The 144,179-nt window shown below is 41.2% G+C and overlaps 2 protein-coding genes and 1 long non-coding RNA gene across 7 annotated transcripts in view; all 3 read left to right on the plus strand.

The window, feature by feature from the left end:
* Nucleotides 1-10,101: 10,101 nt before the first annotated feature.
* On the plus strand, nucleotides 10,102-39,851 carry RAB3IP (RAB3A interacting protein). 3 transcript variants are annotated; one of them, XM_066992919.1, is made up of 11 exons: nucleotides 10,103-10,236; nucleotides 16,210-16,485; nucleotides 16,682-16,943; nucleotides 24,279-24,374; nucleotides 26,916-26,993; nucleotides 27,352-27,555; nucleotides 30,311-30,439; nucleotides 32,679-32,791; nucleotides 36,247-36,346; nucleotides 36,438-36,507; nucleotides 39,474-39,851. In XM_066992919.1, exons 1-11 carry the CDS (start codon nucleotides 10,151-10,153, stop codon nucleotides 39,554-39,556), a joined length of 1,497 nt encoding a protein of 498 aa, XP_066849020.1. In that variant the 5' UTR covers nucleotides 10,103-10,150; the 3' UTR covers nucleotides 39,557-39,851. The 3 variants fall into 3 exon arrangements, with proteins under 3 accessions (XP_066849021.1, XP_066849020.1, XP_047921402.1); XM_048065445.2 differs by lacking the exon at nucleotides 10,103-10,236 and adding an exon at nucleotides 10,555-11,116; XM_066992920.1 differs by lacking the exon at nucleotides 24,279-24,374 and having other exon boundaries at nucleotides 10,102-10,236.
* Nucleotides 39,852-42,483: 2,632 nt separating this feature from the next.
* On the plus strand, nucleotides 42,484-88,098 carry MYRFL (myelin regulatory factor like). Of its 3 annotated transcripts, none has more exons than XM_066992948.1 (25): nucleotides 42,533-43,105; nucleotides 50,101-50,191; nucleotides 54,290-54,357; nucleotides 54,452-54,710; nucleotides 56,048-56,139; nucleotides 58,037-58,184; nucleotides 60,522-60,717; nucleotides 61,812-61,888; nucleotides 63,193-63,303; nucleotides 63,882-63,972; nucleotides 66,953-67,153; nucleotides 67,559-67,667; nucleotides 68,159-68,268; nucleotides 72,338-72,501; nucleotides 73,098-73,158; nucleotides 74,311-74,396; nucleotides 75,162-75,233; nucleotides 75,339-75,385; nucleotides 75,500-75,661; nucleotides 80,295-80,369; nucleotides 83,418-83,502; nucleotides 83,725-83,799; nucleotides 84,953-85,061; nucleotides 87,637-87,711; nucleotides 87,820-88,098. In XM_066992948.1, exons 1-25 carry the CDS (start codon nucleotides 43,060-43,062, stop codon nucleotides 87,904-87,906), a joined length of 2,697 nt encoding a protein of 898 aa, XP_066849049.1. In that variant the 5' UTR covers nucleotides 42,533-43,059; the 3' UTR covers nucleotides 87,907-88,098. The 3 variants fall into 3 exon arrangements, with proteins under 3 accessions (XP_066849055.1, XP_066849049.1, XP_066849040.1); XM_066992939.1 differs by having other exon boundaries at nucleotides 42,535-43,105; nucleotides 73,095-73,158; XM_066992954.1 differs by lacking the exon at nucleotides 84,953-85,061 and having other exon boundaries at nucleotides 42,484-43,105; nucleotides 73,095-73,158.
* A 55,328-nt stretch (nucleotides 88,099-143,426) lies between these two features.
* The window catches only part of LOC106045724 (uncharacterized), a 12,131-nt gene continuing 11,378 nt past the window's right edge, over nucleotides 143,427-144,179 (plus strand). Inside the window, exon 1 of the long non-coding RNA XR_001212932.3 lies at nucleotides 143,427-143,755. This is a non-coding gene — a long non-coding RNA (uncharacterized lncRNA). The remainder of the gene's footprint in view (nucleotides 143,756-144,179) is intronic.

Consider the following 144,179-nt stretch of genomic DNA (forward strand, 5'->3'; position numbering starts at 1 on the left):
AGTCTTATCACAGATCATTAATCCAAATAAGATATTTTGAAGACATGATAAGTAATACTTTGAGATATTCACTCCTTCGCTATCACAAGCAACTATTTTTAACAGGTGTCATATGCCTGATAACATGTAGAAATTCTGTTTGCATACAGTATGTTTCTAAAAGGTCATCAAAAAAGGATAGATGTTTGAAGTGTGTAAAACGGTATTTCACATTTGCAATGAATGGTTTAATTTTATCACTTCTTGTGCTTTTTTAGATCCCTCAAGATGGACGTCCTTATCATCACTGACAAACAAGGACAAAGGAGGTCCTTTGGTTTTACAAACATATATGGAAGACAAGAATTTGGGAGGTCTCATCTGCAAAAATAATTTTCAGAAATTCCTCTAGATGTGCAGCTCCACTGGTGATCACTACTAATGGTGTATTTTGCATTCATGTTCTCTTGATGTGTTTTGGACACATATAAATTGCAAAGGGACAAAAATAATGTCATGCTGTGTAACTAGAAAGGTTTTTGCTGTTACCATCAATGGGTGTTTAACAAGACAATGCAGTGCAGCATGTGGTAGGAATCTATCAAATACAAGTTATATCATTTCTTGGTCCTTCCTGCTCCTCTTATTTTCTCCTGATTTTCTTTTGGTTTCCCAGTCTTCTACATTGGAAGATTTCTGTAAGAAAGTAATCCATATTGCGTGTTAGTGAAGATTCAAGCAAACACATCAGTATCTGTAACAAAAATACATTATGCCAGTACCCAACGAAATGCCATAATAACAAGGCTAAAACATGGTATGAACAACATGAAAGAATCTTCTCGTTGAAAAGAAGTGAATAATTAAAATGTTGGGAAGAGGGCGATATTAAAGAAGCTGCTGTCAGATTTTCTCAGACAAGAATGGATTGGGTTTTGCTTTATTTTTCTACTTACTGTCACTAGCTGCTAGAATTCCTGTCTTAAACAAATGAACAAATTAACCTAAAATGTCCTCTGACCTTAAGAGGAACATGTGGAGAGCTGCTGTGATATCTTACAGTCTCTTTTGTGAGAGAAACGTCAATAATTAAAAGTTAATCTACTGGGAGAGATACCACCATCCTTAGCATCACTCACTGTGGGTTGTGGAAATACACTTTAAAGCAGGCTGTTTTATCTCTGGAAGTCACATGGTAGGATACTTCAGAGGATTACAAATGAATTTGTCTGCAGCATAAAGCTGGCTGCCTCGACAGCTTCATTCTCAGAGTCCTGTAAGACCGTATTCAGGAACACTTTGCATTGCAACTTCCTTGTAATGAAATAAACAACATTTTTTGCATGGTGGTGCTGGGTTTGTTATTAGGAATATTGTTATTACGGTGATTGCTATTGGCTTCAACAATCCTTTTATTGCCGAAAGGTGCACACACACAAAAGCAAACCGATGGCACGGCAGGGGAGCTGTCAGACGGAGATGGGATGGACGAAGCACCACGAGTAAGGTGTCCAGGAGCTGGACTCAAAGGCCAATACCTGGGACAACTTTCTCTTGACTTAAAATAGAGCTAACTACATAGCTGGGCATAACCAGTCTTTTTTACCTGGGGGATCCTGCAGAACTCTATCATCTTTTTTTTCTTTTTAATTAAAAAAAATACATTAACAGAATTTGGTATCATAGTGGATATTGAAGAGTATTGATTGTTGTTTGTCTGTGCTTTATAATGTAAATTAATGTCTCCATCTCTCCTTGTTCCCTGCACAGAAACATACTAATAATACATAACACTGGATAATATGCTTAAGAGTATAACTGAACCGCTATTCCTCCCATTTAATGGTTACGAGGGCAACTTCGCTTATTCTTTGAAGAAATTCTCTCTGTGGATGTATTTCGATTTTGGTATATGAAAAATTATTTGTGAGAATAGAGAATAGGGATCTGGATTAGTGCACGACCTGAAGAGAAACGCACTGTGCATTCATGACTGATGTGAAGCTGAGGTGCAATATATTGCCTTTGTTAGAGGTGTGATTAAACAACTCTGCTGCAACTGATGGAAGAAACTATACCCTTCATTACCTGCAAATGTAGAGACATGTTACTACTGAATACATCCTGGACCGTAAGGGCAAGGGAATTTCTTAAGCTGCATCATGGGCAGAGAGGTTTGTGAAAGTGTCTGATTGTATGAGTGAAAAAGGGAAAAATGAGGCAGAAGACATTCAAAGAATGATCTGGAGACTAAGGACAGAGAGAAAAGTGTCTGCAGCAAACAGTGTTTAGAAAAAGCAAGTTATTTTGCTTTAGATGTTTTCTGAAAAGGATTTGGAACCACAAACTATTCATTGCTGCTGCACTTGGGAGAAGAGGGTTATTGGTATTTGTGTATAAAAAAGGATTGCATTAGGATGGCTGACTACCACCCATTTCTCTTTGTTAAGGAAAAAACTGACAAGAGTTCTTTTTCTTATTTACCTGATTCTAGTTCAAAAAAAAAAATAAAGAAACAAACAAAAAACACACAAAAAAACTAACAAAACTTACTGCTGTTAAAAGAAGTCACTTGATAAACACATGAAAAGGATAAAACCGAGGACTTAGTGACCCAGACAGTCCTGCATTAAAGCCAGTTCTGGTTTTCCTCCCTAGCATACTTCAATGCTAACCATTTCTATCAGAGCTTTGATTGTTTTGCAGATGTTGATTAAGGGGGAAAAAAAAAAAAAAAAAGAGTATAAGAAGAGAAAGTAGCACCCAGGAGAAAAGAATAGGGAATTGAATAGTGAGTTAATAAGCCGACATAGACAAACACAACCAGCCTTCCCTTTTCTATTTCCACCTGAGCTGCAACCAATCCTCTTCTCTGCTTTCTGCAACTTTTCGTTTAAAAATGCCTAAATACCCTTAGAAGCTTTTGCAAAACACCCACTATGCTGTTTGTTTACCTTGGTTCAGAATCGAAAGTCTCATTGCTCCCCCGGACATGAGGTTCGGTCCGTGAGCCAGGAGCGGATGGACTAAGCCCCAGGCTGGCTGGAAAGGGGGGGAAGCTTGTTGGGTTGCTGCCCAGCCAGATGACGCATGGGTATGGCACGCTGCTAGTTGGGGGATTTATTCGTCACACTCCTCTGGGTAAATCCTTGCTTTGACTATTTTAGTGAGGTGGGGGAAAGCTTTTCCTGCCATGGTGAGTGTGGGTACATCCCAACTCAACGTACGTAAATATTCATGGAGACAAGAGTCTTGGGAACGGCTGGCACTTCGGAGGCCACTTTGCTTCGGTCTTTTAGAGGCATAGCAGAGTAATCCTTCTCTTTTTTAGTACTGAAACTGTTCTTGTTTCCATACCACATCAGCTTTTTTACCATCTATGGGACTGAAGAAAGGATTTCAGAAAAGCCTCTCTGATCTGCTGCACCAAGCTCACAAAGCATTGCTACCATGGGCAAGTCACCTCGGGAGACAGGGAGAAAAGGCCACTGGGAGTCATTCCTATGCCTAGTGGAGTGGTGCCCATACAAACTAGAAAATGCTGGACAGAAGAAGAATAAAACAGCATTTCTGTCATGTAGGGAAATGATTGGTAAATGCAAAAACTTTCCTATAAGACCGGTTTTACTCCTCAGAACATGGCAATAACTGGCAGCCTTTGTTCAAGTCAGTTTCTGAATCTCTGTGTCACTGAGCAAAAATAATGAAAAAATCTGTCCAGTAAAGCTACATTTTGATTTTTTATAGAAATTTTGGTCTGAAAAAAATAAAGTCTTCTGAAACATTTGTTTTCTAAATGTTATAATAGGGCCACATGTTATGGGGAAGGAGGAAGAAGTCTCAGGAATTTCAGTTTAGAGATGGATAAATCAAAGCACAGTGAGGGTGTCCTGATCCAAAACAGAACTGTGAATAAAACACACAATTCCTGAATCCTTACCCTATGTTTTTCACTGTTACTAGCTGGAATATTTGGTGGACATATTTTTGGAATCTCCTCAGGTAAAAGGATTCTTGGGTTTTACAAATAGATTTATAAGGATTACAAAGTTTGGCTTTCAGGGTGTTAAGTTTCAGGTGAAAATGCATTTCATATATTTATTTTCTGATTTCTGAGTTCAGTTTTGGCATCTCTGCCATTTTCCAGCTAGGGATGAACATGGTGTACTATTTTTAATTGCACTCAGGATCTGTCCCTGGCTTGCTTCTAAAGATAAACAAGACCACATGTCAGTCCTTACATAAGTTGGTAGGGCCATTTCAGTCTTTTGTTTCTTCCGTTTAGTATTGAATTGCATTTATAAGCACCTTCAAAAAAACTAGAAGAATTACTTATTTTATAGGCAGAAGCAGAATCCGACTAGTTCAGCAACTTGTTTGCAGAATCAGTCCTATGGCCAAAGTGGACAATTTTGAACTAGCGTGCTCAAAGGGGAAGTTAATCCTTGTTACTTAATAGTTGCTTTGTAGCCTTGAAAATAAGAACTGATATTCTTTATTCATTTGTATTTTCCCTAATTAGGGTGGGTTCTGTGTAGTCATATAGTGGTATCTTTTTTTGAACACAGCTATGTATTTGCCATTCTTGTTATATTGTGTCAGTGAGTGAGTTCTGCAGGTTGCGTACAGATACATGCCGTGTACTTATAATTAAGGAATAAAAGTCTTTAATGAACATTCACTTTTTAGACACCATTTGAAGCTCTTATTTCTCACGCTGATTTATTATGTTGACAAGTCTAACAGAGGAGAGGACTATGAAGTGGTTTGAGGTTTTGATTCTGCAACAGATTGGTTATGTGATTTGAGCAAAACATTTGAGTCATTCCAAGACAAATGCAAAAGAAGCAATATATGTGATATAGACAGCCTTTGGTGAGGCTTTTGAAATTCCCTCCTATGATGTCATTAAAAAGTGAGGGAAACACTGGCTTGCATGAACTACTGCAAGACAGTACATGACTGATATAAAAACCATGCTCAAAACACAGTTTTGAATGGCCAGTTGTTAAAGCACGTCATCTCAGAGGATCACACTGGTTCTGATAATAGGCAATACTTCAACCAGTGACTTGGCTGATGGAACAATGAGTGCACTTACTAAATTTGCAAGATATGAAGGTATGAAGGGCCAGAATCTTTTTTTTTTTTTTTTTTTTTAGAATGGGATTAGAATTCAGTAAGAATCAACATACATAGAAATAAGTTCACAAGTCATACACAAGTTGGGAGGAAGACTGGTTAAGCAACATTCTGCTGTCAAAAGAAAGAAAGAAAGCCTTTTGCTGGGATATATGAGCAGGCATGTAATATGTGGAAGCCAGTACTGAAAAAACCTCAGCTGGAGTGCTGTCCTCAGACTTCAGCACAGCTCTTTTACAAAGTCAAGGACCAATGGGAAGAATTCCAGAAAGAATAATAAAAACAACTGGAGATCTAAAAAACATGACCCATGAGGAAAGATTAAAATAACTGTTTAGTCTTTGAGAAAACGGAGGGGATAGATGATGCTGTCAAATACAGTAAACGTTGTTTCCTGTAACCACTGAGATAAGCTCATTACCTCTCATCCTACACTGCAGCAAAGGAGATTATGTTGGACTTTAGGAAGTATTTCTGGCTTGAGGATAGTTGGCACTGGAATGCACTGCACAGGGAGGCTGTGCAGCAATCTCCACACTGGAAGTTTGGAGAAAGGGTAAACATTAGTCTTGTCTATTTGTCTCTTTCTTTCTTTCTTTCTTTCTTTCTTTCTTTCTTTCTTTCTTTCTTTCTTTCTTTCTTTCTTTCTTTCTTTCTTTCTTTCTTTCTTTCTTTCTTTTTTTTATGTATAAATTTGAATAAAAATACAGCCCTCACTGGTTTTATGTTATACCAATAAGACTCACATAAGTTGGGTGGTTACTTATGCCAGTGGACTTGCTTTCCAAATGCGTAAATAAAATGTTGAAGAAATATACTTGACTGGGGAATTCTTGTCTGTGCTGTGGTTCCTCAAGCTCTATAACTGGTACAATTGAACTAGTAGAAGGAAAAAAAAAAGTCTTTAGAATAGAGAAAAGTTACAACATCTGAACCTTTTTGGTGCATAGCCAAACATTTGTTGTTTCTTTATACCATGCTATGGGGTTGCAACATATGTGGGACTTCTATGAGTATATTCATCCTTTGGTTTGCTTGAGTTTATTGTTTTATAACATCTTCTTTGAGATGGAAGAAATAATTACAGGTTATTCAATATTAAAAACCAATAAAAGAAACCAGCAAAAAATACCACAGGCAAGTAAAAACAAGATTTCAAAGTTCATCTGTTTTAATTACCTGTGAAATTTCTGAGACATCCTTCCATACCAGACACTCAAACATCTGTTAAGAGAAGAACCATCTCCCTTCTTTTTGCCTCCCAACCTTTAGGAGAAAAGATTTGATTAGCTGGCATTTGTGTTTGTGCATATATGCAACAAATTTTAAATCTATTCAAATCAGACCAAAAAAAACCTGCTGTTCTTGGTTTCTTTAAAGTCCTGCAGCAATTCTTGCTTTCAGCAGAGAAGACTGTGATGTCCTGGGCCTGGCTTCTGTGAAACACCTTTGTCTCTTCTGCTTTTTCTTCCCTGAAATCGATTTCTTAAGGTCCAGTGGGTTGTAACCACTAGTGAAATACACAAATACATATGAAGACACTGTCAAACTGATGGTTTAAATGCAGTAGAAGACTTGGACAGACAAAGGTGCCATAGTTAGGGGGACTCCAAGCAGTGAGGGAACTATTTGCAATGATGTTTGCCACATTTTGCTCAAGGGTGACTGGACAGAAGCTACACTGACGAGACCATCACTCATTAGTATGTAGATTGTTGTGGCCAAGTCTGACACTGCCAAGATATCTATCTGGCTTTCTACCTAGCTGGAGAATGGGGATTTCTGATTTGGGGCATTTAACCACACTGAGGAGTCCATAAGGGACACATGAATTGATTTAACAAGCCGAATGAATAGATACGATGGAAGCAGCAAACACTAGTGGCCTTTATAAAAAACAGAGTTTCAGCAAAGTCCATCCTCCAGATAATACATATTGTGTGGTTTTGTTCAATGGTCCTGTCAGACTGCATCTATTTAATCAGAGACACCATCCATGGCATATGCTGTCCCACCAGAACTATGAACTACATACCCGTCGCTTTCTACTGGCAGGAGTGACTCTGCTCATTTAGAACAAGAGAGATGTGTGCTTGTGTTTCTAATATGACTTCCAGTTTTTCTGATTGCCAGTGCCCTAAGGGCACTAATGGGGCTTAATCGCCCTTGTCAGCCTCAGCTGGGGCCCCCAGCCAGGCAAGTTCTTCCCATAGTGGGAAGGGGCTCCAGGGCTCCATTTAAATTCCCAGGCCACCAGGACTTGTTTGTGCCTTGTCTTGGGTGAGCTCCTCTTGGTTGTTACCTCCTTGGATGAACTTCAGACTTGTGCTATAGGTGCCTTTGTCTCCAGTCCTGTCTCTTGCTCTTATTGACAAGATTTCTTAGATGAATCCTGGACCTGATTTGATATCTCACCTTTCATGGTCACAAAGCCTGTTGCTGTCACCAGCTCTGGACTGTGCCCTCACTGGTGGGGTTGCCTGTGGCTCCCAGCTCATGATGCCTGGAGGAATAACCCCACTCTGACACTGAAGTACACCTCGGGAAACAGCCAAGGGTTGAATAAAAGCACTCTTTAAAATAAATATTTACTCGCCCTTTTTATGTCTCTGAATTTAATCCAAATTATTTTGACTTTTGGATTTTAACCATGTAAATTATATTTTCTGTAGATCATTGCTGTCTGACTTCTTAGAGTATTATATACAGCAAAATACAGGAATATTCAGACAAAATAAATCTGTTGGTGATTAATTTTAGCACAGTCAAATGTCTTTGAAACTGTATTCCTTTTATTTCTTGAAATGCAAGATGTCTAATCTGGTTAAGACAGCAGATTGTCATGCCAAGTACAGTCATGTACAGGATTAAGAACTATAGGATTACAGATCCTAATTATAGACTCTTGTCAGTTTACTATGTCTTAATACATTGTTTTCAACCTCTGATTCCACTTGTCATGTCTTCTTTGCAATCATGTTTTTAATGAGCTTCCTGACACATCTTCTAATTTGGCAAACCCATATTCTGATAGCACTGCATGGGTTCTATTGCATAGCAATACTAGGGAATTAAATAATTTTAAAGGTCAAAGCTCTTCAAACTGAACACTTCCGTTCTATGAGGCTTCTTGCAACAAACTTCAAATTACACTGCTATTTGAATACTCTACTTTTTGCACCACTTAGTTGCTCGGTTTTCCAATTACTTCCAGAAAAGCTATGGATGACGATTCTCTGCAGCCATTTTTGCTGTCTGATCCCAACTGTAGTCTATGTAGATTCACAGGCTGAAAAAAGTTGAGAATATATTACCATTTATAGGTAATATATTTACTTTATGATGAATGGCATTGATGTTTGTCTTTTGACGTCCTCTTTGTCATATTATTTTGCCCTTGATGAAGCTCTTGCTTGGCAGATGCTATGGTTAATGTGTCACGGAGGACATTATTTGTCTGTGGCAATGTCCTGCAGGACTGGTCAAATGGGATTCTTTCACATTCAGTGGAAAGCTGTCAAGATAATTAACATTTCAATTATTGACTGGAACGTGTCCTAGATTCCTTAACTGATGAATGGGACAAGATCTTGTTTACATCATTATTTTTTTTTTTGCTAAAGTTCCTCACCGAAGTGCAGGGTGCAGCCAATGCGGCTGTCATTGGAAGCACGCTTCTTGGCAATCGCGCTGGACCGGTGGTAAAATGGAGCCCTGGTTATGGCAGCCTTCCAACATTTTGCCTACTGCTTCTAAAGACATATAAAACACAAAACAATGCAGACCAGGATTTCAAAGGTTAAAAAAAAAAAAAAAGTGAAGAGTGCATGTTAACCTCTGAAAAGATGGAAAATTGCTTGATCTATTGTGGTTGTATCAAGGTGGCCCTAACGAAGGCTAAGGACATAGGTAAACCAAGATTAGAAGTAGTAATCTCTCTTTATCGGACAAACTACTAGAGTTGGAAAAACAAATCTTTTTAGCATGTGAGCTCTGTTTTAGCTGTATACGTGACCTTATTTCACAAGTCTTGTGCATACAAGGTACAGTTCAATCTTCATTACGTGCATTAGACAGGCTCTGGACCCAATTTGGGGCAGTGCATGCCCCATGAATGAAAAACCACTGCATAATGATGTGGTACACATTTCATTTTCTCGTTTTTAATTGCGTAACGAAGTGTCTTTGTTACTGTATATAACTAACCCCAGGATTATCAATTTCCTTGTGTTTTTCATGGTAACAGACTTTAAAAGCCCTGTCCTTGTGTGCCCTCGAACAAAAGTGGTGCTGCAACCCTCTCTTCCAGACCATGCGCAGAGGCACAAAGTGTCGATGGATCTCTCCTGAAGTTATGAGTCTGTCTGCAGTCTGTCTGTCCACACTCTGTCTTCTCAAGAAGCACACCACCTGAAACCAGTTGTTCAAACGCCAGCCCCCGCCACCCGCCATGGCTGGCCTAAAACGACCAGGCAACGTCACTTTGTGGCCTGTGCGTTTCCCATGGGTGACTGGCCCATGGCTCTGGCGCTGCCACTGACCAACCCAACTTGTCCTACCATGCCACACCACCTCCTTCCCTCAGCCATGGGCCTGGCCTTGCCTTGTAGCTTGGCTACGAGGGGTGAGAAGATGGGGGAGTTTAGGTTATAAATGAGGAGACATTTCTTCTCAGAAAGAGCAGTCAGGCATTGGAACGGGTTGCCCAGGGAAGTGGTGGAGTCACCTTCCCTGGGGGTGCTCAAGGAAAGGTTGGACGTGGTGCTTAGGGACATGGGTTAGTGGGTGACATTGGTGGTAGGACGATGGTTGGACCAGATGATCTTGGAAGTCTTTTCCAACCTTTATGTTTCTACGGAGGTCACCTCCGAGTGCTTCCCAGCGAGCTGCCGCCGACAGGAGCCCGCTCAGCCCGCCACAGCCTCCCCCACACCACCACCCCCCCATGGCGGCGGTGCCCCCCACCCTCGCCCCTCTCTCCCCACACTCCCGCCTCAGCCGCCATGCGGGCGGGGCGGTGGCGGTTCGCATGCGCGGCGGCGGCCCAGCGAACCGCCCCCCGGCCGGCTGCGGGGACGCGGGGCGGCGGCGGCTGCTGGGGCTGGCTCGGCGCAGGTACGCGGCGGCGGCGGCGGCTCCGGTGCCGGTCCCGGTGCCGCCTGCGGGTCTCGGGGGCTTCGTTGAACCGTCGGCGCCCTTGGGGCGGTGGGAGGGGGGGGGGGGAACCGCGGCGTGGGGCGCCGAGCGCCGCCGTGCTGCCCCGGTCCCCCTGCGAGGCAGGTGGGAGGTGAGGCGGCCCGGGAGCGTGTGGCGGCCGCTCGGGGCGAAACGCGGGGCGAGACCCGCGGCTGCAGCGGTTTTTCGGCGGCGTTTGTGTTACGGCTCGGCTCGGCGCGGGGCGGGTTAAAGCCGGGCCTGCCGCGGTTCTGCCTCGCCTGGTTAGTGTTACCTGGTGGGGAAGGAGGATAAATAATTCACCCTCCGCGGGCCCCTTTTTAATAAATAACAAGCGCCGGCAGCTGGCGGGTCCCGTTGCAGCCGGGGGGAGGCAGCCCCCAGATCCGCCGCCGCCACCGGCACGGGGTGAACACTCGCCGGATGCCAGGTCAACCGCTCCCTCGCTGTCCCCCATCAGCTTACAGCTTTTCCCGGAAAATTTCCGTGTATTCTGATTGTTTTTTTTTAAATCCCTTTTCTAACGTGGCATTTAAAATACTACTATAAATCGACCAGAAGTTGTATCAGGCTCTTTAATAGTATCCTAGCCATTTCTTCAGACGTAACATTCCTTTAAACTTACCTGCACGCGCGTTTAGGAAGCTTCGCGCACCGTGAAAACTGCGGTCGCTTTTACTTAAGCTCGCTAATGAAATATTTTCAGTGTTAGCTGAAAATGAGAGGGTCTTCAGGCCAAGTCTCAGCAGGAATTACGCTGCCGCCGCGCTCGGAGTGAGCAGGCGCCAGCCCGAGGAGGCACCGTGAAGTTCTTCCCAAGGTAAGGCAGAACAGTGCTCCCTGCCTTAAGGACAGTGCCTGGAAAGAGGACAGTATCTGCAGCTGAATTCCTTGGTTTGGATACTTTGTGAGCTGGACAGCATTCTCTGAACGTTTGCTCACAGTAAATCTTGAGGTATTCCACCTCTCAAAGCACCGATTTTTCCCTCGAATAAGAGGTGTGCTGTCTAGCAGACTCTAAGCCGTGTTTATTTATAGGTTTCACAAGCACTTTGTAAATATAGATCTTTGAATTGTGTGCTGCTCGTTTCTTCCTGTATGAGGTGCAGCTTGCTGTCTGCACCTGTTTTTTTTTTTTCTAATTGAAGATATCCCCATAACAGTTTTCAAATAAGCTTTTTTTAATCATCGCTTAAGCAAAACACAAATTTTTTTAACTTTATGAAGCCTTGCTATCAAACAGTCTTACATGTTTCTTTAAAACAGTGTGAAATAGCGCTTGGATGGTTAACGGGGTAAAGAAAGGAAAACCACCCACATAGCATTATATGACAAAACTAGGGGGGATGCAATAGAAAAATATTATCACAATTAGATAATACTTAAAAAAAAAAAAATCATGCGTATATGAACCAAGTGTTTCTTTTTGCTAATTCTTAAATTCCATAGATTTGCCTACCTGTTTCTTTTGCTATCGATTGGTAAATATGTTGTGTAGGGTCACTCACAAATAAAAGTTGCATTTAAGCACTGGAGCAGTTGAACACTCTATTTTCTCTTGTGTTTTGCTGCCCTCAAAATAACTTGTTGCACATTTGGAAAGTTCTGTCATACTTTTAAAGGTGGGAATTTTTTTCCCTTTAAGGGAATTCCTGTGCCAAATCTTGAATTGTGTATGTGCAGTGAGCTCGCAGCAGCAACAGTGTTTGAGCTTGTATGAATTTTGTGGCTAAGCTTATATATGAAACACCATTTAGTCCTGTAAAAAAAAAAAATCCACCAAAACTCTATATCCAGGGCTAACGTCTAATGTATGTCTCACATGGCATAGCTGTAGTTTAATTGGTGTTTTGAACCTTAAATTAATGTCCACATAAGTCTTACAAACAATTTTAGTATTTAAACTGCCTGCTTGCGTCTGGTAGGTGTTGGTATGGAGTTGCAGTACTTGACTGGACTGCTTCTTGAAAAGGTATTTATTAGTCCGCCACCGTAATTCCCTGCTGAGTTCTTTGGGACTTGAAACATATTATGTTCCAGACTATAAATGCCAACTATTTCAAACTTGATTTTTTTTAAACCCACTGAGAAGAATGCAGGCCTTATGGTGCCTCAGTCCTTCTGAGGAACTGGTCCAAAAAATCCCCTCTCCTGGCCCGCTCCCCCTGCTGCTACTGCCCCCTCCTGTATTAATAGAAGTGAGCTTTAGAGTCCCATAAATGAAGCCTCTGAGACTTCATTCTATTTTGAAAAGCCTTCTGTGTGAAGATTAAAACACTCTAGGTAGTATACCTATTTTTTGTAAAGACTAGAATTTGCGTGTCATCAAAATGTTCAGAAGTAGTAACTTCTTTTTCCTTGTGTCCTCCTCCTTGAGCAGGTAACAGTTGTGTTGTGATGGTGCTCGTCATCAAAGCTAAAAATGATGCTTTCCATGTGTGAAATGTTGCTGTTAAATGGGCTGTAGCAGTTAGGAAATTGCTTTTAAATAACAACAGGCTGAAGATGACAACTTCGAACAGCTTGTGAACGACAAACTCGGTTTGTAGTAGGCAGTCTCAAGCAGTATTTTTGCTTTTTCAACAGAAAACAATCCATGATACGTTGCTGCTTTCCAGGGAGGTCGTGAACGTTTGGTTATTGGCTGCTCCCATTCAGGCAGTAGCTGAACCCTTTCTAAAGTAACAACATGAAAACTAGATGAAGTGTTTTAATTTGACTGTATAAAACGTTCACAGTTCTTGTTTCTTGTTAGAAACTATAGAGGCATATTAAACTGTTGCGCAACTCATTTCTGCTGTAGCACACTTTAAATTAATCTTAGATAAATGTCAGGTTTGTGCATAGTTTCCTCAGGAAGTTATGTGGATAATCAGCAGTGCAAGTGGGGCAGCGGAGATGTAATGAAATGACAACTTACACCAAATTGGCTTTATTTCCAGATAAAGGTATAAGGAAATTAGCTTACGCTGTTGTTTCACACTAGTTTATTACAGTAGTTGAATTTTGCATGGCATCCAAATTGCAAAAAAAAAAACAAAAACAAAAACAAAACAAAAACAAAAACAAAAACACACAAAAAAAAGCTTCACGTTCTTCCACAGCAAGGCTGTTGCTAGTCGATGATCTGAACACCCCACCAAGCCTTAAACCTATAAGATACAATAACACTGAAATTTAGTATGTTTTTTTTTAACCATTACTTTTAAGAGCTCTTTCCCAAAATACAACTTTTTTTTTTTTTTTTTTTAGGACTGCCTAGCTTTTTGCACGTACGTCTGATTTCATTAAAGCATAACGCGTGTTCAGCAGGTGTTTGGTAACAACGTTCTGGCGTTGGCCGGTCTCAAAACGGAGATATTCAGTGTAGGCTTCTTCACTGGGCAAACCACCCGAACCAGGCTTCTGCCTGCGCACTGCAAAGTGAGAAGTAATGCAAGGGAGGAAATAAGTTGTGAATGGGAAGTGTTTTACACAGATGGTATGCCTGTGAGTGCCCATTTGACAGGCTATGGAAAGAGTTTAGCTGAAGGGCTTTATTTTCAGCTCTGCCTGTTACTTGTGGAACTTTTTCACTTGCTGTATGAGAAAGAACTTGCTTTTTAATAACTGAGAAGGTACGAGTGGGTTTACTTACTCATAAATCTGTCTGGTCTGTTTAAGCTGAGATTGATAAATAATGGACAAGCAGGGTGATAGTCTTGTAAATAAAATTCCTTTTTTTTTTTTTTTTTTTTGGTGTTGCCCATTAAGATCACTGCAGGATGTAGGCAGTTTAGGAGGAAAAGACCTAGGATTCATAGCAGCAGGGGCATGTAGGTAGGATAGATATTTTGGATAAACGCACTACTTGTAGATGATGTGATAGTCTGGGAGGAGAGCTGGAAATGGATTTCAACGTCTGGAAGGTAATAAGCAGGCTTATATATATATATATATTTGTTTCTGTGTGAGCCAGCATGACTTCGTGCACTTTATAATGTAGCTGGGTTTGTGTAAGTTATCACAAGGATAAGGAACGGCACGCCTTCAGGCCTGCTGTTTACTTGGTGTGCTTGCTGCACAGCGTTTGCTTCAAACGGCTTATTTAAGTTTTTTAGGTTATTAAATGCTAAATACTGACATGCGGTAGTTCTACTGTAGACATGAACACATTTTTGGATGTTTAACCTTGAAGAAATGTCCTGTAGCTTTGGCAGTCCCTTGGTTTTAATTTGTTGACTCAACAGGTTTTCTCATCGCATAGAGCATATAATTAAAATGTTTGTAATAGCTAAGAAGAACTATAGGGAAAGCAAACAAGAATATTTGTCAAACTTACTTAAATGAAACTCAAAACTTAGCTCTTTGTATTATGATAGAAAAACTCCAAAGTACAAATTTTTGACAGTTTTCTTTGTAAATGACACACAGCTGTTGATCAAAACAGACTTCTGCATAGAATTTTAAAGCATGTAGGTGTCCCTTTGTGTTTATGTAAGGTCCTCTTTGTGCTTTAAGTCTGGGCAGTTTCTTAGTGGTTGTTGGTTTTTTTGGGGAGCAATTAACAAAGAGCAGCAACACTGTAGGTAACTTGCTGTCTGAACAAATTTTCTACCTTTTGCTCCAAATATACTACGTAACGTAGTAAAGCAACTTGTTTAACATGGATGTGTAAGTGCTCAGTACAATACCTGAGGCACAAAACAGTTTTGAACGGTGTTCTTTGAGGTTTAAGGTGACCAAAAAGCATTGATGTAACTAAAACATTTGTGTGTGTACACGCATTCCATTCCTGACATTTTCCTGTGTGTTTTATGAAATAATGAGCTGGACGTTCATATGACAGTAAGTAGATGGCATCTTTTGTGGTTAGGATCTATCATCTTTCTAGATCTTCTCTTTACCTGCTCTTTTCAACAGAAAGAGCAAAGCAAATTTTCTCTACAAGATGCCACGGATTCTGTCAGATGCTGCAGTTCTTTTCCATGTAAGGTGCCTCTGCGAAACCTTAATCTTGTCTTCATTTATAAACTATGGAAAATGTTCTTTTGCAGTGAGTAATCATTGCTAAGTGATTCCTTCACAAATTTCTTCATACTACTACCAGTTTATAGTTTTGAATCATGCAAAGATTTTATGATCTGATAAGTCGTGGAGAAAATCAGAGCTTCTCTATTGTTTGTATAATTCTTGTTCTACCGTGTTGATCTTGTAAAAAGCGTGAATTAAAATGAAAAGATAATGAGTTAAATTGCCCATGTTACCAATTCGTCGTACGCTTTCACATGTATTATATGGAATTAATTCATTTCTGGTATGATACTTATTAAATACACAATCTTCACTTAATTATGTGATGTATTAAATACACATCATCATGCTTCATGAGAAGTCTTATCGACCAGTTCTGTCACTTCAATGAACTGTTACAAGGTTAGACATAAATTAACCAAAACTGTTATGGACTCTCATTTATTTAAAGGTACACTGATTTCTGTCTCCAGATTATTTGTTTCAATGAGATTAAAAGTGGAAGCTTTAGGTTTAATTTTTTTTTTCTGCCTCACAGGTCTCCTACTCTTGAATATAAAACATTTGTGTTTTGATACAAAACAGTTCTGGACTATATTAATGATGACTTTGTTTTATGATAGTGCGTGTTATTGATTTCATCATTTGGTTTAGATGTCGAGACTGCTGTTAGAGCTTCTGAACTCAACAGTCCAATATGCAGGGGAAAAAAATCTTTGGTGGTTGAAGTTGATACTTGTGCAAAATTTGTCCGCAGCTTCTGTTAAATCATGAAGTGTTCTGACCATATTTGTCTATTTTTTTTTAAATTTCAAATGCTTGTAACTCTATATGCAGTTATATAAAGATATAACCAAACGTTTCCTGTCTGCATTCTGATGATGTGATTATTTTGTTCAGGGTTTCATATGATGAGGCTTTTATTATGGCCAGTGACTCCTTGGAAGGCTTTCATGAAGTGAACCTCGCTTCGCCTACTACACCAGATCTTCTTGGAGTAAATGAGCCAGGCACTCAGGAACAAACTACCTCACCCAGTGTTATTTACCGACCACATCCTTCTGTTGTGTCCTCCGCGCCAATCCAACCCAATGCATTAAATGTTTCTGACCTTCCCACACAACCTGTTTATTCGTCTCCCAGACAGCTGAATTGTGGAGAAATATCAGGTGTCAGGTAAGTTTTGTGCATTTGTTTACTGGCATTTTTTTTTGCTTACAAACTATTTGCTTTACTAACGATAGAATTTTAATATAGCATGTAATATTAAATAGTGTCCATAACAGTACATTCAGCACTACTACTGCTATTTCTGAAATATTTATTCTTAATATATAATATGAATAAAAAAACCCTCTCACTCTCTTTACAGCATCAATGTTACCGACGCAGTACTTTGTTCTACCTCTGGACCCCAGGGTGGGTCATTCAATCACAATAATTCCAGAAAGGAGAGCAATAATGCAGAGAGAGAGTTTTTGCAGGGTGCTACAGTAGCAGATGTTGCTGAAGGAAATGAAGATATTTTTGGGTTGAGTACAGACAGTTTATCTCACTTACGGAGCCCATCTGTACTGGAAGTAAGAGAAAAGGGCTATGAAAGATTGAAAGAAGAACTTGCAAAAGCTCAGAGGGTAAGGCTTGTTGTCTTGTCTACTGCTTTTTCTCTCTTCACTATGATTCTGATGTGACAGAATGATAGGTGGCAGTCCGAGCCTACTCATTTACAATAGAATTATTACAATGTATTTATTTTAAGTAAAGTTATTCTGAATGGCTGCAGTGCTAATATCTTAAAACACTATCAAAGAATAATTGTTTCTAATGCTGCAGCTTCTGGTTAAACATTCTTTTTCTTTGAAATGTAGGCCATTCCTTCATTCTGGCATTTGAGAATAAGAGTAATTTTCTGTCATCCCTTTGTTACATTCTAAGTTTTTATAATGCTGATTATATACTTCTTGAGTCTTTTTTTCTCCTATGGTATAAAAGTGTAGCTTGTGTCAATTTAGAAACATTTTAGAACATGGGTACTTGCCATGTATCATAGACAAATGCCCGTATAGGAAAGAAGCAATAAAGATGTCACTGAAGTTCTTTAGAGTACTGTTACACCACACTTCAAATTGAATATGGATGCCTTTGAGGACACTGGCTCAATTCGTTAATATTTGTAAAGCGCTTTGTCTTGTTTGGATGGATGGTGCTATATAAATGCAAAGCCATTGTTTATCATTCTAACATCTTTCTGTGCTTAAACTTTCCAGTAGATTTTGTGCTGTTTGTACTTGTGCCCTTTCCTCTCCTCTACATGATTCCACTCTTATTTAGATTTAAGCCCACCTGATCTTGTGTTTGAACTTGTTTTCCTCTGTGCTCGTTGCCTTTCTGTTGAATGTAGTAATCGTTTCTGTCATAGCTGCATTTGCCTTTGTCATTGTGAATCTTAAATATGGATTTTGATATCACTTCTTCTGTTGGCTGTTTTGTCACTGAGTAGTTGCTTCCTTTGCTGAGGTGTTTGCGTGCTTAGCATTTGACCACAGAAAGGAAACATTAACCTGAGCTAACGTTGAGGACCTTGGATGTGCATATGTAAACCTAGCAGTTAAACTTGGAACCTTAGAAAGTAAGATCAAACTAAAGTTTAAACTTCAGAAGAGCTTTTCCAGCTCCTGGCAACTTACAGAAATATAGCTAACATGCTTAAAATCTGTAACTTGGATCTGTTACTGTAACCTTTGAATTATCTGAAAATGTTAATCCAGTGTAAAGTTGCGTGGGTTTTATGTCTAGCTCAGCTATATCTTAAGGTAGTTTTAAAAGAAATAGCATTAAAGCTGTTAAGGCATACAAAATGCATGTTAAGTATTTTCAGACATTTCTGATATTCTTAAAAACTTGATTCAGCTCTAACTTGAGAATGTTGATGTCAAAGTCCTTGTTAATAATTCTCAGCACATTAGGTTGATTCTTATCAGCATTACACCAGGTGAATAACTTCTGTCTGCTTGTCTTCCTAAGCTTGCTCTGGTTCAGAATTACTCAGTAATGCAGGAGTCTTTACAAAGTGCACAGTGATAAACCCTGTTCCTTTCACAGTATTTCTTCTACTTCCTGTATAGGGACTAATTTTTTTGTATCCCTAATTAATCTCCAACTGCTTTTTCCCAAAAGTTATGACTGTTCATACAGGGTTGTGCCCACTCTGCAGTATTTAGGGTCGTGCAGTCTTTGAATATATATCCAGCTACATTCACTTTTGTCATTGAGTGCTGTTTAAAAATCTGCAGGGATATAATTAATAGGTGGTGCTTATGTGCAGCTTGTTGTTTTTTACATGATGATTTAAAATTCTCTTTAAGTCTCTATTGTTCCCTCAGTTTATGAGCTTTGTCAGGAACAGTGAGAAAAGAGAATTGCAGTTTGCACTTGAATTTTATGAACTCCTTCAGCCTGGAAAACTTACGGACTCCCCAGGAGTGAACAGAGTAGATACAAATTTGCTGTCTTGCCTTTTTCATTTGTTCCAAATTTCTTACCTGAACTGTGTATGCAATTGTGATATGTGTTAAAGACAGGTTGATTTGAATTTGTTGCAGTTGTGATTGGAACTGTAACGAGAATGCAAACAGGAATTTTGAGGCTTAGGGATCCATTACTTAAATTCTTTTCATGCTTCGAATACAACTTTTTTCTTCATATGCTCTCAGTTTTTTTATATTAGGGAACGCTGGGCTAAAGTTGCGCCAGGGGAGGTTTGGGTTGGATATTAGGAAGAACTTCTTTACTGAAAGGGTTGTTAGGCATTGGAATGGGCTGCCCAGGGAAGTGGTTGAGTCACCATCCCTGGAGGTCTTTAAAAGACGTTTAGATGTAGAGCTTAGTGATATGGTTTAGTGGAGGACTTGTTAGTGTTAGGTCAGAGGTTGGACTAGATGATCTTGGAGGTCTCTTCCAACCTAGATGATTCTGTGATATATACAACATGTAGTTTTTGGACATCTAAATATGGTTCTTGAAATTATTCAGGAATAGGATAAAGGTGTTTTCTCTGCTTCTATATATGCCTTGTATTTATTCAGTCTAAGGAATTTACTTCTCAAAATGAACAGCATTGCTGGCAAAACTGTTGGAAGAATAAATCTTTCAAAAATTTGTTTCATGATGAGAGGAAATGTATTTTCTGCTTCAATCTAGGTAAGTTGCAGTCACAAATCATATAAGATTGTGAGAGAGGTTGGGCTGGAAAAAACTGTAGGGCAACGCTCTATAGTAAGTGTGTAAGGTTGGACATACTTTTGCCTCAAAATGCTGCCTTAAAATTAAAACTTGATATTTTTTACTCTATGAGTCCATTCAGGCCATTTTTTTTCAGTGAAGACTTTCTGGCTGTACTTCATAAAGTGGAGCTGAAGAGCCCTTTCTTTAAATGATCTGAACCTTTCCACGTGTTTTATTCCTGTTTTTAAAACAGCATCAAGGAAATAGAGGAGGAGTTAAAAGGCTGAGTAATTCAGTGCCCAGGACCTTATCTCCTCATGTCTCCGTACATTTGCATTTTTTTCAGCCATCTTTGGATTGAGCTGTGACACTGTGGCTGTAATAAACCACATTTAGGTAACATGGAGAGAACAATGATGCCATTTTGATATATGGTACTTCTTGACGTGCAAGTTTAGTGGAGCCTTAGCAATGGGATACTTTCTGTTTGTTTTTCATACTGAGTAACTGCCGTACTGCATGTATATTTGGATAGCTTGTGTGCAGTTTCTGAGCTGTGGCAGTTCATGGTCAAGTTTTCCTTGAATTTTCATGTGACTTGACCATGAAGTTACTCAGTCATGAATTGGACTGTCAATATAATGATGTCATCTTTAACTGCAGAGGGAAACTTAATTTTCTGTGTTGATATGTTTTCTTGGGGCGCGTTGTATTTTCAGCTCACACTGATGGGTAGCCCTTTTTCCCGGTGAGGAAAGAGCAGTCCACCAGAAATGATGACAGTAAATACCACACTTGGGTTGAGAATGAATTCCATGCTTCCTACTATCTTTAGAGTAAGATCTGTAGGCTTATTGGCGGTGACTAAACCAGTTTGATTTTTGTAATAGAAATTTGCATGATTGATTTTTCCCTAGTAGAGTGAAACTGAGAGGTTTTCTTACACCGATACAGTGATTTTTTGTGAAGGAGTAGCAGTATAAAACATGATATTGTAAATATCAGCTTTTTTTGGAGCATGATACTCAGACTTGGATTTTGTTTCAGAGGCTTCAGTTTCTGTATGCGTTCTTCATGTCATAAGATCAAACTGGACTAATGAGTTTTATTTATGTCTTCAGATCTTGCGTTTTGATACAGGGTTTGAAGTGGATTTTTCCATTGTTCTGCCTGTATTGTCAAAGAATCCAGTGTAACAGATGTTATCACCATAGTGTTTCTGAGTAGGCTAACACTGCTGTAGGTTAAATCTGTATTTTTTCAGAGAAAAATATGGTATTTTTAGAAACTGTGTGGATTAATGAAAAAATATATTCGCAATAACTGCCCAGGAATTCCCAGAACAGTATATGAGAACATTTGGAATTCGTATATTTCTGCTGTCACTTGCTTATAAATTCATCAAGAATAAAAATGAGAAGGCTCCGGAAAAACATACCATCCCAAACTCCACCAAAGAGTATGCTTCCAAACTTTTCTAAAGCAAATAGCAGTTGAATTGTAAGGCCACTGGCTTGTCAGTGTTAAAGATGGTTTCTCTGAGGGTGTTGTAGGAGTTTGTTGCTGTCGTTGAGTGACGAAGGACTTGTTTCCACACTGCTGCCTGATGCTGTTGTAGTATGTTGCAGGCATCAAATTTTTTTTCAGGCAAGTAGAAGACTACATGCATGCAAAACAGAAGCATCTTCAGCCACACCATAGGACATATAATTCAATAGTCTATTCAATGTAGATCCATCAACAGTTCAATCGCATTGAAAACCCTTGTAAATGTGGATCCAAAAGACAAATTTCTGTGTAGCTTGTTTCAAGTGGGTGCTGAATGAAAATCTGACAAATTTAAATGTATTCTATTAAGGTGCCAACTTTTTTTTTTTTTTTCAACTTCAGAATTCAGCCGTATTCCGCAGTTCTGACTTTAGGTGATATCTCTAGAAGATTTTTGTTCTTTTCTGGTCTTTTGCATTTAGTGATGACTTGCTTAAATTCCTGAACCAGATCCAGGATGACTTTCTTTCTGGAATTTAAAACATTATTTTGAAGCAGTAATTTGCATTACTTATTGCACTGTTTTTCTCTAAAGACCCACCCTGTACTCTATTCATGAAGGTCAAGGTGAAATAAGCAGTAATATGACCGCTTGATACAGGAATATATATTTTAAAAAAGCTTTTTCATGCAAGTTTCAAATTTTTATCACCTACTTCAGTAACTGTGCATTCTGCTTTACAATAGCTGATCATCATGTGCTGTATCAGAGCGGTGATGTGGGGAGGGCTGCGGCAGGGATGGTTCATCTAGTGCACGTGGTTGTCTTCTCTGCCTCTGTGTTATGTATGGCTGGAAAGTGTTCAGTAATGGCTTTAAGGCACAAGTGGTGGTAATGGCTCTAATAACTGATAAGCTTTTGCTTTGGGCATTCTTTATTTCTTCCCTGCATAAAAACCATCAGCTGGAGCTATTAAACTTACGTGACAAAATAACGTGGTATATTGTGCTCCTTCGGAGTCGTGTCACGGAAATTTGCCCAATATTTGACATGCAGCTAAGCAGCTGTGTGCAACAGACTGCACGCTGTCAGCTCCCTTTTGCTTTCATTACGTAGCTTTACTCGCCTGCCTACGTTTTAATCTAAGCCTCCCCCTAATCTTCCTAGTTACAGGCAAAGCTGCAACAGTCTTGCCTGGAATAGTGTATTGGTGGTGATAGGCCAGAAGTGAGCCGAGTTGGTTCTGCCTTTGTTGTGAGTTTGATAGCTCTTGACCTGAATCTTAATACAACCTCCTCTTACGATGTGTCACAGCACTTTTGTATTTAAGATGTGTGTAGCATTTTCCTTATAAATCAGTGAAATAAACCAAAGAATTAAAAAGTACTGATGTATGCGCTGTATTTATAGGAACATATAAAACTTAAGCTTTAAGCATTTTGCATCAAATCTTTCATTTCCCTATTAACAACCATACCTTACATGGGAAATATGTTAAAGCAACAAAAAAATAGATTGTTTCTTTTTTCAGTATCTTTTCTCTTTTTAGTTTTCTGTATTCCTTTTTCCTTCCGCCTGTATCTATTTTCCTTCTTTTTATTTTCTCTATTTTTTTTCCTTAGAAATAGGTCATTGTGTACAGTATAGTACATAGTAAGTAGGAGTTGAGTACTATCAGAAAAATACCATGTTTGTGGAAAAAAACCACCACATGTAAGTGGTACCTTTCAAAATAATTAAAGGACTATGTATGGAAAGTAAAATAGCAAATAAACTAAACTAAAAATTGATGAAAATGTCCAAAGTTAAAATCAAATAAAAGAAGAAAGAAACAATGCATTTTCCAATACATGGGTCTTGAAAAGGCATCAAATTTAGGGGCTGGAGTCAGACAAGAAGACCTTCATCTTAGAGGAAAACCTGCTGCCAGTTCACCGCAGAAATTGGGAGCCTGCTGCAAGGCGAGGTGTAGTTTCCCACACTGTTGTGTACAGCATTACTCAACCATGAAGACTTTGGGAGAAATACTAATTACCTCCTAGAAACGTACAGAAGCTGACATTTTGGCCTCCTGATGACTCTATAGGGACTGGCCTCTTGGAGTTTTCTGAAGGCGGGTCCGTTCTGTGCTGGTTTCTGGAGGTTTTGGAAGCATTAACTGTTGTTAGGTTGTATTTGGCGTCTTTAACATGTCAGTGACAGACTTGGGTCCTGCCTCCCAGGCGTGATACTACCGTAGGAGCTAGACTGGCAGGGAGAAAAGATGATGGAGAAGAGCTAGGTGGGGATTGTGGATGGGAGGGGAGTTATGGATAAAAGAAACACTTGAAAGGTCAGAATGGTCTGCTTTCTGCTTTTCTTTCCCTTGTTTTTTCTCTCCATCCTTTTCTTTCTTGCTAGAGCTTCCAGCATTTAGGTGGGAAAGGGGAGAGGAACTCTTCTTTCAAATTCCCAGTCAAACTTTTTGTACTCCTCTGCCAAAATACTGCACTTTTTCCCCAGACTTGGGAAAACACAGACAGGATTGGGCATGTGTATCCCATATACTGCCAAATCTGTACTAAGGTCTTACTGTAGAAGTGCCTTCTTCGCTTAGGTGATATTTTAGTGCTATCATAGACAAATAACATTTTAAATTTCATAAGCTATTTTCATTTGATTTATGTATCTCTGCATAAACAAGAGTTACAGATAAAATCACAGTATGATTTTGTAATTATGTTAGTCATAAGGAGACCTACAGGCGAGACGCTATTTATAATAAGATATGTTTTAAGATTGTAAGAGAATTGGGGATTGTCTTGAGGCAAAGCTATTTTTGAAAACTTTTTTCTTTAAACAACAAAACCAAATACTGGTGGATTACTTTTAAGTGTCTGTTAAGGAATGGGTAAACAGAACTGGTATTCTGTCTGTCCCAGTGATTAATTTTATCTATGTTTTAATGGACTGTAGTCTTCTATACTTTTAAGAGAAGACAAGTTTTTTTTACCTCTGAATTTTGGAAATGCTGATGTTTAGGTTAGAGATACTGTAGATTGGCCTGGTAGATTGCTGTATAGAGGAAGAAATAGCTATGTATGCACGGCGTTAATTTAATTGCTTCTAGTTTTAAGACTAATATTTTGAAAGGCTTTGTTTAGTGAAGGTTTTGTGTTCCTGATATTTTTTTCTTTTCCCCCCTCTCTATAGTATTAGCTTTAAAAGGCCAAATTACTACTCTAAGTCAGAATAAATAACTTTCAATTTTCCATAGGAGCTGAAGTTAAAAGATGAAGAATGTGAAAGGCTTTCTAAAGTGCGAGATCAACTTGGACAGGAATTGGAAGAACTTACAGCTAGTCTGTTTGAGGTTTGTTGGAGTCTTCGATGTGATATACTTAAAGGAAGCTGAGCCAGATGTTTTATGTAGAATCAGTGTATCTAATGCTGACTTTTTCTGCAATAAGCTTATAAAGGGATTTGTGTGCTGAAGACCTGGGTGTGTTGGTAGAGGCTTAAGAGTAAGCAGTAGACTTTTCACTTAGATGAGAGATGTTGAGCTTGTCAATTTGCCTAGACACAAAATGAAGAAAATAAGGCAAATGTGTCAGAAAGCTTAAAACTATTTAGGCTTATTTTTTGGCATAACTATTTTGAGACAGCTTCTCTGTCTGACAACAAGGCTATCTAGATAAGAGCTAAATTTGGGGTTGTCATGGTGATTACATGCAAAGTAACAGTTCCAGATCAATGGAGGTACAACAGTATATAACTTAACCATGCTTTCAGCTTTTGAATTTTGGGTCTGGCAGCATGTTACTCCCACAAACTTGAAGAGAAAACTGAGTGATGCACCAGGGTGGAACCTGGTTGCAAAGTGAGAAACCCTGAACTCTTAAGTGGGACCTTTTCAGCTGAGAAAAGAGCAGTGGTGCCAACAAAGTGAGCTTGCATTAAACAGAAAAAAAAAAAATCTTAAATCCACACTTGAAACAGAATTGGTTGTCATTTTGCCATGGAATACCTAGAAGCTATATTATGATATGCAAACTTGTTGGAATAAGTTTCATAAACTAGTGATACTTTGTGTTTACCAAATTGTAAGTATTGTTTTTCAGCATACACGTAGAGATAAAAACGTTAGATGTGTTTTTAGAAACAATATTTTTGATGTTGTAATGGTATACAAGTGCTATAAAAACTGGAAAATATTCATGTTCAAAAATGAAATAACAGATTTCTCTGTGAATTGGCAATGCAATTTATTTCATCATCCCAGTAGGGCAAAGTTACTTAATATTTTAAGAAGCTTCTGCGTGTAGAGTAAACATGAAAAGCCGGAAAGCTACTTTTTAGCATAAATATTTGTGTAGATTGGGTGGAGGAAGGTGATGGACAGGCATTTTAACTGTAGAGGAATAGACGTAATTACCCATGTAATTTTATGTTAATGACAGTCGATAAATTAAAACAATGTGTCAGTTTGTTAAAGCTGTGTTGAAATATAACACATTATTAATGATTATTTAATGAGTTTTAATTATTCAGAACTCCCAGCTGTTGTGGGCACGTCACTTGAATTTTCTTTTGTGTTGTGATTTCACTAAGAGTCTCTAATAAACCAGTGTTAAGGTTTCTTGATTTTTGCACTTGGATCTACAGCTGTTGGATTCATGTTCTGTTCTGAGTCCCAATAATTTCATGAGTGTATGGGTGGATATGCTGGAGTTTATATTCATGTAGCCCACTGGAGGATCGAGACTTGTTTTGCACAGCTGGATGTATATATTCCATTATCACACTGTGATAGCATGGTAACATGCTTTGCTTTTAAAGGTGCATCCGTAAGCAGAAACTGCATGGTCGATGTTAAATGTATTTGTACACATTGTATAGATGTGTATGTGCCCGTTCCTGCATGTGTCTGTCACTAAGAGAATTTTATGAACCCATATTATACAGCTATGTTGAATGACAATGGGAGCCAGATGTTCTGGTGTGATGATGTATGACATTTTTGTTTTATTTATATAGCGTCCAGATATGTGCTAGGCGCTTTACAGATATGAGAAGAATCCTATCCCAAGTAATTTAGTCAGTGGCCCTGATCTTTCAGTTCTTGTTGCCTTCAGTAAGTACCAAATAAGAACAGAAATTTGATCACAGGCATAAATTGCTGGATCAGAGCCTAAACAAATACATTATGCAGACAAAAGGCTTAGAAGTCTGAGGTAAAAAGATGTTTAAAAAAAATCCCAGTCCTTTTATGCTTTGTTCATTATTAGCTTAGCCTTGCTTGCTTACTTGGATTGAGTTTTAGTGCTTTTTCTATTCTACTTAAGAAATGTTTATTAACCCTTTATTAAGTACTTTTAAGCTTTTACTTTACTTTTTTTTTAATTAATGGTAAGAATTCACACTTCAGTTGTTTGACGAGTTTTTTCATGCAGAAGTTTACAGCTGATTAAAATAAAACTGGCTATTCTGGCTAGAAGGGAGAAGTTCTTTTGAATGTGCCCGTGTTGCTTTTGTTGCTACCAGTTAAATTTTTCTATTGGGGGCCAAGGAACTTCAGTTGTCAGCTCCTGAAATGTGACCAGAGCCTGGTATTCATGACAGGTATTGTTTCTGCTGGAGGGGGGTGGTGGTGGTGGCGGCTGTGGCTGGGAGGAATTGCTGAATATCTCTATCTGGGCTCAAGATCAAGGAGAAGGAACTTGCTGGTGCAGTGATGAATCCAAATAATAGATTTTTGCTATGTAACTGTTTAACTTCAGCAGATTGTTGCACAGCTTACAAGTTTTACAAGTAATCTTTGTGAAGCAAAAGTATGATATAACGGTAGGATTTTTTTAAACTTGATCTTGTAAATTTATTGAAGCATTTACACCAGCTAAACGTTTTTTTACAGGAAGCACATAAAATGGTTAAAGAAGCTAATGTCAAACAAGCTGCAGCAGAAAAACAGTTAAAAGAAGCACAGGGAAAAGTGAGTTTTTTCCAACTTGCTTGCTTTGTCTTTTCACATAGTTCTAAAACTATAGTGTGCACAATAAAAAGATGTGCATACAGTATTAAAATATATACTGAGTTGTTCTGTGTTGCCTTTACCTGTTCTTAGCTAACACTGATAGATGTAGAGTCTTTTTTGGAATCTTATCAGATAGCTAGCAAGGTGTGCAAGAAGCTAGTGTTATTAAAATACACAGTTGCATAGGGATCTGTGTTAGTACTGCTGGAAAATGGAATTTTGATTTGAACAGAGGTGATTGGAAATTGTTAAATGATTTAACACGTTTGTAGGCTAATATGATATTTTTGTTTGACTGTCCATTTTTATTTTCAAGATTGATGTCCTTCAGGCTGAAGTAGCAGCATTGAAAACGCTAGTGCTGTCTACTTCACCGACATCTCCAACTAAGGAGCTTCAGTCTGGTGTCAAAACTCCTTTTAAGAAAGGGCATGCAAGAAACAAGAGTACAAGTAGTGCTATGGGTGGCAGTCATCAGGACCTTACCATGATGCAGCCAATTGTAAAAGACTGCAAAGAGGTGAGGATTGTCCTCTTTTTGCTAATAAGCAAGTTTTATTGTTTTTTCTCAGTGTTTTTTTTCTCTAGTATATACTAAATCTTGCAATACTGTTTATTGAAGAGATATTTTTGTTAATGAAAGACTGTTTTTACACACATCAGTAGGTACTGTATAAGAACAGTGTAACTGGACAGCAGGCTCTAGTTGCTTATTTTTTTTTTTAAACAAAGTCCACCACTGGAAGTTCATAAGCTTTCATAAACGTTTCATAGAAAACTGTCACAAGAGGAGTCATTGTTTTGTAGATCAATAATGGGTGAAAGGGAGTTGGGGGGAGGGAACAGAATCAATGATAATTTATTGAAGAAGAGAAGAGTTACCACTGGAGTCCCAGAAGGCCTCTGTTTTTATCTGCTCATGCTGTTGAGAATGGGGAAGTACTGAGGGAATAGCTTGGTTCTCAGGTCCTCAGAATGTAGTATCTGAAAGTGTCCAAAGAGCTGTGAGAAGGGTCTATCTCATGACAGTGAATGGGTAGTGGAACAGCAGATGAACTTCAAAATCAATAAATGAGAAGTAATATACCTAGAAAAAAAAAAGGCAACTATAGCAGACGTGCAGTTGTGGGCTTGGAATTAGCTACATGATGCAGGAAAAAAAATTCAGTGTACTTGTAGATAATTCTCTAAAGGTACCGTATCAGTGTTCAGTGATGATCAAAGACCTACAGAGGCTTAGGATTTGTTAGGAAAGGAACAAATGGCAAACAAAAAGTGTTACACTGATGTATAAACAGGGAGGTAAATGTATGCATCCATTTCTGCACACAGCTATGATACCTCCGTCTCAGAAAGGACATAATGAAAATACAAAGAAGTATGACGTGATCTAAGCAATAGAAGCCTTTCTGTGTAGGGAGACTAGGGCTCTTTACATTGAGACACTCTGAAGGTAGAGCAACAATCTATACAATCGCAGGTGACAGGGGGAAGATGAATGGTGGACAACGATTAATGATTCCCTCTAATGAGAAACCTTTGGAAACTAACCTCTGGGTGCCAGCATCCCGGATAACTACTCCCTAGTATTTGGGAATAACCTCAAGGATACGTAGATGTGTCTACTGCTTTTGCTATTGAACATGTTTTAGGCAAGCTGAATAGCTGCTTGGATCTTAGGCAGGCAGGTAACATCTACTCAGTGTAAATGCTAAATGCATCAGTGTTTTTTTATTTTTCAAAGAACTGAAATGTTTCTCTAATGTTTTTTTATTGTAAAATTAAAACATGAAAATTTTAAAAATTGTAGTTACAATTGGCTGTGTATTTGATTGCAGGTAATCAAAATTTTGATTTAGTGAAAGTGCAAGTAAAGGTAGGGAGCAGATATACACGTAACTGTAGATTGGAAAGGAAGAGCAGGAAGCTATATTCACTGAGCAATTTTTTCAAGGCAGCTTATTTATAAATTATAGGTTTGGGTAAATTGAGGTAGATATAGAAAATAACCAGTAGTTGCTAAGAAATGCATTATAACTTTTTGATTTATACTGTACGATTCTAAAATAGCATTTTTCTGCTGATATCCCCTGATTGTACTCATTTTAAAACCAAACCTAAGGTGGTTTGTAAGGTATGGGAAATGCTCCTTTAGGGAGCAAGTTACACCTATTGAGTTTTGTTCATGGAATGAGGCTGGTGGCCTAGCAACCAGAACGTTTGTGGACAAGCTTAATTAAGATGGTCGGTCCTGATTGTACCTGAGTGCAAGGCAAGTAGCTCTACTGGAAAACAAACCTGCTGTCTAATTTTTGTAGAATTTTTTCAAAGGAAAAAAAGAAACAAAAGTACTCCCTGAAACGTGTAAAAGAATGGTAAAGTGCTGGGAGTTCAGAGAAAGAATAAAGAATATGGTAAAGAATAAAAGACTAAAAGAGGTTGGTTCTGATCTTTTAAAATGAATTAAAAATCAAAATTGATTTTTAGCTTACATTGTTTTCCCTTTTTCACTATCTCATCTACATTATTTGTTTTTAATATAAGACTTCAAAATCACATTTGCTTTTTAAGATGCATATTGTAAAAGCAGTATTAATTTTTGTTGTTGGTGTCTAGGGTTTTCTTTAAAATACATTCTCTTAAAATACTGCTTTTCATCCTCACTCCTCCTTTTTGCACTTTCACCTGTTCCTCTTACTCTGGAGTGGAGTGGCAAAGAAGCTTACAGTGGGAACAGCATTGAGATCTGCGTCTCATTTTTCCATTTTAGTAATCTTTTTGTTTGTCTTCTGTGCTTTGACTACAGTTTGTTTTTTTTTTTCCTTGTTCTGCATGACTTCCTGCCATTTCTAGAGGCACTTTTTCTACAAGACTGTTTCTTCCATTTGTTGCATCTCATCTTTGGGTTTTATTCTCCTCACCTTCCTGACCTATCTTTGGCCTGCAGTTTATATCTCTCCATATACCTTTAGGTTTTGGTTTTGGGAATGTAAGCCTGTTGTAATACAGAAAAGGGATCTGACAACCAGTTGGAGGGAAAAGGCGCTGAAGTCTGTGTCAACAGAATCTCAAAGCCAGTCTGAGCACGTCAGGTTGGTGTCACATAACTTAGGAAAGTGAATTTAAGGAGGTGTTTGTAGCTGGGGCATAGTAATATTCTTTCAGTGTGGTAGGAGACACAGTCTTCAGGCTCATTATTTACCTGTGGATATTTGTAGATGATCAAATCCGGTGTGATAATTACAGTACTAAATATGTGAATCTTTGTGTTTTAGGCTGACCTATCTTTGTACAATGAATTCAGATCTTGGAAGGATGAGCCTACTATGGACAGAACATGTCCTTTCTTGGACAAAATTTATCGGGAAGATATTTTTCCATGTTTAACCTTCTCAAAAAGTGAGGTAAACAGTTTAAATGTTGTCACAGATACTTTTCCTTTAAAAAGCTTTTTCCTAAAAAGCTAACTGACTATTAAAATCTATTCATATGAAGCTTTACCATTTGTGTTCCATTACGGTATGACAGTTTATAGTGAAGTACCTAAGATTATTCTGGAGTATTGAAATAAATCACTTTTTCTTCACCATTTGCTTTTCTAGATACGGCCGCATAGGTGGAGATTATCTACACCTTTAGATGTTAATGCTGTCTAGCAGAATCAGTGTTTGTAGGAATGGATGGTAGGTTTTCCCTCAGTATGTCCAAGGTACTGTTTAGTAGACACAGTGTCCTGTTGCTGCCCCTTGTTTATAGAGCCCAACACAGTTAATTTTGTGGCCCTATTTTCTCTCCCATCAATCAGAGCAGGTGGAAGGCCAAGTCTGGGTATCTTCTTGAAGAGAGGTTTGAATTTCAGGAGTTAGACTTTGGGATTTGAAGTGATTCAGCAGGGACACTTTGGGAATATGGTTTCAGATTAAACGAATGATGTGACTGTGTGATTTTTCCCATTCCCTGCTTTCCCCAACACAGAGGAAGGAATGGTGTTTTACTCATCCTGGGATTACTGTGGAACTGGTTCCAGCTGCAACTGCTGTACTTACTCTTTGTTGTTAAGCAGCATTTATGGGCTGTAGTTGTAGTATCACTCTCCAGAGGAAAGGAACTTTATTTGTAGATCTTTAATAAAGTAATAACAAATTTTAAAGCCCTCCAACTTGATTTTTTTTTAATAAGACTTTTTTTAATAAGATTAAAAGTCTCAGTTGGAAAAGGCTGTGTTTTTTTCAGGATAGTTATCTGTTTTTCTATGGTGTGTGCACTTTTCCCATGCTTTTCATCTGCTGTTACTTTCTGGCCAGAAGCGTGCATGATCTTTTAGTGAATTGTATACCAGTTCATTATGGTTGGTCTTGAGCATCATATGAAACTCACCCACTAAAAAGTTTACTTTCTTACTATGGGAATTAAATTACTTCTGCAGTATGTGTAAGTAGGCCACCCCGCTGTCTTTCCCAGCAACTTTTTTTTTTTTTTTCCCACCTCAGTAGTGATACAGTTACTGTAGAATGGTGTTTCCTCTTAAGGAGAGAATGAGGCTTCTAGCACTGGTCAGCTATACCAGTTATTGTTTCCAGATGCTGTGCATAGTGACAAACTTCTGTTTTCCTTTGAATAACAGCAAACTACTGTGCAGTTAATAAATTACACATGTATTATGTTTTTGGATAATTGGGAATGCAGTTTTCTGAATAGTTGAAGTATCACATTATCTCTTTGTAGACTCTTGTGTGTAAGTGTAATCTTGTTTTGTATTTGGTAAATGGTATTGGAAGAGTATTTTGTATGAATTTCTTTCATAACGTTCTAGTTTTAAAACATTTAAAGTACAATTGAAAAATATTTCTATTAGTAGCAAGGAATGTGGGCACAAAATTATGTTTAACTGCTAACATAAATAGTACAGTCTTCTAAATCAAGGTAATGGGTATTACTTGTGCATACTTAAACAGTAGTCTTGGGCAAGTGTTGTGTCCAGTCAAGCAAAAAGAGCATATTTCTAGTGTGTAATGGTTGTGTGATTATAAATAATAAACAAAGTTCAGTTCTTTACGTTAATGAAGGGGATGTTTTAACTATGCCAGTGTTCCAAAGTCACAGTAGCCTGTTGGCTCTTCCATATATTGTTCAGTCTTGTTTGAACACCTTTCTAAAGCTATCTTTGGCTGAAAAAGTGGACTAATATTTACTTTTTTTTTGGCAAAGTATAGAAGTCATACTGCATCATTTTGTTTTTCCATAGAACTTAATAAAATTAGAGCAATTTTTAAAGTAAGCAAAGTTTGTGCCATATCCACTATCTGAAAGAAACACTGCTTGTGCAATTGTACGTGCTATTTGGGCTTATGAGGAATGACTGAATATACAGTTAGCATAGTAGTCAAGCATAACATTCCATGCTGTAAAAGCAGTTATCTTGCCTCAGGGAGGGCAGGGTTATTTAGAGGGCAGAATTCAAACTGGAGCCTGGGAATGGGACCTCTTGTGTATGGCACAGGCAAAATCTCATTTGTAATTGAATTTCTGTTTGAGTTGACTTTTTCAGTTTTCCTAACTTTACAAAGGCAGAAATGTGTCACTGCTTTGAGGCAACGGATAACACTGAGCTGTTTTTAACTGCTTTCTAAATTTCTCTTGCAGTTGGCCTCAGCTGTTCTGGAAGCTGTGGAAAACAATACTCTGAGCATTGAACCTGTTGGCTTGCAACCTGTTCGATTTGTGAAAGCTTCTGCAGTTGAATGTGGGGGACCAAAGTATGTTAAGCTAACAGACAGAGGGGGAATCTGCACTCATTTGAGATAACTTGGATTGAGAAAACTGCTATCAACTGATCACCTCATTGAAATTTGTATATCTTAAACTTGTAAATATTTCTTAAAATCTCAGATTTCAAGATTGCTGTTTCAAAATTTTATGGTGAAAGTAAGCAACTAAACTTAAATGGTAAAGGTTTGTTCTATATTAGCATTTTAAGATAAATTTTCTGTTTGGGAGAGCTGCTTGTAGTCAGTGCATCCTAGGTGAAGTAAAAGTAACATTCACTTCTGTGAAGACCAGCCTGATACTTAAAAATGAAGTCTTTTCAACTAAGGCTATCACCTGGAAAACATCATGAAAAAATAGGTGTAGAAGTATTACAGGCTGAATGTCAGACATCTTGAAATATTTATGGTATAAGAAATGGAGGGCATATGTAGCAGAGTGGCAAAGTCAGCTGAGGGATATGAGAGGAGATTTGTAAAATAAACTGTCTGAATGTGAGCAGGAGGAATGTAATGAAGAGGGATTGAAAGTGAGGATGAGTTTAAACCTAAAGTAAGAAGTGTGGATGAATGACCAGATGGCTGATTTAGAAAGTTTGGAATGGTCCTAGAGGAATCTGAGGCAAGACTTGATGTCAGGTACTGATGCAGACAACAAGGTTAGGTGGGAGAGACTTGCCTGAGGCACTGGGGCTTTGATGAACGTGGAGAAGAAGAGATTTCTAGTGTGCTTTAGTGTATGTCAGGGTTAAGCAACAAAGCCACTGTTAATACAGAACCTTCCACATTTTGAGAAAGTCTTCGCTTCTCTGCTGGAGATCTTTTGGACAAGTTAACATTTCTCTGTAATACTTATTTTGATAGACTCAGATTTCTGGTAGAAGACTTGCATCAAAATGTTTTCATCTAGTTTTTTTTCTTTCTCATTACTACTGTTTTTTAATTCTCACTTTTCCTCATTATTTCTGGGTTGAAGAAAAAATACACTTAACACTTAAAAGAAAGTTTTTACTTCTCCTTCTAAAGAATCTGTATAAAATGAATATTATGTTTTACGACTTAAGCTAGTAAGGATCAAAGACAACAAAATTCAGGCATTCAGATATTCTTCAGCTTACTACTGTCACCAGAAAATGTGTTCTTTGAGCTGTAACAGTCCTCAGTCAGAAGGCCTAACCACAAGTGATGGAGCTACTCAAGGGGTGGTGATTTCAAGGCCAAGAGGCACCACTATGAGCTGCCACAGAGAATGGGGACAGCAAGAAGCTACTGAAACAAGTGTGTCATTAAAGAGCAATTGGCAAACTCCTCTAAAATTGTTGTGGTTCAAGCAACTTTCCTGCATCTTGATAAAGTACTCCAAGAGGGCACTCGTTTGCATCAGTCAAAAGTTTAATGAGATTTTTAACCTTTTTTTCTCCAATGTAATCCAAACTAGTTGGCTGGGCATAGATTAATATTTTGAAAGATCCATGTGCAAACTGTACTTTAGTTACTTTAGATGTATAAAAAAAAGTATATATTTTTTCTTGCTTTTCCCACTGTCACGTAGTGACAAACACTTCTATATTATTGTTTGTAGTTAAGTAAGAGGTGAGGAATGTGCAGTATTTAAGCTTAATTTGACAGCAAATGTGCTTTGTCTTAAATATTGCTGGCACCGAATGGGAAACAGCTGTTTTGGTTTTTACTTAATCAGAGTAGCAGTTTTGCAGTTTCATGTTTTCTATTTTAAATGGTGAAAATCACTATTTTTATTGAAACCATGTTTAATAGGTAGCGTAATGTAGACAAGCAGTGTAAATAAATACTAATGGCAATTAGAATAACGCTCCTAAAGGAATTCTTTTTATTGTACAATTGCCTGGAGGATAGAGGGAACAGATGCATAAAATAGCAGGTAATAAATTGCTCAACAGCAAAACAAGGAGTGGAGGGCAGGGAGCTGTGATAATAGCGAAGAAAGGTTCTCGACATACAAAAGTTATTGAATAGTGCCTGTGATGGTGTGTAGGAAATATTGCCTTAACAAAAGACAGCTGGGTTTCCCCACAGGATTCGAGTAATTGTCCCCACGGGGAACGAAGCGGTAAGCTGTACGGTGCAGAACTCGGCCATTAGTAGTAACTCATGCCAGCGTTTAACCTGGTGTGATGGAAGATAACATATAGAAGGTAGTTCTGTTGCCAGAAGGGAAAAAAGGGCTTTATTTTCTTAGCATTAAAAATCTGTTTGCCTGCTCACAAAGGCTTGGCTGTAATTGTGATCAGCTTGCTTCAGCCACTGTAGTATTTCTTGGATCAATGGACTTCTGTCAGTCCTCATAAATTACTGTGGAAAATCATATACACTCTTCAATTTTCTCCTGCCTTGCATGATTTTGTGGGCCAGCTGCAGACTATTTAAAAGGGCCTCTGGGCGACTGTTTAGAACTGTAGAAGCTTAATAATTTTTGTTTCACTTTTGAAAGGCTGCTTCTTCTTATGCTCCCTTCTTTCATGAGATAGAAATGGAAGGGAGAAGAGCCAGCAGCTTTCAAAATCAATGAAACAGTGGATACCATGACAACCCAGTTCATCCGAGATACTGCAATATAGAAATTCCAAGTAAATCAGATTCCTGGTGTATTTACATTGTATTACTAGTAGTTTCTTCAAGAGACGTCAAACTTTAGAAAAAAGAATGCTGGAAGAATTATTTTGAATTCTGTGCCTTTTCATGAATTCTGTTTGGAAAACTCCTGGTGACTACTGACCTTTCCTTGATCCTGTATAATATACAGGAACAGGACCAGAAAAAGTACATTTATTTTATTGTCACTTTTTATATGGTAAAAATGGAAAAATGGTAATGGAAAGAATTATTCTCAAGCAACCTGTTTTCCTTTGACTCAAACTTTTATACACTGAAAGTAAAAAATGTGATTTCAGTTTGGGCATAAATGCGAAGCTTATCTTGGAATGCATCTGACAGAGACATCAGAAGCTTCAGAATTATTCTATAGGCCTGGATCTTTTCTGACATGCAACATCAAGCAGAAATTTGTAAAAAAAAAAAAAAAAAAAAAAAAAAAAAAAAAATAATCTGTTTAATAGTTGGAATCGATAATTTAAACCAAGTTTATTTCACACATAAGGAGTTGAGGAGTTGCCATTGTTCCAGACTGTCAAACATGAACTAGTGAATGTGGAAGTACCTGACCAAAGCTGACAAAAGATTTAAAAATCAGAAATATATCATGATGCACTGGTGTTGAAACAAAATTAGTCCTTGTCAAGCTAAAATAGTTGACAACATAATTTTAAAGTTACAATTATTACATTAAGGCAGAAACTTGAGTATCTGAGCTAATACAAAGTAATTATATTAACGCTTTAAATACATGTGGGTGTTAGACATTAATGTCAGATTTGTTTATTAAATTATGCAAATGTTATATTTTGTAGGAAATGTGCTCTCAGTGGACAAAGCAAGTCATGCAAGCATAGAATCAAATTAGGAGATTCAAGCAGCTACTACTACATTTCTCCTTTTTGTCGTTACAGGGTAAGTAATTTAGCATGATTTAATTTTGAGTAGTATTTTTTCCGTAACATTATACGAAATATTGACCACCATTATTTTTATATCGTCTCAGATCACTTCTGTGTGCAACTTCTTTACATATATCCGATATATACAGCAAGGACTGTTGAAACAGCAAGATGGTGAGTAGTGAATTGTATTTTGCTTAAATAAACATGAAATTTACATAGCGCATGTGTCTAAAACTTGCTATTGATTTTAATTATGAGAACTTGGTGATACCTACCCTCCCATGAAATTATAAAGAAAAAACTGCTTTTTAGTCCATTTAAAAATTACATTATTCAATAAGAAATTTCATGAAAAATTCTGTGACAAGGCGAGTTAAGTGACAGTTTTTCTATACTGTATTCAAAAATGAAGGCTCTTTCACAATTTGTGGAAAGATGGCCTTTTATCGCTGTACGTTGTTTTATTCTTCCAGTTACATTGTTTTGTTCTTGTTCAAGCTTGAAAACAAGGTCTGTTTTCTTGTTCCAACACACGGAATAACGTGCAATTTCACTCCAAAAAAAAAAAAAATAAAAAAAGTGTTGCATTGGAAAGAGGGACCAGAAAATCTTCAGTTGGCTTGATCTGGATTCTTTGTTCACCTTGTGAATTGGCACATCTCTTCTCATTTTGTGCCTTGAGAACTCAGGCAGCCCTTCGTGTCAATCTGTCCTTCAGGGAGAACTGACAAGGATGACAGTGTTTTTGGGTTACATTGTTTAAAGAAACAACAACAAAAAGCAGGAAATCAGACTGTAATCGTTTATCTGAATGCAGTTGAAAACTAAGCACTTGGTCTTTGATGTGGCTTTGCAAGGTCTCATGATTAAGACTCTGTTCATGAATGTAGCTGCTAATGTAAGGCTTCATTTCTCACTGCACCTCTCTTCCATCCACAACTCAAAAGGGAAATTCATTTTTACTGCTGTTGCTTCAGGCTGTTTATTTTTCCCCACCAGAGTTACCTGGCTGCTTTGTTCCTGTCAGGACAGCATATCCAACAGCTGCCTATTGAAACTCTTATCTGGGCAGTGAATCGGAAATTTGCTTAACTGTGCTATTTGGTTTCAGTATGTCCATATAAAAGTAGATGGCTGTGAAAGTGTATATGCTGTGTGGCTGGATTTTAGAAACACACTGTGTATTTCGATCTATAGTCATCTCTTCTGATGTTCCCCACTTTGAAGAGCTCAGGACTTCAGATAAACCAAAGTCCCACATCTAACCTGAAGTATTCCTGAGGTGACAGACTGTTCATTACCCAAACAGTGCTATTTACTTTCCTTTCTAAAGGGATTTATTTTCATGGAATTGACCAAAAAAGCTACATATACTAAATATATATATATATTATACTAAACGTATACTAAATTACTTTTAATAAAAGTTTCAGACAGTGGTAATTGTTACTGAATTACTGTCATTGGAGAAGGCCTTGAAAACGCATTATTTTAAGCTGTAATCTGGTTTATATGTAAAGGCTTTTACTTCCTACAAAAGGACTGTGGCTGTTTAACTGTCAATGGGTGGCTCAGCTCCCCCATGCTGTTCTCTCCCTCCTCCTTCACAGATGAACAGGGAGAGGAAATACAATCGGGAAAAAAGCAAAAGATTGCAGGTTGAGCAGTTTAATTAAAGGAAAAGGGAGGAGGAGGAGATAAAAAAAAAAAAGCAAAGACTGGGGATAAGGAAAAGGAGAAAACTGTTACTCTGCACTTCCCATCAGGAAGTGATGTTCAGCCACCAGAAGCAGGGCCTCAATACACGCAGCGGTTGTGTGGGCAGACAAATGCTTCCGTAACAGAAGGGTCTTGTCTCCACCCCCCTCTTCTCCTCGCTCTTCCCCAGCTTGTATTGCTGAGCGTGACACCGTACGGTATGGGACATCCCTTGGGTCGGTTTAGGTGAGCTGCCCTGCTGATGTCCCTCACTCAGCCTGCTGGCCTTGGGGCTGTGCTGGGGAGATGCTGTGCCAGCGCTGCTCGGCAATAGGCAGAGCATCCGGGCGATGTCAACGCTGTTCCAGCTGCAGGCACAGAGCACAGCACTGTATGGGCTGCTGGGGGAAAGTTAGCTCCTTCCCAGCCAGACCCGGTACAAAGGCATATATAGTTTCGACTAAAAATTGTTTACCTCACTACTAGTGAGATAAAGAAATTGACTTAGTGTTTTATCCATCAAAATGGTTTCAGCATCATCAGAATTATTTATTCTTCACAAGTAACAAAAAATTGGGCTTGGGTTTTTTCAGATTGTCATCTTTACCATTAAAAAATTTTGGATTTGTAGCTTTATATAAATATTCCAACAACATCTGTAGAAGAATGTGGGCACCCCTAATTGTCCTCATTGTTCATATTTCTTCTGCTAAACCGTATCATTTTTGAGATGGAGTTCACTTCTGCAAAAATGCTTTTTGAAATATGGTACAGGAGACCTTAACCTTGGGTTAATAACCTTTGTATTCAGTCTACACCATAATCTTGACTGCATGGAAATAATTTTTGTCTGGAATAATTATATGCTCAATTATTTTGATTTGTGTTGCAGTGATGTTTAGCTGTATAAGGCATGCATCAGGCTCATCGTGTTTGGCAAAATACAGATGAAATTAAAAAAAGTCTTTCCTCCCTAATTCATTGCTGCTGTCAGATTTCTGGTAGGAAAAACAAAAGAGGGAGGAAGAAGGATCGAATGGAAAAATTACAACAAAATTATAGGTTTTGTGATGAAAATTTTTACTTAGTCAACAAGTTCTTTCGTTTTGCAGTCTTTTAATTATACAGAAAAATGAATCAATGGAAAGGACAATTATATTGAGACACTGCAATTAATTAAAGCTGAAAAGAAGTACTGATGTAGTTTTGTTCCCCAATTAAAAAAAAAAAAACCTGAAATTTAGTCTTTTAATTGGACTATCTCCTAGAATTTTCAAAATAAAATATATTTTTTTCAAAAACAATCACAAATAGCACTCACATTTTAATTCTGGTTTCACTAGATGTTTGTTACTTCTAAAGTTTCCTTAAGCTGAGGCAATGTGTATACTTCAGTTAAAATATTAACTCACGTTTAATGATATTTTTATCTGTTTCAGTGGATCAGATGTTCTGGGAAGTTATGCAGCTGAGAAGAGAGATGTCACTAGCAAAACTTGGCTACTACAAGGAAGAACTCTAAATCTTTTTACTCTTGCGCATGCATGAACTTCATTTAATATACATAACTCTAAAATTTCGGAATCTTTTTTGTCACTTGATATTTATTTCCACAAAGTGGGTCCAAGATCTTTCTCCTTTTGCAGATTGCACTAAGAAGTACTGTGATTGTTTTAAACTGACCTATGCTGTATATGCGTACATAATAATAATATCTAGTTGAACAAATGTGGTAAGCACTTGCAGGTGTATTAGTGATTGTAATTTACATTAAAAAACAAAACTTCTGATTAAATAAATGTTAGTCTGAAGCAGTACTTGTTGTCTGTTCTTTGCGATGCAGAATGTTGCGAACCTCCCTGAAAAGCTAAGTAATTCCAAGCTGTGACACTGAGGTGATTTCATGATGAAGGAATGAATGTCTGGTATTTTCCTCAATGTAGTGTTTAGATGCATGTATGTATCTTCTGTATGTATGTATGCCAATACAGTTAACAGACAATTAGGAGAACTTGGTATTCTTGTAAGTGCTGCTTTCCTATATTTTTCATTTTTAAAGCAATAGAAGAGAATTGTATACTGTGAAGAGTCAGCAGCATAATAAACTGGGCTGTCCTCTCCCACTAAAGTACGATGCTTTTCAGACATCAAGGAACAATGAAGTTTCCTTGGTCCTTCTTTGGCTCTTACTTAGACAAGTTAGAAATCTGACCACTAAAAACTTTTCTTTCCCTCTAATTTGTATTCATTAGGTTTTTTTTATTTCTTTGAATGATTTTTCTACTTTTTTGAAATTTCCAATTTCCCTGTTTTATTCATCAGTTTTCCATAGCTGTCTTTACATCTGCAGAACATCTATTCCACAAGTTTCTTTAACATGTTGATAGTAATTCACATGTAACATTAGTTGTGGCCAGTCCATAGCACTTTGTCAGCTGCTCCTTAGTTGTCAAGCTCATGCGGGGGCTGCCCACAGGCAGCAGCTCTTCAAGAACTGCTCCCACACGGCTCCGTACCACGGGGTCCATCCCCCAGGAGCAAACTGCTCCAGCACGGGTCCCCCACGGGCGGCAGCTCCCCCCAGACCCCTGCTCCTGCGTGGGCTCCTCTCCACGGGCTGCAGCTCCGGCCCGGGGCCTGCTCCTGCGGGGGCTCTCCACGGGCCGCAGCCTCCTCCAGGCCACATCCACCTGCTCCACCGGGGGCTCCTCCACGGGCTGCAGCGTGGAGATCTGCTCCGTGTGGGACCCATGGGCTGCAGGGGGACAGCCTGCTCCACCAGGGGCCTCTCCACAGGCCGCAGGGGAACTGCTGCTGCCTGCCTGGAGCACCTCCTGCCCTCCTGCTGCACTGACCTGGGGGTCTGCAGGGCTGCATCTCTCATTTTCTCATTCCTCTCTCCCAGCTGCTGTTGTACACTTTTCTTGAGGAAAAAGTTTTTCCTTCCTTACAGAGGCTCAACCAGTGTCACTGACTGGCTTGGCTCTGGGCAGAGGCTTTGGAGATGTCTGGAGCTGGCCCTTATCTAACATGGGGCAGCTGCTGGACTTTTCTCACTGAGGTCACCCCTGCAGCTTGCCAAAAAACCTTGCCACGTAAACCCAACACAAGTTGACTTGTTATATAAAAGCCCTTTTAGAAAAACACTAGTCTTGATCACGATAGCCATTTCTGCAGTTAAAGCAGTGGCAGGTAAAGGGGCAAACACACAAAATGGAAGCTTATGGAAGTTCTCTAAAAAGAAGCGTCTCATCTTAAAGGTTACAGATTTCTTCTGTTTGATGCCAAACAAAAATAACATTTTTCATCACTTTCTTACTGGAGTCTGTCGTCCCCTCACCCTTTTTAAAAAATAGATAGAATGAAGAGCAAAATTTAATACCATATTTGTGTTGTGTGCACGGATAAGTGCCTGAAAATGCTTTTTGTTAGTGTTAGCATCAACCAGGCATCTCCATATTAAGATTAAAACAAACAACTGAGCCCAAATCTTTTACTAGTAATCGACTATGTCCAGCTCAGGCAATTTCAGTCTTAAATATTTTTTTGCCAATCTCCTATCACTGGGTAGATGCTACTACTGGTTCCTGCTGTAGAAACGTGGAAGAATTCTAGCTTCAGCTGTTAGAAAAAGGTTGTTTCTTAGGTCAGTTAAGCTAAGGAACCTGGTTTTATTCAGTCTTAGAAAACAAATTGTATTTGTTGACTCAGAAATGCTTCCTAAATAGTCGTTAATACTTAGTTTACATAAAGATACCAAACCGTTTCCAGGATTATATAATAGTAATTAAATGATAGTTTGTAGCTGCTGCTATTCTGACTTAATAATCCTTTACAAATGTTGCTCATTTAACCAAAGAAGTTAAAGATTTTTTTTTCTATACATGATACTCTCAAGACAAAATGTATCTAAAGTTTATTATACAAGAGACTATTTTCTTGTACTAGAGACTACAGAGATGTACCACTTAGGTGATAATGGTTGTTTGGCTTGATTGCGTTGATGTATGGTAAATACTGAATTAGTTGGCTTCTGTTTTCACATTTCTTTCCCTAAATTATTTTCTAAATCTTTAATATAAGCTGTCTATCATGAGAAACCCATGCCACTATGAGTGTCTGGGCTTGTAACAACTGCACGACAGGTACTTGTCTGGTGAATGCAACTACTTTAGAAAATGGCCTTATTCCATATTTGTTGACTTCATTGAAGCTTTTGTTTATAACCAAATGCAAAAAAAAAAAAAAAAAATTAGGTATCTTACAGATACCTACTCAAAATACCTGAATGTTTTTCCCCTGTTTGCTTATGGATGACACAACAGGGGCAATCTCCGATTTACGAAGACCAAGTGAGACAAAGTGAAACACGTTTTGCTGCTGGCTTTAAATACATTAGTTGAATACCTAGCCTTCCCTTGGGCTTTTCAAAGCTACCTGGGACAAACAGCTTCATCTGTAGTTTAGTAATGTAAAAGGTCTGCTTCTCTATAAGGAGACCGTGCTGCGAGACAGAACTTTTCTTAGAGCAGTTGGATAGCCTGGTGCTCAGCTGCTTAGATGGGACGGTGCGTATGGTGAATCCACCGATGGCCCTGCACTTACAACTGTTGGAGCACTTGGTCTTTCACCAATACTTGCAATTGCATCACCTGTGTGAAAGTACAGAGACAAGACAAGTGATTTTTATTGCTGCAATTTTTGCGCATGTGTAATTGTGATTAGTATTGGGACCAAAGGTCCCTAATACGAGAACATTAAGCATATTAAACCGAGGAAAGGACATCGCCTTCACCTTGCCTCAAAAGTCCTACCAAATTTTTCTTTACGTGTAGCAGGGTTTCAGCATATCCTGATGCTAGTTAGGAAGGAATGAGAGTAGCTGGGACGAAGTCAGTTGAAACCTCTGACAAAAGCGTGATGTGCTCCTTTATGCATTTGTGATCACCTGGAAGAGAAACAGGGCGTTTTGCTCAGCAGGACTCTTCAGGCAGCAGGAAAGCAAAACGCTTCTCCTGGCTTGTCATGGACGTGGTGGGAGAAAATGAGGCCCTGCAGCAGTTCTTTGAAGGTAAGAGTCTAGTTTTAAGGCACAGTCTTAACAATTTGTTGTGGCAGCAAAAATACAGCAACTGTTTGGGATTGATTGAAGAAGAAGAAAAAATGCCCCGAAACAGAAGCTCTATTTATCCAAAAGTAGCATGTAATGCAATACCAAAAAGAAACAGTACAAGTGGTGTAGATGCACTGCAATGTGTTTTTCTTGGTATTATGGGGAGAGTAACAAAGGAAAGGTGGATCCTGTGGTGCAGTGCTGGTAACTGTCAGGAAGAAAACCAGGAAGTGGCCGAGGTCTCCTCGCAACTTATCCCTTCTGCAGCCATAGTGATTTTCATGAGGTTGGGGAGCTCCCTCCCTACTCTACCTCATCATGTCAGGTTACAGAGCGTTTTCTTTCCACTCAAAATTCCTCTGAAGCTATTTGATTGTAATTGGATCTGAGAAATTAAAAGCCAATATTTTTGTTTGTTTGTTTGTTTTGGCTGGGATCTGTCCTTACGCCTTTTTCCCAAAGACATTTGACATTCAGGCAGGACCCGTCAGTCCCTTGCCTTTCTCTTACCACAAAATTTGCTTTCTACCAGATCCATTAATCAAACTGCATCACAGGCCCTGCCATGATGTTACTCAAAATAGCTGTTAAAAGGCTTACATATTTTTCACTATCTAAATCTTATTTTTTTTTTGCTTCAATTTTCACTTTGCTTTTTTTTTTTTTTTTTAATATTAACCTTTCAAATCCAAGCTTTTATTTCTATATTTTCATTTCCTTCTCCTACCTCTGCAGGTATTCTTCATCTGTTACCAGTCTTAACTAGAACTACCCTTTCTGTTGGCTAAAATGGTCAACATTTGTTTTCCAGCATTTAATTTCCACTAAATATTTTTTAAAAAAGTAAAATATAAATAATTTCTAAATTTTATTTTTAATTTTAAAATAAAAAAAATTAAATTTAAATTTAAAAGAAAATTAAAATGTATTTATTTATTTATTTAGGCTTGCACTAGGTGAAAGGTGGCAGCTCTAACTTTTGACTTTGATTTCAGTCTAGGAAATGAAGGTCTGCCTGCATTCCTCAAGGAATAGTTTTTAAGCCAAGAAATTTAAATCAGTGAAACACAATCTAGGGCTGCTAGCAGGCAAATGTGTTTTTTATGGATATTACAAAATTCATACCATGTTTCATAAGTTCACTTTAAGTCACAAAGATCAAAAGCTAATAAACTTGGATTTGCTTTCAGCAAGATATTTGTTTTTATCAAGCTATTTGTTCAAGTACTGTACTGCATAGCTGTTAAATACTCAAAATAGTGTTGGATATGAAGTACATAAAAAGCTGATTACCAGAAAACTTTTTAGGAAGTTCCTTGGGAAACAGCTTTCTGGGAAGTGTGGGCTGGGTTTGGTTGTCTTCTGTGGTGATACTACAATGGCAGAAAGTATTTCAGGGATTTTAGCTGTGTGAGCTCTTTAGCTAGAAATACTAATTGTAATTGTACTAATTGTAATTCTAGAATGACTAATTTAACTCTCTTTAGAAGGTAGTTAGGTAGAACGTCTGGGTGGGGGTGGGGGGAGAAACCCTGTCAATTCCATTTAATCACAGAAAAAAAATGAAACATTTTGGAAAGTCATGTTCCTTTTGTGTGGTTCTGCTGTGTAGAACTAGAATATGACAAAGGTCTGCTAAGGTGATGCAACATGTGGGGATGACATTTATTTCATTGTCTGGACACTGACACTAGACGTATGGCAAGGCTACAGAAGCTAGTCACTCTTGCATTCAACATGTAAGTAGCTAGAGCCCTCTTGCTGTTAAACCACAGGTAAATTTCAAAAGGGAGTGGGCTGATTTAAAGGACGGCTCGCATTCTTTTCTTTCTTACTCCGCTGAATGTAAGGCCGACTTTGACTGCTTCTCTGCAGCTTAGCAGTGCGGCTGGTGGTTTGGCTTTAGAATGCTTCCAAATGAGACAGGAGCAATAAACTGCTAAGTCTGATTTAGTGGCCTCTGAGATTAGTCATAGCAGCTGGAACATTGTCTTTCAAGGCTACAAAACAGCTGAGTCTTGCAATATCAAGTTTCAAATGCTGCCGCTGAGGAAGTCTCTGATTCATCAGTGCTTCAGCTTTGGCTTCCAAATGGATCAGCTGGCAACTAAGCACATTTATAATGTTTTGCTGGATTATTTGAAATTCATGAGCAAAAAAGAATCCCACTTTCCCTGTTGCTTTAGTTCCTAACAGTGCATATTTGTTCTGACACTCATTATAAGATCAACTTGCATTTGCAGTATTGAGAAGGACAGTCTGAAGAAGTTTTCAAGGAAAATGAGATAATGTAATGATTGTTTTCCTGTAAATCACTACTTTCAATAATCAATAGGCCTTAGGTTAGATGTGACTCTAGCTGGGACTTGACCCTGGCTTTTTCTCATTCAAGAAAATGTCTTTTCTCTTGTGGTGTGGCTGTTCTGAAAGTTTTCTGTCTCATTTCATTCCTCTCACACTAGACACTTAATCTTTGATCTAAGACTTTTCCATGATTTCTCTTGAAATAAATACTTTTATTATTAAAACATTTAGACTTTTGAATCAGTAACTTCCTATTTGTGAAGGGGAGGGCAGAGCTGCTCGTTAGCTTTTCTGCCTGACCATCTGTAGCAGAGCAATCTATTCCTGCTGATGTTACCCATAAGGTGAGACAGAATGTAGGCCAAAGTAGTTATGCTGTTAAATTCAGCCTTCTCCTGTTTTGCTGTTGTTAGAAGCTATGTTCAGGTGTCTGAGATGTGTGTTTGGGCTCAGTGCCCTCTGTGATCTCTAAAGGAGTCTCCACATAGTGGAATCACCACCTCTTTGTACTCATGCTCCTGCGCGGATAACACTGAATATCTCTGAGGGTTTGGTAAATGAATTAAACCACAGAACAAACGTGCCATTAAAAATGAAACACTTAAAAAGCCAAAGGCCTCTCCTACCATTTTAAGGATGAGAGATTGAAACAGGAATAAAAGATGACTTGAGAACTTAAAAGTACTCACTGAGATTTCTGTTTCTCTGGAAAATGTTGGTATTTGGGGGGAAAAGCCATCTATCTTGACACAAGCTCACTCCTTACCTGCTGGAGTGTTGTAGATCTTCCTGCCACTGAATAACTGTGGTCTGTGGTATGTCCTCATGAGTTGCAGTTCCTCCAGATAGAAGCTGTTTTGTCCTTAACCGTTTTCTGCTCATTGCTGCCATGTGCCTGAGGTCCGTGTCATTTGCCCTGATGGCTGAGCAGCTTCTATCAATGACTCCAGTCTGTTCCAGTCAAAATGATCAGGACTATCTTAATAATTTAAACAGTGAGCAATACTTGGAATCCTTTTAGCGTGAAGGAAGTTAAGGAATTATCAGACCCCTGAGTAAGACTTACCTTACTGCAAGACTTACCTTAATGAAGTTCAACTGGACTTTTCACTGAGCTTTTATAGTGGCCCATAAAGTGTTTTAGTGGTACAATATCTCCACATGAAAATTAGTTATTAATTCCAAGAAAACATTTCCTTCAAGGTGCAAGGCTTTGTAGCAAGCTTTATGAATTTGTCCTTCAGTAGGCAAGTAATACTTAGCATTGAATGTGTTTTATGAGCCACTTATACATCTTCAGCTGTATTTAAGGATTGTTCCCTGTATGGAATAGCTGAGGTTTTGACACAAATCTTACTACAAATAGCTAGAGTTGGCTGGGAATTTCCTGGCATACCTCTTCTAATGTCAAGTAATGATCAGTTTAGTGTTCATCTGGAAAGCAGTGGCTATGCTTCGTGCCAAATTCAGACCTGTGTGTGACTTCCTCTGAAACAGCGACTCCAGGAAAGACATAAAAAGAACTGCAAGGAGTTTCTGGTTCTGTGCCCCCCATCCTTCACTTTGCATTAGATACTAGTGAAAAGGAGGTAACTGATTTAAATGCAGTAAGGCTCTGCGAGGAAGTGCTGAGAGAATTAACCGAGGCAGGATATTGAGGGATTGAGACTGCAGCTGTTGGCTTCAGGAGCGTATAGGGGAAAATGTGACTGGAGCCTCCTGGCTGGAGGAAAGGAGGTGTCTGCCAAAAAGGGATGTATGAACCAAGTCACCGTCAGACAGGGAGGACAGAGATCAGCCTACTCTGCGGTGCAAGTGGCTGGAAATAGGGGAATGGACAGGGAAACAAGGCAGTGGTAGAAGAGAGGTTTGGGACTTCAGATCAAATGGGACAGAGCAACAGAACATCTGTTGGATTTTTGATGGAGAAATGGTCAAAATATAGTCCTATGCTGCCTATGACTGCAGTCTGTTCTGTGAGCAGCCCTGTGTGAAACCCCAGTCACCATATCGCCTTGCCTTTGCGTTTTCCCTTGCCCCTCACAGGCGCCAGCTTATTTCTGCTGGTTCCTTGAGTAGCTGGCAGTCCTCTGCACAGTGACACGAGTCACCCAGTGCGGACGCTTCCCAGAGGATGGCTGGGCAGACTGTGCGGTGGAGTGTGGCCTGGGAGCAGAGATCCTTGTGTGCATGCTGATAAGGGCTGCTGATGCTGCACGTCCCCTGGCAGCACCGAGCCAAGCACGCAGTTTGGTGCAGGAAGCTGTACATGCACAGGGGCCTCTCAGCAGAGCTTATCCGTGTACACACACATAGCTCTCTGCCCTCGTAGTGGCTTTGGGTAACTGGCTTGCACACTACCAGGGAGCAACAAGAACAGTAAATAAACTCCCAATCAAAATGCCAGTGCGCTTTATCATCCCCAGGCCCGTACCTTTCAAGTGCTTACCATGTTTCAAAGCCTGTGAAACGGATGCCAGTGTTTTAAATACATTTGCATATGATCCAGCAGATCCTCCTCTGACGAAACATGCCAATGCAAGCACAGGCTGGCACAGAAAAGGAATGTACATGCAGAAAGAAAGAAAAAAGGATGGTTATTAGAGAGAAGTTCTACAGCGCAGCCAAATGCACTGTGGCTCTTCTGTACATCAGCATCACGAAACGTTCATTAGCGGTGGGCTGTCTTCCTGGTGTGCTTCCTTCCTCCCCCAGCACAGAATTACTTATTCCTTCCTTCTCCTCCTACCCATTTAACTGTTAGTGCAAAATGTAGAGAAAGTAGGGAATGGTGCGTATTGCTGTTGTCATCGCTAAGCAAGAGGGATAATCCCTGGACTGTGGGATGCCCGTATCAAAGACCCTGTCCATTTTTGTTTCAGAGCTGCACCTCAAAAGAGTTTGTTTCTGATCTTGATCAAAATAAAGCAATTCTTGGTTTTGTGGAACAGGAAAAACACGTTAGTAACAGGATTGTTTCATTATGCATGAGGGCCAGGCTACTTGAACAGGAGATCAAGTTTTAGGGAGGTTGTTGAAGAAAGCCAGGCCCCTGTGTACTTTCAAGCTGTTTTTGAAAAGTGCTTTGTTTGCTACTCCTTCAAGACTTTCCATATCACAATGTTGCTGAGGCAAGTAAGTCTGCTACACCTATTGAATCTGCTCTTCTCTGATGTGTGGAGAACAGCTTTGTATACAGTGCTGGTATGTTTGGATGCAAAGACCTACCAGCACACCTGCAAGCTGCAATCTCACGGCGAACGGCAGCTAGAATTCAGCCTGTAGCAGCAATAAGCAAACAATTTCTAGATTCACCCATGATCACAAAGCTATTTTGGAAACACTTGTGAGCAACTTGAATTTATGTAGTCAGACACACACACACAAAGGAGTTCCTGTGCAAAGTGGTCAAAGCAGGTATTAGATGCCGCTTGCAGTTAAACACTGGATCAAGAAAGAACCACATGAAACAGAGACAACAGAAAAAAGAGAAGAAACCTTATGGCTTCTGTTACGCATGTGTCTGCTGCTAGTACAGCGAGAAGACTGTTAAAGCACCAAAGGCAGTTACTGCTCCTGTGCTTAATGAGAGTGATTAACCTCATGTTTTCCCAGACAGCTGCAGAGTTAAGGGGAAATGGTGTCAGCCACTTGGGGCTGAGCCTCGATTTACAGGCTACTCCACTTTACCCTGTGTAGGAGTGGGATAGGGCCATCCAGCTCCAGTGGCTGGCTGGAGAAAGCAGTAACTTAAACTTCCTTATCTTGCTTGCTTTCTGACTGAACACACCTGTGTTTATAGAAGGCTTGCTGGAAAGCTGGTGAGCCTGCGCAGTAGTTTTGTTTGTTTTTCTTTTCTTTTCTTTAAGGAGAGTTCCGTCTGACTTGCTTGACTTGCTAGGAAAGAACTCAGGAATTCCACAGACTTTATAATCATAAAATCTGTTTATAGCCTTCAGTAACTAAGCAGCAAAGGACAAAGTACTGAAACTTTCCGCTCATTAATACATTTAACATGTTATTGGGCTGGTTTGTTTTGTTTGTTTTGTTTGTTTGTTGTTTTTCTAGGCAAAGACTATGAAGCTATCAATTCCTTTAACATTTCTAAAGCTTTATTTCTGTTTCCTTAATCTAAGTTTAGGACAATGGATTTTTAAATTATTTTAGAATAGCTTAAAACTATTAGAAACTCACTGGCAATACCAATGCAGAAAGTGGATCTCTGTGAGACAACATCTGGCCCAATCACCTGTTTTGATCCCAACATAAAGGGTATGAAGTTATCTTCAGAACCCATTTTTTTTTTCCAGTTGCAGATGGGAGCCCCTCATCCTCTTGCTGTGATAATTCAGTGAAGCCTTAATGACAAATACAAACTGGTATTTTCCTGGTGCAGCTCCAACATCTCCACCCTCACCTGTATGCTCTCTTTTGCTCTGCGTTTCCTGTCATCCTTTCTCCCCAGAGTGACTATATTTCTAAACAAAAGGCTAACCCATATGTCACACATGAGGTGCGCACCTCTGCTAGGACAGGGCTGACTTTGTTTTCCTTGTGTGGGACGGTGGGCAGCATTACTCAGTCTAAAGTACTGTTGACAGTACAAATTTCACTCTCAGAATTTGTCTTTTTGACATCTTTAATTATAGGGCAAGATGTCCACAGAGCCTTGGAGAACCCCATGGTGGATACAAGTATGCTGGAAGAATTCATCAGTAGTGACTTAGAGTTTGGAACTTTGTAAGTATTAGAGCAGCAAATTAAATTTTGTTTTCAGTAGCACATTCATAAAATCTGAATGCAACAGTCAGACCTGAAATCTCTTAATTTCAATAGGATTGTGGTATACTTTTTTAATTACTTGAAACTGCGTAAGCGCTGGAAATATAAATTGCAGATATTAACAGAAATACGGTGGTCTTGTAGTTCAACAGAATGGATGACAATGATGTCTGTGATAATTTACAACTGTTATACTAATTATGGCCTTAAATGCAAAGCTGTTATTTTTTAATATAACTAAGTACTGCTTTAGCGTTAACATTCAGAATAAATGATATAAATGAGATTAATGTATAATAAATTGAGAGACTAATGTAAACCTCCATGTCTGAGGGGAACAGGTCTGCTCTTTTTATCCTAATGCTTCACTCAGAAAAAAGAAGCTGTCCATTAATCTTTTCTGAGACTTGTTTTCAGAGTTACAAAGGCTACGTAATGCAAAGGGTCATGGTTAAGGGTGGAAAGTTATGCAATGCAGGTCTATCAAGACTTCAAACCCAAACCTTTCATCTAGACAACTGTCATATGATTGTTGTTAAATGTAAAATATGATTAATCGGCTGACACTTGCCAAGAGCAAAGCAAAAGTGGATGTTTTTACAGTAATTAAATGGCCCACAGGACCTTTCACTCTGTACATACTTGGCATTGCACATATTTACTTACAGTGGGCTAAATAGGCTTCTACCTGCTCTAAATCATGAATAATTACTTGATTTTCTCACTGGCCACACTCATAACAGAAGAATGAAAAACCTTTGTTCTTAGTATGGCTAAACAAGTATCAGATTAAACAGATTATCAAACTCCTTTATGACAACTTTAAAGTGCAACTGTTGCCTTCATACACAAAAACATATAGCAGTAATATATATGTACATATCTGGTATCATGTAGCTTAGGTACATTACATGGATATTATAGCTGTAGTGCTAAGCATGAGCATACACAATAACATCATCTGTTTAAAAGAGCTTCGAAGCAGTGTTTGAGCCTACAATTTGTAGGAATGCCTGAAAGGATTAAGAGCCAATTTCTGAACCTCCATCATCCCTAATGCAATTGAGGAACCCTTATATGTCCTTTGAGTGGCTGCGTGTTGGCATAGGATTTTCTCTCCTTTAAACTGCTTTGAGAACGTAATCAGAAAGAGCTGAAAAACTTGAAATAAAATAGGAGATGTGACAGCCCTGTGCCCTCAACTGACTGAAGCCAGGAGCATAGCCTCGCTGTAGCAGCCTGCTGATGACTTATGCTCTTCCCATTTTCAATGCAGAAGCAATGAATTGGTTTTGCTATGTAGCGTGAGAACACCCACTTGTTGCTGTGAACTACTCATGAAAGACTTGGCTTAGTTTAAATTATGCTCTAGTTCCACATCTCTCTCTAAGGCAGTAATCCTTTACATTGTCTGATAGGAGAAATTCTAAAAGTGTAAAAGCAAAACAGGGTATATACTATAACATAATCTAGCATATGGGCCAAAGATTAAATAATCAAGAAACTTTTTTCAAATCTCAAACACGTGAACACGCTGAGCTGTTGGACATGAGTTGAGTTGTAAACTGAGAGCAAAGCTCCAAGTGTCAGCTGCAGAAGGAAGCATTCAGTTTCCCTGTGAAAATCAGGAGGAAGGTGCACAGTAAAATAGCACAGACAAACATGTTCTTGTACAGAACAGCGTTACTGAAGTTTTTCAGAAAGGAAACAGTTCTTGTTTTCAGAGATTTATCTCTTTTAGTAACAAAAAAGAAAAAAAAGAAAAAAAGGAACACAACATTCTCCTCAAGAAACTGGCTGCTCGGGGCTTGGACTGGCGTATGCTTCGCTGGGTTAGAAACTGGCTGGATAGCCGGGCCCAGAGAGTTGTGGTGAATGGAGTCAAATCTGGTTGGAGGCTGGTCACTAGTGGAGTCCCCCAGGGCTCGGTACTGGGGCCGGTCCTCTTTAATATCTTTATTGATGATCTGGATGAGGGTGTCCAGTGCACCCTCAGTAAGTTTGCAGATGACACCAAGTTAGGTGCGTGTGTTGATCTGCTCGAGGGCAGGAAGGCTCTGCAGGAGGATCTGGATAGGCTGGACCGATGGGCTGAGGCCAACTGTATGAAGTTCAACAAGGCCAAGTGCCGGGTCCTGCACCTGGGGCGCAACAACCCCAAGCAGAGCTACAGGCTGGGAGGTGAGTGGCTGGAAAGCTGCCTGGCCGAGAGGGACCTGGGAGTACTGGTTGATAGTCGGCTGAATATGAGCCAGCAGTGTGCCCAGGTGGCCAAGAAGGCCAACAGCATCCTGGCCTGTATAAGAAGCAGTGTGGCCAGCAGGTCTAGGGAAGCCCTGTACTCGGCTCTGGTGAGGCCGCACCTTGAGTACTGTGTTCAGTTTTGGGCCCCTCGCTACAAGAAGGACATGGAGGTGCTCGAGCGAGTCCAGAGAAGGGCGACCAAGCTGGTGAGGGGTCTGGAGAACAAGTCTTACGAGGAGCGGCTGAGGGAGCTGGGCTTGTTCAGCCTGGAGAAGAGGAGGCTCAGGGGCGACCTCATCGCTCTCTACAGTTACCTTAAAGGAGGCTGTAGAGAGGTGGGGGTTGGTCTGTTCTCCTACGTGCCTGGTGACAGGACGAGCGGGAATGGGCGAAAGTTGCGACAGGGGAGTTTTAGGTTGGATGTTAGGAAGTACTTCTTTACCGAAAGGGTTATTAAGCATTGGAACGGGCTGCCCAGGGAGGTGGTGGAGTCACCATCCCTGGAGGTCTTTAAAAGACGTTTAGATGTAGAACTTAGCGATATGGTTTAGTGGAGTACTTAGTGTTAGGTCAGAGGTTGGACTCGATGATCTTGAGGTCTCTTTCAACCTAGAAATCTGTGATACTGTGATACTGTGATACTTTAAAAATCAGAGATAGGCAAAAGCATACTTATGTTGTTGTGCTTTCATAATGACCTCTCCCAGCAGGGCTGTTAAAAGAGAAATCTTTCATGCTTGGCTATGGGGTTTGGCAAGGAGGTGGCTGTGGATCACATGGAATTTCTGGGTTCCCAGCCAGGATTCTTCTGTCATGCCTCCAGCGCCCTGGCTCTGCTACTGATTTTCGGAACATAACTGCCTTTCCACCTCGTTTTGTCTGTGCACCTGCTCCCTGCCATGCTCCCACTGGGTCTGAAGGTGCTGTGCCACGTAGAGACCTTGCCTCACACCAGGGCGCTGAGTGCGTTACTCCTGTGCAATGGTGCTGGCTGTCAGCATAAAAACCGGAGCTGCTGCAGAGATGGCCCAGCTTCCCGCTTCATGTAACGTGAACTGGGAGAGGAGCTTCTTGCTTGCGTAGCTGTACGCAGCGGAAAGCAGCCCGGCTCTGCCTGACTTTGGCACAGCACAGTGTTACTCAGCAGGCGTTTTCACGGCGGGTGACGTGGAAGCTGCTGGGTGGCAGTGCTGCGTGTGGTGCTGCACGGGTCTGCGTTTTGTGAGCACTCTTTGTTGTGGGCAGAAGAGCCTCATTTCTTAAATTCATTGCCAATTAGCACAAACTTTTGATCAGTGACTCGGCTACTGAGATAAAGAGAACATAAACAATTAAACGTACTTCCTCCACACAGACTTTCCAAGGCTCAGTTTCAGCCGAGCACTTCTGCCTCTTTCCTGCTCTCCAGTCCCTCCTTGCCTCCGTCCCTCCCACTGCCTCCTGTGAGGTGACGGGAGGCCTGTGGTGGGATGGTGGTGTGTAATGGCTCCTCCTTGCCACTCTTCACCCCTTTCTGGTTTTCCTCAGCTCTGCCATGGGTCACTCAGGACTTGAGTCCCCTGCCCCGGAGGGAGGGGTGTTTGGGCAAGAGCTGGCAGCTGTGGGGCGTCCCTGCAAGCGGGAGAGGCGGAGGGCCAGAGGGGATGTCTGACAAAGCGCAAGTGACATTGCTCCTGTGAGAAAGGGCAGCAGCCATGGTGATGAATGCTCCCCAAAGACCATTTTAAGTAGCTTGGTGGTCCCCCTCCAACTGCTTTTAGCGTTCTCTTTGTTTTCTCCCAGTAAAAATTAACACTTATTTTTCATCCCCAGGCAAAGCCAGTTGCCAGACTCCCCGCCAGACTCTGGGTCGGAAGCATGCTCTCCACCGCAGCTCAAGAGTAGGTGACGTGAATTCTGCCTCTCCTAAGCTAGCAGGAAGGTCTCCAGCTCCTTTTCTTTCTACCTCCTTTTTTATCTGTCTGCTTCCTGCAGCCATCTGGAATGATGCTTCATGGCCAAGTGGGCAGCAGCCTCCACTCCCATGTCCATCGGCTGTGGCACCCAGCAAGCTCCCCTGCAGGTTCCTGGAGACTTTTCCTGACCCTAACACCAGTGGGCATCCCTGCAGCATTCCCCAAGGCTCCTGTCTGAAGAAAGATAATACCGTGCCCCCATGGAATAGTTCTACATCCTCCAGCTGTTTGGGTTTCAATTATTCATACTTCCAACCAAATGTACCTCAGATTTCCAGGTAAATGATAAAACCTTTATGCAAGGGATGAGACAGATGCAGAAAAAAATGGAGCTGATAGAAGACGTGGTTAAAGACTGGTGTAAAATCCCTGTGGGTGCAGGATTTTCCACAGGATGGCAGTGTTTAGACATGTTTGATACACTTATGTTTGAGGGTTCTTTAAACATCTTGATTAAAATTAGGATTACAATGTGTGGGAATGGACTTCAATTCTAAGAAATTTACAAGGCTAAAGAGGGATCAACAGGAAGTTAGTAACTGGATTATAAAAATATTTAGGTGTTTTGCAATGCTTTCCACAGGGATTTGTACATAAGGGTCTTGAAAGTGTTCCGACATGAGAAAAAAAAAGTCATATAAATGTAAGCAAGTGAAATGGCAGTCATATACCATCTGCCATGTTTATCCACCAACATGTTCCAGATGCTTAATTCAAATACGTTGGGTAGCGCAGGCATCCAACCATGATACCTAGTAAGAATGAATTGACCAATGCATACCAGAGGGGGACCTCCCCGGATGTTGGGAGATAATCCAAATTCATCAGTGTTAGTCCTGGGCTTGCAAATTCTCTGTCTCCTGCTTTCCTGGGAGCTCAATTACGTGTTACATTGGTGATGTGAGTAAAGGAAGCTGGGGCTAGTTTTCTTGGTGAAACTGTTTATGTTTTTTCTTCAGTATCTGCCAGGACTGTCTGCGACCTGGGCTTTGCTTTTTTTTTTTTTTTTTTAAACACTTCCAGAAGGAGTGACTATCTGCCGGGATATTCCATATTATATTTTATCATATCAAAACTTTGGAATAAGATTTTTCCCTTTGCAGAAAGGAGCAGATTTTAAAATTTCAGTTTCTAGGAAAGGGGAAAACTGTTTCCCACCAGTTTTGCCTAGAGATGTCATCATTAACGCATTAGTTTAATAGCTATTGGTCTTTTGTTTTCTGTATAAGAAAAGCGAGTTCACACTCAGTGAAGTAAAATTATTTAAGAAAAAGGTATAATTTTAATGCAGATATCAGGAAACAATAAAACCCTATCTTGTATGCACTCTGTAAACTTGAAGAGATTAGGTTCTCTATTCATATGAAATTAAAAATATTCTAATTTATGTTTTGGAAGGAAAATTTGCATAATTCAGATTAAAAAAGCTAAAATCAATCTCCTGCTCCTGGTAAATCAAAATTTGGGTGACTATTGTCAGTTAGACAATTTTAGTTATTAGAGTTAGTTATAGTTAGACATTAGAGTTAGAATGAGATACCTGGGTATTCTCTTGTAATAACTCTAATATCTGTATTCCAGCTGAAATTAGTAATGTAATGTATTTTTAAAAAAGTATTTCTACAGCATCAGGCAAAAAAAGGAAGTTATCACAATTACTGGGAGATAACACTGATCCTCCAGTCTGGTCTAACAGTTGCAGTCAAGGTAAGCAGATGCGTGAAGATGGAATTTAATGTTTCATACCATAGACAAGTAAATGTTTTAAGAGCACATGTCCTAGTGACTCTGAAAAGGTAGTGGTATTAACCTTCTGTACTCCACTACCAGGTTTGAAACAATTTACATTTTCATTTTTTTTTTTTAAATTAGGACCTATGTATATTTGAGAGAGACGAAGTGTTAGAGGTCTTTGCTTACTGACTACCCCCCAAACAAAATATTCTGCCCTTCTCCATGCATGAGCCTGCAGATGGTACCATACTCTGCTGACTTGCTTGGTGGGCAAAAGTTGACTGGGCATAGAAACTTGGGTTAGCTTAGCAGGGTATTAATGTAGTGGGTGAGAGAACAGATTGCATTTTTCCCTTTATGATATAATTTATCAACTGTATATTTTTTTCCACAAAGTGTAGAAAATTCTACAAGTTGGTAAAAACTGTATTCTCCACCCCTTTTCCAAATTAACTTAATCTGTGTTTTTTATCAAGATAAATATGCTAAACTTATACCAATTGATATAAAAAACCTTATCAGCCATGTACAGAAGTGCGTCAGCTTCTGTGAAGTGTGAGGCTGTCTGTGAATCAACAGTTTGTGATAAACAATTTATCTGAGGAATTTTCAGCCATGTCTGTTAGTGGAAAATCTGAAAGTTTCGTGTTATTTCTTCAGTGTAAGTTATATTTAAGCATTAAATCAATCTTTTAGATATTTTTTTTTTTTAATGAGTGACAAGTGGATCTACTAGGTTAGTTTTCCTTTGGTACTTGTTATTTGATTGTGACTAGTTCTGTGAGTCTATCACTCCTGTAAAAAAGAAGATAAGTAGTTCCAGAACAGACACTTCTCTAGCTAAAATCGTTAGTGCTGTTTTTAACACTCAAAGACACAACTTTGAACTATGTTTTCTTTGGGAGTCTGTGATGATAAAATCTTGCCAACCCATTTGTAGTTGGAAGAAGAACACAATAATTGATAAAAATGTCATGGTGAGGATCTTTTAGGAATGAGGTGTGAATTTCTTTGTTATTTTTTAATAGCATTTTTGCCCTTGATTGAAATGGGGATTTGCAAATGAAGCTTGGGCCTGAAATTATTGCTGTAGCAGTAGTCTCTGTCAATGTGCTGCCACAGACCATGGAAAGATCTTAGTTTATATGCTCACTGACATATTTTCTCCCATCCTTATGGCACTCCATTGGAGAATGTGGTCACTCTTACCACACTCTCCTCTGTCATCATGAAATGTATAATGAATTATGGTTCACCCTGTTTATCTCAGAATGCTATTATATATAGTCAGTAAGCTTAACCAGTTAACCAGAGGCAGTGGTGAATGTGCTTGCTATTGGAAAATTGTGCCTTCATCTTTCAAACTAAGTACCTGCTGCAATGAGCTGGGGTATATTCAGTTTAAACCTGTACTAGAGAGAATGGGAAACATCTGTAATTCTTTTGCTTCTTTCACTGCACTTATCTGTCTTTGTCCCACTTTGCTTCTTGCACAGCTTCTTGCAATGTTGCAGATAACTTGTGGTTTAGAATAAAATGTTTAGCTTTCCATTGCGGGCTGTTTATTTATTTTTTAATTATTATTATTATTATTTCCTAAGGGAAACTATGTATCCTTTGGGAGATAATAGGAAGTGCTACTTGTACAATATTTTGCCAATTAGGAAAGGTAAACATTTTATTTTGTGTGGCAAGGTAATATAACAGGATCTTTTGGAATAGCTGCAAAGGAAAATAAAATTTAAATATATTTGCAATATATTTGTGTGTTAGTGCTTTTTTTGTGCTTTATATGTATGTAAATATATCAAAATTTTAATGCAGGATTTTTGCTAGTTACAATCAGTGAATCGTCTCTCTCTCTCTACAGCAACTCTTAAGGACTGTGCAGTTGAGGTGCAAGAATATGACAGTGATGGACAGAATGCTGCTTTGGAAAAATGCTATCAAGCTCTAACATGGCAACTGTACCAAACTTCTCAGTGGAACAGCTTATTTAACTCTAATTATGAAAAACTGTAAGCACTGAAGATTGCACTTGGAAAAAGTGTTTCTTTTTTTAAATTTTTTTCTCTGGTCCTGTGGTTTTACAGCAATAAATGCTACAATTGACATTCCTTGTTCTTTCTGATTATAAGACTGAAGAAGGAGGTATAGCAGTGGTGGGTTATGAATCTGCGGATGTATCCGATAAGCAGAACTTTAAACACTGCTTGAAATTTGTGCTAGGTTTTCTGATTTCCTTTCAGGGATTTAGGAGCAAAAGAAAAAATAGTTTAACATAAATACCTATAGTTTTTTTTTCTTTTGTCAAGCACATTAGTGGAAATACTTACTGAGCATATTGCATATAATGGCCTAAAACATTAAAGAAATGGAAATAGAAGATACTATTACTTCTAGATTCACATGACCAAAGTGTTATAACTATAGTTATATATGTATAATGTGCAAATCGTTAGTCAAAGACTTAGAGTTTTTCTGTATAAATCAAAACTGTAAACCATTTCTTTTGCCTCATGATCTGGGAAAGGCCGTTCCAAGTTCACTTTACATCCCAGATTTTCTCCATTCTAGTATTTAGTGCATGATCCCTTTTAACAAAGGCCCTTCTACAGTGTCTGGTCTGTGCCCCAGGATTGGTGCAAACAATTTGTTAATGTCTCCACAGGACTTAGTAAGTAGTAAATTTTAAGTTTCCTCTAGCTCAAGCTGCTAAAAGCGCTCATGGAAGATTGGAGTTTATCCGTGTCATTGCTGGACACTCACATTCCCTGTTATTGCACTGTCTGATAGGGGTAACCTACATCACAACCCTTTTCCTGAGGGACTGACATGATGAGAGAGCAGACCGCTCAGTGTTTGCACTTTTCTACTCCTTGGGAGCTGGACGGGCCAAGAAACCTCACAGTGTTTCAGATATGTTTGGGATATGAAGTGTGCGTCTAAATGGAGGTGGTCTCCAACTCCTCTTGCGCCTTCATTTCATTTGAGCTGTGAGTTAATGGTGGGAGACTCCTTTCCTGCTGCTAACCCAATTACTTGTTGATTCCCATACACTTAAAATTGAAGTTCCAGACTCACATTTCTTGGTGGCTTGTATCAACAGAGATAAGACAATGAGTTGCTGAGTACTGAAACATCCAAATACGTGTGTTGTTACCATTACTGTGCAAAGATACTACTTGCAGAGAAAGTCAGTATTACATTTAAGTGAGGTCAATGGCAGAGCTGTTCTTCCAAGATGCGCTGTAGTTTATGGCACAGGCCACAGATTTGTTCTAAGTGGGAATAGGAGTTAATAGCAATATGACTTCATAGTTTAGAAGTAGTTTTAAAGTAGTTTTCTTTCTATTCCCTGCACCAGATAATTTGTGATTATTTGAAAGGGACTTCTTACTCATCATTTATAAAAACATAACAGTCTGTACATTTTTCGTAAATTGTAAATACGTTTTGATTCTTCCAACCAATGATGTGCAAATAAGTTCTGAAAAGCTATCTTTGGTAGTTGTGTTAATGAGAGGTTCACAGTAGCATCAGACGAGAGATCATCATTATCCAACTTTCATTAGCAAGACAGGCCAATGTCCATATGAGAGCTTTGTCATGTAGTCCTATTATTTCAGAATTATCCATCACTTAAATCAGAGAACATTGCTGGGATGGTGAGTTCACTGGCTTTTTAGAAAGATCTTTTGATATCTTTCCTTGTCTGTTGTGAATTATAAGGACAGAATACTCTTTGGGTGACAGATTGGTCCTTTGAAATAAATGGAATTGAGTTTTGTTAGTTGGGGTAGGATGGAAAATATTATTGAAGAGTTTTATAATGGTCTGGCCATAGTTATCTACAGCTTTGTTTTTAGTTTGAGTAAAGGCTTATTTAACCCTAGCAGATTCTGCAGAAGATCTTGGTGTGGGAAATGAGGAAAAAAATAGGGAATCTTGCTGTTTTGTTAGCACATTGCTGTCTGCAGCAGTAGTTCAACTCAGTTGTTTATAGCAATGTTGTAATGAATTCTTGAATGTGCTAAAAGGTTTGGTGCACAGAGTTCCTTTATACCAGATTTGTAAGTGAGGATTATGTAAGCCTTCCCACCTCTGGTTTCCAAACATTTAATGTGTCAGATGAGAATTACCGTATGTTTTACATGCATTTTCATTTTTACACCTCTAAGAGGCTAAGAAGAAAATATCTGTTGAACCAGTGATTGTAAAGGTATATTTCCACTCATTTCCACACATTTTGTCAGTAAAAATCAGAAGGATTTTCAGTCCACATAAAAAGTATGAACTTGAGATACAAATATATGTGTACTTATGGTTGCTATTCTTTCTTCTTGTCTTCATAGACCTGCTGTAGAATATCACATTGTCACAGACAAAGGATTTAATTTTTCAACAGTGGATGATGCCTTTGTGTGCCAGAAGAAGAATCATTTCCAAATCACAGTCCATATTAGAATCACTGGACATCCAAAATATGTCAAAACTCAGCTAGGGATGAAACCAATAGAAAAGTTTTACTTGAAAGTTTTTGGAATAAGGGCAAGTATTTATCTTCTTTGCGTATATTGCTTTTAATGTTAGTACGTGATTATCCACATAATGAGGTAAATAATTGAAGCGAACACTTTTCATAATCATTTTTGTCCAAGTACTGGCAAAAGACAACTCTTAAAATTACTAATGACTTCTGTGTGGTACTCTGGTGGAGTGATGTTTTATGGTTGCTTGTGCTTGGTACATGCTGAAAGGTGTAATGCTTGTCTGGCATGTGGTTTTGATGGTTTCTCTCTTACTGGCTGAAGTTTTCTTCCATCTGTGGGCAGTGCAGTGACACCAGCTGGTGTGTAGGTGGCCAGTCTATCCATTGACCAAGAAGATGTGTTGAAAAAAAATCACAAAGCAAAGAAAAATAATCAAATCTATTTTTCCTGAACAGTTCACGTGTAGAAAACCAACACAATATCCCAGTTTCTTCTTGTCAGGTTTTCAATTTTCATTTAAAGAACCAAATTCTTCCTGGCTCATATGGGTCCACAATCTTGCATATAGAGAAGTAATATGAGATTTTCTTCTTTCTGAAAAATTTTACCATTTTTTACTTGTTACCAACATTTAGTTATTTAAAAAATCCCTGTAGTTTTTTTGCTTAGCACTCTCTGAAACACGAATGCAGAATAAACTAGTGAGTATTATTGTCATATATTCCTCTGTGCACCAAAGAGCTGCTTGGTACCATTTCAGAAAGGTACCGAAATTTACATTAAAATAACTTACTGGACTGCCTTATGTAGGCTTGGTTCTCATGTTAAAAAAATGACATTTATGACTTGAAATAGAACCAGCCAATAACAGTCAAGACTCAGAAATTAAATGTTCTTTTGCAAATTAATGTATCACTTTTTCTATTTTCTGTTTTCTTTCAAATTATATGCAAGAATGATTTGGGACTTTAGACTAGCTAGAACAGAGCATTGATCAAGTGTCAGTTGAGTAGGTGTATATTCCCATGTTACTTTCTACTAAGTTATATGAGGAATGAGAGAGATTGCACAGTTTGCCTGTTCATTTCTATTGCAAGTTTTATATCTTTAAAAATTTAGTATTCTTGTCATTTTTGATTTTTTTTTTGATAGGTGGAGACTCCAAATCAAACTATTGCTATTGAACAGTCTCAGACAGATCGAAGCAAAAAAACTTTCCATCCTGTTAGGTAAGAGTTTTGAGAAAATTATTCAATTTCATTTCAATAATAGAGTGGGCTGAACTTTGATGTAGTTCTTTCTTGGAAACTCATAGTGTCTCTAATCCATCTTCTGATCTTTATTCAAATTCTGTTCCCGGTGAGTACATAAAATTGCAGTAGTAATATATACCTGGTCTCCCTTCATTAAGGGAAAAATTCAGCAGCTTTACAAATGCCCATCCTAAATATTTGCATTCAGCTAGCAGCATTATTGTATGGTACTGGAGCTGGATGGTGGATGCATTTCCCATCCTAAGAAATGTAAGTAATGTTCCTGCTCTGTGGGGGCATGAGACTACATGGACATGAGACATATTTGCAGTGCTTTTAATGGGAAGTGGCCTGAATAGAAACATACATGCAACTTCTCCTGGGAACTGTCTGCCATTCTTCTGCATTTTAGCAGCAGAATCAGTATTTGTTTTTTTTCTAAGTGTTTCCTGTTGCAGCTGGTCTGTTCTCTAAAAATAATTGAATAAGCCTTACAGCAGAAAAAGATAAGACATTGTCAAGTTTGACAGGACAGTGTTTGGATAAAGCCTGCAATATGCAATCTACAGAAGTATGAACTTTGAACTTGGACAAAGAGCTGTATTTTCACTTAATTAACTCCATCATAGCATTATTATTCCTTTTACATACTGAAAAGTAGATTCTGGGTGCATGTCAATTGTCTCATGTGTGACAATGGTGGAATTTTCACTTATAGTAGACTAGAAGGTGGCAGGTGGCCTGTTGTTTTCTCCATGCAAACTCTTTAATCTTATTATTTATTACTTACAAGAGTGGTACCACTATGTATTTGAGACATATATATATACATTTTATGTTTTCAGACACACAAATTAAATGCAGATGAAAAAAAAAAGTCAAGCAGTATTTTTTTTTTATAATTTTAATATGTAAGTTCAAATCCAATAATAAGCAATGTTGCCCTTGGCAAGCAACAGATTCTCATCATATGGTGCACATATGGTTTTATTATATTCACAACTGTGTACAAACAGACCGAGAAGCACAGACTCCTACTAATAAGAGCAGTTTCTCATTCCTGGTCCTTTATCGTGTATGTTTATCTCCTTGACAAGATCAGTGTGATTTTTATGCACTTTTATAACCAGGGTTGCTGCATTTTTACTGGGGTACCTCTGTTATTTTTCCATTTATCAGCTTTTCTTAAAACAGTTTTAATGAGCTTGAGGAAATGTGGGTAGATCCAGGGAGATCTCTGAATAGTTATTTCCCTAATCTTGTTTCCTTTCCTGTTTTAGAGTTGATCTGCCAGGGGACCAGATAACTAAAGTAACGTTGGGAAGGTTGCATTTCAGTGAAACAACAGCAAATAACATGAGAAAAAAGGGGAAACCTAATCCTGACCAAAGGTATTGTTAGCCTGTGTGTGGGAATTGGAAAAAAGAACATCTACTTTAGAGTGGAGCTGAAGTGTGTTAAAAATCTAAATCTCAGTGTTGCCAAATCCTGTGATCTATTTGTTTAAAATTCTGTGATACTTCATATCTGCTTAAAGGCTTCTCTTCTAGAGTCACAGAATGATATGAGAACAAACAAATGAGAAAATAAAATATCTTCATGATTAAAGATCGTTTCAGGAAATCATAGCCACAGTGTTGTTGGCTGAGATACTGAGGAAGCCAAAAGATACCATCCCAAATTACAGTCATTTTCTTCTGGAGAAAGAGGATTCTTCATCCCTAAGTCTTCATTACTTAAATTTGTGATTTTTTTTTTGGTTCATTTTCAGTGATTTGTGTGATTGAAAGAGCATATTACTTGAGAGTGGAACAAATATTTTCTCTTTCATATTGTAACAAACATTTTTAAAATGTTCTGTCTATCTTTTTACGTATCAACAGTAGCAGTTGTATTTAAAACATCTCATTTTCTTCTGCAACAAGGCATTATTTCATTTTTTTTCTTCATGAAATAAATTTCAAATTAGATACTTCATGCTGGTGGTTGGACTGTATGCTGTCTCTCAGGATCAATTCTACTTGCTGTCTGCAAATGTCTCTGAAAAGATCATTGTAAGGGTAGGTAGAAATTTATATTACTTTCACATTTACTGTTTTAATACTCACAGGAGACTATGGGGAGTGATTCTCCAGTGTAAAAAATTACCACTGAATAAAAAATATGGAGAAAACAAAAAGCTGTTGCATACGTTATGAATACATTTCTATCTCATAACTGTCAAATTTTAAAACACTAGAAGTGGGCTATAGAAGACCTTAAAAAGAAAGTTTGTTGTGAATACAGAATATGTTGATTTTTCCAGATAGTTTTTCCTTTGAGGTGAAACAATTGCCTGGACTTGTCAGGAATTTGGTAAATGCTTTCATTGGCTAAATGCTCCATTTTCAAGGGACAATGAGAATTAAAAAAAAAAAAAAATGCAAGCAAAGAAGCAGTTCTGGGAAGATGAAGACCTATGGCTAGCACTTTCCAGTGTGTCTGAGATTTTAGAAATTTATATTTTTATTCCATTTTTAATGTTAGAGTCTTTTAAAATTTCAATGAATAATGTTTTTTTTCAATGCATGTGAGAGCAGGGTTTTTGAACAGGAATCCAATGAATAGATTTTGCAAACCTGTCCACTATTCCAGCCAAAGAGAAATAAGGTAGAAAAGCAGAAGGAACAACACTGGCTATGATTTGAAGTGGTGAAAATGTCAACAGGAAAGCTGGAGGAAAAAAAAAAAAAAAAAAAGGCAGTTTTCCAGATGTCTGAAAGGGTTTTAGTGGATGGCAGGGTAACCTGAGCCAGCCACTGGTTCCTTTAAAGTGGCAAAGCTGTGCAAGAGAAAGAATTTCCTGTTCTGGCCCTTTATATACTGAAATATAACGTAACAAAACTACCAGCTGAATAGTGGTTATCAGGCATATCAGATCATGCTCTAATTGTGGCAAACAGTGGTAAGTGCACAACACCATGCACTATAGATGTCAAAGCCTTGTGAAAACCTGAGACTCCCTCAGATGACTGTGAACTTCTTGTCACAATCGTACTCTGCTCAGACTCAAATTTGGAGGCCTGAATTCAAAGTAAAAAAAAAAAGGTAAATAAATTGACTAAATTAATTATTGAAAACAAATACCTTTTCTAATTATACACACTCCTTTGTTTTTTGGTGTTCTTTGAAAGACTCTGTTTCTCTGACATAGAATTTCTAATGTGAATTATTTTTAAACATTACAGAGGATTTTAGAGACTTTGTGAATGCATTTATTCTGGGATCCCTCAATGAAAACGACATTTGGTAAAACAGATAGTCATCATTATTCGTTTGTCCAGATGGTGACCTCTCCAGGAACTGCTATTTATAGACTTTGCAGGTCCCTGGAACCTAGCAAACAGGTTTTGAATGTATCTTATACTGTAGTATCTCAGTTGCCAAAAGCAAAATTCATTTGGTAACTGTAACTTGCAGAAATTGCTGTTAGAAAGTAAATTTGTTCCTGCCTTTTTCATTAAGCATTGTTTTCTACCAGTTCAAAACCACAAATAACTGAAAAAAAAACCCTCATTATTCCATTTTCTTTCTGAGGCATATTAGTAAGACTTAAGCTGTTTAGGATGTCAAACGACTTTTGATCAGTGACTTAATTTTTGTGTGTGTGTTTTATTGTGAAAATGCTCTTAACAAGGTAAGCATTTCCTGGGCTATGGTTTGAGGTACATTTCATTTTGGGGCAGCACTGAATAAACCATGCTTGACTCATTTTTGTTCCTATCAGAATTCTTGCTCTTGTTACCACACTCCTCCTCAGTCGTGTTGGTACAACTGCTTTTCTGGGGTCCTGCAATTAACTGAAAAGGGGATGAATCTGTGTTAAAAACAAGTCCAATTTTTTTGCTTGGTTGGTTTTAATTCAGGCTGGTTCCTCCATCCTGGTCTATGTCAGGGTATCAACTGAGGGCTGGCAGGTGGAGATGAATGATGGGGAGTGGGCTGCCTGTGCTGGTCCTGCTGCCAAAAGAAATGTACATCAAGCTGTAGCCCTGGGCAGATTTTGGATTCCTTTCTGCCCCTGCGCCACAGTTCTCCATTCCTTCAGTTGTGCTGAGGTGATTGTCTGTGTGACGTTGCTGCAGAATTACTGCAGGAAATAGAATAGGCCTGAAAAGAAATACAAAGCCCTATTCGTCTTACATGGTTGTGGCTCCCCAGAAAATGTTTTGATGCTTGTGAAAAGGGAACGGGTAGGGGCAGTGGTCTCACTACCTCTTCCTATCTCCCTTCCTGCTCCTAGTTTTAATATATTTGTTGTGGAGCAAGGCTCCTCTGTGCTAGGTGCAGTATAAACAGGGAAAAAATGATCCCTTTCCACAAGTGGTTCACAATTAAATTGGTAATTTACCATTTAGGTAATGTAGTTAGGCTTCTTTTTTTCCACTTACTCATTTTCAAGGGTTATTTCTAGAAACCTTCTATACATGACGTTTATGGTTTGGAGCATCTATTTATGAGAACAGGACCTGTGAATTCAAACAAGATCATCTCTGATCCTCTCATCTGTTCAGTACAGGCTTTTGGTACATGCTGGAAAAGTTCATGAAACTACATGTAAAAGAATGAAACAAATATGGCCAAAGCATGTAAAATTACATAAATATGTAAATATGTATTTTTGAACCACATGTGTTTAATCTCTGGACTGTTTTCTCTTTTCTGATTTCCTGCCTCAGCTAAAAGTTGCTGAAAAATTGAGGAAGGCTATATGGCATAAAGTCAAAGTTAAACTTTGAAAAGCTTTGAACATTGATAATATATCTTACTGTGATAATAAAATAGAATCCAGGGGAAAGAGCAAAGAGGCCAGAGTTTTATGAGCAGAAACAATTACTTAGGATCGACTCCACTCTGTTTTTTATGTTAGTGTTTTAAAAAAAGCTCACAAATACAATTTAAATATTAAAGATTTGTTGTCTTATTTTCCCTGAATTGCTAATGGAATAAAGCAATAGTACATCTATGCTATATCTTTAAATATATATTTTTTTCTCCCAGGCATCTAACCCAGGGCAGTTTGAGAATGAGAGTGATGTACTGTGGCAGCGAGGACATGTTCCAGAGACGGTAGTCTGTCACGGTCGAGTAGGAATTAACACAGATGCACCAGACGAAGCACTGGTTGTCTGCGGAAATGCGAAAGTTATGGGCAGAGTCATGCATCCATCTGACAGCCGAGCGAAAGAGAATATCCGGGAGGTGAGGGCTATGGAGTATTTAGGGCATTTACATTTGCAACACGGCACGTGTATGGATCATTGTTCTGACATGTGAAGCAGCGTCTTTATCTTGGGCGTGCTAAAATGCTAGCCTAAGGAAATGTGGCATACCAGTGTGCTCTGTACAGCCATGGCCTGTGGCCTTCGGAAGAGGCTGACCACAGAATCTGAGGGTATATGTAAATGGGAGTTGTTGGGCTGAAGGGTGACTGGCAATACAAATACAAACAGCACTCTGCTCATGGGGAGTGGGAAGATTGTTTGTATTATTTGGTGCAAAGATTAGCCAAATGGCCATATCAGGCTTGTTTCTATCAGTGAAGCCCTAGATGCCACAACCATTCTTAATGTCTCAACACATGAATCTTGGTATTTGCCCAACTAGGTTGATACGAATGAGCAGTTGAGAAGAATAACACAAATGAGGCTGGTGGAGTATGACTACAAGCCTGAATTTGCATCTGTTATGGGAATAAAAAATACCCATGAAACAGGTATTCAGTCAGTTCTGTTCCCATTTTTTGTTTAGTTCTGCTGTTGTTCATTGTGCCCTAGTGCCTTTTAACACCCTGCTATTTCATCTTCATTTCTAGTATACTTCAATTGCTTACTTTGCTGTGTTTCTCTTGTGAGTTGAAGGTGCCAAAATTAAGTATTCTTGGTATATTTCCAAATTCTATTTCAATTATCAAAGGTAGAAGATGATTTTTCAAGGTTTAATGAGAATGAAGTACATGATCAGAAACAATTTTGTTCTTATGGCAGAGAAATGGGAATGGAACTTTCAATGTTTCTGTTTGTTTTCTGTAGAATAGAAAAAAAAAAAAAAAGTGAAATTCTGGATTTTCCTACCACAGAGAAATTCTAGAATATATTTGGCCCTACCTGCACCTTTTACGATTGACAACTCAACTTAAACACACAACGATGGTCAATGGTACATCGCTACATTTCCTGACTTCTGTTTCTGTTATCTTGTGAACAGGAATAATAGCCCAGGAAGTGAAGGAGCTTTTACCTGAAGCTGTTAGAGAAGTTGGAGATGTTGCTTGTAATGATGGAGAAAAAATAGAAAACTTCCTCATGGTTGACAAGGTATGGCCTTGAGAGGGAAAGTGGAGGCGTGCATTTAGATGTTTCCTTTCATGTGTGGAGCTATACACACATGCCACTTGTGCTTTATACAAAGATGTAGACCTGCACATGTACTTACAAAAGTAATCTTTGGCAAATCATTGAGGAAAACTGAACCATCAGGTGTTAGTAAATGGCTGGATCTTTCAAAGCCAGAAAGTATTTACATTGAAATCTTAGAGTCATTAAGGTTGGAAATGACCTTTAAGATCAACTGGTCAAATAACCGTACAACAGCAGACAAAAGGCAAAAAACTTCAAATTTGCTTAATAAAGTTGGATAGTGATTTTATAGCATTGGGCCAACAAGTGGGACTCCAAAACATTCTTTTGAATGTAAGTGTTGAAGTTAATTAAACGTTCCAGAAATGAGTTAAGCAATGATAGCATTCCGTTTGTTAAATAAAAATGTCCTTATTTGAAACCTTTGTGTAATCACACCAAATGCAACTGCTAATTGTGTGTGCTCTGTGGGAATTTTTTTTTGTCTATCTGAAATATTTATTATAACTTCAAAGTTACACTACTATAACATGCTTACAATGCACAGAGTAATTGCCATGCTAATAGGCTGGAATCAGTGCCTTAGTCCATTGTCCTGTGCTCTCTTCCCCTACTTTTCCTGTAGAAATAGGACTGCAAGGTGCTGTCAGTCAGAGTCCAGTCACACTTGACTGCTGACATCTCTTGTCCAGAACATTGCTCAGAGTGGCCCCTCTGTTTTGCACTGGTTCACTGCAGGTCAGGGACCACTTCCCAGCCTCATACCACTGACAGCTGATAATGGAAAGAGGGAGGTTTTCCAGATGGGTGACCTGTCTTGCTTGGATGATGTCATGAACAAGATTCTTTATTCGTTATAATCAAACATTCTCTCACTATTCTGTAGAAAACACAAGTTTACACCAACAAGCTTGGAGAACATATTTATCAAAATTTTCTGTTGTCTTCTTTTGATAGGCTACGAGAAGATTAATTTCATAGGTTAAATCTGCTAGGCAGTATTCCATATAAAGGTCTCATGAATTAAACACCTTCAATGAAACTGTGGAAAGAGCATTTTCTTGAACATCTCAGCATTCATGTTACTCACGTGAATAATAAGTTTTCAGATGGCTTACAGGAAAAGAGTAGTTTAATGACAGTGACAGAAAACTTGCTCCGTATCCTGCTTGTTGTAGCTTATAGCTCTCAGTGCTTCCCTGTGGGCGTGCTGGAAGTGGTAGTAGGGTCTTTTTGCTGTCAGTCAGTGTGTGAATACAGGTCAGGGGAGGCGTGGAGAACAGCCAAGAAAAGTCAGACCATTCCCTAGCCCCCTCTTTCTCCTCTCTTTAGGAGTCCAGACTATTTTTAATCTTTCAGTTCCATCTGCTACTTAAAGAACACTCTACTTTTATGCTAAGTCTGACAAGGTTTACCTCCTGCAAGATGAACAAATGGGCTTTGTCTGCTGGAACAGGAGAGAGGGGCTTTCTGGAGACAGTGTTGAAAAAGAGACTTAGAAAATTTGCTCTATTTGGTCAGAGTTCTAGCTGATCTCTAGACTGTTATAGGAGAGCACTGGTGTTAGATACTGACACTAGGTTTTTTTTGCCTTTTAGCACTTCATTTTACATTGTGTAAGAGCTGCAACATTGTTTGCATTTTTTGAGTCCTCAGAAAATTGCTTTGGCGTAGTCAGCTTTTTTCTGACCAAACTTTTGGGTTGGACAATTGAGCTTTTGATTTAATGGGGAAAAAAAAGCTGCAAAATGTATCTGATAGAAATATCTCTTTTTTTTTTTTTTTTTTCTGAAGTGTCACACAACATACTGTTTGTAACAGTGCCTCATAGCTCTGCCCTTTGGGCCTGTCATGTTGCCTTTCTCCTCAGTAGCTTGGCACTACTGGGCAGTGCCTACCAGAATTTGATCCAGTGATGTGATGGAGATGGAGAAAGCCTCCTGCACCCTGCAGGGTGTCATTCTGCTATGAATGTCGCCCAAGCAGGAATGAATTGTAACAGTGGTGGCGTATTTACTAGGTAGCTTTTTCTTGACTACTTGGCTAGGTGTGGGATCACTTCACAAACAATTTTCCTCCTGTTTTAATAAGGTTAGGTAAATTACTGCAGTGCTATCTTGCGTTCTGCTCTTTCTCCTAGCACCTGTTACAGAGCATGTGAATGTCAATTCTGTGACATTGGTGAGGGAGACAGGAGCAGGAGAGAGATCTGTGTCTAACACATCAAGGTGTATATTGAATTCAGAGCTGTGGGACAACTGATATCTTAGGTGGAATATCTGCTCTAAATACCTGGAGCTCCCATCATCAGAGTATCTCAGTCCCTTAAGTAATAAAAGGATATGTGGATGACAGTGCTTTATATCTTTGCTTTCAGTCAGGCAGGCGATAAGGTCTTGAACTATTTTACCTTGCATTCCAACTTTAGTTCAAGATAAGCATGATATTGACTGGTGTGGTTGTGTCTCTGTCTGTTACCTGTGTGGAGCTGTTAATCTCTGTAAAACTAGTTGATTTCATTAAAAGTTCGAACCAGGCTCTGCTATATTCTCGGAAAATATATTATCTGTGTGAAAATTTGCTATTTTGGGACAAGAATCTTTCTTCTCAACCACACAGTGCTGAGTATTTTGTCATCAATGAGGCAGTACAACTCTAATCAGTCCTTTTTTTCCCCCCCCCCCCAAAGAAAGTATTCCTTCATTTTTCCAGGTGAGCCATTTTCTCATTTACCTGAAGTCACCTAGAAGAGATTCATACCTGATTTGAAGAGAATGGAAATGGTGGCTGCTACATACCATTGATATGAGGATGAGTGACTACATAATTGATCTCACAGTTCTAGGCACACATGGTTATTTTGAAGTCACTCCTTAGTAAGCGGGACGTTGGTCTTCTGGTGGTAGAGAAGTTTGCAACTTACCACCAGCACCTGTGCTCTGGTTCTGTTTATACAAAGTACTGTCCATTTTTGTGGAAGGTAGTCACCTTTAAAAGAAAGGTGTGTGTGGTATTTACAAGGCGAATGGCAAAACTGCTTTTACTGTAATTCTCCATGGCTTGAATAGGCTGGGGTACTCAGCAACATTAAATGCCAGTAATAGCTTCATCCAAGGTAGCATCCAACAGCAACAGTCTGGTTGTTTGTTAGTATGATGAGAAAGCTGTTCTTCCAAGCACAGCAATGAGAGCATGCTCTTACTATGTTCCTGTAGTGGGTCAGTAACTATTTTTGGCTCAGAAATGGGTAAAATCCTTACTACCTGGATGTATGTACTGAGGAATTCTCCAACATCAGGTTGATACCTATATGATAATCAGAGGGTAGAACAGAAGGTTTTTCCTTGTGCTGAGCAAAACATTCTCATAGAGTAAATGGACTGTGTCTGAACTGTGTTCGTTGCAGAGCTGATCACCCAGTATTAGGACTTAAAGGAGTCCTATAAGGTGCTAAAGAGGCTGAAGCATCTGGCCATCACAGCTTGACTTTCTGGTTTGGATCTTTCCCTGTCTCACTGATTCCTGTATAGCTCAAGTTATGTGTGGGACATGGATAGCAATTCTGGCTTGTTTCAGCCAGGTTAGTCTCTCCCGTAGGTAAACAGTTGGACCTATATTTTGCTAGGGGGTTTTGAAATCAATGTAACAACTGCAACACTACAAATCAAATAGTAGATGCTTGCTGTGACATCTTCAATGTTCAAAATTCAGCACAGTATAAGTTCAAAATTCAGTTTAAATTCTTGATCTACAAAGCCCTTCAGCTTTTTTTTTTCTTTTTTTTTCTTTTTTTTTTTTTCTGCAAATCCTCATTTTCAATTTACTGCAAATTGAACACAAGCACTTTTACAATCTAGCCAAGGGATTTTATAGCCAAAGTGACCTCCCAATTACAGTGAGTTAACTTGTGTTAGCATTTTAAATATTCAGCATGTCCTTCCATAGGTGAATTCTGTATGCATTACTGGTTGTTGCATCAGATTGATAAATGGACTGTATCTGCTTTTGTCTTTTTTTTCCTTCTCAGGATCAGATCTTTATGGAGAATGTAGGTGCGGTAAAACAGCTTTGCAAACTAACCAACAACCTTGAAGTCAGAATAGAAGAACTGGAACAGTGGAATAGAAAACTGGCCAGGCTGAAACGGTTAAGCAGTGTGAAGTCCACAATCAGCGGAGGGAGCACAGTCAGGTATGTCTGCCTGGAATGTTCTCCAATAGTTGTCACAGAAATTAATGAAGTGGTGTCTGTGGTAGAAATGAAAACTGATTTTGCTTGACAGTTGAATTCAGTTCATTTCCAGCATTAAAATTGTGAAAAAATGCAAAATGCTTATTGTTTTTTAAATCACTGACAACATTAATATGTGAAATGGCCGTTAAATTGCAGTCATTTCTGTAGTTACTTCAGTTTTGTAAATCAAGTATAGATTGTGTCCAGTTACAGCCCTGCAGCCTTGAAATCAATGCTAAGAGAAATCTGCGGAGCTTCTTTGGCAGTAAAGAATCTTCATTAGTACTTCAGTGGAAGTGATGGGCATTTCCAATTTCTAAACCATTTCCCAAGCTTTCTTTGAAATGAAATGTAGCATGTAATAGCATTCACCTGAATGTGTTAACTGGAGGCCTTTGTTCTTGAAAACGAATCTGATGACTCTTTTGACTTTCTCTTTTTAAACGGTGCAGTTGCAAAAGCAAATTACATTAACACTCTATTGAAAAATCTCTTTTTCATTTGTTACTTACTGAAGCATTTGAATGTCAGGGAGATCTCCTCTCTTACAGCAGGTGTAGTCGAGCCACTAGTCTTTTGCCATCAAGAAAATCAGCCCAGCTAAAATCCAGCAAGGTGAGTGAAACTAAATATGTGAAATATGCCTATAAGAGAGTTTTTGGAAGTGCTGAAATATAGGTGAAAGTTTTCATGCTTCTAAAAATGTAATAAAATCCCTTAGGTAGAATTATTTAGTATCATGCTAGAAGCTTAAAAGCTCCCTGTACTGAAATAGAAAATATTTATGAGACACTTCTACTTTTTGTCTATACATTGTGTATATGGGGTAGATCCATACTGTGTAATGGTGTGCAGGAGGAGACCATCAGGAGGGAATTGTTGAGCCAGTTACTTTGCTCACGTGGTGCAGTGCAGCCTTACATGGAAATGTAAGTTTGAAAGTTCAGTTTGGAAGTACACACAGCGGTAATTCTTCCTCAGCTTAGTTTCTTGGATGAGTCTTTCTCTGTGGTTTGCTGTTTGCATCTTCTGTTTTGTATTGTTTAATACTGTTTTTTAGGTGGTTAAGACCTAAATAGGATGTCCTTGCTATTGCTGGATGACTACCTCTTGCCCATTTTATTGTATAAAAGGGAAGAGCCCTTTTAACAGGGACTGAATTAGTTAGGAATATCTGCTGACCCTTTTCAGGATAATCTTCCCGGGTTCTTTAAGGTGATTCAATGCACGTTTGCCTATCTTTCTTTTGCCAGTGCAAAGAGCAAGAGAAAATAACAGGTTAAATGTTCTTTGTTCTATAAGGACAATCAAATGCTCCATGATCTAAGATCATTCTGCTTGTTTGAAAAGTGCCTTTCTTCTGTATGAACACCAACGCTTGGTTTAATATAGTCTAAACATATACTGAAAGTTGCTCATCTTTTGGATGTGGCCATTCCTTACAGAGTTCTTCATTTGATTTTAAAATACTTGAAGAGTATGAAAAATGGCATAAGGAAAGAGAAGGAGCTGTTATTTTTATCCATCCTTTCTTCCTGTGTAATGTTTGTATCCCCAGACTGTCAACAGTGTGCAGCACTCTTACACTTTTAGGGAGCCTGCCATTACTTAAGTTTTTCTCTTTAGAAGTTGACCTCTGTATAAGAATGATGTGTATGGTTCCTCTGAAAGAAAAAAGATTAAGTTAGACTAGTGTAGTACTTCTTAATCTAGTAGTAGTACCTTAGGTATATGCCACTTAATTTGACCAAACATTTTTTTTTCTAGGTTTGTTTATCAAAGAGGAAAAAGTCTTGTTCCAGGAAGATTTTCCGGGTGACTATAATAGCTTTGGTTGCTGTTATGGCACTATGGTAACAACTAATTATCAAAAGTTGCCTTGTTTCTCCTTTCCCTTTTTAAATTATCAGAAAGATGAGTGAGATTATTTTTTTTCTCTCACACTTCCTATTCAAGGGACAAAATATATTAAAATGAATAGTGAATATGCCTGGTAATATTGCAAATTTGAAATAGTTTTAGAAAAGTGAGATATGCACGTGGCACATGTACAACCAACCCATGCCTATGTCAAAATATATGGTGCACCTCAAGTGCACTCAGCGGCTGATACTACAGATGTAAAGCTGGACTCATGATTTTTTATACAATTGTTCTGTGCCTAAGTTCAGCTTCAGAAGTGCAGAGTGATTCTGTTCTGTGAAAAGAAACTGAACTTTTCCCCAGTGTGGTGGGCAGTTCTATCACTCTAAAAGTTTAACTTGTGGCATTGGACTCATAGGAAGGAAACTACGCCTGGGACTTTGAGATTGCCATTTTCTGTTTCTAGTCCCAAAACCTGTGGCTCACAGTCTCTCCGTGAACTGAATACTTTGAACTGGCATTGTGATTCTATTTGCAATGAAAGAATTGACCATATTTTGCATTGAATTTAGCTGTATAAAATTACCTCATCTAAAAAATATTAAATTCAGTCAGAATTTTTCCCACTAAAGGGGAAGTGATCAGATAGTTAACTTTTACATTACTGCATTTGGATAAAGTGTTGTCAGGGTGTTATTAGTACTATGTTACTTAAGAGATAGATGTAAATCTACAGAATAATTCTCTTTCTACAGTGCTTTGACAATATCGACCCTTTATGTGCTTAGTCTTCATGACAGACATTTTGAAAAACATCATATTTCCAGGCAAGTATTTGAATTAGTATTAGTATTAGACTGTGGACCCACCTGTTTTGGTCCACAGCTATGAAGTCTGTTTCTTAATGAGTTGTTTTTGCTTTTCTTCATCAGCACTTCCACAAGTTCTGTTGTAATCTTTCCCTCTACCACTAAAGCAGGTACTGTATCTCCGCTGGTCTGCATACATGTAGCAAGCTTTCAATTTCCATGCTACTATAAAATGCTAATAGATACACAGCACTAGTGAGAATTATGTCTTTTTTTTTCTTTAGCATTGCAGGAAAGCACGATTTCTCAGAGCACGCACCCCATCAGCAGGATTCCTGAAGTGAATTTCTGTGACATTTTGCCTTGTGACAAGGTCTATTGTTGTCCAATTCATCAACCAAAAGTCAAGTACCAAATCTATGAGAAAACTGATGCAGAAGAGAAACGTAAGTTGAAATGTGAATTTCTATTATTTGCTATTTGAATAAAGACTATATGAAGAGTGTGGAGAAAGAAGCAGGGATCTTTAAATGTCGTTAGCTTTGTAAGATAATGCCTAGTCCACAGCGTTTCAGAACTGCTGATATAACTACTCATCACTTCTGTCAGTATGTTCTTGAAAAATCTGGCCTGGTTACTTTCAAGAGTTCTGGGTCCTAAAATGTTTTGTTAGGTGTCACTGTTCTTGCTAGCTATTCATGGTAAACGATATGATGTGAACCAGAAAGTCACTAATCCCCTTAATTAACCTTTGGGTACAATTGGCCAGGAATTGATTGGGCATAGCAGAGGGTGGATGAACATATTTAAAACAAAAACCAAAACACTTAATAGTGTCACACTGTGGTGATACTGTATCTTTTCTGTGGGCAGAGACAGAAATTCAACTACAGGAAGACATAAAGCTTAGTTATAACTGCTCATTCAGGCAGGGCTTTTGAGTAGAGAAATGTTATTTGAAGGCAGAGCTCTATGAAATAAATTACTTTTACTCTAATGAATTCCCTTTCAGATATTGTCTGCAATACGTTATGTGTGTAATATATGAGTAGGTGTATTGTTTACAACTTTTATAACATTTATAAGAAAGAGTTTATACATGAGGGTACGTACAAGTTTTTGTAATCAGTATTCCTCAATCCTAGACCTTGATACTGTTGATGTCTAGAAGCGTTAGTGTTGCTAAACCCAGCATCCATACTCTTCCTTTCTTGTCCTTGAGAACAATTCTTGCATCAACCATAGTTGACAAGTTAAGGTGAAATTGGGGATGGACACAGTTCGGCCTCTGAAGTACGAATTTCTACAAGGGCAGGCGTTGCCAATTGCTGTGAAACTCTTGAACTTGAAATCGTGAACTGGTTCAGTGGGGTTCACTCACTGGCCGTTTTTTATACTGCAAAGTGCTGTTGTCTGCAGACAGGCTGCATGTTAGTGGTCCTTGTGATTCTTGTGATTAATGCTGCAGTAAGCCCTGTGGCAGATAGAGCTCAGCACAGTGCTTTCAGGAGGTCATATATCTAAGTGATTTGTATTGGTCTGAAACCTGAAAGAGTGTTGATTAATTAAAAAGACGTTAATCTCATTTACAAATGAGGGAATTGTAGACAGCAGAAAATGAAATATGAAAACATTCTATCCCCAGCTGGCTGCTTTTGATATTAGGTGGAAAGAGAAGATAAGAACAATACACAAAGCATTACATTCCCAAGGTCTTATGCTCCAAATAGCATTAAGTGTGGATCCAGGAGTGAAAAATCAACACAGTACACAAGCTACTGAAAGATTTCAGATCTGCACAAGTTTAATGAAGCTGAATGTGTCCCCAGACAGAAGGTAACAATGTCAATACAAAATCCAAACAGAAGGAAAGCCAACAAGCTGTTTAATGTAGCTGTAGCCAAGGTAAATGAAAAGGAAAATGTTTTTGAAAAAAAAAGCTGAACATTAAGTATGGGGAATAATCAAGATAAAAAGTGGGCATTTTAGGATCAGCTGATTAGTCTGATTCATGGAAAGCTAAAACTGTTTGAATTACATGCTAATTTATGAGTGCATTTTCAACAGACCTCTTATTGTTCTGCCATACTGGTGCAGGTGCAGACCGCTACTGAGTGCACCTGTTGTAGATCCTAATCCTTTGCATCTCAAATTTGTTGAGGAGAAGACTGTTATTGTAGAATCATTAAGATTGGAAAAAACCTTCAAGATAATCTGGTCTAACCATCACCCTACTAGGAGTGTTCAAGAAGAAACAAAAGCATTCATAAGCAAGACAAATTTTATTAAGCAAAAATTCAGCACATTTTTATGTAGTCTACCTTAATATAGCTGTTTTTCTTCATGCTCTATTTGTCGTAAGAGCTGGAATTTCTGAAGGATTTAGAGTTTCTAACTCTTATTGACTTCAGTGGAAATGAAGAGTGTGAATACCCTTCAGCATCTGGGCCTTTTCTTCTCTCTGCTTCCATCTCATTAATGCTCATTGCTCGCCCATTTCTGCTAAGTGTCCCTGGTAACCAGAGGCTGTTCCTACTTTCTCTTGGAGTGTTGCTCCTTCTTGGTGTCTCTTTTCTCACAATAAAAGCCTGGTGAGGACTCCTGGTGGATTTCAGTCAACTTCTTGTATTTACATTTATCACCTTCAGAAGGTAGTTGCGGATTCCTAGCAAGATGTTATTACAAGAAATCATCAGCAGTTTTTTTTTTCCATATTGCTTATAGAATATTCCAACTCACCTGAGTTAAAACCAGATAGCACTTGAGAAAAAAAAAAAAAGGATATCAGATTTATTGGATAAGTTAATCTGAATCTTATCTGAAGAGTTTTGTTGTTATCTTTTCATTCTAGTTGTGCCTGTACTTTTGTATTTGTTACTGAATAAATAAAAGTGGGTCTTTGAGATCCACAAGGGCCTTTGAGAGAGGCCTTGGAGTTACTGTAGGTGACAGAGCTGAAGACTACTACATTGCTTTTTTGTTAGTTCCTGATGTTCTGGATTGGCAACTAGAACTCTAAAAAAATTGCTTCCAGGGACCAGTTTTCTAGGTGTTATTTGGATTGCATCAGCTTATGGGACAGTGAAATAGTAATACTGTGAACAGTACAGAAACAAGGAAAAATAAATTTCTATAGCGGTTACTGATTCAGTTTAAGCAGATGAAATATTAATGAAGTAAATCTGTCTTTGTCCTAATTTGTATACAAATTTCTGATACCCACTTAACACTGTTCTTCCATCATCTGCTAGACCAAGAATCATAGTATTAAATGTTTAGTAAATCAGAGTATGTAATAAGTATACCTGCCAACACTTGCATAGCTGAGGTATTTTATCTACAGGGAGAACATCATTCTTTTAGTGAAAAATCTTCTGCCTTTACCAGTGGATATAGGTTTTCCTACAGAATAGTTCTCTGTTAATGAAAATGCAAAATGTCAGGGAACAGTCAGTGCACTGCTATCACATCCAAACTATTAAAAGAAAAAAAAAAAAAGGAAGAGAGGGAAAGGAAGATGTGACAACTACTGTGTAAATTAAAAGGGAGAACAAGGGAGAGAATAAACCTTTCTGAGATCTGTCTCAAGATCTACTGTGGATGTATAGCTGATTGCCATGCATTCAGAAGCCATTTTTCTAGGTGTGTGACTGCAGCTCACAGTGTAAAGGAATGGGACAATAACTGGCTGCTAAATGCAACAGTTACTATCTAAGTTGGTAGAACTGGCAGGTCTGTATGATGAGCAAGTAAAATGGATGCAAGGAGTAACTAGCAGCAGTATCACTAATTCGTAACAAAACTCAAAATTGATGGAGATCTCAATTTATTTATTAATTTTTTGAATTTTGTATTACTTCACTTCTGGGTCCTCAGATTCCAGTTGTTAATTAATGTCATTCCACGCTCTAAGTTACCTACTAGCATGAGAAAAGTCTGAGTTTTCTTATTTCCCAATACCGAAATAAAAGTAAAGCCAAAATCTGGAATAAATAAATAACTAAACAGTAATGTCAGTCTAGCTGTCTTATTTCAGTATCAGTGGAATGATGCATTTTGATCCTTACTTTTGTAAAGTAAATTTTAATATAATGAAATAGTGACTTCTGTTCTAAACAGTCATTCTGAAATCAGAATGTTTTCTTTGGAAAACACGGGAATGGAGTACTTCAGTATTCTGTAAATACACAATCCCATTTTTTCCCCAAATAAAATGGTATTTGATGAAGCAAGTTAGTTTAGGCAAAATAAACATTTCTTGGTGCCAGTTTACTGGTAACATTCCTCTAGGCAGATTCTTGGCTGGCAATTAACGTAAAAGCACAAGGCCAGCCTTAAACCATCTCCTGTGAGCTTGAAGGGCATTTTGCTTTCCCCAGGTTGTACTACATGATGATTATTCAAAAGATACTTTAACGTTCATTTTTCTAGACAAGTGCTGAGAAAATTAACAGAGTAAAAAATCCATCAACTTATATTTGACAGCCTAGTTCAGTGTTAGAAATTGCAGAGGTGACATAGTGAATGTGGTGATTATGTTGTTAGAGTTCTGCATTAGTTTCTTTAGTTTGGTGACTCATCCCTCTGTACCTGAAGCACAATGTCTTGGGTCAGTTCTCAGTGTCTTACATCTCAAATTCAAAAAGCTAAGCTGTTCCTCTGGCCTATGTTTGCATGGCAGATGCCTACTTACTCATTTTCTCACTAATAAGAAAGAGTGGCTTTATGATCAGAGTTGTGCTGAAGCGCCTGGCTAGATGTTGACTTTCACCCTGCCTTTATAACAATAGGTGATATTCTGTGTGTGGGAGGAAATCTTTTCTAGTAGGCTATTTTCTGAATTGTTTTAGATATCCTGTAGAATTTCAGAATCTTGTTTCTTGTTATCTACAGATGTCATTTGTCTGTAGTTGTCTTTTGAGTAGAGGTCATTTGCATTTTGAAGGTTTCTCTTGTTGATTTTCCATACCTTTATCTAAGAGATAATTAACAACGTATCTTATGGAATTGTATTCATATTTTGCTGTTACAACTGTGCAACGCTAACTCGGGTACTTTTGTATATACCTTCTTTCGCAGGAAACAAAAGTAACATGTTACCTGAAAGAAAGTCAGACAGAATACCTGATGGAAGACCTGATCCTGGAAATGACTGTAAGTCCATATTATTTTTTTAACTGTTGAAATGTATAACTGTATAACTTTGAAAGGCTGCCTTTAGACTTGGAATTCTGTTACTGGAATTTAGAGAAGTTTAAATTATAACTGGTCATTACAGGAAACTAGAGTTTAGGACTCTACTAAATACCTGAGGTTCACTGTAATTTTCTTGTCATTCCAATTTATTCTTATATTTTCATTAGATTTTTGTAGACATTCTGGCTGCCCTCTCTCTTGAGTTTTTAAACATGGCTTCAAATGCAATAAAACAACAAGTGTCATTTTTCTTCATGAGCTAAAACCATGTAAGGTGTTCAATACTGCTCTTATACAGTAAAATGCTTAAGCATACGAGCATGGCATTTGTGTGCAAGAGATGCATGGTAAGAGCGTAAAGGAAACGTTCGAGGTTTGGCCTAGTTGACCTAGCGGATACTAGGTCAACATCAGCTGCTGAAGGGGGCCATCTCTGCCTTAGGATCCCGATACTACCTGTGTTAGTGGAGGTGAAAGGAGGTTCTTTGAGATGTGGCTTGACTTCAGGCTCCCCTTTTGTTGACCGTGCATTGCCATTATGAACTGAAAAAACTTTTTTTTTTTTTCTCTTGTGAAGATGTGTCGCTGCTGATTACATATCTTCTCAGGCCATGTTCTGGCATTCATTCTGTATGAGGAGAACTATACCTAATCTTTAATATTTTTGTGGATGCCCTTGAGAGAGGGAGTTAGGAGAATATAATAATTTACTAACTTTTTAGAAAAAGGGGGGACTGAGAGAGGGAGTTAGGGGAATCTTATCAAGTAGAGATAGAGTGCTGACGGCATGAAACTAGGATTCTACTTAGTGTCTTTACTAACTATGGTGCTTGTGCAAATTAATTAAAGCAAGAAGCCTTGGGCCCCTTTACCAAGGTCAGTCTCTTAATAAGAGTGTGAGCCTATCTTAAGAAACTGGTAGAAACTGGTCCTGTGGATGGACAAGATCCAAGAAGCAACTGAGTCTGCGCAGAGACGAGGTCAACTAGCGGTGATGAGGAAGAGTCGTCAATCTTCATCCCCACAACCCCCGATGACCACCACCAGAATACACTGCGCAAGTGCAGATGGGAGGAGTTTATGGAAATGACTCCTTGGAACTAATTTTAATACGAAGCGGGGACAGGTTATGAATACGTATAGGCATATTGTGAAACTTCATGCATATGTAACTCTTTACTGCATATAACCAAGGCAAGTTGCCGCGTCAGGCGCGCACGACTTTGGCGGGACTACCCCCCGTGCTGCCCAGCGCTGAATAAACATACCTACTTTACAATCTTACTGATTGTGGAGTCCGTTTTCCGCAAGTCACCCTGATCTTTTTTGTTTGTTTAAAAAGGTTTGATTAAAGATTAGGCAATACTTACATGGTAAAACATCTATAAACTGACATGCACTTAAAGCAGGTTGTTACCTAGGGCCATGTGAGGAACAGAACACAGGTTCTGCTTGTTGCCTGGGTATGCCCCCAGTGGGATGATCTTGGAACAATCATTCCTCTTCTGATTATTTTACAGTGGATGTACACCTCAGAGTGGGGCCTCTGCAGCATTACTATGATACATGTTTTAATTAGATTCTGTGTCTCAGGGAAATGTTCTTCTGTGCTAGTTCTTTGAGACGAACATGCTCAATTTCCATCTGTCAATTGTACGTTTGTGCGTGTGGAGATATGCATGGTGAAAGTTGAGTATATATTATCACACAGGTGTTTTATAATCAGAGCTCAGGTTAGCCAATAATCAAGTTCCTCTGCAGAAAAGGGAACTGTTTTTGCAGAACAGAGGAACAAAACCGCAAAAACAGCGTTCCCAGTCCAATGCGGACAGCAGGCTTAGGCCTGCTGAACCATGTCCTCCACGTGCTTTCTTCACCACATTGCCAGATTTGAAGTATCAGCACTTGGATACTTGAGGGAAAAGCTGGAGTCTGGATAAAGCCTAGGCTCACTCAGGGGATTAAACCAGTTCACCTCACTCTGGTTTTGGACCTTCAAAATTCAGACTGAAGAGGGCCAGCAAAGGGTTCTGAGATGTTGCCTAATTATGCGCCTACACTGATCAGATGCCGTAGGTGTATCCAGAGGAAATAAGCTTTGCAGGATGTGTTGCCCTGCAGTGACTCCTAGGCCAGCTGTGAAAGCAGAAGCTGTGCAGCTCTGCTAGCACACTGGTTCTTGCCACCTAGCTCTCCACAGAGCTCATCTGCCTCAGGGAAGAGCCATGTCGTTGTGGCTATACTCTTCTGCTCACCATAACTAGGCACCTTAGAGAATACCTGCATGGCACAGAGATGCTGGCCCGAAGTATCACAGGAAGAAAAGTTCTTCCAGGTTCAGGATGTAAGCTTTAGGAAGCTATCAATACAGTAGTAGCTTGTTAGCACTGTTTGTAGTCCTTCCTATTGCCACAGTTTACTTAGGATCGAAGTGCATACATATTTTGGTTAGATGAGCCTATTTTGATTCATATTTCATGTTATTCTTATACGTAGACTATTACAGAACTCTGAGAAGTTCTTAGAAGTCAATGGCAGACTTTTATGAAAAAACTGTAATATTCATTAGACTTCGGTGTTTTTTCTGCACACAAAATAAGAAACAAGTTTCATTCCATTCCAGATTATTTCTCTCAGCAAAGATACTGATTTTGAGATTAACAGTTGCTTGCATGAGTGTGGCTTCTAGTACATTAAAATGAACATTGCCATGTTTGTATGCTACTTGGACTGCCATCAAAACAGCCTTCGATGTCTGCTCAAAAGAAAATATTACAGTATTAGGTGCCCACATATTTGTCTTTGTGAATCCAACAAGCATTTTATCTCCCCTGTAATTGCAGAATGAAGGCAATCAAACAAAGGCTTTTTACTGAGAGCTGATTTAAACCTGTAGCAACTCCTGTAGTGGCAGGCAAGGGAGTAGCTGCCACTGCAATTTTATTATACTCTTATTTAAGATTTCTGAAATAAACAAGAAGAAAACATTATTCTTTATATTTTTAGGGATTGATACAACAATCAGTTCCATACAGATTTTGGAAACACAGCAACGCATTGACAGTCACTATTGTAAAAACCCACAGTGCAGGTAGGTAAATTGTTTTGTTATGCTTTATTATACTGGAATAGAATACCATTAATGTGGCATGGCTAACTGGCTGTCTCTTCCCACAGTTGTTTCCTCTCATGTGCATGCATTTTTCCTATCTTTAAATATTTTTTTCTTTTTAAATTTAAATGCAATTTCCATGTTTTCACAAATAAACTACCTATCTTTAAATCCTATGTGCATTAATATCACCTTTTTCAGGTCTGGAAATTACAGTTATCTTATTCCTGTCAGCAAGTACACACCCATGGATGTAGAAATCTCACTGGAAATCAAGTAAGTACAATTAAATATAATATACATTTTCCAAGATAGTGGCTCATTTTTTTTGATAGTAGTTATTTGCTGATTTCATTTGGGGTTCATCTCTGATAAAAGAAAGTGATAACCGGAATAGCTGCCAAGGACTCTGCTTGATGACACTTCATGAATCCTGTCTCTTCAATACAGTGATCTGTGAAGTTATGTATGGTCTTTAGGTCCAGTCTTTTGATTTTGGGTATTACCCTTGTAAACATCCTCCTTGTTTGTATAAGAGGAAATATAAAGTACTCCTGAAGTGCCTGCTTGTTTTCTACAACTGAAAATTTGCCTTTTGAGTGTATGCCATTATAAACTAATCACGCAACCCACCCATGCAGGGATTAATACATCATACTCAGAGTTTCACTGAAGCAGTTGCTGAATTTATGCTGAATATTGGTTTGTGGTTTGGGGGGAGGGACATTTTCAATCTATATTATACTCTTCTCAGAAAAGCCATCTGGGAAGATAGGAAATGCTTGACGCTGTCTAGGGATAGTTTGGAGAAGGTATGGCCACAGGGTCTTTGCTATTGAAGAATTCTGAATGAAATTCGATTTATCACTGTATTCCCAGACAATGGGATTTTTCTACTTCTTTTTAATGACATATTTGCATGTGTACAGTGACAAATGGGAGCTATTTATATAGGTACCTGTCTGAAGGCTTATTGTGGGTTCATCTTTCATAAGATTGTCTGTTGTGTTTAGATGCCCAAGTACCCTCTGGCATAGGCACGATATGCCTATGTATGATGTAAGCCATGCAATTCAAGCATGTCATGACCATTAATTTGTACAAAAAAGCCAAATACGATAGTTTCTGGTATGACCATGCTTAAAGTTTGAGGAAGTTTACTGTACTTTTCTAGATTTATCTTAACAGCTGCAAAGACCACCCAGGTTTCCAAATACAAAAGCTTCCTCCTTCTGGGGGAGGGAGTGGGACAAGTTTAGAGGCTGGTGTCTCAGGTTTCTTCATGTTAACCAATGAAGTAAGTTCCTCTGCTTTCTTTCTCCACAGTTCAAGTCTTTGGAATTTTTCTTTGTGTCTATATTGTATTATATGTATGGTTCTTCTATTTAAGAGCAATGGGGTAGATCCTTGTTTTTCTTTTTTCTTGAAGCACCACAGAACCATTAATTGTATTTCTCTGCAAAGTTACATTTGGAAATTATTGCTCCTATTATTCTTCAAGACAAAGCAATGGGAAAGATTTCTTAGAAACCACACAGGTAATATGTTTTCAGCAATACTCTGGCTTGGGGGGATCATTCTTATATACTGCCCACCACATGGCTGTTTTTTCATCTCTGACATGAAAGGTACTGTGCTGTTTGAAAACGGCATGTAGGAAAAAGTGTTCAGTTTTCTGACAGGTTTGGCTGTTGAAGCCATACAGTGCTGAAATAATTTGGGATTAGCTTTCACCTCTCTCCTTGCCCTCCAAAATGTCCCTTCTATTAGACTTGTTTGTTTTTCATAAAAGCTTCAGGATCTCCTAGCTAAAAATGTCATGATCCCTTGATTCAAGCAACATTGTGTGGATGCGTTCTGGAGAAGAGGGAGATGTGGAAGGTGGAAAAGACTTGTCATAATACCTAGTTGTACTGGATAGTCCTACACACCACTGACTGTAAGGAATGAATGAGATGATAAAGAGACACTATGAAGATCTTAAAGTCCAAAGTCTGGAAAGGAGGGTAGCTGATGTCAACTAGTCAAATTTGCTTTAACAATAATTCATTTAGGGTCACTTGGAGAAAGGAAGCTGTCCACCATGAGAACCTGACTCATAAAATTAATGGCTGAAAAATTCTGATCTTGGTTAAAGCAGTAGAAATCGAAATGGTGCCTTGAGTCTGCCAGTCTTGGCTAGTTTTGGCATGGCCATAATGAGTTAACTAGGATGCAGTCTTTCTGAAGGAGTCAATTTTCTGCTGAAATTTATAAAAATCTGTCTAGTGACTCTCTACAACGACAGTTTTGAGCCTATGCCAGCCTAACTCACCACTATAACACATTAAAACTCCAGAGATAGTTAAGAAATAGGAGTATTTTTCACCCAGGGCCTTAGGATTTCTCCAATCTGTCATCTACTGTACTTTTCCATTACTGTCGTTTGGGTAGTAAATTCCAATTTTTAGGCCTTGAATTCCCTGAAAACAATAGTAGTGTTCCCCTTTATTTCTGTGCAAACAGGATTTTACCAATAAATCTCTCTAGGGAAAGTTCTTCAGTGTAAAAGCAAGAGATATTTTCATTTCATTCTCTTGATCGTCTAGATGGGAATAATAGCTGTAAAAACATGTTGGCTTTTCCCAGGCAAGCTGAGCTTGCAAACTTTTCCCAGTAAATTGTTGAAGACCTTAAATTCCCTTCCAATTCTCTGGAAATATAAGACATTTTCATGCGACCAGGTCCTCGGATTTATCTACATTGCTTGGAAGTGTTTATTCTGGCTAAAACAGTGGGAAAGGCAGAAGCAAGGACAGTAGCATTTCTCCTACACATTGTAGGAGAAACCTCTGTGAAGATGAAGTCATTTCACTGTCTTCTTTAGATTTCTGATCTATGGTACCACACATGATAAGTTCTTAATTCTTTTAAATTACTTTTTTGCTGCTTTGACAAATTAGAGCGGTTGGGGTACCTTTGTCCTTAAGCTGACTTTCTGATAAACTCTTCAAATGTCTTTGCAAAAAGTTACAGGCTTCTCTGCAGCTGCTGCAAAGCTGTCAGACTGAAGTAAATAAGTTGTCCAAGTTTTGACCTGTCTGCCGTAATTCTAACAGTCCTTAGTATTGTCAGACCTAGAGAGTTTTCCCATGCAGAAATATTCTTCAAGCTTACCGCCAAAAGTTGTCAAAGAGATTTCCTGTGTCAGCCTGAAATCTACATCAAAAGACTAAAGCTCACTAGCCTCCAGCAGCAGTCAGCATTCAAGTTTGACATGACTCGGAACAGAAATGCTGCCTGGTTGGATAATTCTTTTCAAGAAGATTTTCCTAAGGACTGGAAGGCTTATTCCTTACCAAAGGGCAGGACGGCAATCATTTAGACTCTGAGCAATTCTCATATAAGTCTTATCATGTGAACATACCATCTCCAACAGAGAGAATGTGTCAGAAAGTGGAGGGAGGAAGGAAAGATGAAGGAGGCACTAGAAACTGATGAAATAAAAGTTATTATGGGCAGACCAAAATGGATCATTAGGTCAACAAGAGGTGAGGACTGAATTTCATTCAATGTAGCATAAAAATTTCGGATACAAAACATATTATTTCATTTGTACATGACAGGTCACTGCAGTCAAAAGTACAGTGAAATCTTTCCTGCAGCTGTTTTTGAAACAATGAGCAAAAATGCTGCTGGTATCTTCAGAATATACAGAGGAACTTTCACTGCCTACTGAGGACTGCTAATGTCACTGTTTCAAAAACAGCAGCATCACAATTTGCTGCTGTTACACCTCAAAGCTTTTGGGCCACCTGGCACATCAGGGACAATCTCTACTTGCAGTGGAGTTTGCTTAGAAAACTAGAGTTAGAGAGTTATTCAGAGCCAGCTGCGAGCTGCTGGGAGCCAGATGTCTGTCAGTTCCTCCACAGAGCTGATCAGAGCAAACCCCCAGTTGCAAGGTTTAAAGTCAGCGCTTTGTCTTTAAATGCTCCGACTGTAGCTTTCAAGTCTTGTTATCGCAATTACTTTGCACTGCATTTATCAATGAAATGTTTCCACAGCCTATCCCTCTCTCCGGCTGAATGTGAAATAAGGTTATCTAATCTCTCTCTCTCATTTATCATCTAGGGACGTCAGCATATTTGGACTCTGCCTGTAGCTAGGTTGTATGACAGCGCATACTACTTCCGTGTAGCCGCACCGGTAAGCCCTTTTCGGATGGGAACACAGCAAAAGACAAGTATCATTGGAGCTGACAGAAGATCTTATATGAATCTCTTTTTTTTTTTTTTTTTTTTTTTTCTTCTGCAGGGTTTTGCAAGCTGCTCAACAGATCCTTATTTTGCTGGAATGTTTTTTACTGATTACTACTTCTATTTTTATCGGCAGTGTAGCTAAAATGTTGCCAATTGTTCCGTTCTTGGGAAAAAAAAAGCAACAATGAAGCTCTTGATATGAAAAAGAGACTTGTGTATGGCCCTGTATTTTGTAAAGCTTTTATCAAGAAGTATGGCACTTTCTTGTTTGTTTTGCTTTTAAATTAAAAAAAAAAAAAGGAGAAAAATAAAACGTTGTTCAACCACAACCATAGCTCTGCATTTCCAGGAACTGTTTCTAAAAGGACATGAGACAATCGAGTACATGATGTGTAAACAAGTAATCTCATTGATCTTAGTGAAGTGGCATGATATTGTACATACAACAGACAGGAAAAAAAAGAAAAAAAAGAAGGGGGTAGGAGCTCTGCTGAGCTGGGATATACTCTAGTCTTCATAAGACGGTAAGATAATAAAATATTATTTGCAGTCAGGAGACCTGCAGACCTTTACTTTCTCTTAGTATCTGCTGCCCTTTGTATATAAATCCACTTTTTTTTCCAAACAAAACTAAGACCAAACAAAACTTCCAGAGGGAAGTGAAGCACTGTGCAAGTGCCCTCTAAAATATGTGCTGTAAATTGGGGAACTGCAGTTCAGTTCCAGTGTTTGTATTTCCATTTCAGAAAGTAGTACCATCATTACTATTACACTTGTGCAACTTAATGATGCTGCTGCTGTTTGCATGAGATGTGTTTCAGCTATTTTTATTTTTTTTAAACTGTACAGAAGGAATGAAGTATTTACTCCTAATTTCAGGTTCTTTCTTTTCTTGGTGGTTGCGATTTGTGCTAGTGTGATGAAAGAAGAGAAATATTTGAGAAGAAGAATGTCTTGCCTGCACAGCTTTCTAAGATGAGTGTGGATACACACTTGCATGGCAGAAATCTTTCTGTTTATATTTAGGAAATATATTTTTAAGGCAAAGCTATTTGAATGAAATTTGAAATTAGTTACTCAGACAAAAGCAGCACAGATGTAATAACCAAGTGCAGTATAAATGGCATCGTGAGGCATTTCTAGAACAATCATTCATTTTGTGTAGAGAAGAGAAAGTAAATAAAATGGAGAGACTGTAGGCTTTCAAAGATTTATAATGTAAAAGTTAACATGTGAACAACCTTACTCTGAATGAAATTCTTTATTTAGCAGTGGAAGGAAAGCATTAGGAAGGAAAATTAATCTCTAAATATGAACTGACCGCAGTCTTTGTATACACCCATGTGTCTTAATTGTGTATTTCTTGCCTGACAACGAAATGGTAGAGTATAATTTGTTTCTGTGGCTTCATTTGGCATTTCTTTTGTCACCGTTTCTGGATTTCCTTTAACTGATTTCCTTTAACCTTCTTACTGATTTTTTTAGACTTATGTATTTCTGTTGAGGTTAACTGCAATGTCCTTGGCTTTGGGTTGTGGCTTTTTTTTTTTTTTCCTTATATGACTCACTGCATTGACCTTAAACCTTATAGGGTTTCCTTCTTCTTTTTTTTTTTTTTTTTTTTTTTTTTTTTTTAGCCTGGGAAGTATTTGTAATGTAGATGACATGTTCTGCAAGATCCCAGAGACAAACTGTACTTTTAACTCCACATCCAAAAGTATCACAAATTCGTGCCTCTAGTTTTTTATAGTCCGTACTTGAGAGTAATTCCTAAGAAGTGTTGCTGGGTCCCAGATGATCATGCATGTGCATTTTGAACCAAAAATAGTACATTTCTAGACTCACTTGTTCTTCATCACACTGTTTTGGGTTGAAATACTCTTCTCAGTGGCACAGAGCACTGAAGTAGGAGAATATAAGCTCCCATGTAAGTTTCCTGTCATCAAAACACTTCCTGCGATTACAGTCTGGGGTGAGATGCATGTGGGGCAGCAAATATTTTCTTTGTGAGAAAACAAGCAGTGATTTTATTACAAATTACTTTGCCAGTTCAAAAATTTTCAACTCCTTCTTTATTCCTGTCACATGTTTTTGGTAAGGCACTCTTGAAGATTTTATTCAGATTTCAGATGACAAGTTGTTGCACAAAGGCTATGTTCCAACACATCCGAGGTAACAAAAATCCACCTTGGCAAGAGCTAGGGAGGAACTGGCAGAAATGAAATACTTGGCATTGAAAAACTGTGATTAATAGTATTCAGGCTCCTGAGAAAATCTGTGAGTGACAATGAGCTGACAGACTTTTTAAATGGCGTGACATATTAACAGTAGTGTTTTGATCATTTTGAATGGGGATCAGATGGCTTCTGTCCCTTTGTGACATTAATTATATCATAGTGGGGTTACCTCTGAATAAGTTTATGGATTGGAGGGGGGCAGGAGGAAATAATAGTGTAACAGAACCTTGAGCACCCCTGAATATGTCCTATTTTTTCCATTGAGAAGTTTAGTCTAGTTAGAAAAGCTTTGTTAATTGCTGGGGATTTCTGTATGACCGGCAGCTGCCGATGGTCTCTGTGCATGTACAGTTTAGTACATACTCCGGGCCCAAAGCGCCAGAGGAGACACCCAATGTGTGTGATTTGGCCTATGCTCACATCATGGCTCCTTGGTGTGAGAGTCGCCCAGGCCGTTGGTCACCTGGGAAATCCCAGAAACTGTTTTAATTCTCCTTCCCCTTTCGATAACGTTTTCAGAATACTTTGAGCTGCCCAGGCAAGCTCTGGCTGGCTGCACAATGTGCGTACGGCAGATTTGGCAAGCCCAAGGAGTGCCAGCCCCCCCCCCCCCAAAACACAGATGTGCATATCCAGATTAAGTCCACTTCCGTAGGTAAATGTAAGGCCTAGGAATGACTCTCACTCCTGTATCTGCTGAGTCCTCACTTCCCTGAGCCTGGGGAATCTCAGTTGTTTTTCTGCCATTTCTGTTTTCTCAGTGATAAAGTTGCAACAAATGTTAATAGACGTAATTACAATGCAATTTGAAGCAGATTTTGTGAATAACAAGTTATTAAAGTTTTATGTATGTTCTCCCTGGAACAAGAAACCCCCCTTCCCTTACCTCTTTTAGCACAATGTGTGGCTGAGTTGTAGAGACCCCAGACATCACCAGAATGTTTTCCCCTAACTTGAAAGGGAGCTGAGGCAAAGCAAACTTCCAGTCTGGGTGACACACACAGCTGTAAATGCAGGAGGCGAAGCTGGACCTAAAATAGGGTGATCTGGTACCATCTGAGCTGGATTTCAAACCATGCTGTTCATGCCAAGAACATAATGTAACAATTCACATTTTTACTTGATTTTAACACAAACCACATAGCCTGGCTTTTGGTCAGTTTATCTAGCAGTGGCAGTGGCACTTTAAGCAAGAGCTGAGCAAACACCTGAAATCTATTGAAAGCACTAAGAGAAGAGGCTCTAAAGGGAAAAATCTGTATGGTCACCCTGTGGAAACCAAGTACAAGGCAGAAGAGCAAGAGTGAGTGACTCCAGGGTGTAAGTCCACAGCTGGGAAGGCGGCTAAGTCCGTGTTGTGTACAAGCACAACCAAAGCTGAAGCTGTGTGCAGCTGTGAGTGAAGGAGCATTTTGCTTTCTGCCTGCAGCTCAGTTCCCATAAAACAACTCTCTCTTTCATTTTGAGAGAGGCCTGGTAAGCGGAGAGGAGCACTCCTGTTGCCCTGGCCAGATGTTGCGAGCCTGTTGTGAGAAGCTAGCAATCTACAAGCTGAGTTTGGAGGCCTGCACAGCACAGGTCTGAAGGGAGATCTGGAGATGAGTTTTTCACAAAGTCCTCCCTATCTATATTTTTCTAGGATCATAACTTGCTTTCTAGAATCAGAAAAATATTTGCATTAAGAACTGTTAGCAGGTTAAATTCTACCCACAGATTAAGAAGTTGCTCACTCAGGAATCATTCACTTCTTAGCTTACAAATCCATTGCATCGATGGAATCTGAGGCAATCCAACCTAAAATTAAAAATGGCTTTATATCACATTTACTCTTGCTCTCTCCATTGAACTGTGTTAGAGTACCATAAAAATGAGTTCATTTCACTTAATGTCTGAGCTAAACTGTGCTACAAAGAAACTAAATTTCTTACAGATTTGTGTCCTGTGTCCTGACAGCGTACCACTGCAAAAATCCCAGCCACTCTGCCGTCTTCCATGGATCTTTCAGCCACATAATGTTTGCTTCCTCCCACCTTCATGGTGCCCTGGAGAGGGCTGTGTTATGTCTAACTTTAGCTTTTCAATTTGAACGCTTTGGTCTTGGTACATTAACTCAAAATTCTTGTTCAGCTTGCACATAAGTGTCTCCTACAGAGACGTTTCTTCTGCAAAAGTGTGAACATATATATATAGATTTTGGACAGTGGCGATTGGAAGAAACAGTTTTTGCTGTTAAGTTTCAACATCCCCCAGCCTTGTGCATGCATGGTATTTTTTTTTTTTCCTGATCTGATAGGGGCAAGTTTGCTCACTATGGAACGAATAATTCTAATTAACATTTGCAAGCCACCGAGTAATACCTGCCACGACAGCTGCTGGCTATGTCCCACACTCTCAAAATCATTTGGCTGAAAGGAGAGTGCTTTCTAAGGAAGGGCCAAGGCACAAGCATGTCCCAGTCCTAGGTTATCTCCATTTTGTCCTCGGGCCTGCAGCCCCTCGTGCTCAGGGCAGTGGTCCTGGGCAGCTGCATAGCCTGGCCTGAGCTGTTCCTGGAGCAGCGCTGGGCACGGGGCGTGCTTGGGCACAGACAGAGCGGCAGTAAGGTTCAAGAGGTGTTCAGGCACTTTGGTCAGCCCCAGCACGTCTTGTGTAGGTTAAAGAAAGAGAAAAAATTACCGCCCTCACAGCACTTCAGGCAGCCTGCCTTCCTCATAAATACAGCCTCCTCTGCCTGCTGCAGCTCCCCAAATAGCATGTTTTCTGTCAAAATCGCACTCAAGCGAACATTTTCAGCACATGCACAAGCCCCACGTTCAAAATACTCGTTTTCACACTGGCAGTCCTGACCCAATTTTAACCCCGGTTGCTATGGCGCTGGCGCAGGCCGGGCTGTCGGCGCGGCGGGGCGACGTGGCGATGGCGCGTACACTCGCCTTTTGTTACTCCTTGGCTCGGGCCCAGCGAGCGTGTTTCCCCCCGGCCTTCTCCTGCCACCCCTCCACAGCTGGCAGCAGCCCACATCTGCAGGCGAGGAGCCCCGGCTGGCTTCCCAGGTCATCTCCTCTCTGAGGAGCCGTCTTCACCGGGCTTCTGGTCACTTGGGGCTGGTGCCCTGCAGGCCACAGCTCCCGTCCCTTGGCTGCATGCCCCTACGCTGCGAAAGCCTTCATCTTCCTGCTCTTCCTCGCAGCTCGCTCTCCTCCTCCCTCACTAGCTGCTTTCCAGCCATCCCGCGAGCCGCTTTACTCCTTCCGAAAAGGGGACTTGTGGCAATACTTCTAAAGGATGGGATTTAAACTAGGTCATCTTCTTAGCAAGGGGTGGAAGGGAAACTGACTTTTATGAATAGGATTTAAAACAAAACTCATTATTTTCAAGGCGGATGTTTTAATTTCTAGTTGATGTTAAATATATTGCAATTGCCTACACACAGTAATATAAACACAGGATTTGCAAATTTGAGCTTAATGTTAATTTAGCTTGCAGAGATACTCTGCGGGGTAATCAGTGTTTTGCATTTTTCATTCAATCTTAATGTTACACTTTCCCTTCCACAACATAATCTAAACCACAGACCAGCTGGCTGTGTTGATTAAAATCCTCTTTCTGCTTTTTATTAATCTTCATGGTTCTGTCCTAGAGTTATGAAGTGGTCATGGTCTATCAGAAAGGAAATCTGCTGGAGCAGAATGCAATATTTACAAATCGAGATTTCTGCCTAAAGCATATTGCTGATGCCTAAAATAAGTCGTGTCCTGAATGCTTTGTTCTATGGACAGAGCCTTAGACAAGTTTGGAACAGAGCTCTTCAGATTAAATTACTTACAAATAATTCATTACGTGTTTGGCTGACACATGTCCTCAGTGAAAACCTTGATTAAGAAAATGTTATTAGGGGATAGGGCTGACTGAGGACTTTCCTTGTCAATAGGCCTAATCCTGCTTTTCAGAGGGGTAGAGCCATGCGAGCTCCTCATGTGGACACTTGCTGCCTTTACCTTAAGGACAGAGGGAGAATGGAAGGGGTCAGGCTGCTGCTGGGAAGGGGAGCATGGATCTGGGCGTCAGACATTCCTCAGGATGCACAGCAAAGGGACGACAAATCTCCTCAAATGGAAGGTGATGGAGCAGCAGAAAAGATGCTCTAACTGAAAAAAATCATCCAAAGGCTTCTTGGGCACAGCCTCAGCCCTCCTTGCTCTGTGAAGTTCCTTGCACAAAGGCTGTTTATTCAGACTCAATGAGGTTCACTCCAAAAAAGTGATGTTCCTGAGTATACCTTGTTATGAATGCGCTCTGTGTGTTGTTGCTTTTTTTTTGGTAAACAACTATTTGATCACAATGAATTGATTATTTTTTAACTAATTTGATGTGATGATTAGGCAATCACTTTTGCATGTGTTTTTTCAATTATCTCTCTTTAACAAAATGAGGCAGTAACTAAGCATAATCCATCTTTTCCTGATTTCTCATGAGGATAAAGTAGAGCACAAATATTCTTGCTGAGGCATTTAGATACCTTTGGACCTAGGGGTGGTTAACCCATTATATTCCATAGTTATGACACCTATACTTTGGCCAAGACCCTACTATTAAGGATAGTAGGCAGTAAAAGTGTTCCACAGGTAGAGGGATCTACCTACAGGTCTTCGCTGCACTTTCCCCTTCGCTATGGTATATTGCTGATGGGGGCTGTACCAATGCACTCATTTTTGAGGGAGGATAGGGGCAGAGTGAGCATAAAATGATGATGGACGCCTGTGACTGCTGCCACAGTATAAAGAATAATGCATACTAATACCTCAGAATTTTGCTACAGGGAGTCAAGTTTGATCTTAGGCTTTCCTCTTTTATTTCCATTTTTGCACTTAACTAAAACCACACATTTTTACTATTCAAAATATATAGCCTTTCAAATGCTGCTTTAGCAAGGGCTATAAAATTTGCTGAAGAGTCTGGGCCCCAAAGATTTTTAAAAGTTTTTCTATCACTCTAGAGGATGATACCCCTGAGCTCAGCGTGTCTCTCACCATTGCGGGGGTATCCAGCCTGCAGAGTGGTAGGATGGAGATGGGCCGTGGAGCAGCATTAAAGTCATGGCCTTCCATTACACCAAGAAAAAGGAAGCTTCTTGTGAGACTTCTCTGCTGTGATGTGAACCATCAAACACAAGCTCTGACTGGCAATAGGTCTTCCGTGAGTGAAACTTGGGAATTAGACTTTTGTGAAGGGAACTGTTCTTCCTCCATCTTTTGCAGGTTTCATGAGCCTGTGTAGGGTGCCTTGCCTTGAAGTCATGTTTCTTATTTTCTATGTTGGTTTGGAGTCTGCTGCAGCCTTACAAATTTGTGATTTTAATCCTCAGCATTCCCTTTCTCATACTTTGGAGGGTCGTGGGTGCAAAAAAGTCAGTTCTGGCTTTCCCTCTTTCCCATTTACCCTTGTCTGTTTTCCATGCATTTATAATAGTTTTTGAAGCTCTAATTTTTTTAGGCATAGACAGTTATCCTAGCAGTCTGCTGTGGTAACCTTCTCCTTCCTGTTAGGATGCTGGTGAGCACTGGTTGTCTGGATGCTGAAGGTTCATGGGCATTACTTTAAAAAAAAAAAAAGTTACTGAATTGACTTGCTTTTCCCATGACTATGCAGGTCTTGTTTAATCAGACTTTTGCTGTTTCAGGTATTTTCTTTAATATAGAGCACATGGTGGGTAGGCTGTGGTTTCAGTACTTACTCACGGTATTATTCATTCCGTATCTTACCCTTTAGTTTCCCGAATTCCCAGCTTTCTTCTCCCTGCAGAATCATGTCCAAAGCAGCTCTAATTATCCCTTTCACAGTTATCACTTTCCTTGGTGATCTGCTTGCTTTGAGGATCAATCTTTTGCCTTGTCTCTTAGTAAATATGCCAAATTCAAAATCCTTGCCCTTATTTTCCAGGCCTTTTCAGCAACTTGAAATCTGCTTGCTTTTGTATTTCTTCCTCCTTCAGGAGGCTGCTTTTGTCCCAATGCTTCCTCATGTAAATCCTTGTTTGAGTTCACTCTTTCCCACAAATTCCAGTCCAGATCCTCAGAGGCTCAACCTCTAACTGCGTGTTTCATGAACATTCATACCATAGTATTGTTTCTTCAGTGGGCTTCTGTGCTTGTGGAGGGTCTTACTACCTTCAGCTGGTGCTCCATGTGGTGCTCGCTGGTCTTTCCTCACGCATGGCTGAAGGACCAAGGCCTTGGGGAGAGCAAGCCTTTGGGCCTGGCCACGCACGCTCCTCAGCACAGGGCACAAGCTGAAGACTTCACAAGCAGAAGACACAAAAATCGATAGAACTGCTTTGCCAAAAAAGGTTGAAAAATTTTTGTGTTTCTGGGTCACTTTACTCTCCCTTCAGTGTGTCTTTTTGCATTAGGTTATGTGGTTAAGGGTATTTTCCAAGACAGCAAACGGCTGACCCAAAGGATCTCACTCAGTTTGGAGTGAGTCCTGGAGATGAAGGAGTATTTAGTTTCTTTGCTTCTGTTCAGAGAGCTACCAAGAATCATACCCCTTGTTTGACTTATTTAAATTGAATTAGATATCATAGTTACACAAATCAAAACAAAAACTGTCTGTGTTCACAAGAAGCAGCTGATTATGACAGGTTCTGTTTCTGGAGTAAAATACATGTAGAGAAACTTCTTTTCAATGCAAAAAGAAGAAAAAAATCCTAACCTGTCTAAGTCAAGCATATTAAAGGAGGCGGTTGCAAGAAGACCCACATGCTGTGCGTAATATATGACTTTCTTCTTCTTCTCTGTCTGCCTTCTGAAAGATGAAAAATTACAAGGGCTGAAAGTGAAAGCACCATTAAATGTTAATCTGCTGGGGCTTCCTTAGTGTTAGCGAGGTCAGGTTCTGCTGCGGAATACGGTGACAGATGGGAGCGTCCTCTGTGAAATCGTTCAGCGCTGCCAAGCGCCGCCGGTAGACGAGCTGTCTGTCATCGTGCACGTGCTCTCGCTGGCAGCGCTCTGCGGGCCTGGAGCCCTCACGGCGGCTGGGCATGCAGAAACACCCCGGGGTGGGCATGTTGTGCGGGCACGGAGCACGAGGGACTGGCTTTAGATCAGGCCCAGTATCGAGCTCTCTGCCGCTGCGAGTGTCTCCCAACCTGTGGGCATAAAAGGAAGTTTTGAAAATGATTTGTCCCGGAGCGGTGCTAAACCGGGGGGTGTCTAAATTGCAGTGAGGGGCACTGTCCCTGTGGAGCCTGGTTGCTGTATTTTTCATCACATTGTATGAAAAAGACGCTCGTCTTGGAGGCTTACCATGATTGCAAAATTATATTTAAAGCTCCTGGCTGACAGGGCTTTTCCCACAAACAAGTAAAGCCATATTGCAGCTTAGACAGAAATGTAGGGCAGGGGATGGGCTTTGCTCGGTGTCTAGAAACACCTGCTTTTGACCAGGCTCCCTGTGCTGCTGTGCTTTTTGCATCACCACTTTGTAGCTCACCAGCTAGTTTAACACCGAAGCTGCTGACAGGAAGACAAACCCGTCACGTTCCTTCCCAAATCTGCAGCACAGCCAAAATGGGAACAATCCCCAGACCAAGGTCTGCCCCAGATCCTTTTTGCCAAAACAAGTCCTTTATGGTGGGGGAGCTGAGACAGCTCCTCAGGGCTGCTGGAGCCAGCACTGCAGGCCCTGTGGCCTTAGGGCCTGTCTGCTCACGTTCTGGAGGGAAATAACACGAGCACCAGTTCAACGTGACCTACCCCAGAGCCATTTCACAGAGCTGAACGCCTCATCCTCTGCCTTGAGGGCTAGTGCTGTTCCCACTGCAACAGCAGAGGAGGCAAAGAAAACCTAAAGCTCAAATGCCCTGGCTCTGATGTCCTAAAGCTCTGGAGTTGTCATTGCCTCAGTGCTGACCTGATGAGTTTTAGTGAAGAGCTTGGTTACAAACGTAGTTCAAGCAACATCGGAGATGTATTCTCACCATCAATAATTAATACAATGTTTAGGGTTTCAGCAAAATCCTTAGAGAACAGTGGTGCTTTCCTCAGTCACTGCTGCTTATGAGCTCAACTCTGTCTAGACTGACTTGCACATTTTCCAGCGTAGGCAATTTGCAGAAGTCATTCGCTGGGCTTGATTGCTTTTTGAAGGCCAAGGATAGTTTGTGAAACCTTACAGGGGGCTTTTAAACTGAAGCGTTAGAGCAAGAATTGAGTTTTTGTATCCAGGCTCTTGCCTCAGCTGAACCAAACATCAAATCTGAAACAAATGAGCTGCATCACCTATGCATGATATCAAACAGAAAAACAAGATGTTTGCATAATGGAAAGACATTATGCTGACCAACCGAAGTTGCAGCCATTTCTAGCTCTTAAGGCAATTACAAGCTTTCACTCATGGTGTTTGTAAGAGGTAAATACTTAGAAAGTGAAGATGGCTCAGGCCAGAACAGCATAATGTCTTAGGGCAAACCATACTGATGGTGGTATACCTTAAAATACCAAGGCATTAATGGCACTTTGACCGGCAAGCAGCTCAGATGTCCATGAAGTGTGAACAAGGCAATGCATTGCCAAGCGGATCTAGGGACTGCAGAAGCAGACTGATGTAACTGAGGTTTCCTAGGAGGGCCCTAGCAGAGCAAGGAAGAGGAACTGCATCTTCCAAACTGCAGAACATCCCCCAAACCAACAGCTCACCTTTCTTCTTTTGCAGACATCTCCTAATCCTTCTTCATGGGCTCTGCTGCTGGCCTGTCTTTAAGTAGGTGTCAAAGAGTCAACTTGTGTAGGCTCCCAAGAAGTTTTGGATTCTGATGAAGTTTCTCAAAAAGGCAGGCATGGTCATGCTGATGATGTGACAGACAGTTGCATGTTGGATGAAATCTCCCTGACTGTGGAATGGAGTTTATGTTTCTCCAGAAAGGCTGGTGCAAAAAATGTGCTTATCTCAGCAGAAGTTCTGTCTCGGCCAGGTGGAATCATTGGCTTGTCTTCTGGGAAGGGAAGAAAGGTGGCCACTGTTGTGCGGTGTATCTGAAAGCACATGATCTACACCGGATGGGGGTGAATAGGAAGAGAGAGCCAAGGTTGCTTCCCTTGCAGGTCAGCTTGGATTATAGCATTTGTGTGGATTATGGAGTTCTAAAATTCCCATGTCACTTGTCTTTGTTTCCCCTTCCTACAAGTCATTCGGAGTTGTGTCAGTTTTCTTCCCCAGGTATATGCCCAGCTGGATTTTGATAGTGCCTCCAGAGACTTCTGTGTTCTGTCTTCATTTACTGCCTTACTGCTGGGAAGATTTTTACATTGCAAAATATGCTGAAAAGAACATTTCCCAAATTTACTCTAAGAGTGCTAACAGAGCTCCCTCCCCAGCCTCTGGAGACTCCCAGAACACAGGGTCAGTGCATTACTCTTCCTCAGCATAACAGTGTCAGATTTTGTTTTTTAAAACTCCTCATTCAATGTATTCAGCAATGTTAATCCTTTCTCTTCAAAGATAAGCCCGTGCTTTTTGTAGCAAATGCAGGAAGATACCCACTGTGGAGCAGGAGCAGTGTGAATTTGCTTTAATGAATGCTGCATCAGGCTAAGCCGCTCTGGTCCAGATGTGGCTACTGGCTGTGACACTCAGCTTTTTATGTCTCTGGGGCAAACATTCCCCAGTTTCAATGCTTGCATTTCCAGGGATTGTTCTGCATGTCTGAGCAGGGAGATGTCCGTTTGTGCAACAGAGCTGGTGCAACGTGTTGCAAAAGAAACGTAATCTGTGCTTCACCCTAGGGGTCTTGCTTTTCTTCTTTCTTCTGTAATTGTTTCACTGGCCCTAAATAAGCTATACAAACTGAAACCTGTGGTCTTTCATGGACGAGAAATATGCAGTGCCTACTGCAGAGCTCCAGGAACCACATCAACCATTGCACTAGGTGATGTGGTTCCTGGAGCTCTGCAGTAGGCACCCTGAGACTGATGTGCTGTCATTCGGCTGTGTCCATTAGTAACCTGTGTCCATTAGTAACCTGAATTTGACTCATTAACTTGGCTGCATCCGCTGCCTGATGCTGCAGAGTAAGTCAATGCCATGTGAGCATGAGTTCATCTACATGGTGCTTTTCAGGAGGAAATGGGCAAGCCAGACAGAAGCCAACCCCCAAAATGTATTGCAGCACAGAGTCCAGGCTGATAAGCCTTGCGGAGGCATGATAGAGGTTGCTCACAACTTGCAAAAACTTGTGAAAAACGCTTGCAGAAACTCACTTGGCATTTGTGTCCAGTAACAGGAAAGAGGAACAACCTTCCCGACTCCTCGGGAGATGTCTTCTGACATCTGCTGCAGGATGATGGCAATTCTTATCACAGTTTGGGTAACCGCAGATATTTGTCCTACGAATTTCTCTTTCAGGGATCTGGATGGGTGAGTTTATGTCAGGTGAAGTATTGAATGGATTCGTGCTGTGTAACTTGCTGGGTGATGAAGATGAAGCATCAGCTCCCACTCCCACTCTGCTGGATGTGTCTGAGCCGTGGCTGCTGGTCACAGCCGCGAGACAGGGAGGAGCAGGGGGTGCAGCAGGGTGGCTTCTGTGGGGCACAAAGGCCACAGGCTGCCACCTCAATACCCCACAAGCAAACCCGTTCTCACCACCAACCATTAATCTTGCTTGTCTTGTGAGCAGCAGCTCTGGTTTTCTTATTTTTTGGTGCTTTTTCCTATGGAACAAGAATTTGTATTGGGTTCCTTTGTCCCCTAATTTGTCGTTTTTCATACTGAACTCCTCTAAGAAACCTTATTTAAGCAAGCAAAATTGGAAATTTAAACTTTAGAAATATTTAACAGGCTTAGGTATCTCTGGTAAGATTCAAGCCCAAAAAGGAGGGAAGAGAGAAGCCCACAGGCGGACACGGATGCAGCCTGAGGAATTGCTTAGTGAAGGATCCCCATCCACTTTCAGGTGCCTTGGGTGGTTTCCAGATGAGGTTCAGTTCTGCTTGATGGCTCTTCTTGCAATTTCTAAAGGCACCACAGCACAAGTGTGCTCTGAGAGGGGGACTGTGTGTGCAGGCTGCAAAGATGTGTCTTTAACCAACCTCTGAGACAGTTTTGCCCTCACTAGTTTTGCTTTCATTTGGATTATAAAAGTAAATAAAATAACCAAAGTACAGACAGTCATATTTAAAAGAAATTACACGATCAAGGATCTGCCTGCTTGAGAAAATAATGCTGTTTTGTTACCCGAGATGCAAGCTAGATGGTGCTAAAGCTTACTAGTAAAATGATGTTCAACTCATAGCTGTGTGAAATTAAAACCACAGAAGTGGTTGTGAATGGCTTTAAGCGATTCAGTAATGTTTTGGAAGTTTTGCCTTCTTAAAATCTAATGAGTTTGACCCGAGGGAGGAAAGGAGTTCACTCTTTCAACTTCAGCTCGGGCCGAAACTTTTGAACCAACAATATAGCTGGAGGATCAGATTCCTCCAGGGCTGGCCGCTTTCCAGTCCCGCGCTGCTGCTCTGCGTTTTAGTGGCTCCGTAAGGCCAGTTTGTCCCACTCGACATGTCCCAGTGTGCCATTGGACACAAGTATGCATGTGCTTCAGAGCAGACAGGAAGGAGGTACTGTGCAAATTAACCAGATCCCCCTCTCCCCCCCTTTAAAAAAAAAAAAAAAATCATTCTTACATAATTCAAAATGTGAGATCTTTACATTTATAAAAAAAAATGGCCAATGAGAACTTTCTAGTATATTTCCTTTATCCATGTAAGCAACCCCACTATGAGAAAAGAGACTATCTTCTTAGGTAAAAGTCCCATATGTTCTGAAGTCTGCACACTTGGCACCTCTGTCTGAATTGATACGACTTTATCAGCACGTGGCAGACACATAATGTCCCTGCTGAGAGATGTGATTTGGTGGATGGAGCTCTGGGTGGGGAGTCAGGAGCCATATCTTCTATTTCTGGCCCTTCCCTTGACTTGTGTGATCTTCTGCAGGACTTTGTATCTACATTTCTTTACTTACAAAACAATATGAAGATGCTTTGCTGTCTGCACAAAGCACCTTGCGACTTAGAAATGAAAAACCATGCCTGTGACATGTATCTATGACTGAGTATAGCAAAAGGAGTAAAAGTAGAAAAGCTGAATACGTTTAAGGCATTTGAACACGCCTGGAGGTTAACACTGCAATCTGGCAGACAGCCCTGGATTTGTGCATCTGGAGATCCGAGCTGCGTTGTTCCGTCTCTGGCACCCTCCAGCACGTGTGTAGGAGCCGGGTGACACCGACGTGCTTGGCCAAAGATTGGTGCTTTCATCTGGGATGTGGGGACGTGCTGGAGGTGGCCCCTTCTGCAGAGTGGGCACAGCAAAAAGCATCGAATGTAATTTTATGCTGAGGAGGAGCCCAGCTGATGAGATCCATGAAACCGCACGGTTCAAGGGGCTTGGTCCTACTGAAATATCAAGTCACTGCAAGTTTTGTCCCTGTTGGTCTAAGTTTGTATGGTCCATGCAGGCCGTCTGGGAGTCCAGCCACCCTTTAAGAGCATTGGAGGTTTTGGGTTTGAGCCAGATGCGTTATAAACAGCTGGGGACAGCAGCTTGGTGGAGGAAACCTTTCATATCCTTCCTTCTATTACTATTTCTATTATCTGTTGTTCTGTCAAGGACGTGCTGAGAGCTCCTGATGCAGATTTTGCAGTAATGAAGAACTGAGGTCTCTGTGCATCCTGCAGCAGGAACATCTCAGGCTGCTGCCTACAGCTTTCTTCCTGGTCACCTCCTGAGGTCTGAGGAGTGTACAAGAAAATACTCAATTCCAGTACTTCCAGTGGATGCTTTATTGCCCTTGGTTCTCCCTATTAGCTGGCTTGCCCTTAAAATTTGCCAACAGGGGACAACTAGGGGCTTACTCATGAGTTAAAAACAATGGCATGAGACTTTGTGCTGCCAACATGAAGACCATCAAAGCTTATTGTGCTATTACTAAACAAAACATTTTTTTCAGAGGAATTATTTTGACTATTTTAATTAGGTTCCTGGTCATAAGGCCCCTTCCAGTGTTCCCAAGCACCCTCTTCCCTAGCTCAGTAATGGAAATGTACTTCAGCTTCCCACGGTGTAACCAGGTATTAGTTTTTTTGAAGTGAGGAGCATTCTGCCCTTACACTGACTTCAGCTTCTCTCGATAAGGGAAGGAAAGGGCAAGGCATTAAAAACCAGCCCTCCACTCCATATGTCAAGAAAGTATGCTAGCATTGACAGCACGCTGGCTGATATTCATAATAATGTTTTAACTGAACTGCAGTGAAAGTTTCCACCAGTCTTACTAATTTTTTGGCTGTTGGTGAGTATTGTATGAAAGCATCTACATTTCTCAAAATCAATCTGTAAATTATCAATATTTTCTGGTTTTGCACTAAAAGAGTGGAATTCAAGGAAAAAAAAAACACGTTTAAAGGAAGATGGGATTTTCTTCCTGCCACTCAGTCTACCGTGTTTGATTTGTTCGGCTCTGCGCTGCTTGCAAATCAACCAAGGATGTTACAACAGATGTCTGACTAGCACTTCAGCTCGGTGCTCAAGATCCAAGCAGTGCTGAGCTTGAAGTCAGCTGGTGGTAGCACTTGACCCAAGTTCAGTGAGCTCACCGCAGGGCTTACTAAGTGTGCCGTGATTGTTGGGGAACGTTATCCAAGCAGATGTTTAGCTGGCAAACTTGCCTCGCTCTGTTTCTGTCCCCTGTGAAAACATGAGAAACACAGGATGCTGGATCCTCCTGGGGGAGAAACCGGGGCCGCAGGGAGGAGGGCTGGTTGGTTGTGGTAGCCAAATGTTCCCACCAGGAATTCAAACTGTCCCCCTGTGCATCTCCAAGTGAAACTGCAAAATTTGGCTCGCTGCCATTCCTCCCAAGTTCGCTGCGTGGTCTGGTTTGTGAAATGAGCTCTGCAAAACCCCTTCCATGTGTTTATTCCGCTAGAAATCCTATTGGTTTGTGATACCACAACCGAGCGTGCTTGTGGATATTCATTCGATCCCTGTCCGGATAAGACAAAGATTCGCTCTACAAGGAATTTTAAGTCAAATCTTAGTTCCGCCTCAGCCTGGATTATATATGTGCTGACAAAAATAAATTTGATGTTTTATTCCTGCCGCGAACAATACAAGATTTCCCTGTGGGGATTCTGAGATTGTTCTTACCTAGTAATTAAATCTTAATCATGTTTTTGCCAAAAGCAATATGTTTGGCTCCCAAAGGGGGAGAATTTCATCTGTATACCCCCCACTACCCTTACAAGACCTCTCAGGGTCCATCTGTCCCTCCTGCTCCCCCTCCTCCCAGTTGTGCTCATCTCATTAGCCGTTCAGCCTCTGACTCTGCAAGCTGACGCCTAGATCCACCAAGCATGAAAAATCCCTGCTCCATATCCTGCCAGGAGTCATCTCATTTTGTTCCTTTGGAGCTTGGGACAAGATTTTCCTTCCCGGGAAATACACGCCTCCTTGGCCAGGAACCAGAGGCGCAAAGTGTGCCTGGTGGGGGCTGCCTGGCTGCCACCGAGGGGCCCCGGGCAGGAGCCCCAGGGAGCTCGGGCTTCTCATCCACCCCCGAACTTTGCTGACAGGGTGACCTTGGCTAAACGGCTTCAGCCCTTGCAACAGCCAGCCTGGAAAAACGCATGTGTGTGACAGAGAAGCGAGACCCACTAGGTTTAGAAAAGTACAGAATGCCCTGTGCATATATTGTATGTATATCTCTGTGTGTATACGTAGTATTTCACTGACAGCAGTGATCACAGAGGCTTGTCCTGTTATGAAATCAATATCATACCTGTTCTGCCCTGGATTCTGACATAATGTTTATCTTGTCAGGTGTTGAGTCCCCACCACCAAATCCTTCATCAATATTCTGTAAGAAAATTGAAATTCTTATAAACCCACCCGTCTAGTGTCTGAGTGCCATATTACTGCGCTTGTTCTGTTTCTAGAAATGCTAATAAAAATAAAGAACTTTTTTTTTTTTTCAGGAAAGTGTATAGCTATCTAACTGAATTCCAGCACCATCATCAAAACAATGATGTACAGCACTGCCTGTTTCATGGTACCTTTTAACATTTTTTTTTAAAGGATAGCTATAAAAGACTTAAATTCATTAAGCTCTGCAAAATCTTTTGTTCAAGTAGTTAAGTTTATAGGTGAATTAACTGAGAGTGAATTTCCTAACATAAAGCAAAAAACAATGATAGAACAACTAACAGATTCTGATCAAATTTCCTGTCTCTTGCTCAGACTACTACATTTATTTGTTCCAATGATAAATCTTTAAAATTAATCATGAGTTCTTTTTAAACTAAGGACAAACTATGACAGTACAGCCTAATGGAATGGAGTCTTATTTTCTTCTTTTTTCTTTTTTTCTTTTTTCATTCTGGAAATGTATTCTGTGCTATAGGGCTTTCCAGTTTAAGGTACAAACCTCTGTCTTTTCCAGCCAAGAGCTAAACATATTATATATATGTAATTACAAATGTTTGTTTCTATAAGAATTCATATTTTTACCTTGTAAAATGCACATAAACATTGCTAGATATGAAACCTTTAGAGCCTGTCTGGCTGAAAAATGTGCTGATACTGCTTTAGCATTATCTCAGTTCTGTCCTTTGCATAACTCAAGGACTTATTCAGCTACGAAAATGATGTGAATTTCCTTGGAGAAACCTTTTATTTTTCCTTTCTTTCTTGTTTTCTTTTGCAGACATAGTCTGCACGATGGTAATAAAAATTAAGCTTTGCTAGACTTTTGCCAAGAATAACATTAGGAGGCTTTCCCATTCTTCTCTTGTTGATCTTAGAAGACTCAGGGGGTTGGGGAGAGGGGGACATGGGACACAGGATTTGGTTTGGTTCTGGTTGCCACAGACATACACACTGCAGATGCCAGAAAATCCCTGGGGGAATCCCACGGTCTCATGCATGAGCTACTGGTAGTGGAGACTGCATGGGATTTAGAGAAGGCATTCACTAATTCATTTAGTGCTTCTGACATGAGCAGGTGAAAACAGACTGAAATGGTGGTTTCTACTGCTCAAACCAGTGATCAGTGTGAAGGAATAGAGTGGGATTTTTTTTATTTTTTATTTTTTATTTTTTTGAGTCAAATGGTCCACATTATGTGCCAGTGTTCAGAGTTATGACCCCACAGATAAATTATTTAAGAAACTACAAAGCATATTGAGAGGAGAAGCTTCTGTGACCATTCTTAAGGATCAGAGGCCTCCAAGGATCAAAGGCCGCCACTTACAGCCAGTGGTAAGTGGCTTTGTATTTAACTTCACTCCAATACTACTTCTGAATTTTCCTGGATGGTCCACCAGAAGTAACATAACAGTTAAGATCTACCTAGTTTATAGTGTTAAGAATTATATTAGAAGAGACGGAGCTTGGATAAATCTCCTTGTACTAAGTAGGGCATTCAGCTTCTTGGCGTACCTTTAAAAACTGGAAATAACATGACAACATTGGTACTTTCCTACCTGTGTTCAGAGTTCACTCTGGATATCTGAGTGGCCTGCTCTGTTTATTTCCCACCCACAGACCACCAATGCCTTCTTCAGTCCTGCTCTTCCCACTTCTTCCTGGCTTCTCTTGGCTCCCAAGAGCTGTATCTAGTGCTTCCGTCCCAGTACCTTGCTGGGCAGTAGCAGAAGCCGGGTAAGCTGCAGCTAACTTGACTCAGTGCATATGCTTCCATTTCCTGCCCTCCAGGTTGTGCCTGAGCCAGCCACCTCTCTTGTTTTGCCCCTAGCACAGGGCTGCTGGCCCTGCCAGTATTTATGCACTGACTTTCATTTAACTGCAAAACTATACAGAGCTCGTAGGAGTGGAGCCCGGGGCTAATTTGCGCTTGGTCCAGCTGGAGACTCAGTGCTGTCAATGCTTGGGTAAATTTGAGGCAGCTGTAAAAAAACAATTTCAAGTGTTTTGAACCCTAATTAAAAAAAGCCTACTTTGAGGTAGGTTGTATAAAGTAATAAATATTGAATACAAGTAGGTTATATTAAAACCAAGATGTTAACAGAGTTATTGTGTGCGTCAGCAGCTTTATTTACCACAAAGCGATAAAACTAATATGAAAAAAAAAAAAAGACATTTCAGAGAGTATGGTCAGTTTTGTGGTGGCTGAAGAGACAGAAGCTGAAGTGTGGCCACGGACCCCACTGGTCCATGCCAAGATCCTGGTGAGCACCTTGGCAGCACAATGTAACTGCGTTCTTTCCTGCAGGTCAGCCATGAAATGAAACTGGTGTATCTTCAAGGGTAAAACATTCAGTTTACAAAGAAGTCTGGTTCCATAAATCTAGCTAAAGATTTATTCTGGTGAGGCTGGGTGTCGGTTTCAAGCATTACCACATCTTGAAACCACAAATCACACTCTGCCTTGTGGACACCTCCTGAGCTCTTGGGAAATCGGGGCTCCTCCTGCAGCTGAACGTGGAAAGTGTTTTGAGAAATAATGTGAGAAGCATGCGAGCTCCCAGTGAGGAGCACCAGTGGCAAAGGGCTGGCTTTGTAGCACTGCAACCAGTTGCTGCAAGCTGGGGCAAGATATTTGTCCTGGTTCTGCAGAAAGACACCTGCCTGCCCCAGGTGTGAGCACCACAGAAAGTTATTCGCCTGCTTCTGTGTGTACATGAGTACTTCCACAGCCTCTAGTTTTTATCTCTATTGTACCTAGGTCAGGATGAAGAGAAGGAAAAGTCAAAGCTCTCCATGTAGATTATGTTTTGGCAGTGGGTCGCTCCAGTGAGAGAGCACTACTGATGCAGTGGGGCAGGGGGAGTGGAGGGATGGGGAGTTACCTGCCCCTGCCTGGCCTCCTTCCTCTCAGGGGAAATGTACAGCTTGCATTTTTCCTGCAGTCTTCATCGCGCTGACATTGATGTCAGTCTGCACTGACCTGTTTTCTCACAGCGAACACAAACAGCCCTTGATGTGCATATTGTCATTTTCACAGCCCATATGGTCTTCTCAGGTTCCTCAGGTGCTTGGCAGAAAGTGGTTACTCTTCGGCAGCTTGATTTACAGCTCCTTGAGGAGTCAGGCAAACTCTTGCAGGAGGGCAAGCAGCTAATCCCAAGCACAGACCTAGCCTCCGTCTAGAACGGTCTGATAATTGGCAATGTGGAGCATGGGAATAATTAAAAAAAAAAAAAAAAAAAAAAAAGAAAAAAAAAACTGATGAAGGAACAATTCCTGAAATTATTGTAATAACACCTGTGTGCCCATGGGAGAGCCCAGCTGGATCTTCTACAGGATCTAGGGCCATAGACTTTTACCCCCATAAAGAAGTTGGAGCTGGTTGTCCAGAGGAAAGGGCAATGAAGTGCACAAGCTTCAAAGGCTTCAGCTACTGTTTCCTTCTGGCTGGGGTCAGCCCCCTTAAAATGAGACTCTGGATAAACGAGGCCTAGGACATGCAGGAATTTCTGCCAGAGTAGAAAGACTGGGTAATCAGTCACATTAATTTGGGCTAAGTGAAGCATGAATGAGGCCTTTACCATTCATTCAATGTTAATCATATTGTTAGCTAGAATAACAAAACTGACTCTGTAGAAATCCAGCCTAATTTCCTTTTGTTGTAAAGTTAATCCAACCATGTTGTTATTGCATAGAATTTCTGTCTTCCTAGAAGATCTTTGACATTGGCTTAGCATCTCTTTCACAGGCTTAATTCTCCTGATTGAATACTGTTTTGGTATTTAGCACAGATAACCACTCCACATATTTTGTGAAAATAAACTTGTAATCATATCTATACCCTTGTAAAAGGAGACTACCAAATATTCGTCCAAGCAAAGAGTCATAAGTCTGAAGTAATAAGGAAGAATAATAATAAAAATAGTGACTTAGACACCATCCAAAATGTAAAATTGCAAGAGGAATACTAAGGTGTTTCTTCCCTAAGGGACAGACAGACGTGTGTTTATACTAATTTTAGAGGTGAGAGAAAACAGAACTTGGAAAGAATGTCTTAGTCACCATTATTTAAGGTGTACTCAGACTTGATAAGAATTAGATGGTATGTATTGTCTAAACCTCGGCTAATGATGATTCTTACTTAATATATGCTTAAAATACTGAACTGGACTGAAGAAAATGTTTGGGTCAGTTAACTGAAACTTATTCCCGTCTTGGCTACTGATGCTGAGATAATCAAATGAGCTGAAAAATACAATTAAATGCTATTTTCAGGTCTGCCTTTTGAGCATGCCTTGTGCCCTCCACTTAAAATAATGCCTCCAGGTATCCTCACATACTTTATACACAAAAGCGTGAAAATATGTATACACAGACACACAGTGAAGCTGCTGGCAGCCAACGTATCTAACTCAGCCAAACACACTTGTGTGGTACTTGTCCTTAGCGAACCTTCCTCTGGTATTTCTTTTGTGTTTCAAGCATGTGTAACGTTGACTTTTCGTTGTAAAAGCAATGGGGTTGCCTTCAGTTGCTTGCCTGGCTTAGTGTGGAGAATGAGAAGAGTTTTCCTTCACATCCCAAGTCCTCTCCAATATTTCCTGAGTTGTCAGGATGGAAGGGGAATGCCAGGAAGTCACCATGGAACTGGGGCTCGGGCCGTACCAGTCTGCCTCGTTATCTGTCTTACTGCTGCTAATGAGCACCGACTCGCACATCCAGCTTTGTGGATTGCTTCACACAGAGAGTTCAACATCAGTCCTGGACAGTATCAATTTAAAACCCCTTAAAGACCTGGGAAGGGAATCTGTCTTCATCCCTCTCTCCAAAAGCTAGGCGTGCTCAGACAGAGAGGGTGCGAGTGAGACGGGCTCCTCCACCTGGCCACGAGCTCTCCTTCAGAAATGCCAACGCCTCCCCGCTCCCTGACCTGGGGCGAGCCCATGTGCCTGGTTTAATGTGCTCGAGCAGATCTGGGAGGGCTGGGCCTGTCCTTGCCTTCCCCATGCTCCTATCTCCTCCCTGTGTGATACATTGAGTCCAGGTTGAAACCTCGTAGAGCAAATGCATAAACAGAGATTGATGTCTAGTCAGACCAGAGAGCTGATCTGACACACCGTGGTCAGCAGGGCTCCTGGCCCTGGCCCAGGAGAGGCACTGGGAACATGCAGCCAGGGACAGACTCGTGCCTTTCACCAAAGTCCTGCATCGGCAGAAGTTGCTGGCAGTGCCTTTCCTTAGCCTGTATGACTCAGTTTGTAGACAAAGTGAAAATTGTAGTAGAAGTTTTCTGTAGAAGATTTATCTAGAGATAAATCTCACTGTCTAAACCCAGGAAGGAAATAGAAAGAAAAAAAAAATCCTCATCTTTAAAATTCCTTTCTCTTAAAGCTGGTTGCATGAATTTTTTTGTCAAGCTCACCTCTCACGACCAAGGCCCTAGGCTCATTAGCTTCATGGATGAAGCACCTTCTTGGAGTTATCTTCCATTTAAGCGGCAGATCAGTGTAGCGATTTTCGTTTTCATATTTACAGCTGCCTTTTTAGTTCCACTGATTATTTTAGTTCAGTACTCTTCAGCTGAGCTCCTGGCGGTGCTTATGCCTCTGCATGTTTCATATAAGACTTTGTTGTATTAGTGGATTTCTGAGAATGAGTGAGGTGTCGTTTTTCTCCTGGATAACATGGGGCACCAATAAAGAACACCTCAAATTCTAGCACCCTTGAAAGCTGAGGAAGTTTGGCTGCATTCTAGCTCTGGTTAACCCCGAGGACTCATTGCCTGGCAGTTGTGGTTGTTATCAGCTCTAAGTGCTCATCTCTCTGGCTGCAGGCAGTTGGGTGGGGCCCTATGGCACACCATAAATCACTGCTGGGGAAGTGCCTTCCCTGGGTCTTTGTTCTCTCCTGACTTCGTGTGTCAGAAAATAATTAACAAACATCTGTGAGGGATTCTTGGTGACGGGTTGTCGTCGCTGTTTTATGGACATAGGAGCTGCCTTCCAGGATAACCCCAGGTCCACACCTAGGTCAGTATCCTATGTTTGATACTGGCCAATGTTGCTGGGAGAAATGCCCATAAGCCCTATAATACTGCATTACCTATATATTTCATTTGACCTTATGTCTGATGCCTCTATACCAATAAACTTTTATCTTTTTTTCTCCAGCGCGTTATGAAAAATGAAAACATTTTTGCAGGCAGCATTTTAGGGAAGATGTCCTGAGGACCCTCTAGCATTCCTAAGTTTTATTTGAAATGCAAAAATATGGCATATTTATAAACAGATTTCACTTACAGTGTTAATAGACTGAGAGTGATGGCCAGCACTCTGCTGTGAAAGACTTTCAGTGCTTTTTAAAGATGTTGTCCCATGCACCTCTGCTATTAGGGTTACTGCTTGGCATGTGGTCCTCAGGACTCCCAGTGTCCTTCATGCATGGGTGCACTGGCAGCTTTCTCATAGTGGAACCTGGCCTGATCCCACCAAAAGGTCAAAGGAAATGGGGAGGGGTGGGAGAGAGAGGCCCAACGCCGAAATCTGTCCCTAAATCTTCCACAGGTGCAAGTCAGCCTTGACCTGAAGTGAAGTGGTAGCTGCTTCCCCCAGCACTGAATGGAGGTGATGTCCTCCAGCTTCAGTGGCTGTGGTTCATGGGCAGACAGCATGGGCAGAAGGAAGGAGTTTCCCTGTAGAGCAAATTAGTTCGTGCTGAGAAGCTGGTGTGTGGTCATGCAGGGGCCAGTGAGTGGCCACGCTCTGCTCATGGGGGCAGTTTTTGGCTGGGTGGGCAGAAGGTCCACCTTCTGTCTTTAGATGTGCATGGTGGGACTGCAGCCCAGGCCACAGTGAAAGTGAAAGGTGTGAGATGTGCCATGCAGACTGCATACAGCCCAGCAGCTCAGTCACGATGCCCCAGACCACCTCAAATTGTCCATCAGCTGCTTTAGCAGGCAAATGTAAGCATGAGGTCGGATGGCTGCCAGATCTCACATGCTGGGATCATGCCTGAGGTGCAGCACCTTTCATTATCCTTAGCTGGCATTATGCTTGCTTGCTTGTATTTTGTTTTGCAGTTTTGCAGAAATGTGTTTAATTGCCATTTCAATGTCCTGTAAGCGAAACAGTCTTGGCTGCCATACCCTTGCTGTGATCTTGACTTCTTATTCTTGCTCTCTAGTGGGACTTAGATTTTTTCTTCCGTTTCCGTTTCCGTTTCCGTTTCCGTTTCCGTTTCCGTTTCCTTTTCCTTTTCCTTTTCCTTTTCCGTTTCCTTTTCCTTTTCCCTTTCCCTTTCCCTTTCCCTTTCCCTTTCCCTTTCCCTTTCCCTTTCCCTTTCCCTTTCCCTTTCCCTTTCCCTTTCCCTTTCCCTTTTCCCTTTCCCTTTCCCTTTCCCTTTCCCTTTCCCTTTCCCTTTCCCTTTCCCTTTCCCTTTCCCTTTCCCTTTCCCTTTCCCTTTCCCTTTCCCTTTCCCTTTTCCTCTTTTTCCTTTCTCTTTTTCCTTTCTCTTTTTCCTTTCTCTTTTTCCTTTCTCTTTTTCCTTTCTCTTTTTCCTTTCTCTTTTCTGTTTCTGTTTCTGTTTTAAAGATGGAATCTGGTGGCTGGAGTTGTTTAGTTTTGCTTCTCATTGCAGAGAGTAAGATGGCCCATCAGGAATGAATTTTCTGCAGCAGCACTTGGGGGAGTGTTGCTCATCTCTGTAGAGATCATAGCCACATGAAGGAGAGCATAGACAAGCAGCAACTCTTCACACTGTACTGGAGCTGTGCCCTCCGTTTTTCCCTTATGATAAATCTGACTTCTTCCAACTCATTCCCATTTTACAAGAAGTTGGGAACAGAATGTGTCTTCAAGAAATTTCATTAAGAAAATGTAGTTGGAGCTTTAGCTATTTTGCTTAATAGGGTTGTTAACAGATTGAATTGAATGTCCTAAGTACTTTTAGTTTTGATTTAATGGGACAATGGCATAAGGTTAATTAAGTGCCAATTGGTTTTTGCAAACAATATTGGAGAACAGGAATTACAAAACATAAAATTAGTTGCAAAGATATCAATCTTCAAATGTTTTTAATCAAGTGCCTTTTAATTAATCTACAATTGTTACATTGTATTTAAACTTCCATTGCAATTGCTGAATTATAATTAAACAACTATTGATTACCTAAAATAGAAGAAGGGAAATCTTCTCCAAGAGCTTCATATTCAGAGTGTAGATTTCCGCTGCCCTCTCTGCCCTCCCACCAGCACTAGCCCTGTCGGATATCAATAATATTTTCTGTGGAGAGAAAGGCTCTCTCACTGAGACGTAATTAAGCAGTAAATTTGTATTCGTCATGCGACTATGAGCTACGGAGACGCTGGAGTGCTTTGCCACCACGTGCAGTGAAGTCTGTCCCTGGCTAGTGTCCAGGGGCACGAGCAGCTCCCCAGCCATGCCTGGGGCTGCTGCCTGGGGTGCTGGTGTGTGGCAGGGCCCCGAATGGAGCTCACTCCACCAGGGCATCCCGCTTCCCTCCCAGGGCTGTGATGAGGACGTGCTTTGGCGGTGAGGAATGTGTCAAATGTGGGGCTGACTTGCTGCAGATGGAACGGCAGCAGAAGCAGGTGTGGTATCCAGCATGAATGGACTTTCCTGTGTACAGGTTAGAGGTAAGGATTGCTGCCCCTGGAAGCTTTCACCCATAGCTATTAAAATATGGGGTGGAGGCTGGTCGTGTGTGTTCTGCATGTCATTCAGTCACCGGTCAGGGAAAGCTCTTGCAAAATCTGGTGTAGCAAAAGTGCTCTGCTGTGCCCTTGTTTTGGCAGGAGACCATGGATGAGTGAAGGAGGGATTTTTTATGCTCGCAAAGTGGCAGCCTTTCTGAATCAGTCTGAGCACATGGGGATGAGCCAGTCTGCCGGAGCTGATGCTGCACTTGCAGCTCTGTGAGGTGTCCCTTAATGAAGAAGTTCAGCTTCCAGCACTGCCAGGTCAGCACTTCACCTACTTCAGACACAATGGCAGGTGTGGTTTTGAGTCAATGACAAAGCAGTCATCACAGAAACTGCACTTACAATATGACCAGCTTCAGAGTTTACCAAGAGTTATGCATCTTTGGTATGTTTAACGGCATTTTAATCTGCAAGGTTAGATCCCTTCAATAGAAAAATTGACATTGAACTGTTTTCTGGATTCTCTCAAGCACTGTAAAACACAATTATTTGTACTCAAGCTCTCTGCAGTTAAACTCAAAAACGAATTACTCCCAGACACTACCCTTTAAGAAACTTTTTGAGAGAGAATACAAGTTGTAAGCCCTGCAAGGAAGAATAATTGTCTCTTATGGGATGGGAGAATCTTATACAGGTTGCAAAATCTTTAGCACCGAAATAACTCCTATAATGTAAAGTTCCCAGCAAAGACCATTTTTATTATTCTACTGTAGTCACTTGAAGTCAAGCCTATGTGTTGTCCTGTCGCTGTCCCCAGAGAGCAGAGCTCAGCGCCTGCCCCTCCGCTCCCCTCGTGAGGGAGCTGCAGGCCGCCATGAGGCCTCCCCTCAGCCTGCTCTGCTCTGGGCTGAACAAACCAAGGGACCTCAGCTGCTCCTCATACATCTTGCCCTCTAGACCCTTCACCTTCTTTATAGCCCTCTTTTGGACACTCTAACAGTTTTATGTCCTTCTTATATTGTGGCACTCAAAACTGCACACAGTGCTAGAGGTGAGGCCACACCAGCGCAGAGCGGGACAACTCCTTCCCTCAATCAGCTACCAATACTGTGCTTAAGTTAGGAAAGAAAAAAAAATATGCAAATGTATACTTAATCACTGGTGGTAGCTATTTCCTCTTGGAGCATTCATATTAGGAAGAGCAATTAACTCACGGCCTTGTGTTGTCATGTGTACAAGGGGGAGTGCAAGCCATTTGGTTTCAGCAGCCCGCAGAGGACAGAAGCGCTTCTGCCCCTCCTGGATGGTGGAAAAGAGCAAGCCCCAAGCCAGCCTCCTGCTGCTGGACCAAATTCAGGGCAGCTTCATGCCTCGGGGTGGCCTGGCCCTGTCTAGGGAGGGGACCAGCGTGGCACTGAGCAGCTGCGTCCCCACAGAGGTGAGGAGGCTGGCAGAGGTGCTCGCCCTGGTGAGCCAGGACATCCGTGAGCTGCTGACAGGCATGATCTGAACGATGGGTTTGCCCCGGGGGACTCAGGATTAATTTGCAGGAGGGATGGAGGGGAAAAGCTCGACGTGGCTGTTGACAGATCACAGTGAACCTCCAGCCGATGTGCTTAGTGGTTTAAAAATAACAGGCTAAGTGCGAGATTGTGTAAGGGACGGAGCAGAAAAAAAAACGATGTGGGATTATTATTTTTCCTCTCCAGGAATTTGTTGTCCCCTTACCAGAAACTCGGCTCCCTGTTCTGTTTGCCTGCTGCTTAGCAGAGCAGAGAGTGCTCTGAACTGGGCAATAAAAATTAATGATAGCAGGAAAAGATCTGCAGGAAATACAACAGAAAAAAAATAATAGATTTTTTCATTTAGAAGAGAGATGAATGCAGAGGTATGGGGGGGGGGTGGAAGGGGTGGGGGGAAGGAGTATTAAAAAGACAAACCACAAAACAAAACAAAACAACAACAAAAAACACAGAACAGAGAAAGCAAATTGACCCAACTGAATTTTCTTCTAATACTGGAATAAAAGGAGATTTTGTAAAATGAATGCATCAATGTAAAATGAATGACTTAAAATAAAATGTTAGCAAACTTACTGAAAGGAACAAAACACTGTATTTCTAAAGCAGTGCATATCCTAAATCACCCCATTACACAACCTTTGCAGTAGTCAGATGGCCATCACAATATTACCATTTCAAAGACATCACATTGAAATACAGTTCTTTTTGTTATGAATTTTTTTTTCAGTAAGGAGTAGGGCGATTTTACTTTCAGAATGATCTTAATGTTCAATATTTCCTTTTCAGATATTTTACTGTACACTTGTCAGATAATGAGCTTGGAGTGAGAGCTCTGCAGAACCTAGTGCTCTACCTTACAAGTGAGAAGATACAAAACACAGCAGAGAGTGTTTTGTGTTGAGATGCGGGCAAAATTCAACACTGAAGTCTCCAGAAACAAAGGAGATCGTGGGGTGCATGGCTGATGTGCTCAGGCAGTGCTGTGCGGTTGGCAGACAGCCCTTCTGTGTCTGTGGCTGATGAGCAGGGGCTATTTCTTCTCTGCATACGTGGGGATGAGGGCCAGGACCTGCTCTGGCTGGTTCAAAACTTTGTGAACCAGGATGACATTGAACGATATCACATCAGTGACTTCCAGGTTCATGCTAGGGCACCCAACTGAAGCACTTCAATTGTTTAGATGAAAATATCTCTACCCCACATTTTGATATGTTTGTTCATGCAGCTGATAGTGATATGTTAAAACCCGATGGTGGTATTGTGGTGACTTTAATGTCATAAATTAGCCCGGTGAGTTAAAAGTAGTGATGTGACCTGGCTCTTGGGAACTGGAAAGCCACTTGGAGTGCAGCGTGTGGACCAGGAGGCTGTGAAATATCCTACTGACCAGAGAGCACACTGGGGATGCTCTGAATATTCCTGTACTGTAACTCAAAATTTGTATAATGAAAAAGCCCAACCCCTGTAACATAGTTAAACAATAAGTGCTGCCTTATTTGAATAATACTAAATGCCATATTGTTTAAAATCAATTAAAATATTTCATTTCCATAAGCAGTTGTTTCCTGGCTAGGAACCAAATTGTAAAATCCTTCCTGTAAAGATACATAACATCTCTGGATGGTGCTCTATTTTGTAGAGAAAGTATACCTTATATTTTTTGAAAATGTGTATTTTTTTTTTGCTTTTCTGTCTTGTCCTCTTCTATCTGCTCTGGCTTCCGTCTGCCCTCTCTTTTTTGGTGGAAAGGCCAGAGATCTCCTGATTGCCTAGGGAGGCAATTCCTAATGCTGGTATCTAATCTAATGCTGGTACTGCGTCACTACAGCCCCCTGGCACTGAGTTATTTAAAACACAAATTTTAATTCTTGGGAATAGCAGTACAACCTTCAGCAGGTTTTTTGTTTGTTTGTTTGTTTGTTTGTTTGTTTTTACTGGCAAGAAGTGAGTTATTCACAGTTTGGTGATATGTTACAGATCCAAGAGTGGTGTCATTTCATAGGGGACACAAAATTTATTCTGAACTTTGTATCTACATTGCTTGGTTTTATATGCGCAATTTCGGAGTGCTTTTAATTAAAACAGTAGTCAAAACATTGCTGCTTCCTATTTAGGCTCAGAAATCACTCGATGAGGACTGCCCTGTCCAGCTGGCCGTAGGGACATGCCCTCTCAGCCCTGCTCTCAGCCCTTTATTCCCATGATTTCTGTACAAGACACGGTATACATTGCTTAGGAACAGTATGAAACTGCCCGCATCCTGATCTGATTTAAATTATTATGTTGTCTAGAGAAACAACATCCAGATCAAACATCTTTAGAAAAAAATCCCATATGCTGTGAATTGCAAACAAAGCCAGAGTTTGCCTGGGACATAATGACACCAGCCTGTTGTGCTCTTCCGCAGCAGCCTGTAATTATTTCTCTCCTCAAACTACGCATACATCATTGAGGAGGCTGATACATAAATAAAAAGGCTGCATTAATTTCAAGCTACATTAGGAACAGGGGAGTAAAAATAACGATGTCTGATAGATAGAAAAAAAAAAAAAAAGGTAGAATTAGAAGAAATCAGACTGGGAGGTTTCTAGGGGAGTTACAGAGCAAGGAGGAAAAAATAAAACCATCGCAAAGCAAAATAAACCTGCTATCGCTGCAGGATTCAGATACAGCGCTTGGGCTCTGTGGGCTCCTCCAGCTCTTATGCTTGATTTTTTTATAGGCTGAACACTGGCAGCATGGCAAAGGTCTGGCATAACCCTTGGGTTTTATCTGCATGAGCAGCCTCGTTCTTCAAGGCCAGGAAGAAAATGGGATCACGTGAAGCCTGATGTGATTTTCTAAATTGCCCCCATTCTGCAGAACGAGGAAAACACTTCTTTATCCATCTCAAATGCGCTGGGAAATGGATGAGTTAGATGAGGCTGGGAAAGGCTCTCAGCTGGGTGTTCCTGTTTTCCTTCTGCTCTTCTGGAGTTTGCAGTTCAACTTCAAAGGTTATTGCGTGCCCGAGTACCAGTTATTTGAAATAATGGGTTACAGTTGGATGGGAATTTCACACGACACAACACTTGGTTTGTGAGTGCTTGGTTTGACATGACAAACCAAGGTGTCTTTCCATCCTCCCAGTCTCACGCCTGGTCACGTCATCTCAGCTAAACACAGATATCCTCCATCTGCTCCCAGGAGACGCTGTTTTGTCTGCCAAGACTAGATCTTTCAGGCTAAGGGACAGTCTCTGTTATTTTTGTATTTTCACAGCTGCCTCATCCCCACTGCTGCATAGAACCAGGGAGAGAATGGACACATTTTTCAAACCAGCACATGAGAAATTAGGCTTTTAAATCCATATTTATGTATTTTAATCTAAGCGATTTGGTGCCTGGAAGAGCTGAGCATTCACATATTCTGCTGAAATCCCAAGTGTGACTGTTTTGGCTAGCAAATAATGCAAGCCCTGTATGCTATATACAAAGTTGCTTTTTTTTTTTTTTTAAAAATAAACAAAATCAATTCTAATCTTAAATGTTCAGCAATCAAGGCCCTTGTGGGAGCAAAGGAGCACAGCACCACATAACCCAGTCACCCGGCCGCTGGTGTCCTTTCCAAGAGCACGCCACGGTTGCGTGAACCAGATATGCTCAGCAGTAGGTGTTGCTGCTTTCTTTTTCCTAAGCTCATCCATCAGATCCGGCTTCTCTGGCTGGGGACCAAGCAGTAACCACACCTCTCCCCCTTCCCCCCAGCATCACCATTTTGGAAATCCTCCAGCTCTCTCACAGAGGCTTTTCCAGGAGGCGATGCCGATGCTCCTGGCCCTGGGAAAAGGGAGCTGGCGCCTTGAGCCGGGAGGGAGGATGGGGCTGGTGGTGGGCATCGGGTTCTTGCAGCGTGTTTGTGCGAGTGGAGGGGTCTAAGGAGAAGGGAGGAGGTGCTGAGGTTCGGGAGACAAATGCTGCAGAGGAGCAGGAGGCACACGGGATGGGTGAGACCCTGCACCAAATCCCCGTCCTGAGCCGTGCTGAGACCCGTGAGCCTGGACTGCCCCAGGATGCAATGAAAGTGTGAGCTGGTGGTTCTTTGGTGTTTGGAGGCTTTCTCTCTTTTATTATTATTATTATTATGAAAGTACAAGCCCTTCCTTTTACTCTGATCCCAAAATATAACCAGAATTCAATTTCTTTTTTCTATTCCATATTTTAGCATTGGGAGAAAACAAAAGGGTTAAAAATGAACATGAATTTCTATTTAGGTTTTAAAGGAGAATATTATTAGCTAGTTTTCTATGCGATGTGCTAGTACTTAATGAATTATCAGCTAGGGATCAAGGTTATTTCATGCAAGGTGTTTGACAGAAATCTGTTAAAACACAAGTGCTGACAGATCGCACTTTCTATCGTGGTTTAGGATCACATGGCTGCTAGTCACGTTAGGGCTGGAGCTGTAGCCTAAATTCAATTCCTGGTACGCCGTGGCAGGTTTGACTGGGCTGTCCAAGTTAATATCTGGAACTTGACTGACTTAAATAGTCAAGAGTTGGCTTTTTCTTTAGTGCTAGCAGGAGCAGAGCCAAGTGAATTCTTCTTCCAGCAGAGGTTCTGAAGGACACCTGAAGTTCTCCCCGGAGTAACTGCATTTTTCTGCAGAAATACTGAATAAATAACTGTAGCAAATGTGTTAGACCTTTTTTCATTCTTTCTTTCTCTTCTAGTTATAGTCGTCTGCTTGCTTTTTTCCATGTCAGCCTCTTTAAACAGGGAACAGTTCCAGCTGTGTCAAAATAATTTTCCTTTAAGAGTTCATATTCTTCTTTTGTTGATCAAAAGCAATTAGAGAGAGAAGAGCTGACAGTTTCACTGACCTGTCGATGAAAATACTGTAATGAACAGTTCATTTTGAAATAACCAATCCTCCCACTAAACAATCTGCAGCCTTTGGGGGAAGAACTGTACAGGAACAAAAGTATTGTTTGTTGCAGAGACTCGGTGTTGATCTTTTGGTATTTTCTAGGAACACAGCAGTTTCCGTATTTTGAAATGAGCATTGGGAACTGTGAAAGAGACAGCAGTGTATCAGGGTCTGGCCTGACGTTGGTGACTGCAAAAAGTTTCCTTCTCTCTTCAGGAGCGTCTGGGTGTTTTACCTCCTTTAGAAGTTTGCTGTAAGCACAGAGCTCTGTGAACCTGGGTGAGAAATGGGAGAAGTATGCCAGGTCCAGATTACCGGTCCTAAATAATTTTATCTTGTTAATTGTTTTATAATCCCAACTATATTGGTAATAACTGAACCATTTATTTTTTATGATCGTGAGTGCTTTGGAGCACTGTCCTCCCTGGGAAGGCTTTTGCAGGATGCTTCATATGCACAATATAAGCAGTTGGGTATGCACATATGGGTATTTCGTAGGCAATTGCACCCAAAGAGCATCAGCAGCTGAAAATGCAGCACATCTTTGCAGGGGGCACTGCCCCTCTGGAAGAGCCCAGCTGCTCTTCACGGCCATGCTCTCATGCAAACGCCAGTGCGTGAGCACCTCCGGCTCTGCCAGCCCTGCACAGGGCTGGGGAATTGAAGAGAAAGAGGAACATGGCAATTACACTGAACAGTAGAAAGAAGTTAAGCTCGGTGAGTATCAGCCCAGTTTGCTTAGCTGAGCCAATGCTCACAACACGTGATTGATGTATGTTGTTTAACCTAAAATCCATAAAAGAAGAATGCATCTCTCCCTCATTGACTGTGCTAGGAATAAAACTTATTTTGTGCTCTTAAATCCTCCCAGACTCACTTCCCCATGGCCACCTTATGTTCAGGCTTTTCCTACTTTCTCCTTTTGTTTGGATGACCTCCCACATTTTATACATTTAGGGCTTCTCCTCCATCCCTAGACAAGTGTGCAATCTGAAGCTAACCTGCGTCAGAAGTGGCAGAGCTCATGTTTCTGTTGTAGATGTTCTCTTCTTATCTCAGGATTTGAAGGGCTTCTCCACTTTGCTCCTGGGACAGGGCCAGGACTGTGCTTGCCATAACCTTTTAGCTGTTTATACTGGGCTGGTGGGTGACTTCTCCTCTGAAGCACTTGGTGTCTGTGGTACAGTCAGGATGACTCAATCTTCAGACCCACTTTTTTGGATTGTGTATTTTTTCCACAGGGTCACCCAGGAAGCATCGCACTGCTCTGTGTTACACGTCTGATTTGTCCACCTGCTCCCCCAGCACGGTCTCGGAAGGTGAAGGAGAGGTAGGGACCCTGCTGGGGACCCAGCAGGAATACTCAGTCTGCAACAAGTACCTAAAGATATGAGATGAGGAGCAGAGGTGCTGGGCGAGAAGCTTGACAGTCTGAAGCTCTTCCCTGGAAAGTCTCATTTCCATGTCTATCTGGACTTACTCAATCGACCAAATTTACTTCTTGTAGCACCAGTACCAGAAATAGCCTGGACACTGAAATGACGGGCTGGCATCTCTCACACAGAAAAGCAAGCCAAACAGTTGGTAATGCCATTATAACCATTTTTTCTGATCCTCGCTGGCCTCTTGGCACTGCCTTCATAAACTTATGTCACGGCTTCAGCTCGGTCACCAATGATCTCATTCTCTCAGGCATCTGTCTGAACTACCAGAAGCTCCAAAAATATCGAAGACAAATTGCCTTTGGCAGGTATCTTGTGGTTTCAAGTCAAGATAATCAGTGGTTAGGAACCTTGATGCAATTTGCGACAGGCTACTGTAAAGGCATAATCATTTAGTTGATGTAATTAGCAAGACTTCAGAAACTAGCACTGAATGCAGCAAGAGGAAGTAAAAATGGATGACCAGGTTGGTGTCTTGTCTCCCAGAGACGCGGAAAAGGGAAAATTGGCTTTCTCAGCAGACTGGCCAAATCCCCCATCTGTTACAACAAGTTTCAAGCTACTGCTTCACCTCCCCACTCCAGAGCCTTCAACTGAGAGTTCAGAGCTCATTGCATATTTTCCTGGTTTTGCCTCATTTTTTAGCACTCTTTCTCTCGCATACTGTTCAGGGTGTGTTTTATGTTAATTCCTATGTTAATAAGAACCAGTGAAAGGCTTTTGCAGGAGTGCAAAATGGATCCCAAATTATTAGCTCTGCCTGGTTATTGCTTCTTTCCCCAGTTATTGTTTCCAAATAAAATTTGTCAGTTGGTGTCTCCTGACCCAGATGTAATTATAGCGTGGCTGTCAAATAAGAGCTGGTTCAGAGCCAGCAACGAGGGAAGCCTCCTTTGTAGACATAAGGAGACCGTTACTTGCAGCTTCTCTTTCAGGGTTTGGGTCCTATTTAAATAATGAGAAAATAGCTGTCTGTCTCCAGGAGAATAGTACAAATGGCTGCCTTTGAGTGAAACATTTGGTGCTGTTTTTATGCTTTTCATGTTGTAACAGCATGCTGCCTGACTGCAGCCTGATACAACCTCTGATGTGTCCAAGCTGGAGATGGAAAACAGCAAACATAACAATTTTACTGGGCTGTTTGTTGGTATTTTATATGGAGTTTTCCAATGGGAACCAATGCTGGCAGACATGAAAGCACTAATTATAGAAAAAATGTGCATCTCACTTTGATTTAAGATGTGTAGGTCTAAGTTATTATTGTGTAACCCATGGAAGTTATTCCACTAATGTACGAGATATGGACGGGACCTTTCCTTATTTTGAGAATGTTCATGAATAGCCGCGGGTTGCACAAAGGCTTGAATATGGTGGGCCAAGCACCCATCTGGGAGTTTGGTGATTTGCTGCTTTTCATTTGTGGTCCTCTATTGTGTGGCAGGAACAACCAGCATATGACTGTGGTATTTTGGTGTCTCATTTCAAACTCTCAGCAAGTCCAAAGCTAAGCAAACATCACGAGCCTGTCCTGAAATGACAAATTACCTCCAGAAAATGGCATTAAAATGATGGAGTTTCGTCATGCTTCTTCTCGTCCTAGGGTTTAGCAACCATCTATGGTCAGTTTGAAGACCAGAGGTCTCACGCAGAGAGGCTCAGTTCCTTTCAGGCATATCTGCAACACATCTCACGTAATTCAACTTCAAAATTCGAGATGCCCTCGACACCTTGCCTCTTGCAGTAACAGGAGGGTCTGCCCCTCCCTGAGGCTGGGAGAGCTCACAGGGGAAGCCTTCTTTTCCTCTCTAGGTCCAGCTGGGGTCCCTGGGGGTCCTGACTTGGTGCTGGGCAGGAGCAGCTTCCCCTGCCCTGCCCGAGGTCAGAGCTTTGCCCTGGTGAGGAGCTGCACGGGGGAAGATCTCCAGGCATCAGAACGATCCAAACCCTGTTGAGAGATGGAAATAACACTTACTAGAGTTAACTTCCATTTCAGAGATTGCATCTTCCCCCTCTAGTTTAACTTCTTCTTGTTTGCTTCTGCCTTTCCTTGGAGCAGGGAAAATCTCCTGCGTGCAGCTTTGGATTTCATTAGCACTGCTGGAGAGCTGAGGCAATGCCCCTAGCCCCTGCAGGGCTGCTCCAGCTACGCACCTGAATCTGGTTTGAGGGCTGCAGAGCTGATGTGACGGCCAAGCATGTGCAGGAGCAATTTAAAGCAGGAACGGAAATGTTTCCCCTTTAAAGAAAAGGAGGTGATACTGAGCCCTTTCCACAGGCTAATGCCGATTTCTGAAATGAAAGCCAGGCCAAGAGCAATAGATATATCCTGCACAGACTGCAAATCATCTCATCTCATGTCTGGTTGTTGAAGTCCTGGATTTTCTAAGCTCCTTTTCCAAACTTAAAAAAAACTTTTTCCTAAGTATTAAATCCAAGGCAAATCCATGTGGAGCTCTACAATAAATGCACTGATGTTAAAAACCGAACTCTCAGAATAAATTACGTAATCATCTTAACCAAAAGCCTTTGGCCTTTGTAGATGCTCTGCGTTGGAAGACCTTCAGATGCTGTTAATTTTACTTGTTGATGGGAACTGGGAGTGGGAACTTAGCAGCAGCAGCTACATGGGGACCTCTGACAAAGGCGGCCCGTCCTGTGACCCACGTCAGTGCTTATAAAGCAGAGATGGAAGGCGAAATCCCACTGCCAGCCGAGAAAAGGGCTTTCTGCTCTTCCTGACAATTTCTGGGTGGGATTCCCCTTTTTCCCCGAGCTTAAAATCCAGGATTGTGTAGCCAGTTCTAGAAATTAAACTCTTAACATATGGCTCATCCTGCTGAGAGGGTGGGGAAGGGAAGAAAAATCTTAGTGAGGAACCTTCCTCCTCTCTGCTCATCTCAGTGCCAGTTGCTGGTGAAAGCTTCTCACTGCGGCCTCTCAGCCCATGGTGGCATCCTGAGAAGGTGTCTACCAGGTCCACGAATGACAACTTGCTTGGTGGCACAAAGCTTGTTGGTGTTATGCCCTGCTGGGTCATGCCAGCAGCCCTGAGTTTAGTGCCTAGATTTTTTACCTCTGCCTTCCTCTTCCCAGAAATCAGTAGTAACATCGATGCAAACCCTCTTTTCCCTTGTAGTCCCAGCGGTTACAGCAAACTGTAGCCAGTGGTAATAACTTCCCATCCAGCTTTTATACCATTTGAAGGGCTGGTCGGTAAACTGTGGAGGTAAGGTGCTTGAGCTGGTGGCAGTGATGCTGGATTCAGCACAGATCCAGCACCGTGTGATCAGCACTAACACAAGAAATAACCTCAGCGTGTGTCCTCTGCACAGATCCAGCAACGTGCCTGCTATTGAGAAACCAGATGTGCTGCCTGCATTACCTGCATCCACAAGGGCCACGGCATGCGTGCTGGTAGCACCACACCACACCTTAACCTCTCTCCTGACCCCACACCTTGGGTGCTGCTGCGGTGGGAGCCCAGGTGTGTGACCAAGCTCACAGCAGCACACTCTGCCCAAGCAGCCCACAGCCAATTTTTGCAAACTGCCAGGTAGCGGTATGGAAAGTATCATCACCTACAGTAACACGGCGCAATCAAGTGATTAGCAGCTCATAAAGGGTGGTGTAACTGCATAAAGCTGTTGCACTAATAGTATAGGCACCCGTGGCCTGTAAAAGCTCAGTAATGGTAAATAAGCTAGCAAGGTGTTATTCTCCAGTCTGTCATTACCCCAGTTTGTTTGTAAACTTCCAGGCATGAAGCCAGGTATTGATGACAATGGAGTCGGCTGTATCTGAGAGACTGGACTTTAATTTTCCGTGGAGGTACAAAACCCACCAATGCAGCAAATCCAATCTGCAATTAGGAACGTTTTTTTCTGAACGTCTAGATTTACTGACAGCAGTAGAAAACAAAGTGCCCATCACTGTGATTTTGGCACCCAGAGCTGGATCAGTGCCTGGCACTACAGAGAGAAAGTATTTTATAGCACCATAGCTCCACCTGCAACATCAGGTCAGCGAAATTACCCTGCGCAGGGAAAGGTGCCCTTGCAAGGATGGAGGCTGTGAGCACTGCAAGGGGCCCTGCACGCAGGCTGACAGAGTGCGTATAAACAAGGGATTCCTCCCCACCACATGGATAACCTTACTACGGGAATAACAGGAGAAAGGAAATATTTGTCTTCAGGTTGTGCTTGCATCGATAGCTCATTAACACTGATTAGACTGCGTATTTCCTGGGTAGTGTCTGATGAAGGCTGTGTATGTGCCAGAGATCCAGTTGCCACTCCTCTAGCTGCTTTGTGCTGCTCGAGTTTTATTTCACAGCAAGCACCTTGCTGTCATGGGCACCTGGTTGTGCGGACGTAGCGGAGCAGCTTCAAATGCTGAATCTCTGTTTGTTAGCATACACATGAAAGTGCTTTCTGTTCTCTGCTTTGATGGAAACTCTTTACAGGCCTCAGACCTTGCCCTAAGCATGTGCAGGTGGTGCTGGGTGGGTGATGCTGAGCACACAAGCTGGTGTTTTTCTCCTCCTGGATAACTGGAATGTGGCTGCAGGAGCAGCTCTCTGCAAACCACCACCCTGACCACAAATTCAGATGGCAACTTGCTCTCGACCCATGCAGCGATGCAAACTCTCGTGCTGTTAGTATGAATTTTATATTATTCAGAAGTCAATTGGTGGTGAGATTTTCTGTTTCTTTCCCTCTCTCTGCCTTTCAAGGGTCTGTCCTGGGTCTGGTGCCAGGTTGTGTTTTTGTTAATGATTGGATGATAGAGCTGGGTGTATCTTTATGAAATATGCAGGTAACATTAAGCAGGGTTTGGACTTCCACTTTGCCTCACGAGATCAGGTACAGGGTCAGGATCAAGGGGCTGTGATTCAAGGAAACAAGAGCAAGGTGGGAATAACCACGTGAATCAATACTGGGTGACAGATGCCAGCCAAGGTGGTTGCTCCCCAGAAGGGGATGACTTTTGGTAATGCACCACAAGTGGGCAGACGTAAATGCTGTGCAGTTAGAAGAAAAGGCAAAGAACATATAAGCAGTGGTATGGCCTCAAAGGCATCTGAGGTTATTCTTTTTTACTAAATTATACTAAAAAGATTGAATGCTGTGACCAGGTTTGAGTTATACTCTTAACAAAGATGCAAACCACTCAGAGTCTAGAAAAAAAAAGATGTGCAGAAGTCTACAAAGCATCTCGTACTGGATGAGGAAACATCTCTTACATTCAGATCAGTCTGCCTGGGGATTTATCTGCTCAAGCCTTAAAGCCCTGTTACAGCAGTCAGGTACTATGAACCCCTGCCATTCTTTTGCTGTTTCTCCTGGTTCTTCCGGACTTGGACTGCCCCTTCCATTCTGCACTCAGACCTAGCCTTTCTATCACAAGACACTTTGCAAACATCTTGAAAATAAACTGCATTTGTGGAATCTCTGCAGCTGGATATGCCTAACAACAGGCCAAACCCGCAGCTGACAGAAGTGGTTTAGGTGCTGTCATTGGGATGCAGGGTGTACTATGTGATCCCTGACATCTTCTCCAGCTCTGTGATCCATGCTCACATTGCTCTATCCAGATTTCTTCCTGATAGAACCAAAAAAAAAACACAAAAAACATTGAGGATAACCAAAGCTTTCAAATTCAAATGCTATTACATAGTTTTATTGGGAATGTCACAATTTCTAAGACAGCACCCTGATATATTTATGCCTAGAATGATTTTCTGAACCCTTAAAATGATCAACTTAAGTGTATCATATGGCATATAGGCTTCCACAGCAGCAGGAAGTAAAACAGGCCTGTATTTGCATCTTGAGCCCCCTTCACATACTAATCATGTCCATTCCACACCTGCACCCCTACGGGCACGACGGTAATTCACGTTTATTTCCTTTTTTCTTAACAGTTAACGACAACAACAAAAGCTAATGCCACTAAGGATTACAGCTGAGCTCTAAGGCTGTAATTGAGGTTTCTAGGTGCTGTGGGTACACCTATAATTTAGCTGAGCTATTACATGCTTTGGTGAGGAACCATTTGACAAATGCACACGGGTCTCAGCAGACGTCACGAGAGCCTTCCCGCAGCAGCGCTCTCCTACTCCCTGAGCAAATTGGGGTGAAAACCTCAAGTCATCAGCTCTTTTGTCCTGAACGCAGCGGCCAGGTCCATGCAGCCAGCTTTACATTTCGGATGTGTCAGATCCCAGTGCAGCTGGCCTGGCTAGCTGTCAGTCACCAGCTGGCCCCAGTGACGGATAGCCCTGGCTGAATTTGTGCCTTTGCTCGCCACCTTGCTAAATAACCTGGATCTTGCAGAGGAAGGCCAAGCTATCTGTCTTAGCTTAGCACTAATAGTTCATTTATTGTAAGCAGGAAGAAAGGGGCCCAAGGAAATGCACACAGAGGTTTTATTTCTCACCACCATCCCGTTCCTTTCCTCCCCAGGCCACCGAATGCTGTTCTGTAGCACTGATTGCTTCCAAAGCCTGTTCCCTAGTGGGTATTTTAAGACTCGATCTTTTATAGGGAAAGGTGTTTTTTTTAATGCAGAATGGCCAGGAAGTTTCCTGAGGTTGCTCTGGGAATGAATCCAGAGACGAGGACAAGCCCTGGCAAGTGGCCAGCCCTGCCTTGCAGCCACCTGGGCCAGGGAGTTCCCCAGGCAAGCCTTCTCCACAAAAGTTTTCTCCTCAAGTGATGCCTTGCCTAAATTTAGCTATTTCAGGCTATATTCGAAGCTAAATTGGGAAATTATGCTCCAAGAAACTTGGCTCCACTCTAATTATACATTTAGTTGCACCATTCATCAAGGATTATAAACACATTTAAAGCTGGAACGGCAGCCTGCGCTTCCTGTGTTGTTTGGTCATTCCTACCTCAGCTGATGTTTGCTTTTGTGGGCTCGAGAAACACCTCTGAAACCCAGAGGCACCCTCTCCCATACAGGCAGAGCAGGAGGTGAAGCCCTTTCCCCTAAATCGTTGCTGGTGCAGGCATGCAGGGTTTGGTCTGGCTGCAACCCAGGTGAGCGGGCAGCCAGTTTATCGTGACCTGTCCTGTAGACACGTCAGCAGGGCTTCAAACGGGTGAGGAAACAGCGCTGGGGACTGATGGGTGACTTCAGGAGCTGCTCTGAATTGCTCCGTAAAACCTGCTTGAGCTTTTGCGGAGTTCTGCGCTGACGGCTGCCGCTGGATGAGAACAGAAAACAAAGGAAACTCCGTTGTTTTTTTGTCACGAAGTGGATATTATTTACCAGCTACCACAATGGTTACTGTTTTTCTGTAAAATAGACGTAAAGAGTCAGCTACAGGCTAATGGGAAGCAGATCCATCCCAAACCCAACAACTGGTGCACGCAGCATGCAAGGCCAGGCTCCTCACGGCTGTGTGAGGGCTGCTGCGTCCACGGGAAGCAGGGCACCCTCATTCAGAGAGGGAAAGAAATGGGCTAGGCGTTAGCTTATCTTCTGCTGATACAGGAGTTTTGGAGTCCAGGTGTTTGCACCGAGCGCCCTCAGCTCCCTCCAGCAGCTAGAGGTTCAACAGAGAGCAAAAGGCTTCAAGTGCACTGCATACAACTGTGACTTCGCATGCAACAATTTGCTAAAAAAAAAAAAAAAAAAAAAAAAAAAAAAGCTACCAAGTGTTATCATATTTGGTAACGGGGCCATGGTGGCTGGGAGCTACCATGAAAAACAAGGGGAAATAAAACAAAATGTGGGGGTTGTGTGGCCACCTTGCTCTCCGAGCAAAGCGCCATAAGAGACTCGCTGCAGTGCACAAGGTGTGTACATCTTCCCTCGAGGACAGGACAAAGGCCAAATGCTCAGAAAAGTTGTTTCCCACATACAAACATTTATAGCCAACTCTGGATTTAATGAGGAGAGCGTAAACCTTTTTTTTCACAGCAAAATCCGATGCTGCACATTCCTTTGCCATGCACTTACCTGCTTGCGGGTGGTGCTTTAGAAGTACCTAGGATAAGTTTTGCTGTATCATACCTTAACGAGACATTTGGGACTGAAACCTGCCCCTGCCCAGGGTGCTCTGCTGCTGCCCGCCCTGCGGTCTGGCCGTGCTTCGCAGCACCCTCTGCCCGCTGCTGCAGAGGAACTCTGAATGAGGCGGGAGGTTTGCTGATCAGACTGTCTCTGGAGCGAAATAAAAGCCCGAGATGATACGTGTTTTTTCTTATTTTTGTAAGCAGTAGCGGTACTTCTGCACAGCAGAGTCTTCTTTCATTTCTGTAACTCAGTAGGGTCTCCATAGATTTGCACTGAAATTGTTTAGCCGTTGTCGTCTCGCATCGTAATGGCATCACCAGGAGGTCCTTCTGTGCATATGCAGGGTCCATTACACAAACACCCACCTCCTTCTGCTGTGGCAGTCCCACCTAATAATGACATTTTAATGAGTTTTTTTCCAGGGCTAAGGGTTTTTCTTTTAAATCCAACATTATAATGACATTTTTTATGGCATAATCAGACGGTCTCCCCAGACTGTAGTGTTACAATGTCTCAATGTGAATCTCAGTAGCGGGGTTTCAGTGCTGCCCTTCTTCCTCTAGGTACAAGCCCCTAGCACTTAGAAACCCCGAGGAAGACAGAGAGAGGGTTGTGCAGGGGGCCATCCGGAAAATAAGGGCTAAAGGCAAAATTTTCCAGCAAAGCAGGTCCGGATCCCTCTTTGAAGGTGGGTTGTCCTCCTGGGGTGGCACCTCCTCCCATGACACGGATGGCCCTGCTGCCCAAAGGGTCTGAGCTCACATCTCCCTGCCAGCTCCCCGCAGGTGCCACATGAGGACCGGGCAGCTGGGAGGAGAGGGGAGAGGGCCAGGACGTCCACCGAGGACAGCAGGGAACAGGACCAGACACTGCCCTTCACCTCCACACGCCACACCCTCAGCGCTGCGCTGGCCATCGGGTACCCTGAATTCTCTTGTGTCGGGGGAAATGGCTTCAGTGGGATGAACGGTGAGAGAAGGAGAGTTTTCTGGGGGCAGATAAGGTGCTGAGGAGTTCAGCCGAGCAGAGCAGGGTTTGGGGTTCAGGTGCCACCTTCCCCTTCATGCACCAGGGTCCCCCTGCGGGTCCTACACCCGTTCATGGGCTGGGCTCTTTGCGTTTGTGGTCTCTTCAGATCTGAAGGGCAGTTGTCCCTGATGTTTCAATGCTGGCTTTATTTTCTTTACTAGCTCCAAACTGAACCGCTCTTTATAAACTAAATTCCCATTCTTGACAAGTACACAAAGATAAGAGATTTTCTTTGGCCTTCGGTTCTGAAAGCTCCTGCAGCTTAGCTTAGCAAAATGAGGATTGTTTGTGCTGGAGCTGCCCAAAATGTTCACTTCCAGCTCTCCCAGAGAATACATTAAACGACTCCTTCCTTTTGTCTCAGCATTTGCTCTGCTCCCAGCTTTCATCACAAGGAAGGAGAGAAAATCTCACGAGGGAAAAGCGCACACAAAGCAGAGCTCAGCTTTAAAACTGATCTGCGCCCAGGTTTTGGCAATGAGAAGCTGGCTGGTACCCCTGGGGAAAAAGGGAAAACGGCTTTAGTGCCGTGAGGGCATCAAGCGATGGGGCTTTTCCAAGCTGAGCAGTCAACCCTGCGTCACTTGGGGATGGTCCTGGCTGCAGCACAGGACCAGAGACGATATCCAGCAACTGATCCCTGTCTTCTCACACCCCCCTGCTCCTGCTGCAAGGACTTTCAGTGTGGTAAGCAACATGCTTCTTGTGGATGTGTCCTGGGGACTGTGTTCAGCGGGGTTTTAAGCAGAATACATGAAAAAGCCAGGAGAAGCCAGAAGAAACAACTCAAACCCCGAAACACCAGTGCAAACCAATCAGTTGCACACAAATGGGTGTGTAGAAATCTCTCCTAGCAGCAGGCTTGAGCCCCAAACACCTGCATCATGCGTCCAAACTGGGACCTGCAGCAGGGAAGGCACCTTTTGTTTCTCCAGCGTGCAGGGTGACCTCATTAGTCACTAGGCTTTGAAATTACTTTCTACCCATAAATATACTTTTGGGAAGTGAATTCAGCTGAGTAAATTGCATCTTTCTCCAAATGTGTGTAGGCTTGGGTCAGCTGGTGTTTAAACTTCTCTTTGTCATACTCTTTCTCATGGGCCACAGAGTGTGTGTGTATGTGCAGTTCAAAAAAAAACAAGCGCAATTTTGCTGCAAGCAGTTCGTTTGCAAATATTGAGCGAGTGCGTATGAATTTTACAGTGTAATTAATATGATGAAGTTGGTGTTTACACAAGGAAGTTGGCTTGGCAAACCTGTGTTTGAGTGGCATGCCTGCAGGAATTGCACTGAAAGCCCTGGGTTGTGTCTCTCCACTGAAATGAGCCCTCTGCTCCATCCAGCCTGGTGAGGACCCCTGCGATGCACAACTCCTTTCAGTCCAAATAATTTGTTTTTCAGTATTGTTAGCATCCTGGGCAGCTTCTGGGTGCTTATATTCAGAACTTATTGTGCACACCCCAAATGCATTGTAAAAGCTGCAAAGGCCATGCTTTTGAAAGAAGATACATCTGAAAGATGTGAAATAAGTGTCAGAGCAAAAAGAAAAAAGAAAAAGCAAAAAAAGAAAGAATGGGACACAGCTCAAAGAGCAGAGAGAGGGGATATTTTGTGTCCTGTAAGCAGGCAGGCATCTCTCTAGGGTGTTGATGAAGAGGGAGGGGATTCACATCACCTGGCCTCAGCAGTGACTGTGGGGGCAGCATCAGAGACACTTCCCACGTAGTCACAGGGGAAGGCGGCTTTGCCTCCCTCCCTGTGGACTCTGAGACCTACACTGGCACCCTGAGAAGCTCCTGAGAGGACCTAAGGACCTAAGGCCTCAGGACATCTGCACTCTTCAGCCCTTGCTTTGCTGCTTCCCTGAGTATTTGCTGCCTCCGTTGGCCTCATTGCTGCAGAAGCAGGGCACCCACAGAATGCGGTCAGTCTGTGCGTCCAGAGAGAAACCCTGGAGGGTGAGACACCAAAGGGCAGGTTTCGGGTGCCTGTAGTCAGTTTACGTGAGTGTCTACCCAAAGACCTAGCATACAGGCTGAAAGCACCATCACCGAGTGTATGCATCCAAAGTCACCTTGAGGAACGCGCAGAGGGGACTAATTTGGTGGCTCACACCAAGTGCTGAGCATCTCTCTTGGCTTTTCTGTCCTGTCACCATAACTGGCCACCCACCGGTTTGGCTGCAGCTGTGGCAATTACTCATGTGCAGGGCACAAAGTCCCAGCACGGAGCCTGAGAGCATGCTGAGGAGAGCAGCAGCGTGAAGGCTGAGTGCTCGGAGCAGTACAACCATCCTGGCCACCGCCTGCGTGCGCACACCTCCTGAGGACAGCGCGCCAGCAGGGTTAGTAAACCCCTCATCCGAAAAATCCACTGCCCACTTTCCTTCCTGCTCCTCTTTCCTGCTTCTCAACTCCTCTCTTTTATCCCATATAGAAAGCTGTGACAGCTCCTTTTCCCTAAAACTGCTCTTTTGCTGCTCAGGCACAGCCCCTCGCCTTGAGGGCCCAGCCCGGCTAGCTGCTGCCCCTTGCTGGGGTCGTTATAACCCTGCGGTGTCACAACCCCACCGAAAGGTCTGCTGGGGACAATCTGCAGCACTCACTAGCCACAGCCACGCTGAATGCCAGCAGGCAGAATAACTGAGAAAGCTGACGTACAGCAGCGTGAAAGAATTAGAAATACGGGTGGACAGAGAGACATCCCACACGTGTACAGCAGAGCTCTCAAGAAGCCTCTCTGCTGCTCACCATCCTTTCAGCCCCGAGCTTTGGGCTTCCCCTGCTCTATGCTGCTGAGGCTTCTGCCCTCTGGTAATGCCCAGGACTTGGGATCCCCTAGAGCTGAGCCTCTCATGGCCAGAATCTTATGACTAAAATACATCTCCTTGGAAGAACCTCTAGCTTTGACAGGCAGGAGAGTACTAGGATTAAGGCTTCACCTAATTTAATCTGTAGAACTGCTCTTGCATTATGCATGCTGGAAAGCAAACAATAAACACAAAAAAGAAATACAGTCAATTATTCTTTGTTTTGTTTTACGAGACCTTATATAGCATAAACAACATCTTTCTGCTGGCAGAGAGCATCTTCTGGATGTTAAAATGAGCAAAGTGAGCACGGCGAGTTGCAAGAAGGTGAGCAGATGTGCAGTTTTTCTGCAACTACAAGGCTCATACACTGCTGGCGTGCCTGGAAATCCACGTGTGGATGGCAGGTAGCAGCAGAACCAAGAATCCACATGGGACCATTGCATCCCAGTTCATGCACTCTACAAAAACACCCTCTGTGTTCACCATGTGCAACTCCCCTCGTATGGGGAAGGACATTAGGTAACCCATCATTTCAGCCCATCATTCGTATGAATGATGTACTGGTTTTGGCTGAAGTGCTAGTGAGTTGACAAATCCATGGCGCATCTGGCAGGATAACTGTATTCAGTGAAAGCTTTGTTTAACTGCTTGCTCAGCAGTACTAAGCCCAAGCTTTGAGACCTGGAAAAATAATAGGCCAGTAAGTTGTTGGAGGAGGTGGTGACGTCTGGGCACAGGCACTGTCACAGCTTCCTTTACGTTACAGCACTTACTGTATTTTACTTCCTAAACATTGGAACCTTAAGCATTGTGTGTCTCTGAAAATGTCTTTAAATACCTGTGATAACTTCTTTCAGTTTAATGAAGCCTGACACACACGCACACACACTACATTTACATGTAAATAGGGCATATGCACCTACCTGTATATGTATATGTACGCTCTTCTAATGAATAAACCCATATGTGAACCAAGAAACTTCGATTCCAAGTAATTTTGATTAGTAAAAATTAAGGGAAATTATAAGAAACTTGTATAAATAATTTAAATAGATTTAAATATTGGGATAGCTAGGTAGTTGAAGTCAGAGGTTTTTCTTTGTTGTTGTTTTGTTTTGTTTTGTTTTAAATTAAATTGGATTAGATATAACAGGCATGGAAACAAAGTAATGTCATATATATTGCTGATTTCTAGGCTGGGTCTGTGGAAAACACCAGAAGAGTTTCTGGGTTTCAGTGAAGTGTACAGCAGCAGTGAACATCGTGCATTAATTCTGATTAAATACTCATAAAAAATCATTAAATAGAGATGGAAACTACTGAATTGAGTAGTACAAACAGAATATACGTGTACATATTTTTATGCATATATATATTTATATATATTTATATATATATAAATAATGCATCTGGAAAGTTTTCATAGAATCATAGATTATCCTGAGTTGGAAGGGACCTACAAAGATCATTGAGTCCAGGCCCCGGCTTTCTTCAGTGTAGTTTCTCATCTCAAGAAAGAAAAGATCCAAGAAAGAATAACAAAGTTAGACATGTGGCGAGACAAGTTTAATGGGGAGAATGCAAAACCAGGGAATGTTTATCCTGAGGAAAAAAATGATGTGGTGAGAACTTGATTGATTATGATGCGTATAACACAGACAGATCGATCTGTTCTCCCGACTCTGTTTCGTAATACAGGAACAGAAGGGTGTTTACATGAAAGGGCAAGAAATTTGTAAGCAATAAAAGTACCTACTCCCACAGCAGTTCTGTGGTGGCCAGTGCTGGAAGCGGTCATCTGAGGAGGAAGCGGGGCTGGATATAAACAAATGTGCATCACACAGAACGGGTAACATTTTCTCAGGGAGGACTGTTGGGGCCCTCTCCCTCCCCAAAAGGTGTCCAGAAATAAGTCAGAGAAGAAGGCAAAGCAACCCTGGAATGGCCTCTGGGGCTTGTCATGCCCATGGCTTCACAGGTTGGAAAGAAAATGTTAATATATTCCAGTGTGGGAAGCCAAAGTGAATGAAAGGAAAGGAAATGGTAATAGCTGCAGACTTGCTGAAAGTGAATGCCTCCACTCCATCTCCACATCGAATTTAGCTATATGATGCCTCTCGTCTGAAACCATTACAGTCAGTATCAGTTCTAGCAATATCATACACACATCAATTTAAGATCACTGAAAGTAGATGAGGTGCTAAAGGATGCACAGCATGCTGATTAATATGTTGATTTCTTTATAGCCTGCATATAATTTTCACTGCTTTCACACAACGTCTCTGATGCATTTGCTCATCAGCAGTTGCTACATATCAGATTAAATTGTCATTGATTTAACAGAATATTTGTGACATAACTCCTCAAATTAACAATCTTAGCAAGCAGTCAAAGATGCTCACAATGTTATTTTCACAATGTTGTTTTTGGGTAGTTGTGTTGCTATTGTAGCAAATTTCTTAATAATCAGGCAATCTGCTAATTTAAACTAGGCTCTGTTTGTCTCTGGGAATAAGGTTCTTAATATATAATTAGCTAAAACAACACATTATTTAGCTGTGGTTTTCAGAGCCATATTATATTTTTAAATATGCCTTCAGTGGGTTGGTATTATCCTTTTATTTTTCCCTTTCAGCCTCTGCCTGCAGCGACTGCCTGCCTGCTCGCTCTTTATCCCTCTGGATCTAAGGGTCCAATAAACACCATATCGACCTGATGCCCTCGGTTTGTCCCTACCCAGACAACCACTGCAGCTCTTCTCGGCTAAGCTTGCAACCACGTTTCCTCTTATTTTACCCTGGTTCCTGTTTCTGACCTTGCTCTGATCTGTGCCCAGTCCATTGTGGGCTCCTTGTCTTCTCCACCTCTGATGTCCAAGCCTGTTCTTGACTTGTCCGCTGACGTGAAGCACTCTCTGATCCTGTAGCCCAACTCCTGACCATGTTCCTTGCCTGTAACCCCACTCATTGCAGCTTTTGCAGTGACTTTGGATGTCCCACTGTAACACACTGTGCCAAGTCTCAGGCATGAGCCTAGCCTTGCTCTAAGGACAGGGATGGCCTGGCAGAAAATGAGACCTCCCCAGCAGCCAGAGCATCTCAGCCCACGTAAGTGTGTCCCTGGCTGTCACCAGCAGCTCCATACCACAACCCCTGGAGCCCTACGCTCCCTCTGGCCTAGAAACGATGGCTTTACTTTGCAGTGGGGCTTTGCAGTCTTCCCAGATCCTGCTCTCATCACCCTCTGGTACCTTCCTTCAAGGAGAACTTCTGCACTGTACAGGGAGATGGTGCCTGCTCTCCCTTCAGTCTCCCAGGTGGACTCCTAAAATAAACACTGGATTAATTGATGGGATCCTGGGTTAGCTGCTGAGACAAGGAGAGACATGCCACTCTTTAGAGAGTTTATTCCGATATTCACACTGATATTATTCCATCGGTGAGGAAAGAAGAGAAATTACTCATTACTGCAGCTATGCTGGTCCTGTGGAAAGAACACATATGGCAGCTGGTGGTCTGTCTTTTAGTTCTGGACATCATGGCTTGTGGAAAGCAGAGATTCACACCAGATATATGCACAGAAAACATGGTACCCAGCAATCCCTCTATCCTCAGTTAACCCTTAGCTTCTACCAGGCCTAGGGGATCTTTGACAGCTGTAATGAATATTCTTTGAAGGCAAGGAAGGCAATTGTGTGGGCTGAATGGCTTACTCCATAAAGTCTCACTGTCAGGAGGCAATTAGGCTATTTAGATGTCTAGCTCTTAGATATCTTATTCCCATTGGGGCTGATGTAAGCTAAGTGCATAGATAGCTTATTATGCCATTTTTTTTTTCACCAGGTTTGGGGAATAAGGAATAAAAAATGTATCTTTTTTTTTTTTCTTTTTTAAGAAAACCACCCAAACCCATACCTGTTAATGAAAACATTTCAAGTTGAAAAGCCAGAAGATTTTTCAAAAGAGAAAAATACCTGCAAAATATGTTTGTGCGAGAAAGTAATTTTTTAAGGTGTCTCTAATGCCCTTTTTCCCTGGCAAGGTATGATTATTTCTGTGTTAATTTCTGAAATGTGAGAAATCCTAAAACGAGGAAGCAATGCATGGTGATTTGACAGGGGAGAAGGGATATGCTAATGCAAAGCAAATAGATGTAATTAAATTTATGCAGGTCTTTGCAGTGCCAAGGAAAGAAAGGAAAAAGTTCTCATGTTCAAACCATGCTGGAATAAGTTTTGTAAGAAGCTGGCTGTCTAATTCCATCCCTTTGGAGCAATAAGGCTCAAAACAAAACCCAGAATTGCCAAAAGTGAAATGAGCCCTGAGGAATACGGGCGTGCAGTCTGACAAAGTCAATGAGCTCACAGCTGCAGGACAGCCTTTCGCCTGCTGCAAGAGCTGCCCAGAGAGCTTGCAGCATCCTTTGTCCACGCTGGAGAAAATGCCTGCTTGTGCTGAGGGCTGGTTACCTTGTCTTGGGCAATGCTGGGCTGTCAGTAGCTCTCCTCGGTGTTACCAGACTGCCAGTCTTTTACCTGACCTCCTGGTTCAGATCAGTCACCTCTGATTTTGTCCTAAGTCGTGAGAGATTTACTTAACAAAAAGGCCAAAGACGGAGAAAAGAATTGAGAACAGGAGGCAGGAAGCATTGAAGCAGGCAGGATCCGCCATCTCCCTGGGCTCTGAACATCCTCCGTGTCTCTCCACTTTCAGTTTCCTCTTGTACCCCACTTCTGTGCCTCATAGGCTGGGGAAACACGGGTGATCCTGTCCAGGAAGCACTCAGCATCACGTCCTCCTCAGCAACGTCACCTCGGGGGGAAGCTGCTCCAGCAGCCCCCGTGGGGCTTCCTGGCCTCGCCTCCCATTTCACCTGATTTCCAGAGAGGATGAATAACCAGCAGCGATCTTTGCAGCGCGACCCAGGGAGGAATGAGCCCTGAGCAGCTCTCCCGGCTGCCTGTCTGGAATTTGTATGTACATGGGAAGGAGATAGGAAGGATGGAGGATCGGGCTGAGGTCCAGGATACCCATTTTCGGAGCTGCTGCTGCATTAACCTTCCTCAAAAGCCAGGAGTTTGTTTCCTCTTGCTTTACCTAAAATAATTTGTGAGGCTCTTAAAATACATCCTGCACAAACTAAATAGGGAAGCCCATGCAATGCACCTGAAAGAGGGTATGGGAAAGTAGGATATCAGAGGAGGTGTTAACAGTTTTATTGGGTCTTAATGACCGGGGGGAAGTTTTAAAGGCTGCTGGAAGAAAGAGGCTTCTTTTCCCTGAGTACAACAAAACAGCCTTCCCCATCACAGCGTGGAGGCCTGGAGCCCCTGGCTGGTCTGCACACAAAAATGGTGCTGGGAACACCCCACTGGGAAAGAAAACGGAAACTCGGGTGGGGATTGAGTGCCATCCAGCTGTCCCACATGTGATGACACCTGCATCCCCACGGCTGTGTGCTGCTCAATCGAAGCCACGCGTCCCACTGAGGCTTTGTGGGCTCCGGCGTGTTGCATAGGCACTCACAGAGTCGATACCCCACTCTGCGCAACCTGGATATCATACCACTACACGTAACACGCAGACAGATGTCTGTATATGCACACACAGTGTTCGATCTGTTCCTTTTTGCCACTCCAAACTCACCCCTATCTTTGTAGGGAGGCACTTGGCTCATGTGTGACATAGTCCTTAACACGTCCTTTGTATGGCAAGTCCAACAGACACCGTTATCTTGAGACCTGTTAATAACAGACTTGAAGAACAACAGAAATGCTGCTGCCCTAGCAAATAAAACATGCTTTACGTAGTATATGCCTGCTCATGCCGGGGTCCTTGGCCAAATGCAGAGGCAGCTCTTCATGCTTCATTCAGCAAAGCAAAGGATTCAACACAGGGACAAACCTTCTGCATCATCAAACCAAAGACTGGCCTTCCAGGGGCTAAAGGGAATTAGAGCTGACACTGTGAGGGAAAAATCAGAGGTTTCTGGGGGCAGCACATATAAAGGCAAATAGCTCCAAGGACAGGCAATGCAAAGGACTTCCTTTTTTCTTCCAGGTTATGGTAGCCCTCGTAAACTTGCTTGTTAAAAATGTTATTTCTTCCAGCATGCAATTAATAGTCCTCTGCTTGGCTTGCTCTTGCACTGCCTCGCAATTTATGAGCCATTTCGGTTTCAGACAATGAAGTTTTGACATGTGACATGCAATGTATGGAACTGCTCTCCGCTGCCTTTGGGGCTAATTGCGCAGATCACTTCGCCAATCCGTCTGGAGCTCAGTTGTTGCTGAGAGCTTCGAACGCGTGCATCTTTTTCCTCGGCAATCCCTTTTCTGCTGTGTGATCTTTTTACGGGCATTAGCTGCCCGGGACACATACAAATTCCTTTTATTATTTTTGGTAGCAACGGATATTTTCAAAGATGCTAAGAACCAGATCATTAGCTTTGAAGTAGCGGTATGAAGGACTGACATGCAAATCAGCCCTTAACACGGTTTCTCCGCATCTCTGAGGATTTCTCCAGCGCTGGGAAAGCCCCAGGGGACACACAGCTTCTGCATCTGCCTGCGTGCCTCCCCCTGGGCTGGGGACTGGCATCTGGGCTGTTGCTCTGAGGTGGCAGTGGCTCAGCACTGCTGGACAAACGAGAGAACAGAGCAGCTCTTTGTCCTGTCCATTCCCACTTTGTTTAGCCCAGTGGTTTTCTCAGGCACAGCTGGTGATGCCCAGGGAGTCTGCATGCTTTCTTACCTATGTCTGCGATTCTCAAATTTGGATGTGCTGGTAGGGAAGGATTTAAGCAGCTGACCTGATTTTCCATACGAGTGAAAATTAACATTAATATATGCAGCAGCGGCAGCTCATGGAGTTCAGATCACTTGTTCACCCACTGAAATACAGAAATTGCCCTTCTCTGTTTGGTCAGAGGTACCCCTGAGCACCTGGAACTCAGCACCTGATCGCTGGTGTGCACTGTTTGCATCAGGCTTGGCGTTGGCAGTGCTGACAGAGAGCTCTATCCCAAACTCTTCTGGCTCTCTTGGTGTAGAGGCTAGATTTGGGGATGAGAGTGTGGCTTTATTGTTTGAATCCAGGCTATCTTTCCTTATGGGCTGAATTGTAGATTAACTTAAGAGATGTAAGATTTTCACATTGTATTTCTCAAACCAAATATTTAATGATTGGTGATATTACTATAGAATTCCATGGCAGTGATAGGGACCAAAGTTATTAAAAAAAAAAAAGGAGCTCAAAGAGAAAAAAGAAATTCCCCTGGGCATTCAGTACTTTTGAAGTTTCACTTAAAGGCTTTCAGAAGTCACCCAGATGGAAGTGACCCTTAAAAAGCACGCAGATACAGATTTTGCATGGGAAAGCCAGGACAGAACAGATAATGTCTGAAGTTTCCTCTCCAATGGCAAGGCCCCTTGTTCACAAGGGTTTTCTTAAGATAATTAGAGGTTTGCTTTTGTTTTAACTTCAAAGGGCTTTATAAACTTAGGGAGGGGCTCAGGAGGCCTGGAAATATTCACATACACTCATTTCACAATCCATAATCAGACTTATCCGCTCCATATGAGAACCTAGCCATTCGGTCACCAAAAGGGAATAAAACGAAATTAGTTTGGAAAAATGCAGCTCTTCACCCCCGTAACAATAAATGTAGACAGTTGTTTAGTGGTTTCTCCTTGTTCTGGTGTTATTTGCCTCTGGAGTACCCAGTGGTCCCTCTCTGTTCCCATCGCGGGAGCATTTCTGCGAGTGATGCTGCAGCATTGCTGGGAACCAGCTCTGCTGGGAATCACCAGCCCCTCACGCGACAGAGGCAAGGCACTCTCAGAGGGGCTTTTTTTCCAGAAAAAAAAATCAAAGAGGCTTTGAGGTTTTGCCATGGCAGGGTCTGCAAAGCTTCTCTCTTGGAGAGCTCAGGCCATGCTAACGCTGCGTCCTTTAAAAAATGTCTTTGTCCTCATTTGCTTGTTGTTTGGGCTCAGCTGCTGACCGAACCGAACATGGAGAATGAGGTGAATGAGTTAAGCTTCATTAATAACAGATGATCCCTGTTATCTGTGTAAAATGATAAGACTGAATTGTCTAGCTGACGCAATAGGAGCTGCTTAAATCACTCCTATAAACAGCAGGGCTTAGAAAAGTGCAGGTAGTACAAGCTATTCTGCATTTTAATAGTTTGTCTTTGTGTGTAATTGGAAACTGAAAGGCAAAATACACAGTGGAAGCCCAAATTCTGCCATGTGAGCAGTAATGAAACAGAAGCATTTTCCTCAGTGTTCAATATATAAAAATTACAAGAAGGAGATTCCTCAATCTACCAGAAATAGCAAGAAATGAAGAAGTGGGGGAGGAAACCTACCTAGCTTTGGAAGGAAAAGAAAGAAATGGAGAAATAGCCTCATGCTGTGGTAGAACCTGGTTTTGCATTGTGCAAGAGGCATGTTTCCCTTTGGCTTTTACAGGAGCCAAACCTTACTCCTCATCAGTGCTCTGTGTGCTGGGCCCATACCACCTGCCCTCCACCCATGCAGCTGTAGCTCATGCTTGGATTTGTATTCTGCTTGGGAGCACCCAGGTTTGGGATCGCTCTTACCAGAGTAGGAGGCAGCGTGTTTAGCCTAACCCATGCCCCATTGTTTAATAGGAAGGCCGCAAGTCCACACAGAAGAGCAAAACAGGCTCAGACCTTCACAGACCACCAGGCCTCAGCCACCACCTCTCCTTCATTAGCAGTATGGGTGGTGGCCTGGGCTTTGAAACCATGCTGGATTTATGTTTAGCAGACAGTAATTTCATAGTGGCATAATGAGCACAGGGTGCTAGGAAAAGCTGGAAGAAAGACGTGTCTCGCCCTAAGAGAACTGGTCTGTATGACAAGGGTAACGTGTGTCAGTGACACCTGTGGGTACTGGGGGAACGGGCCTGCCCTCCGGTTAAGGATTGTCAGGGAATTGCAGAGTCTTTCCCCATGCATTATTTATGAAGACAAGTGCACAGCAAATGCTGCAACGCTGGGCAGCAAGCGTAACGCGCCGAGTGTGAGACGCCGAGTGTAGGATGCCATGTGTGAAGGGAATAGCTGAAAGAGCAGTGACTGGGGGGAAAAGGCCTTGGGAGGAGTAAAGAAGGGGAAAGTAAAGATGTGTAGTGGAGCTCTTTCTAATTCTGTAATATTAATAGTGACCGTTTTCATCGTAGGTTTTTATGTTGTTCAAACGGATGAAAAAGAGAAATGACCAACTGGCATGCCAATGAAGACCAATGAAGTAAATGATTAAGCAGAACATTTTATTTTTTTTTCCATATATTTAATTCTGTAACTACAGATTTAGCAACAAAACGTAGTGACAAGACACAGAGATAGCATGATGTGATTATGTTACAACCATAAGAGACAAACATACGAGACAAACATTATTATCCTGAGGCTAGCTGTAGCTTCCTGACAACGGCGTTGCTATTTTCATTACATGATGTGATACCTGGATGCTACAGAAGCATCTTTTTCATCTGGGAAGACTACCCTGGTGAAATACATATTTTTTTTTTTTTGGTATCTTTACTATCAATAGGTTTTAATTTTTACAAAGCATGTTTTCTGATCCCTTCTCCTACAAAATGAGTCTGACTAATGTAGCCAAATAATATTGCAGTAGCTATGAATACAGAAACATTTCTCACCACTTCTTAGCTAATGCAAGTATTTTTTTCATTGCTTATGAATAATTGTTGTTGTGTCAAAAGCAGTAGACAGGAAAATTGGTGTTTCTTCCAAACATATCATTACACTCACTAAAGTAATGAGGAATACATCAGTTATTTTTAGGTCATCATTTTTGTCAGGGAAAATAGCAACCTTTTTGAATAAACTGGAAATCATTATTGCTTCCTCTGGGATTCACGCTGAATGCACTAATTATGGTGAATTCATTTGGTTCTCACAAGGTTACTACTAAGAAATCTCATGGAAGCTCCGTTACACATTGCAGTGGGCCAGGTTGTCCCAGGGCCAGGGACTTGTCTTTTGGGTGTGCCAGGCTCTCTGTGCCCTGACGGGGTGCTGGCAGGAGGGCAAACCGAGCTGGGGGGTGTAAACCCCATGCCCCAGCAGTGCCCTGGCCCTCGTGCCCTCGGATGGCAGCAGGATGGGTACCCTGGGGCCGGGGAGAGCCCGGGTGCAGCTCCTGCCCTGCTGCAGGGCTTTGGGGCATCTTTGGGAGCTTAGAAAAGTGCAAGCAGTACAAGTTATTCTACATTTTAATCGGGTGTCTTTGCACGCACAGGAGCGCGCAGGAGCTGCCTTTCCAAAATAACTTCAAGCACAGGCACAGCCTCAGGACATTAATCTGCATGAACTAGAGGTAAGTGTGTAAAACACCTCATCAAACCACAGCAGGCTGCTGCGCACAGACGTGCACTAGGCTCTCAATGAACCAGACCAGGGCTATGTCAGTCCCAACTAGGAGCACTGCAGCGCAGCCCAGGGCGTGCAGGTATTTTCCTTCGTGCATGCTGGCACGCAGGCAAGCCCACGCTGGATTCCTCCTACACGTTCCTCAGCTACAATGTCAGCTTCGGGCTCTCCTGCCCCAGCATGTTCTGGTGACATGCTGCCACCACGGCCTGTGGGGCTGCACAAGTCCTGCCTATGCCATTAGCGTCCTCTCCCTCAGAGTGGCTCTGTGATGATCTGTGCGGTGAGCACTCCAAAATATTCAGGTACTGTGCAAGGATGGACAATGTTTGGACCTACAGAAGTAAAAGCCTGATGCCTTCTTGTAACTA

This window comes from Anser cygnoides, chromosome 1, assembly GCF_040182565.1.
Source record: "Anser cygnoides isolate HZ-2024a breed goose chromosome 1, Taihu_goose_T2T_genome, whole genome shotgun sequence".
Lineage (NCBI taxonomy): Eukaryota > Metazoa > Chordata > Aves > Anseriformes > Anatidae > Anser > Anser cygnoides.

Bases quoted from the DNA above. Each gene is read 5' to 3' on its own strand.
- MYRFL (XM_066992939.1), top strand. From the start codon at position 43,060: ATGGACGTGGTGGGAGAAAATGAGGCCCTGCAGCAGTTCTTTGAAG. The intron at 43,106-50,100 runs GTAAGAGTCTAG...CTTTAATTATAG, and splicing joins CCTGCAGCAGTTCTTTGAAG to GGCAAGATGTCCACAGAGCC. The intron at 58,185-60,521 runs GTAAGCACTGAA...TTGTCTTCATAG, and splicing joins AACTCTAATTATGAAAAACT to ACCTGCTGTAGAATATCACA.
- RAB3IP (XM_066992919.1), top strand. From the start codon at position 10,151: ATGCGCGGCGGCGGCCCAGCGAACCGCCCCCCGGCCGGCTGCGGGGAC. The intron at 16,486-16,681 runs GTAAGTTTTGTG...CTCTCTTTACAG, and splicing joins GGAGAAATATCAGGTGTCAG to CATCAATGTTACCGACGCAG. The intron at 30,440-32,678 runs GTAAACAGTTTA...TTTCTCTTGCAG, and splicing joins TAACCTTCTCAAAAAGTGAG to TTGGCCTCAGCTGTTCTGGA.